The following is a 144,179-nucleotide window of genomic DNA, read 5'->3' on the forward strand; positions in this document are numbered from 1 at the left end:
CGATCCAAGCACTATGTTTGTGTCCTTGGGCCTTACTGAAATTCATCCAACAGGACAAAGTAGTGCCACGTAGCCCCCTCTGCGTAACATCGGAGATAAGGTCTCACCAGATGCAAGTGATTTGGTCTTCAAAATGCTTTGTAAACAAGTTACAGTGAGCTACCATTGGTTTTGCTGCCTCCTTTGGGGCAGACCATCAATGGTCTCACTCTACCCAGAAAAGCTCTGCAGGGTGGCCAGAAGCCCGAGTTCCATGAGACTTCACAAGTGTCAGGAGGAGGCAGTGAGGCCTGGCAAGGCCTGCCACGACTGTAGGGAGGCCTAGCACAATCCAGTCCCTCAAGATTCGGGGCATGAGCATAGCCTAAGGCGGAGCAGGGACAGCTGCCCCCACCCCAATAAAGTAAATCAATAAAAAATACTTTACTAAGTTTCTGCCTCCACTAACATAAAGCCTGGCTATGCCCATATGGACCATAAAGAAGGCTGATCGCCGAAGAATTGATGCTTTTGAATTATGGTGCTTTTGAATTATAGGAGACTCTTGAGAGTCCCATGGACTGCAAGAAGATCAAACCTATCCATTCTTAAGGAAATCAGCCCTGAGTGCTCACTGGAAGGACAGATCCTGAAGCTGAGGCTCCAATACTTTGGCCACCTCATGAGAAGAGAAGACTCCCTGGAAAAGACCCTGATGTTGGGAAAGATGGAGGGCACAAGGAGAAGGGGACGGCAGAGGACGAGATGGCAGGACAGTGTTCTCGAAGCCACCAGCATGAGTTTGACAAAACTCCGGGAGGCAGTGCCTGGCGTGCTCTGGTCCAGGGGGTCACGAAGAGTCGGACACGACTAAACGACTAAACAACATGCCCATGAATGGAGGCACTAAAGTATGTCTTCTTTGCTGCCTTCATTGCCACCAAGTAGGCTTGATCACAAACCCTCAGAAAGTGTTCAATGCATCTGACCCTTCTTTGCTTTGTAGCTGGTGTTGCAGCTAGGAGATGCAGGTACAGGTCACAAGACTGCTGCTTCTCTCAGCTGCTAGGGCTGGCTTGCCTGATGGTGAAAGGCTCAACAGGTGCAAGGCCAGCAGGAGTGAGTGGGTAGCTGTGGGTAGTGAGAATATTTCTCCTCTTGCCCACCCCCCCGATTCTTGCCCAAAACAGCAGTCAGTCCCTTGGTTCCTTGGTTGCCTCACCACCCCTCACGGAACTGGCGCTGCTGTTGGAGTGACTACTGTAGCCAAAGCCACTGCGGGGCGCTCTTGGTTTACTCGCTGTTTTTGGAGAGCTAGAGTCTGAAGCGCGCACACCCACTGCCCCGCTCCTAGCTCCTGCCAGCACCAGGGGCTTTTGTGAGCGAGAGAAAGCTCGCCAAGGGGCTGGGGCTTGTGTGTTCTCGTGGGTTCCTGTTGCTGGAGCCTGGGAAAAGAGGCTGTGGAAGGTACAGCAATGCCTTGGAGAAACACTGAGTAGGCGTTTAGGTGCGCGGGGCTATGTGTGCGTGCAGGTGAAGTAGAAGTAGGGCCATCCCTAGCTTAGGGCTTATGCACACACACACCCCCCATTTCCAGGCAGAACTTTAACGCGCCTTGTCGGAGCGCTGGAAGACCCGCTCTTAAAATCTGAATAAGAGCAAACGTCAATGCGGGAGAAGGGGCGATTTGTCACCACCTGGGCAAGCATGTGCACTCTCCCTTTCTCGCTGGCTTGGAAAGTTGCTTTTTTCTTCCCCCTCTCCTGCGTTGTGGGCTTCTCCTCGCTGCTCTGATTGGCTCTCTCAATGCTCAGTGGGGATTGCTTCGGAGCAGGGGGGGGCGGATGGGGACAGGCGGAGATCGACCTAACCCAGTTGCGCCGACCTTTGCTTTGTTTGAAAGCTTTGCAATTCCAAAGGAACCAGGTTTATGCAATAGCATAAACCAGTCAATAGCAGAACCAGTCAAGCAGAGAGAAACGCGTGGCAGTTTCTGAGCGGAGCGTTGTGGGGAGGGAGGAAAAGACGCATCCGATTCCATTCATTTATTGGTGATTTGAGGGCACCATCCACTGGGCAGTTCTCGGGTCCTTCGAGGCGTTTGCGCAGGAGAATTTCCCAAGAACACACCTTTTCAGTGGAGGTTTTTATTAACTCACGGCACTTGGAAAAATAAATAAATCACCGCCTGTGCGATTCCACGTCCAACAACTGACCATTTCTGTATGGTGGTGGTGGTGGTGTGGTTTAGAGTGTTGGAATAGGATCAGGGTTCGAATTCCCACTCCGCCATGAAGCTTACGGGGTGACCTTAGGCTAGTCATTTCCTCTCAGCCCAAACACCTACCTTTGTGGGAAAAGGGAGCAATGCGCCATCTTGAGCTCAGGTGGAATAGAAACGCAACAAATAAATCTCTAAGGTGTGTTTAAAAAACACCTCCTTGTATACCATCATTAAAGTTCGTTTACAGAGCTCCAAAGGATTCTGGGGCGCTGCTCCCTGATATGGGGTTTACCCTATTCAGGACGTCTGGAGGTTTCGGCTGGATGATCTCCCGTATCACCCCAGACTATTAAATAAACTGCCATCATCGATGCTTTTTACAAAGCACACGTGCTCTCTGCCTGGGTAACACTGACCAGCCAGGTCTACTCGGAAGCAACCCTTCCTCGCTGCAATGAGGCGGGCTTCCTAGCCAGCGCGCTTGCTGAGGATAGCAGCCCCTTCATACCCTACGTTTCGGTTATGTACTTTGTTTTTAAAGCACAAATAAGAAAAAAGTTTCACTTCCCTATTGGAAATCGGGGACAAACGCTGAGCATCGGATCTCTTCGGGAGAGGAACTTGGGGGAGAGTCAGCCTCCTCGCTACCTGGGGTTTTGTTTTTGGATCCGCTGAATCAGTGGGCAAAGAGCAGTTTTGTGGCTGCAGAACTAGATCTCTCCTCCCCATCCGTATCCCCAGCAGCCTTGAACTAAAAGCAGCATGCGCGCGCGCACAGCATTTTAAATAACACATCTCTTTCTGCTTTCCCCATTCTGCTTTTCCTAAGCGTCAAAATTATGGACTATTCTCCGATTCTCCCCTGCAGTAGTCAGAAATATATTTCCTTTTTAAAAAATCATTACTGACGACTTGCGAGACAGGATTTAATGTTTATCAAAGGCTGTTTCATTTAACGTGATGTTGTATTTGCCATGTGAATTCATGGTTGTGATGCGAAAGCTAAGAACTGTTTAAAATGTTCCAGTTTGAATTTTCTTTTTTTTCTCCTTAGCCAATTTGGTCCTTTTCCAATCCAGCATGGAAACATGCAACTGGCATGTGATTAAATGTTCTTTTTAGTATGGTTTTTATTAACTATCTGTGGTATGGAGTGGTTGGAATTCAGGTGTCACTTGACAGCACCTTCCTATGCATTTCTATGCAGTTCAATGGGACTTACTCCCAGGTAAATTGCCATAGGATTACAGCCTAACCTATTTACTATTTCATGTCCCTGCTTTGTCAAGTGCACTTTACAGAAATGGTCCACAAAAGCCTGTGGCACAATGCATTTGCTAAATTTTAAAATCCCACCAGTATCTTTGCGACTTTATTAAAGAAGCAACAACGCAGTTCTAGCCCTGCCTACTCAGAAGTAAAGAAAGTTAACGGGGCTTGCTTCCACATAAGCGGGGCTAGGACTTCAGCCTTGAATGCTCATGTAAACATTTACAAATTGACTGCTTGTAGAGAAGATAGCAGTCACGTACTCGCTTATTCGGGGAGGGCATAATGGCTGTCAATTTCTAAGTTTTCCATTTAGAAGTAATGAAATAAGTAATGAAAACAGATTTTGGGAAGCAGGTCTGGTTTATTGTTTTACTCACAAATGGCAGGGATTTTTTATGTTATTTATAGAGAACGCAAGTGCTGCTTAAAATTTGAGTTAAATGCTGAGGTGAGGGCTGAGATTTGGAGATTTCAGAGCTCTCACTCTTCGAGGGACAACCTGCAAATTACTGTGGATTCCCCAAAACTGTTGAGGACTGTGTTGCTGGACAACTCCTGTAGTCCCTGCCTATTGGCCCTGGCTGGGATTCATGTGTCTAAATGTCCAACAATTTCTGGAGATCCACACAGACTAGCCACCACCAATCTAACCCAGCATAGTTTATTGCAAGAAGCAGTGGTTTTCCAGAGTCTCAGAGTGGTCTTTAGACTCCTTTTCCTAAGCAGAGATGTGAACAGGATGGACACAGTGGAATTCAGTGCCTCAGAATGTAGTGATGGTCACCAGCTTGGACTTCAAGAGTAGACAAACTCAGTGGGTAGAGCATGACTCTTAATCTCAGGGTTGTGAGTACAAACCCCATGTAGAGCAGAAGATTCCTGCATTGCAGGTAGTTGGACTAGATGATCCTTATGGTCCCTTCCAACTCCACAATTTTAAGATTCTATGGTTAAGGCTATCAAATACTAGTCATGAAGGCTATGTGCTACTGTCAAGGGGGCAAGGCAGTGAGAGTCTTGGATTGGTCCTGCTGCTGTGCCTGCACCATGCCAGCCACTCCACTGCCTGCTGCCTCTAGGCATGTAGCAATCTTCTTCACAGTGGCATTCTTGTGTCTGCCTTGTTTGCAAGGACCATGCAAATTTGCCAAAAATGACTCAGTATGTTGGTGGGGCTGTGGAGAAGGCAGGAGGCAAAGAAGAGGTGACTCTTCCCTGTTGTTTTCCTTGTATTAAAAAGCACCCATAAGTAACAACGGGAGAGGCACCATTCTCCCTCAGCGGTAAAATGTCTTGCACCTGCTGGAGGCTGTCAGTAACATGCAAGTGGAAAACGTACTGCAGGAATGCTGACCCCCCAACTCCACAATGTGCAACCAGTGAATTGAGAATTGGCACATCAAGAGAAACTTGCCATTACTTCATTGCAGAAGAGAATCTCTACATGTAAAGTGTTAAGCTGGGCCACTAAAACTGCATATGCATCACACCCAGTTGTTTTGGTATGCTTTATGCAAATAGGGAATCTATGACAGGACACTAGACATGTTTTGTATAGAAGCTGCTTGAGGTGTTGAATGGAATCACAGGATTCTAGAGTTGGAAGTGATCCTGAGGGTAATCTAGTTCAACCCCCTGCAATGCAGGAATCTCAGGTAAATCATATATAAAAAATGAGGTGTGTACCAAATTCTGGGAAACTGGCACTGAAATCAGAACTGCAGGTGGATTACGTTAATTCAGAAAGTACATTTATGTGACTCCATTCAAGTAAACAGTAAAATTGCTTGGAAATTTGTAATCTGTCAAATCCTGTAGTGTGAAGAAGTTTCCCCCCAGTCTTGATATAGAAGAGTAACTTGTTACAAACTCCGAAAGCTCTCAGGCTAGCTATCCAAGGTGAAAAACAGATGGAACAAGTCTGAGACCATCTTGTCTTCCGAGCCTTTTTGACTTGGCCTGGGAGAGAAGAGGACTGACTACAACTACAAAAACTGAGGCTGCTGAACACTCTTGGGCTGGGGTGTTTTTTTGGGATAGGGGTGTTGCTGTTGTTTTTTGTACTCTTATTTTACATCTTGTGATTTAGCTGAAATTGTTCAGCTTGGTTGTGTATTTTTTGATGTATTTTTATTGTCTATGACCACTTTTGCCATGTTGCAGTTATGTATTTTTTTCGGGTTGTAAGCAGTCTTGAATATGGAACTATAGAAAGGCGGCATACAATATTATGCACGCATATGTGTATATATGTGATTCATCTTGTGTCATGTATTATGGATAGATGTCAGCTACACAAGGTCTCACTGAAAACAATGGAAACTTAAATCCCACTGATTTCAATAGATAGTACCTATGCATTCTTAGAAATCTTTGCTATTGGTTCTTATTTTCAAATAAGTGTGCATCAGAATGCAACATCGATCATTATTAAGTTTTGATAAGACTGTATGCATATGCCCACAATTACAGTAGCAACACAGAATCAGAACAATTTAAATCAGACCAACTTAATACAGGTGCTAGGGCTTCTGCAGAGCTTGGACTTTCAACAACTTTAATGAACACCAGTGAACAGCTTATATCCCTAAAAATTCTTTTCTCTTGATGAGCTTGATAAATACAATTACAATTCGGGCAGGTAGGAGAATGGGGAGTGGGGAGGAGACACAAACTTATCTTCAGTTAAAGAAATGTTTACACCAATCATCATTGCATAACATCTCTACTTTAAATTATTAACCCAATTAGTGCTTTATTCACATTTTAAAAACTTGTACAATTTATTACAAATATAAAACAGTGCATTTTCCATACATTATCCCAATTCTGAGACAAAAACGCAAAAGACATGGAAAAAGCTTTAATTTTTATAAACATAACATTTGCACCATTCATACTCTTTTTTTATTTTCTCCTCTACCCTTGATTCAAAAAGATCAAACTTACAACATACTGTAGGTTTATTTTTATTCAAAAAGTTACTTGTCTCAAGACATAAATACAAATCAGAAAACAGTACAATTAGGACAATAGAATGTGGAGGACAACAGGTTAAGGTAAATATATAAAACATTTTTAGTTTGAAAACATAAAGCTGTAAGAACTGCTTTCACAAAGAAACACTCCTTCAAGAGTAAGAAAAAAATCAGCTTAAGTTTAAATCATATATACAGTCCTTTCAGCAGTTCTATTTAAATGCAGTGGTGTGGAGAAGGGGGAAATATAGGCAGTACGTTTTTAGACATGATAGTATGAAGCTAGGCAGATTGGCTCCGTGTGTTCATTAACCCATGATTTTTCAAAATAATTATGTCATCACGATACTTTAGAAAACCTATGGTTTATGGCTACCACAGCCCACAATTTGATTTTTTTGAGTGAATAAGAGGCCTTTTTAAAAATATTTGCTTATCTGAGGAAGTTATTGTATTGCAAGCATTTTAAGGCGCATGGAATGATTAGAAATTATATACCTCAAGAGCTGAGAGACAACTGACAAAAAATATACATATGTAATATAAGTTAACATTTCCTTTAAAGTGATGTGTAGCTGCCTAAGCCTTGCAGTGAGTTGATGTCAAAATGGCATAGATCCATGTTTTTATTTAGAATGGTTAAATTTAATTGTGAAAAAGTCATGAAATGAAATTTAAAGCTTAGCTTTCAAAGAATATTATGGGGGAAATTGATGAATTCTATTATCCAATTTAATTTACATACAGAGGAAATGTACTGTAACCTGTTAGAAGTATTAACCTGAAGACTGCTTGCAAAGACAGAGATAGATAAACCAATATAAAATACAAAATTAAAAATCATTTTTTAAAGCATGAGTTTTCATGCTCATCTATTTTTAAACATTGTTAAACTTTCAATATATTTCTGAAACCTCATAATTTTTAAGTTGGAATTTAAAAGTAAGAAAAAACTAAACAAACTGCGCAATTATAAAATCAGCACCAATTTATATATATATATATATATGTATGTATATTTATATATATATATTTATTTTATTTAGAATTTAGACCCCTATTCCCACACTCTAATAAGCTGTATATTTTTTGTTTAGATTTTTTTTTCTGCAAACATACTACAATAAGCTTCTTTATTTGGAGACAAAATACAGTGGCACTACTGGAAGGAATTTCACAACATTACATTTTTCTTAAAGGACAAGCAAACTCTCAGGGTCATAAATGGGTAAGCAGGATTGATCTCAGTGCTTTCTGGCAGTTTATGGTTTCTGAATATTTCATGAATATGCAATAAGCAAGTTTTGGGAGGCTTGGGCATTTTAGGTCCTAAAATAGCTTTTGAGTAAAACAATCAGCTTGTAAGTTTATTTCTCTCTATGATTATTGTAAGTTAACCAATGCTTCAGTTGACCAAAATTTATAGCATTTCGCTGAAAATGCTTCAAGTCCCTTCCAACAATTCAATAATTCTCTGAACCATCCCATCATTTCATCTCATAATTTCAACAGTAATCTAGAATAAGTCATGATTATTTGAATTCTATCAGAAAAATCATAAAGAGGAGGGCTTGAAAATGCACCAAGCCCCTATCCAACAGCTAGTGATTATTTACTATGATTTGGAAATAAACTAATATTACATAAATAAAATACTGGTTTGCCAACAGAAACTGTAGCTTATCCTCAAGTTGTTTACTTGTCCTTTATGTTTCAGGCAAACAAAACTGCCTCTTAAATGTACTGGATCTTGTAAGCACATCATTCTCCTTAGAGAAAAAATCTTATTTAGAATATCGCTGTATCTACCACATGTTTTTTATTTTAAAAATCTCTTCCACATTAGAAAACAACTTCAGCATGGTGTTATCGGTTGTACTGGAATTAAAACATTGATACCCCAAGAACCTAGAAGAGAGGGGGAAAATGTATGAAGTTGAGATCAGGTTGTAATTTTTTTTTCACCAGTGTCTACAGCAGTTAATATCTATAAACAGATAATACTTTTAGTGTATACACCAGCAGCGTGAAGCTGTCTGCCAGGCCTCTTATCATACAACATCCACTGAGAAAGGGGAGGCCTAAGTGTAGATGCTAAATTGCCTCTTGCCCTATCTGGGGAACTTTTTCTCAGTGCAAGCCAATCAGCGTGGAAAGAGAGAATGGGGTTGAGTTTGTGTGTACATTTTGGCCTTGGGACACTTTGGACGCTGGTCCCTTCTGCTTTGGGCATGCTCCCCCAACCCCTTTCCCCTGAGGGAGTTTAGCCTGAAGCAAGGAGTCCCACATCCCAGTAAATACTAAGTAGAAAATAGAGCATTGCAACTTTTTCTTTTCCTCATGATGAAATTGGGTTAGTGGTAATATATAAAGAACTGCAAATCCAGAAGGTAATGCAGCTTATTCATATTTAAGCTACAACATATTTCAGCTACATGCAGAAGAAATGTAATGCAAATGATTTCAGTTGGGTTGAGCACACCAAGACAATATTTAACATGAATCTGTAGAATACAGAAAGTAGGTCACTAGAAGTGAAGACTTTTCATTTTTCCAACTGTGGTTACATTAGAATTATTAGAACTGTACTAAAAAATATTTATGTTTAGAGAAAGCAAGGGTAAACTTTGAATCAACGTGCATTTCTTTATATACACATTTCCGTATCTACCAGTTGTTTCCCTTTCAGGTGCCTATGCTAGAAAAACAATGAAATAGAACTTATGGCTTGGAGGGGAAAGTTAAAAGAAGTCTAGTAAAGGTTATTGTTTCCTTCTGAAATTAAAAGCCAAAGTCTGTCTATTTCTAAAAACTATGTATTCACATTCAGGTAGGTAGCAGTGTTGGTCTGACACAGTCAAAATATATAAGAAAATTGTCCTGTAGCACCTTAGAGACCAACTAAGTTTGTTTTTGGTATAAGCTTTCGTGTGCATGCACACTTTTTCAGAAGCTGTATTTACAGCTACCACAAGACTTTTTGATCAAATAATTTAGTATCTACTGCCATCTTGTGGTGCAATTGATAAAATGCTGCTACTTTTCCAATTCAAGCAAAAGGAACTGACTGATTTACTCTAGGCCAGCATTCCTTGGTGCACCTTCCACTTTGGCACCAATCCGCTGTGATACCAATCCACCCCTGCTGCTGTTCCCTCAATCCTACCTATCCCCATGCTCCCCAGAATGGAAGGCAATGGAACTTTTGTAAGAGAGATGTACATTTGCCATACGCAGCAGGTTGCTGCTATCTTAAACCCCTCAAATGCATGGTGTTGATTTTAAGCAATGCATTTGGGGGACCCAAGATTACAGCTGCCTACCAAAAAATCACCACCAACCCAAGGAAAGAAAAAGGCAGGAAAGGAAGGGGGGGTCAGACTAGGGATGGGAAGAATATAATGAAATGAAAACAGACAGGACCAAGAATCACACATGTAGAAAAGACACTGAGTCAGAGGGTGCTCTTAAAGGTTTATGACTAGCCACCCCACCCCACCCCCAAAACACACATTGGTAGCTATTTTGTGGTCACAACCATGACAAAAAAGGACTACTCTTGACAAAAGTTTGACAACCTGGGTTCCGTGATGGGAAAAGAGGAGGATATAAATGCAAGAAAAGAAAGGAAGCTGGAAGGGCAAAAGGATGCTAATTTTAAGTGGATTGTGGTTTAGATTAAACACTGTAAAAATATGCCATTCATTATTAATTTTCCCATGATTGGATTCAAGAGCCTTTTAGCAGTCAGGGAGCAGCAGCTGGGGTATCTGTGTGACTAAACAGTTTACAGATCACCTTCAAAGGCTCTTCCCAACTCCTAATTACTTAACCTGACCTACTTATGAGTGAATGAAATACAAGTCAAATAGAGTAAATATAGAGCCCAATAACTACAGTGGTACCTTGGGATGCAAATGGGATCCGTTCCGGAGCCCCGTTCGCATCCCAAATAGAACATAAGACTGACAGCGCGTCTGCGCGTGTCGTGTTTTGCCGCTTCCGCGCATGATGTCATTTTGACCGTCTGCGCATGCGCGAGCGGCGAAACCCAAAAGTAACGCGCTCCATTACTTCCGGGTCGCCGCGGAGCGTAACCCGAAAATACTTATCCTGAAGCGTATTTATCCCGAGGTATGACTGTAACACAATTGTTTTTACATTGGGAAGATACTCTCTAGGAGAAAGGTTCTGTGGTGCTTAGTCTCTTATTTTTTATTGTAACTTTTGTTCTATTTTAATGGGTCCACATTTTCACTAGAGTAGTCAAAATTTGTGGTTCTGTGCCTCATCTCACCATGAGCTTCAGGGGCACTAGTACTGTAACTAGAGGTCAGGAACAATTCCCCTACTAGCTACAAACTCAGGAGGGAGGGGCAGCCCATTTCATGGCAACCTTCAGGCTCAACTGGGAGTACTTCTGGAATGAACGCAGAATTTATGTGCTAGCACCTTCCAAGCTCTGAGCCAAGTAGAAGGTCCTTACCACAGCTGCCAAGGAGGAAGTGATGTTTGCCCTGACAAACTAATTTGTAGATCATCAAATATTGCAATTAAATACATTACCCAGCTTGTCATATCACACTTACAGATTCATCCATGATTGAAGCAGGATCAAAGAAATCTGGCTTTAGCTCTGTTCTCTCTCTCCTGTTCTTTGATGGTGGCTGAAAAGCAAACCAAGTATCATCATATTTGGATGTTTATTTATGCAATTTGCTTAGACCATCTAAAATTAATACACATACTTCTACAAGTTTTATTTAAAATGTGTCAGCCAGTGAATAAAATCTAGAGATCTGTTAACATTTAATTTAGTTGACATACTAGGCAAAGAAATGGTGCATCCAGATTTAGTTCGCACAAAAGCAACATTTGCAGCCTAAAACCTGCTGTGGCAGAATCAGTGCAATGCTATAGCCATCTTATGAAGACAGATACAGCAGAGGAAAAGCTTTAAGATAGCAGTAATTGATTTTTCTTACTAAATCTATGTCCATGGTATCGAAATCCATGCCTTCATTGAGATCTTCAATGCGCCCTTCTGATGACATCATCACATCTTCCACAATTGGCTCCTCGTCATCCTCCATTAGACTTGTGCCACGTCGACTGATATTTAAATAGTAATACAGAATTTTAACTTAGTCGTGTAATACATATAACTTATATAAAAAATCCATTGGCATTTGCCATCAAGTTACTTACAGAAAGTAAGCACTGGCAATAAAAACTCGACTATTGGAAGCTCTCAAAAGTTTATCTCAAAAAAAAAAGTCACTCAGAGAATGAAACAACTTAAAAATGTAATAAATAAATGTGTGAACAATGCCTAGCCTTTCACCAATATGTATGTTTGAAACATAAATTAAGAACAATCTCAAAGATACAGTTTGCATCAAGACCCAACACTAGCAGTTTCTAAAGAGTAAGCGACTTCAGAAAGCATCAGATGAGCTAGTGCTTTGCCCTCCTTATATGCAGGCACATAATGCATCATTTTTAACTAACTATGAGAAGGGATTCAGCAACTCTTTTAAGATGATGGCTGCATTCAAAGGCTTGCACCACGTGAAATGACTGTCCAGGGTTCCAGCCAAAGACAAATATTCCTTGAGGGCAGTCCACATTGTATTCTCATTTGTCTTCCCATCTATATCCTGCTATGCCTCTGGAACTAGTGCAATTGCAATTCCTCCTTATCCCCCACCCCATCCCCTGGCAAGCTAGCTAGTACTGTTGATATAAATTTGTGTCCAATGTGGCAAACACTGCACCCCTTGCTTATCATTCAGGTACACAGGGCAGAATGAATGGGTTGAGAACAGCTGTTCCAAAAGAATGAAACATTTTAAACATTTGATGTTTACTGTGATTTTATGCAACCCAGTCAGATGGGTGGCATTAATAATAATAATATTTTGTTGTTGTTGTTGTTGTACTAGAAAATCCACCAATTTCAAAGGCACTTTGCTGTGTGGCATTGGGAAAGTTCATGTGAGAAACTTGAGACTAAACCCCCAAAGAAAGCTAGTTTCAGAGTTCTTTAGATCTTGGCCAGATGTATCAAGGCACAAGGACTACAATTAAGAGATAAATAATGTAAACCCAAGGACAAAACATACTAGCGAAGAATAAGCAACATTATATATAGGCAACTGTTGCTTGAGCTTACATGGCATGCTGCAGGTTGGTTCTCAGCTTCACGTAGTTCATGGCTGCTCTCTCCTGCTGCTGTCTCGCTACTTCTTCCTGCTGCCTTTGAGCTAACATCCATGTTACCTGCGTACTTGAAAGAAGAATAAACAAGATTTTAAAAGAAGGGCAGACCAAATATTTCAGTAGTAGCAGCAAAGCACAAAGGAGAGAAGTGTGTATATACTTGTAATCAAGTGGAGGTTGGTGGTGTTCAGGCTGCATTGGATAGACACCCATGTAGCTTTCTTCAGGCCGCAATCTTTTGGGCTCCCTCATGATGGTGGAAGTGAGCTGCGGCGTCTGCATCATGACAGGTGTGTGCATTGTCTGCTCCCTGTTCATCCACATGCTGTCGCTACTGCTGCTTTCCTCAGCTAAAGAGATAAAACAGCTTTAGAATTCAAAACCCTTAACTAAAACAACTAAACAAAACTGCAGTGATATAGGTCACATTTCTAAGAGTACAGTGCACTAATAAAACACCCTGGCAAGAAACTATCATTTTGTACAAAGCAAAGCAAACTGCTTTCACTTCAATGAGCACCTTTCTCAGATAGGGTACTTCCCTCAAGGATGCTTATTAATATATCTTATATATCTTGGGAGTCTCTTGCCCAGTCTTTGAGTCTTAACTGTCCTGAGGCACAGCTGCTTAAACTCTTCTGTGACTGGGTGCTTGCTATGGACTCCCCAGATGAGCCCCCGCTGCTTCCACTGTGATTGACATGTGTGAAGCCATTGGACCCAGAGCACACTCTTTAGGATGTAGAGAAAGCAGATGGGGTCTAGGTCCTTCCTGCAGCTGGTTTGCTACAGGGCTGCTCACCAAAACAATCTGCCAAATTCAGAGTAAAGGCCTGGTTAATCATGGGTGAGTGAGACAATCTGTGCTAGCCACTCCCAGCTTCTGACCTACCACTGTCCAATCCTGGATTGGCACAACTTCCCTGATGAATGCAGGGAAACCTCATTTCAGGAGGCTTTAGGTCATCAGGAACAAATGCCAGGGGACAGATTGATTGGCAGGAATAGGCCTACCACATTAGCTGCTCAACCCTTTGCTTTCTGTAGCTCTGAGCGCTTCCCTCCTTTGCCCCTGCCTCCCTCCAACAAGACTTCTGGGCTGGAAGCACTGTACTTGCTAGGCAGTGCTGCCTGTACTGGTTTCCTCCAAAAGAATAAGTCTTTGTCTTTTTCTTGAGTTCCTTTCTTCTTTTTTAAGTGTCCACCTTGTCAGTAACCCCAAGAAAGGAAAGACAAAGGAAGAAAAAGAGCTAGTGTGGTTGCACAGACCTGGCAGGAGACCTCAACACAAATAACAACAACATCTCATTCCCACTTAGTAGGCACGTTAGCTCTGCCTGACTACTGGAGCAACTCACCTGATGGTCCCCTCCTGTACTGCAGGAAAAAAGAATCAACAGGCATAGACTCAATGCAGAAAATCCAATTACCACTTCCTAAAATTATACGGCTCCAATTACCACTCCCTGAAATTATAAGGCTATCAGGAATATGGCATAGAGTCATTCATCCCCACCACCACTGATAGGTCATTTCCTGCCAACCCAGCCTTGCCTGCAAAACATGCATCTGCAAAACCACTTCAGCTCATAGAAATCCCTTTCTGGCCCTAACAAAAGTTTGCCCAAGGTCTGTCAGAAGTCACAGAAGAGCAACTATGGTTTCAGAAAACCACGAAGGGAGACAGGATCACACAAGTCAGTGGTTTGGAGTACAATAAATATGTTGTTCTCACTAAGACCAAATTAAGCTGAAAACTTTCTTATTTTATATAAGACAGCTGGGTCAGATCTTTGGAAACAGTGGGCTACAAATAGCTAAGGTTTTGTGAGAGAGGCCTTCACATTAAATGAAATCAGGAACTGTACTACAGTTTACATTTTAGCACTTCTCAAGTTGAAAGCCAAACATGCTGGAATGGAAAAATTAAAAATACAAACCTTCTGGTAGTTTCCGCTTCCCTGTAGCTGGTTTTGTTTTTTTGTTCCTTACTGTAGACCCTCGATTACTGATTCCACTAATGACTGACATAGTATCGTCATCACCTCCAGCTAGCAAAGAGTTCCTGTAAGACATGAGTGGAAGCCACACATCTTCTCTTCGGAGAGACATCTGAAAAGTCATGAACTTCTCCAGATATACGTACCTTTAAGAAGGAACAATAAATTATTACTAAAACACACTGGATATATATTTAACATAAGAATATCAAAAGTAATTGCACAGTTCTCTAAAGCTTTTAAATTCAAAGGTCTAAAGACAGAAATAGCATTTAAGCAGCAATTCTCCCTGCAATAACAAAACAGCTAGCAGCCATTTCCATGTATTGCTTTTGTCAACACAAACTCTAGCCATTCTTACATCTGCTCATTTTGTTTTTGGGTTATTATGTATTTTTGTGTTCTCATTTGGTATTTTTGTGTTATGAGCCACACTGTGATCTTTGGATCAAGGGTTGTATACAAATTTAATAATAATAATTGTAATATTAATTGTAATAATAATTCTGCACCCCACTAGCAGACTGCATCAAGTTAGAAAAGACTGTTGAGTTGGCCCTAATCTGGAATGTAATAGCAAACAGACCCATAGAGCTAGAATGGAATGGAATAGAATGTTGGCTCTGGAACTACTATCAAATTCTCCTCTGGAATTTTTGGTAAAAGCTATTCTTGTTCCATACATCATGGACAAGCTACATGTATATTTTGTCCTAATTCTAGTGTCTCAAACAGCAACAAGAAGACTTAGGCACTACGGCACAGTGCTAAAGTTTGTCCACCCACAACATTCTGAAACAATTCTATTTTAATTAATTAATTAATTAATTCCACATTAAGGCACAGCTATTCTCAGAGAAATATATTACAGAACAAATTTATTAAAAGAACAAATGATGATACTTAAAAGACATCCATGTAGCTTGTAAGAAAATCCAAATATAAAGAATGTACTTACACTGTTTTTTTGTCTTGCCTGAGAAGTTTGGATGAGAATTCACTCAATATATCAAGAAATGCCAGATTTAATGGTGGATGGCTCTCACCTTGAGGGTTAGGCTCTTTAAAAGCAAACTCTATGCCGTCCCTGAAAACAATTAAGAATTGAAGTGAGCACTTATAAATAAGTTTTCACAAAGGGGAAAAAATGAAAAACATACAGTAAGATTTCCTTTTGAGATGAAAAGGCTCCAAAACAATTGATGCTAGAAAAATATTTCAAAAGGGTAAACAGTATTTTTTACATTTCAAATATTGCAAATCATGTATTTTACAGCTGTGAATGAAACATTGCTCTCAATTAAAATTAAACATTTTAAATGAAGCTAAAAGGATTTTTCCTATTTGTTTTTATATTCTCATGGAATACAGGAAATTCAAAGTATGACACTTTTCTTTTTGGTGTTGTGTGCACATATGAAAGTGCTTTATGAAAGTCTACCCACTGCCTGATGCCCAACTTTGAAAAACAAAGGTGAAGCTAGGTCTTGAACCGCAGAGCTTCTTCATGCAAAACAGGTTCTCTGCCACTAAACTACAGCCTTATCATCATAAAAAAGCTTCAGAAATATCATAGTCTACTTTCTGATATGCCCAGCTAGGCTAGAAGAAAGCAAACTATTGTGCAGCAGATGGAGTAAAATGCACAGACCTCCAAGGGGTTTGTGTGATAGTATTGCTGAAATTACAGGAAGTTACATAGGTGGTGAATCTTTCAAACTGAGGTTCACATATGCCAGGAGAGTTATATTTGGCCTCTGCGCCACAGGTTCTACCCCTACCACAAAGACTGAATTGGCTAGAATTGAATATACTATTTATTTTAGACCTTCCACCTGCTAGAAATGGTGAGACTGATCACACATTAAAATTCACAAAAAGCTAAATAGTAATTCAAAACTCCAGAATGCATTTGTGTTTTCCGAAACAAAACAAAAAACAAAAAAATGCGAGCAATTACTTGTGTAGCATAGCAATGGCTTCTCTTGTTTTCAGTTGATCGAGTCCAAATGTTAAAGCAAAACGTCGAGCTAACTCCTTAATGCCACTGAAAGTTGGTGATGATCTGTCAAAGTTATACCCATTTTCTTGAATCATCTCATTGAAAAGCTGCATAAAGAAAGCATTTTTCAGTCTTAATAAACTTTTGTATAATTTAATGCGTAATCTGACTATTTCCCCAAATCTTACAAAATGAGCGTCTTCTACCAACTTTAACCAAAACCATCTTAAGAGCTAGTCTTTCAACATAAAAGAATAACTTTGCTTACACTCCAGCAAGATATAAGTTTATAAAGACGGGAGTATTATTTATAACAATACAATGAAGTGTACAGAGCATTCTGTCTGCTAAATTCCATCCCCCAAAACTTGATTGAGGCTTACAATGTGTGTACCCGTATGTCAACTTATTTTCGGTAAACCTTTTGCAATGTGGTGTTAGTACTAGTTCTAAAATATATGCAAGGTGAAGAAGAGCATAGAAGAAATGTGCTTAATGAATTGGGACATTATGAACTTGGGCATTAATATTATTAAAGTATTTCAGAATTATCGTCTGATGGCCTGCAGGGTGATGCAAGCTGACATATTATTCAACCCATTAATTTACAGACTGAGGGAAACATATGGGAAACCCTGTTCCTTCAGGTGAGGGTAGTCCAACACATGGCCCATGCACACTCGCATACATTTAAGTGACTGAATTTCTCTTTGAGAGAAATCACAAACATATGAAATGTGATTTGTTCCCAGAAATTTCAAAATTGTCAATGCTCATTAAAGTTAGCATTAAGTATCACAGAACTTCATGGGCATAACAATGGACTCAGATATAAATAGAATTACTCCTATAACTTGAGTTGCACTAATTTATTTTAATAAGGTCTGTTTTTAGCAACCACTGGGATCAGGTACTTTAATTGAGTAAGTACTTACCTGTTGTAAACTGAGAATCAGAGTCTTTGCACACTGGATTTTATCTATTTGCCTTGTTTTACTCATTGTTTCTTTGATTATATCTCCATAATCATTGTAATACTATAAGGGAGAGAAAACACACAGAACAGCTTGACTTGCTGACAGCAAACAGTCACTTCTTAACAGTGTCAAGAAGTTAATTGAAGAGATACTAAAAAAGGACTTTAAAATATTTCATTTAACTACAATTTAAAAAGGCATTCCCAGGGCCCAGGCAAGACATGCATTCTATCAATACAAGACATAAGGAAAACAAATGTATTCTAATATGAATCAAGAATATGAACTGTTTATGGTCTAACAGCCACACATAAAAAGGAAATATAAAATACTTGAAAAATGAGAACATGCTAGCTGACAGCAACCAGTTAACATGAAAGCCCCACCCCACCATTTTCAGAAGATCAGAAATGCTGAATTACCTTCATATATTGCTTAAAAATATCTGCCGCAGTATTCATTTCCACCACTGTATATACAATAAGTTTACAAAAAGCTGCAAGCAAATTTCTTCTTTTGTGCAAAGCTTCAATCTTACTGGCTTCATCGTCCTGCTGTCCATCTAAGAAATGAAATAAGGTGCACAGCATTAAAAAAATCAATTCTCATCAACTGGACCTTTATTAACAACTGCTGAAAATGTTGTTGAAAATAACCTATGACAGCAGGAAAAAAGAAGTGACTACCAAATGCTTTGCCAGCTACACTGTATTAACAAGGCAATCTTTAAAAAGAAAATAAAACTTTAAGTACACCGTAGCACAGAATAGTTTTGGTAGTTGATTTAAGTTCTCTTTATTCATTTCTTGTATGATCCCTTTCCAACTTTTTTACAAGAATTTACACTTAGACTGGTATTTCATGGAATCATAGAGCTATCTTTTAAAGGTAACTGAAAGCAGGACACAATGCAAGGCCACAAAGTTCTAACTGTTGTAAATGACATATTCTAAGCTAACGTGAGTTACTACAATTTAGACTGCAATGATGAAAATATGGTGAAAGCTAGGGCCTAATTCCCACTCAAGTGATAAACATGTGTCTTCACTGTACCACTTCAGACTGCAGCTGAGAACTCATGTGATAAGATAACAGGCACGCTATTCTGAGGAAGCCAGTGATTTAGTAGATTAAGGGAGAACCCAAGTCTTTTGGGTCATATTCAGATTCTGTCAATATGATTAGAAGATGATTTCACAGCCTTATACCTGCACTGTTGTTATCATCATCCTGGTCAATGAAGACATGATCGAGAATAAAACTCAACATTTCAGCTTGCAATGAAGAATCAGGAGTATAAACTAGCGGCTCTAAGATGTCACGACCTCCTGACATAATCTGATGACTGAAGATCATTAATACGTCACACAAAATTGTAAAGGCCTGCAAAAAATAATGATAAGAACCATAATTATATATGTATTTTTCTGTTGCAGGCTGTTAGATGTGGAATTCCCACCCCATCATTACATTGTGTCTGTCATATTATGAAGACGCTGACCTTTGACACCTGAGATGTTTTAGGACCCACCTTATTCTTCCGATTTTAAGCATTAACAGATTTTAGTATGATTGTATTATTGTGGCAAGGAATCCAATAAACAGTTATAGTCATCATCAACCAGAGATATGATATGCTAAACTTGTAAAGTAAGGATCCAACTAAGTTTCCCATTTATCTAAATATTAACCTTTCAAACACCAAAAGAATGACATCCAATAAAATAAAACAAAAACCTAATGAAACAGTCCCCTCCCCCAGCTTACCTTTTATTCTGAGGAGCTCTACTAAATCTAGTGAGAGAGCTATGTATTTTAGCACATGTATATTTCACCTTTCTAAAGGCAGTACCTGAGTAATTTCCAGTCCATCTACCATCCAAGCCCATGTGCACCTAGAAGCATTCTGGGTTGAAAATAGCTGAAAGCCCTTTTTTAAAATAAAAAAATCAATTTTCTTAATTGATTGTTGGGCAGGGCGGTGGAACTAACGTAGGTGTTCTGGGGTACCAGGTTGCCATTGAGCACTGCAATGGCAACCCCAGGGCTAGAAATTATTCAACTAAAATATCAAACAAAAGTGTGTTTTCATATGCCATATGCTGAAACAATGTAAAGATACTGCCTTTCCAATATTCTAAACGTTAGCATCCTAACAATTTGCACTATTACACAATTGAGGAAAATCAAGATTTGCTTAAAATTACGGGGTGTGTGTGTGTGTGTGTGTGTACACACACACACACACACACATATATATATATATATGTATGTATGTATGTATGTTTCTTCAATCACTTACATACAAAGGAGCCAAGTAGTAAAACAGTGACTAACCTGTTCTTTAACAGCAGTATTTACGTTGGTAAGGTAGTGCTGGCAGATTTGACAAAATACCCTCATCTGTTTCTTTAAGCGTAGAAGATCCTCCTTTGAAACAGAATGTTAAATAATATGCAATGCTTTAAATTATACTTACTTGTTAAACAAAAAATGTATGTTAATTAAGAACTTGTCATAAAATAGAAATGATCTAAGAAAAGAAACAAAAAACATGTAGTATAATTGCAGCTTATTTGACCCTTGGAATTATACCCTGTGCAAGTTTCAAGCAGGTTTCTGGATCACACATTGCATTCCTCTGTTCTCCTCATTACAGATAGAAATAAGCGGCTGAAAAGAGATGTCCCATTTATCTCATTTAAATGAGAGACCTCCCTCCCTCAGCTCAATAAATCCACCCTGCCCTTCAGAGGTCAGAAGGGTTACCAGCTGTCCTTCTCTCCCCGCCCCCCATCATACTGACAGGCACTTCAAGTAGCTTGACCTGGTGACACACTGCTATTACACATTTCATTCTATGAAACTATAAGTTGCCACCATCATCATAACAAGGCTTACCTTTGTAGAACTGCTGTCAGTAATTTTTGCTAGCTGCCAAAGGATTACATAGTGAGTACACTGCAGAGCATGAATAACAATCTGTGTTTAAAACACAAGATAAAATGGTTATTAAAAAAAGGACTGTGATTTTTGTTTTCTTAGATGTATTTTTCCTATTACTGCTTTTTTAAATATACAAACCTGTTCAGGCATATCTCCATTCTCAATGCCTGTTTTTAATAACTTGTAGTTACAACCAAATAAATCCCATCTTGACAGATCATGAGCACTGAAATAGAAAGAAAATGAACAGTTCAATTTCATCACACCTTCTCTCCCACTTTGCAATGCACTGATTACTGTATTCCTTAGTTCCAGTTATCTGTGTATCTGAAGAAGTGTGCATGCACACGAAAGCTCATACCAAGAACTAACTTAGTTGGTCTTTAAGGTGCTACTGGAAAGAAAAAAATTTTACTGTATTCCTTGCAATACAGTGCAAGCAGCACAGTGCAACTACCCTTAGGCATTAGTTGAATTACTCTCCTTATAACAGCTCTAGACATGTTATCACCACAGAAGAGGAAACCTTAGGTGGTCCTCATACCTCTCTAGGCCACACCTATTGCAGCCCCAACTTTTGCCTCTGACTCTGCCCACAACAGTCATGTGGCCCCCAGAACGTTCCCCATAATGGAATACAACCCTTGATATGAATAAATATCCCCACTCCTGCTACAGAGTTCCAGTGTGCTTTGCACAGCACCAAGTCATGGAGGATGCAATGCGCCTGATTTTCTCTCCTTGCCCCTTCCCCTGGATTGGAAGAGGAAGGAAACAGGGGTGCCAATCTGTAAATAGCTTTTTACTGTAGAATAGATTGTGGCATCAGCACAGTTGGTATCATTCAATATAAAATATATCCTAAATGAACTTTCCAGATCTTGGTCTAGTTCTTATCTCAAATTTGTCCTGGAAAGCACTGAGCAACCATCCTAACCTCCTAAGACTATTTACGTAACGTACTGCAGAAATAATCTGGTTACCAGCAAAATTTAATCAACATCTCCTGTAAAGGAATGTGTCCCACATAGTCAACAGTAAGATAACCTGAAGACTCAGGAAACAATTGACTTCAAGCAAGTAATGAAACTTTTTGGAATAGTTAAGGATTCTTTTACTCTTTAGATAAAAATATGTTAAGTGTTGTAAGATTTGTTGCCTAATTATTTTAAAATATTGCTGTCTGAAGCAGCATCCATATATTCGGTCTCTTTCATTTCATGTAGTAAGACAATATTTCTTTATTCTCTTACATATGAATTTCCTGTGGGTATAAGAATAAGGGTAAACTCATTCATATTTTTTTAAAAAAGCACACTGTTACTCTAGCAAAAAAGATGCTGAACCTTCCCTCAGCTTAATATTGGGAGTGTACATAGAACACACGTAGGTAGTGTACACATATACAGGTTTTTAATGTCCACCTTCAAACAAGATAAGATAGATTCATGCACAGCTTTCCCTAAGTAAGTGGTTCTAAAGAAAGAGCTAACATGAAGACTAACTGGTAGTACTCTCTCTCTAGTATTAAAAGAGTGTATGCCTCTTTACACGAACATGAAATGTGGTAATGTTAATAGGGGAAAAGACCAGCAGGAACAGAAGTTGGGCATATTGAGCAGAAAGTAGTCAAATGCCTGCATAATACATGGCTGCTAAAATGATCACAGCACTACTGTCAATTATTTTAAAAATTATTTTCTGAAATAAATAGTTTAATTTTAGCACTTTTAAAACTTCTCAGTGATTAGAATTTAAATTTCTTATTAAAACAAAGAGTTGAGAGTTGCAAGAAGCGGACAGGCTGTTCCTGTACTTACTTATGAAAAGCAGTGATTCGCTTTAATGTTGATAGGACCTGATAAGCGTCATCTTCATCAGGCTCTTCACCCTGTTAAAAAATTATACGGTTGCAGTAAAAGTAAGTATCTTCAATAAATGGTAAAGTAATATTTTATGAGTAGCTCAAATGAAAAGCACTCACAAAATCAACAACTATCAATGCTTTCTATTTCAGGCCATATATGAAGTACTTGCAATTGTTGAGGTTTTTTGTTCTTACAAGGAGCGATGACCAGTGAGAATGCTAGCTTGAATGCTAAAGCAAGAAATAAAAACAAACAAACATACAACTAAAACAAGATACATGCCTCTTGCAGAAAATCTTCAAGAAGTCTATTGAATTTGTCAGCCAGTTCATCCATTAGCTGACTTCTTGCAATGTCCACTCTGTTAAATATTGTGAACTCTTCATTACAGAGTGCATGGTACGTTTTAGAGCAAGCTTCCAAAACATCTGTGTCGGTGTGCTTTTCAACAATATCCCGGATCTGTCGCAATAAGGCATCCAAATGCTACAAAAGACAAATCAAAATTATCAAGTAAGCACAGCAAACATATTTTTTCTGGTTATTTGCTCAAGTAGAACAAACAAACAAAAGCAAGCAAACAAACAAGCAAACCCAAAAGGAATTTCTTTAAAACTACTTATTTCAAAAGAGGTAGGTATTGGCTTCACCTGTTACAAGAGTTGCATTCTCTTGAAGCTATCTGCTCCATAGCCAAGCCTGCAATAGCCCCCACTATGGAATGCTGCTAACCCCCAATATACAATTATCTGTTTAATAGGAGGATTTGTTCAGTTTTTATTCCCTTTATTCTTCTATACTTGTAAATTTACTTACCTTTTCTAATCTCCCTGTTGTGTAGATTTCCAAATCAAAATATTGTGGCAACTGTAACAAGTTGGTGACTTTCTCTGCATCTACAGAATACTGTAGAAATTGATAAAGAAAACAAAGCTCAAATATTTTAAAAGAAAACAAAAGTGCCCCACATACCAGCTTTCTATCAAATTATGCATTCTACAATTCCAGACATGAGTTTCACCAGGAAATCAAAAATATTCATTATTAATCAACACTGTTAACTTCATTAACCAAGTAACTTCTCCAAATGCAATCTTTCTGTATGCCTCTTCAAGTGCTGGGACCAGTGGAAAATTGCACAAAAAGGGCAAAGCACATTATTTCCATGCAAAAGGTCCCAGGTTCAATCCCTGGCTTCTCTAGGTAGGACTGAGAAAGTTACTCCTGTCTGAAATCCTGGAGAGCCGCTACTGAGATTGATTGACCAATAGTCTGAGACTGCATAGGCAGCTTCCTATGTAATTGTGGTCTTAAAAAGAGAGAGAAATAAATCACTCACTTTTGCTAACAGCTGAGGGAGTGCCACAGCAAAAAGTTCTGTGATCCTTGTCCTGTCATCCAACTGTGCTTTTTTCTCCTTTGCCGTAAGTACCTACATTGAAAGTGTGAGGATAGTTATAACTAAATAAGTGATCATATCAACAGTTTCAACAGTTGTTTAGTGCAACCAGTAACTTACTAAGTTATAAAAATGTAACTCATAGTAGACCCAAGAGCCTGCTGCGCCAGACCAAAGGCCAATATAGTCCAGCATCCTGTTTTCAACAGTGGCAAACCACATGCCCCTGGGAAACCCAAAAGCAGGACACAAGAACAATAGCTCTATCCCACTGTTGTTCTCCAGCAATTGTTATTCAAAGACATGCTATGCTGTACTACTTTCTGGAGTTAATATATAAAATAAAGAACAGGCGTGGCTCAGATGTGCAGCAGCTGCGCCAGAATCCCCACCCATCCATGTGCTCATACATGCCCAGTGACAATTATGTGTAGGGAATTTGGTACAGATGCCACATGTATGAACAGATTCATATAAAGGAGCAAACTAAAATTTATTGTTTACATTTATTAGTTGCTTATTAACTGAATCCTCTAACCAATGTACAACCAAAGTTAAGCAATGGGTATAGAATCATGTTTTCAACAGCCACACAATTTACACTACATAAAGTTATTGCATCGTAGAACTAATAAGTGCTAATGCTACAAAAATGTGCCACAATTCTATGACCAAATTTCAGTATTGGAACTTGAATTGCTTTACTCTGGTCTTTGAGACAAAAGATAATTTAGTTAAAGTTAAGATACTTTCACTAATATGTACACTAGGCATGAGTTCATCTTCCAATCAGCACATCTTACTTCTGATTTAATGTAATAATCCAATGAAAGTTAAAAGGCTTTTGGGTCACAACTATAGGGTCTTTTGATACGTATTTTAACAATGCAACATTACTGACATTGTACTGCATCCATCTGTCACAACATATGTGAAGAATTACCAACATAGTTTTTCATTTGCTAGAAAGCCTTATTATTAAAATCAAATATGAGAATGAATTCAGCACTACTGCCATACTGTAAGTTTACAAAAACTAAACCATACCCGCTTTCCTGAGCCTCTTCCTACAGGCGGATGACATTCAGCTGCTTGTCTAATTGTACACAGCATTATTTCAATTAGTGCACTTTCCTGTTTGTCTGTTAAAGCTGAAATTATAAAAAAGATCAAAATATTTCAACTCATTTTTCCTAAGAACATACCTGCTTATGAAGCCTTAGATATAAGTAATAAAGGTTTTCCACTGGAATTATGTTAATAGCTTAAACTTGCAACTGGGGCATCAAGATTAAGTAGAAAACAACAAATGTGTACAATTGAGTTTGAATTCAGGTTTGGAAGTAATAGTAATGTTTTACAGTTTTTGTACTACATCCAAGGCTGTATTTGCATTTTAATGCTTTCTTTAAGAAGACAGCAGTATTATTTTTACAGAATAAAGTAAATGGGAGATTCACATGATAAGAACAAAGCAGGAGCAAGGGTACTGATCTGCAGAATTAACTCAAGGTACTGATTTAGTATTAAAATGATTTCAAATGTTTAATAAAATTATCAGGGATGATGTTTCAGTATAAATCTGCAAGACAGCATTATTCCTACAACCACAATACCTACACAGAAAAACTGAGGAGCAACCAGACATCTGTTTGTTTATTAAAACACATTTGCTGGTTTGACTATGAAATAGGGGAGGGGGTTAACTCTGTATACTAAAAAATCATGGTGAGAGACCAAGGGAAAGTGGATTTCGCTCCTCATCACTGCAAGATCCACTCTATAGTTCTCTGGAGAACTTGTTTATTAAACATATACATATTTCATTTGATCCCCAAATTGAAGACAACAACAAAAATTCAACAGATTTAGGCCACAAACTATGCTTCATAAAGAGTATGTCCAATCCAAGAGTACATTCCAAGGAAATATGCATAGAACCAAACTGACCTATGGACTGCAAGACATGTGGACTATTTGCTAACCAATGGTTGCAACCCAGATTTCTGTACACAAAAGAGCTTCCCTTTCTCTTCCATGAGAAAGGAAACCTCTCCAAACTCAAAACCCCTTCCCAACCAGACTATAAAGTCTTCTTATGAAAAAGTTTGATGCTGAAGAATACAGTGAAATCTTACGTTCTTCTCCATTGAGTGGCTCCTCCAACAGAAGACTATTCATACATTCCCAGTCCTTCAAGAGGTCAGTGGCACAATCCCACATGCTGTCCACCAAGTAAGCAGCATGCTCATGTAACTAAAAAAGATTCAACTGTATTTAACATTTTGTCTCAGGAAAACTAGTTAATATGTATACCCCAAAGGTTAGGAAAAGCCCTACTGTTGTTGAAGCTATGAAAGAGCCAATACTAATTCCTGTTATTTTTAATTTCAAAGGGAAGTGTTAATATTGAACAGAATTATGGGCAATTAACCAGGAAAATGTTTTGTTACTTGTTTGCAGTTACTATGATGACCCCTTGAAACAAGTGTATTTAAGCATCCTGAACTGGTTTACTTATTCAGAAATGTGTGCTGCATTTTAATTGACAGTGACAGTCATGGTTATTTGAAAGATCTAATCACAGCAAAACACTCAAAGAACCTCAAATCAGACAACTCTTCTTCTCCCCTCATGCTTCTATTATCAAAACTGTCAATGCTAAACAGTGTCAGCAATAATCATAAAGGGAGAGATTTGGAGGTGCACAGAAGAGCAAAGGAAATGTGGCCTATGAGTTCAATCTTCCTGGCCATATTGTTTATATTCATACTCTTAACAGAGTAGCCAAAACTTTTCATGAACTCATTTTCCACTAATTAGTGTAGCCAAAAAAATATAGGCCTCGGCCTCACTCTAGGCAGCTGTTTAATCATCAAAAACTACCTCTACAGTAAAATAAATAATCCCTTTAATAACAGATTTGTAAAGACATCCTAGTTTAAAAAAATGTTCAACAGATACAGTGGTACCTCGGGCTAAAAACTTAATTCGTTCCGGAGGTCCATTCTTAACCCGAAACCGTTCTTAACCTGAGGCACGCTTTCACTAATGGGGCCTCCAGCTGCCACCACCGCACTGCAATTTCTGTTCTCATCCTGGGGCAAAGTTCGCAACCTGGAGCAACTACTTCTGGGTTAGCAGAGTTTGTAACCCGAAGCATTTGTAACCCAAGGTACCACTGTATATAAAATGAACTGGGGCAAAACTATTTTACTGCTCTTTTAAACAAATTGCTATACTTGGGTGAGACACTTCTTACTATTCAGAAAGTCTTGAATGCCTGGTATGCTCTTCTGGAAGAAATCACCATAAAAATCAAGCATTTATCTTAACTATAGTTCTATAAAATGAACAAGTTACTCATAAACATACCTCACTTTCCAAAAAGAAAAATACTAAAGTCTTGACAAGGTTAGCATTTGGACCTTGTCTCCCCCGTCTTTTAAGAATTCCATCCTCTTCAGGGTCTCTACGACTAAAAAGCCTTTCAAAGCAAGGGAACAAAAAAACAAGCACCAGACATTTATTGCTATATCAAAAATTGCTGTATATGCATTTACTAGACAGATGATGTTTTCAAGAGCAAGAGTTAACTATTATTAACATGTAAAAGTTTGCTCTTTTATAGACAATATCCAATTGTTGCACCCTACTGATGCAGTGAACTTCCACTTGCACATGTGATACATTTTATTTCTCATTTTCCTTGCTGTCACCCATGCACCCCAAAATCTGCTCCAGTGGGTTGAGGGACCCTCTGAGATAGATGGGGCGGGGGGAGATGTAGGGGGCAGAAGAGGAAGGGGAATTCCCACTGTGTAGACTGGCACTATGTGGGATCTCATCCTCTATCACTATGGAAGGGTTGCCTATAATAGGGTTGCCACATTTTGAAGAACAAAAAAGGGGGCACATTTTCCAACTTCTACTTTCTGTTCTGTTAGGCAAACGCTGAGGCACTTTCTTGCATATTCACCTCTGGTGACTGAACACTCAGTGGCCTAGTTTAAATATGTGTGTGTTGGGTTAGGATAGCAGGAATGCAAATACTTGCATACTTAGAATCATAGAATTGTGGAGATAGAAGGAACCCTGAGGATCATCTAGTCCAACCCTGCAATGCAGGAATGTGCAGCTGTCCCATATGGGGACTGAACATGCAACCTTGGCATTATCATCACCATGCTCTAACCAAAGCAGGGAGTTGAACCAAGGTCCTTCTGGGTGCAAAGATGTTCTTGGCACTGAGCCATAGTCCCGCTGAAACAGAAACACAGGAAGGAGCCTTATACCAAGTCTGACTCAATGCCCTGTCTACCTCAGTACTGCCTAAGTCCAAAGTTCATTCCATGACCTAATCCGGCCTGTCGGATTTTATCTGGCTCCTGTGGCAGTTTCCTTCCTGGGGTAAAATCCTAAAAAAAAGCTCAACAACTTCAACCCTAAAAAAACCCTTCATTTCCGGCCCTCTTTAAAAAAAAGTTTGCACACCACTGGCCTACGCAGTTGCTTTGGAACGTCTCAGGGCAGCAGTATTACCACACACACACAAATGGCTTTAGTCATTAAGGTCCCCAATCCATGCATGTTTTACTTGGGAGGAAACCCCACTGAACTGCTGGAATTTACTTCCAAGTAGAACACTGCCTCCAGATCAGAAATGGAAACAACCCTTTCCCCCAAATGATGCCCAAATTGCTTCTTTTGTTTATTACACATTGTATTTTATTGTATTATGCTTTGAATTCCATAAAACTATACTCATCTTAAGTCTGCATAATACCTCCTGCACTCCACTAACCATAGTTAGTGGAAACTAGTTTGCAAATCCTCGTTTATGATCATCCAATTTGCTAATCAACCATAAATTGTTATTTGTCAAGTCAGATATCACACCAAAAAACCTTAAGTCATTAACTGAACTGAACCATAAATACAAAAACCACCAGGATTTTCAGGCTGTCCATTTACTAGAGCTGTGGCATGCAGTGAAAGGCACAAGATGTCCACAGAGTGTGAGCAGGCATACTTGCCCTAAACTGTATGAGACTTTTAAAGGTCAAAACGAGCACTTCAAATGGGGTCCAGAAACAAAATTTAGCCCCTTTAACATTATCAAGCCCCACTTGGTTGGAACTGACTCTGACATAGGCCTATATATAGCACAGTACTGAGATTTCCTGCTCAGATGGAACTAGAGAAATAAAACTTAGTTGTGATACTTGTGTGTGTAACTTCCTACAGTCTGAAGCAACTATACTGCATTCGATTATTGCTTCCCTCATGAGGAGAGACTTTGTTTAAAACATATCCATAGTATGCTAATTACAGAAAACATTAACCATTTCATAAGTGGTACTTATACAAAAACATTATCCTGCCTTACTTTTTATAAAGAAATTCTCCTGCTGCTACAGCTACTGGACGATGGGCAGAGTAAACCAGGTGGTAGACATTTTCACAGTCTTCTGCAGTCAGGACTTCTTCACTACTCCTAGAAATGAAAATAAAAAATATATATCCCAAAATCTTAAGGAAGAACGAAGAGATTCAAAGTTGATGTTAACATTAAAATCAAAAAAAGGAGCAAAGTGACTAATATTTCGATGTAAACAAAAATAAAAGTACAGAAACAATAATCACAAAGCCAACAGAGCTAGGTTTACAATATAAAAGCACAAAAATACGTATCACAGTAACAAATGAAAACACTATGCATGCACCCCACAGTTTAAAAGGCCATAGATAGTTTAATTAGCCAAAGGACTGGTAGAAGAGGAATGTTTTTCCTTGGTGCCTAAAGTTATGGAACAAAGGTGTCAGGTGAGCATCTCAGGGGAGAGCATTCCACAAGAAGGGAGCCAACCCAGAAAATCCATTATCGTTTTGCTGGCCTCCAGACCTCTCACAGAGAAGGCACACAAAGAAGGCCCCAGATGATGACTGCAAGGTCGACTGGTTCATATGGGGGGAGGTGGTCCATAAGGTATTGCAGTCCAAAGCCATGTACACCAACCGCTCAGGGGTTGCATAACTAGTTTCATTTTACTGAGTTTCATTAGCTGCTTGTTAAATTTGTGAACAGCTGTATAAAAACACGGTAAGTGATCTGAGGTAAATGCTGACAGCTAAGTTATCTTTGCCGCCAACAGTTGACATGTCCCATAGCTACCAGAATTGGTTATGAATGGAGGGATGGTCAAGTACTACAGCAGTTTTATATGTAATATTATTTGCACTGTGGGAAACGGGCCAAATTCTCTCAGACATTTTTATTCAAGTACAATGAAATGTAATTGGCAATAAAATGATATAATGGAGACAGGGTGAATCCGGTTGATTGCTAAGTAGTTGATAGCTGCAGCTGCTTGGAAACTGGGTGAAGATGCTGTAGGAATTCTTACACCACCTACAAATAACTTCCATGAAATCAGTGGACTTTTAAAATTACCACAGCAGAACAGGTGACCTCACTAAGTCAGTTTAGGCTGCCCTGCTGCTCACTGTGGACATGAACAAAAAACCCACCAAAGAATTTGGGCTCTTAAACAAATATATCAAGGAATCATTACATTTTCTGGCACAAATGGCTGTTGAGAACTACTTAAAAACCTGCTCAGAGTATCCCAGCATGATAAAAACTGAATCCCCCCCCCCAAAAAAAAGATCTTTCAGCCCCATAAGCAACATAATAAAAGTGACACTGCAAAACAGATATTCTATGTTCAAAGCTTTGTCAAAGTGCACGTAAACAAAATGTACAAATTAACTCCACATGTTTATATTACACACTGGCCTGAGATACTTACTGTAAAACAAGAGTAAGTAGTTTTATTGCTTGCACTGCCACATCATATTCTTTGTCTAGAGTCATAGACACAATTCTATCCTGATGGGGGGGGAAACAAAGTTTTAAAATGACAAGTGTTAAAAATGGAAAGTCTGGAATGCTAGCTTAAATGAAAGAGAGAGAAAATGCTAGCTTAAATGAAAGAGTAAAAATACGAACCTTGAATCGACTGGTGAAGAGCTCCAATTTGGAATTCAGTTCTTTATTATAATAAAGCCCTTGCAAAGCTGTAAGACATTTGAGTCTTACCTCCCCTTGCTAAGAAAAAATCAAACACATGGAGGCTTTAAATATCATTTTTCAACATGACATGCTGCATTCATTGATTGAACAGCTCTACATCTATTCTAAATCAAAGTTAAATGCTGCAGGTCTTTACTGTTCTTGGTTTGTTGCTGTCATATTAATAACCAAGCACTCTCCTGATCAAACAGGCAATATTCCCAAAAACAATATAATCTTCCTCACTATGATTGTGACTGGGATCCAAACAACTACTGGCTGCATTCTAACATGGTAATCCATAAACATGGCTTACTGTGAATGAACAGCACGCTACTGCATGCTGGCAAATTGCTCCAGCTGCTCTCGTTCCCGAGTGAGGGCAACAAGCTATAATCCAAACCAGAGCTTGTAGTTTGTGTTTCCCAAACAAACCACAAATTGGGAAAGAGCCTTAGTTTCACAGATTGTAGTTTGTAGAGAAAGAAAACCATGTGCTGGTTCAGACATTGATAGAAACTAAGGTTCCTGGTTGATTGCTCCTGCTCAAACTAGGAGAGAAGTGCAGCAGGAGCGATTTGACAGTGTGTGCTAGCATATTGCTCATTCACAATAAACCATAGTTTATGGCTTACCACACACCAACAGCCTTCCTAAAAAGCATTCCAGGGTTATGGCACCAATACTGACAAGGCACACTGTAAAGAGCCTGATGAACATGTGCATGCAGGCACTTTGGTCCCAAGCAATACCCAACAACTTGTGAAACGCTTTTGACTCAAAGACCTCTTGGAATGTAATTCATATAACTTAACTTTTGTACTTCTCCATTTTGCTTAAAACCAACAGATAATATATATTTAAAATGTTGTACCTGTACTGAAACTAACTTTGTTTAGTTTTGCTGCCTTATTCTCAATAATTCTGAAAACCTTGAAAATGGACAAATGGTACACAGCATCTTACCTTGTCATGCATTGTCCATCCCACATATTTTAAATAGCTGTCATTGAGAAAGGCATCACTATACATTTTCATCCAAATCCCAATTTCTTCAATACAGATTGCTCTTATTTCAGCTATTGCATCCCTGGAAGAGAATTGAAAAGTAAGTAAAATACGATAAATAATCACAAGCAAAGCTTAGCCCGTTCTATAGCACAGAGCAACTGAACTCACCTGTATCTATGAACAAATACACCTTTAAAAATTGCATTCATCATATTCTCTATTTCATCCTGATTTTCTTGGAGCTGAAAAATACATTAAGTGCCAAATGAAGAAACTGTAGTTTTAAGAGATATACTTACACAATACATGTCTATAAAACTGAAATAATTCTCAAAAAAGATTACGGGACAGGTGAATTTGTTTAAATAATTGCATATTAACAAATCATTTTCAGTGTGTGAACACTACTGCATGCCATACTGGTGTGGGAAACTTTTGGCCCTCTAGATGTTGCTGTATTACAATTGCCATTCGCCAGGCTTCCTGGGGCTGATGAGAGTTGTAGCTGCAACAAAAGCTGGAGGGTCAAATGTTCGCCACATGCCATACAGTAGGATAGCAACATGAATAAAATATCCGTAAAAGTTTAAAATTATACTAATGAAACAATGAAGCTTGAAGATGTGCTTACAAGAGTCCACACAATTAGGGGGTGAGGTGGAGTGTTTCTTTTAGAGAAAGCAGTTTATGAGCATTGATGAACTGTTGCCCCACCATGCTTTCAATCAACTCACTTTTACCTTTTGCAGAGAACCTAATCATCTAGAGACATCTAAGACCAGAGAGTGGAAGGAAGTGATTCAATGTTGGACACCATCCCATAAAAGAAAGCAGAAGCTCTTTTAAGAGCAATGTAGGGAGATTAAATGGCACTAAGTTCAGTTAAGAGGCTCTCTGAGCCCAGCTCCCCAGTTTGGAAAGAAATGCTTCCTTGGCCTCCACTTGTTCTCAGGTATGGTGCACATGTTGGGAGAGGAGTCACTTTGACTCTGCCCAATAGTTCTTTAGCCAAAGTGAGATTATCCATGGAAAAGGAGAAGATAGAATGCATAGGAAAAGAAATATATCCTCTACATCCATCCTTTGTACCCAGATGACATGCATGTTGACTATTTACACTATTCATGCTACAGGAACTTTGAAACTAAAACTACAGCCATTGTACTTCAATATTTCAATACTTCAATACTAGAAGACATCTGAAGGCAGCCCTGTTTAGGGAAGCTTTTAATGTTTAACAATCTATTGTATTTTAATATTTTATTGGAAGCCGCCCAGAGTGGCTGGGGAAACCCAGCCGGATAGGCTATTATTATATTTATATTGTGCCTTAGGCACAGTAAGATCATTGTCAGCTAGGATCCAAATCCTGTGAAGACTCATGACACAGTAGCTAAATTCTGGAGGTAAGAATTTCATAGAAAAACTAATGCTCAGTGCCACCTAGCAGAAAAGTTTGAGGACCCACAGTAAACTAGACTAAAAACTCAATTTTTGGAGAAGGGGTAAAAAGGAAACTCCATTGTATATAATGTTCCACACAGCACAAATCCAGCTGGTGGGAGTCAACATAGTCTTTTAAAGGGCTGTCTTGGTTAGCTTTCCTTGAAACAAGCCTACACCCATGGATAGAATAATCATAGAAATAGCTGATATTTTGCCTATACAGAGAAAGAGTGTCACCTTTCAAGATCTTCATCTATTTCTGTGCTTATTTTGTTATAGTTGTGATCTGTGCAACCAAACTCTTCAATATTTTATTGGGCTGATTTTTAAATGAAATCCAAAGTATTTATAAAAGGTGTTTGTCACTTGAGCTTTCAGATTTACAGTATTCCGAAAATAAATGATTTAGTAGTATTAATCTAGTAACCAGATGCTTCTCCAAAAGTGTACAGTAAGTTCCATGTATTTTGTATTGATGTGTTATTATCTTTTTCCGCAATTGCTTACACTTCTTAATTAATTTGATACAATCAGGTTTGATCTGAATTTACATATTTATTTATTTATAATATTATTCAAACGCTTAGCAGTTATGGAAGACCCTATCTTGGCATACTGGTTTACTATATGATTGGGGTGATTTAGGGTCCTTGCCTTGTTCTTCATACAGTACATAGGCAAACAATGGAACTCACTCTCTCAGGAGGCAGTGATGGCTTTAACAGAGGATTAGACAAATGCATGGAGAGCCCACCTCTCCCATGTGGTCACTGGGTGACCTTGGGCATGCCACTCTATTTGAATCTTTTGCACACTTGGTCGTTGTGTTGGATGTGTTAAAACTTTAAAAGATTAAACAAATTCATGGAGAAGAGGGTGTCAATGGCTACTAGCCATGATTTCTATGCTCTACCTCCAAAGTCGGAGGCAACAATGCTTCCAAATACCAGTTGCTGGAAACTGTGGGAGAAGAGAGTGCTCATGCACTCATGTTCTGCTCCCAGGTTTCCCACAGGCATGGATGCTGGACTAGAAGGCTCGTTGGCCTGATCTAGCAGGCTATTCTTATGTTCCAATAACTAAGCAATGGCAAGATAAATTTCACAATCAACTGACAGCACACCTCATTTTGCATCAAAATCTTTAGAAATTAAAATAATTGACAAAGGCTCTAACCTCTTTCCTTTTTTGTAGCAAGAGCTCCAGTCTATCATTAGCTCGTTTTACAATTATTTTATTTCGTTCTGCTTCATACTGTCGTTGTGTATTGTCCATGTTAATGCTCAGATTTAATGCCACATTCACTAATGCAGTCATCAGTTTCATAGCTAAAAAGTATGAAAGATAAAATCACTTAACGTGCATGTGTTTTAAAAAATAAATAAAGACATTATCAAGACTGCCAAATGAGACATAGAGACAAAACCACTATAGTACATTTAAATTAGACTGCTCAGTGTAAACAAGGCTGCAATCTTATACAAACTTACTTGGCAATAAGTCCCACTGAACTCAAGGGGACTTACTTCTTAGTGAACTTGTACAGGGATGCACTATTTGAATAATTCATTCAGAAATTGAAAGGATGGTTACATGCAACCTAGATAATATTGATCTTAATGAACCACTATCTTGATTTGCCTCTATATCTTTATTTTCTTATTGGAGGAGATATCAAAACAGGCCTATTAGAATGACTACAGTACAAACATATGAATAATTTATTTTATTTTTCTAAATTAAATTACAATCAACACATGCACACATAGAAATGTATGTGTGCATTTGTATGTAAGTTTATAAAACAAAAACTAGCATAAATAATAAATGTCTTCATTTATATAACAGGAATATATTTTCTACAACAGTATAGTATCTTATTCCATAACCATTTGAAATAACCCAAAACTTTTCAAAAATGCTTTTCATTACATATGTTTTATTCAGAGACTCTATCCTATTTTTTGTGGATGGGTAGCAATCAAATCCCATGTCTTTGCCTGGTACCAAAAAGCTTTCCCAGGGGCAGAACCCAGGGCAGATATTCTCAACCATAGCCATATTCTCAAGGACATTTTTCCAGTTGCATCTGCTTTATTTCAGAAGGCAGAGACAACAAAGCATCCACATGCTAACATTCAGTAATACAGGAGGGAGTCCAGTGAGGATGATCTCAGTTTTTGGATATAGCCCAAAATATATTTTATTTTACTGTGATTATTCCCACTTTAAGGAAGGCAAATAGATATCTATTTTATCAAACTATGTTTTTCTCTTTGGCTTACTGCCGATTTCTGAACCAGTCATCGCAAATTCAATAAAATATGGGAGAAATCATTATTCAGGATGCCTTTTAAGACTTAAAAAGAGAATACACAAAATCATACTAATAAAGACTGCTTACCTGCCAGTGTGCTAGTATGTCGAAATGCCCTGACTTGAGAGTCTGATAGTCCTGTAAGTAGTGAAATGACTGTGTCCATCATATATTCATCATATATGATACTATACTGACACTGCCGGACCAATACTCCAATAAACTCACAAAAGCTTGACTTAAATTTCTTCCATTGAGGACCAGCCATGGTAAGTGGATAATCTCCACTATCCTACAATAGGAAACAAATGTATGTTAATGATATTTCATATTATTGTTTGTTAAAATATAAGACGACTTGAGGAATTAAAACAGCAGAAGTAAATGCTGTAAATATCAGCATTCTTCAAGACCCAAGAAATGCTCCTCACAAAAAGGATTATCAATCTTTTCTTTAGTACATAAGATATTCTAAGTTTTGTTTTGCTGTCCAAAGTGGAACCAAGATTTCTGCTCACCACAAAAACAACAATTTTTTGCAGAACCAAAACTCTCAAGGCAGCAGGTGCATTTGAACATGCAAGAATAATAATAATCACTCTGGAATAGCCCTGGGGAAAGAAGTTATTTTAAGAAAACTACATAAACTGAGGTGCCAACAAGCAGTTTTCAAAACAACGCAGGGATTTCAAAAGAAACCAATGATAAGCAATCTGTAAGACATCCAGTTTACTGTTGAAGTCAACTGTCCTTTTTAGCTCTTGAAAATACACACTTCTGGAGAGGAGCTCCCTTATTAAGGCATAAACTGATAACCTCTTCAGAGCAAAATATGTATGGCTCTTGTGCAGTTTATTACCATTGTGCTAAGAAATACAGCTAAACCCTTTTAGATGAATAGTTGGAAGCAGTCTTGAAAAAAACATATTGGAACAGTATTTCAAGGTTTAAACAGTAGAATGATATTTGTGTAGGAGCATGTACATACATATGTAATACTTATCAAATATTCCACGTCTTTATGACATATCATATTGTTTCTAAACTTAAATACAATATTAAATCTAACAATGCTAATAATATGAATATGGCTGTTTAACAGTGCCCTGGGTTAATATCTTTTAATTTATCCCACGCAAAAATTCTCAAAACTCCACTGTCCATTGTTTTCTTCATTACTGTCACAAGCCATTATTTAACACTGGAAATGTATATTCTTTTTAAATGTCTTGCTTCCAATAACTTCTTTGGGACACCTATCTCTATCCATGCTTGGTATTTCATCGCTCCCCGTTAAAACAGGGGTGGAGAAGCTTCTTTAGCTGAAAAGCTGTAGGCTCACAAGGGCAGCCCTCTGTGGATTACATGCCCCTGGTGAGTGGGGCCAGGGACATGTGGGCGGAGCCACACATGATTCTTACTTTTGTACAGTAGGCTACATTCCAGACATGCAAAAGCCAGGCAGAGGATTACATACACAAACACTTCCACACACAACAGGCATTATGCACTCAAGGAGAACATAGAGCAGAGACAGGTGTGGCACAGAGAAAATCTTGAGGGCCCAAAAGAGGCCTGGAGGGTCATATTCGGACTCTGGGCCAGAGGTCCCCCACCCTATCCTGAAAACCAGTGTTCAAAATTCACTGGTCGCCAGTCACATTTCGCAACTCACAACCATCTACTTGGTGACTGACATCACCATCTGGCTGGCTGGCACACAGTAGCATTTCTTGCTGCATACCAGCCAGCCAAGCTGGAGAGATGTCAGAATCACCAGCAACTCTTGACATCTCCACAAGTCGGCAGCGTCTTTTACTGTCACACTACCACAAAAGTCAGCTAACTCATGTAGTAGCATGGCAGCAAAAGACGCCACTATGCTCCAAACAACCCATCTGTGGAGATTTTTGTTGCTGGCAACTCTGGGTGGAGAGGGGGAGAAATTAAGACAATGGAGCCAGGAGGAGAACAGAAGCTGCTTTCTGAATATCACCGCCAAGGACACTTGGAGGCCAAAGCTGCATGGTGTTCATCTTTTTATTCCATAAACATGCAACCTAACATCTCAATAAACTAAGTTTCCAAGGTTTATTTTTTAATGAGTTACAGAACCTCAGGGCTGCAAAGGGATGTTTGCAAAACAAGTGAACTTTCATACTCCAGAATGAAGCTCAGAAGGATTTCTAATGTTTAGTGGATAGGATTTCAGAATTGTGGGTTCTAGTCAAAGCTAATCCTATTCAAAGTAAATCCATTTAAGTTACGAGGCATAGCTAACAGGGTCATTACAATCAATGGGTCTACTCTAAGCAGAACTACAACCCACTGTCTGGCCAGGTATTTTTCTCTTAAGACAACTCTTTGGTCCCTAGTGGTTCTCTGGACTCTCTTTTACTTCTGTGTGTGTGTGTATCCCCTTTGACTCTCTTCTACTGTTATCACTGCTATCCTTTCTTTTAGGACCAATTGACACAACAGTACTTCACACTGAAGTGGGGTGGGTGGAATTCAGACAAGGCCATCAGCCTTATGAACGCCTCTTAACTCACATGGTGTGGCTTGCTACTTTCTGGAAAGTCTTTGAAAGATGGCTTGAGCAACATTAAAAATGGTTGTGCTAATCAGCCATTTAGAAGCACAGGAAAATTTTGAAAAGGAAAATGGTTATAAAAATGATAGTTAATATATAGTTATTTGTGGACTTAAACCATATCATGACATTTTGTGCCGTCATGCACAGGACCTACATTTCTTTTTCACAAAATGCATATACCACAATGCTCAAGGTCTCCTCTAAGTACTCACATTCATTTTTATCATTCCAGTTCCAAGAATCCTCAGTAGACCTGGTTCCCACCACTTTTGCTTAGTGTTATAGTTTTGTAATGCAATCATATGAAAGTTTATTCAGAAGTAATCTCCAGTGAATTCAATGGGACTTACTTCCAGATAAGTGTACATATAGAATTTTCAGCCTTACACCCCAGAGAAGTGGGGTTAAGACCTTAGTTTATTTATCACCCAGTGCCAACTTTGGGTGGGAATCCATTAAAGAGCCCTGTCAATGGAAGCCCTGCAGAGTCACTGGGAGACCAGAGTTTGAATCCTCACTCATCCATGAAGCTCACTGGGTGACTTTCGACCAGTCACCATCTCTTAGCATACCCTACCTCACAGGGTTGTTGTGAGGATGAAATGGAGATGAGGAGAACCATGTACACTTCTTTGAGCTCCTTGGAAGATAAATGTGGGATATAAATACAATAAGTGAAATAAAGGATTTCTGCTTCTGTAATGGGGCTTTATTCCCTTCCTCCACAAGCCACCCCCAACTGGCTTGGGGGGATTGAAGTAGCCACCACCACAGCGCACAGGGGCAAAAGAGAGGGGACTGTTCCATCCGGCAAGTCAAAAAGCTTGCCCTGACAAGAATGATTGCCTTAGTGTGATGCTGAATTCCAATCTTTTAAAAATCAGTGAGGCTGTTTATTTTTTGAGGTGATTTTTATTCCAATGGAGACTCAAACATTCCACTGTGGTGATCGTAACTTAGGTTTAAAGTGCCATTTGGTGGCTAGCTTACATATCTGAGTTTCTAGCACTGCTTAAAACATCCCTTCAAAAGAGATGCCATCATTATTATCTGCATGTTTTAACTGTAAGTTCATTTCCACTGCTTTTACTTATTAACTTTCCACCCTACCACTATCCTTTGCTATGCAATGTATTACATCAAACATTTATATCCTGCGACATGATAGTTCATTTCATAAATGCATGACAAATTTTCTAGAAATATGTCTAAAATTTACCTCATCAAATTCTTCAGTCATTTTCCGAATAATTTCTGAGTTTTGCATATGTCGAAACATCTCTGCTGTTACAACCCCTACAAGTAACAAATAGTGATTTAAAATCACATCATACAGTATCACATACCTTAACTTCTCTGGGGGGGAAAAACGTTATGCAGGAACATACTAAACTGAAATGTCATTTAATGTTTGGACAGTAAGCACTGTTTGTGTATACAAACAATTACAAATTCAGGCAAGGCCTGCTTTATAAGCTGCTAACATGCAAGTTTTTATACAGTTGGCTGTTAGAATTTTCTAAAACATGTTATATGCTATATTGTATGCCACCTCAATATCTGTCAAGCCACTACAGAAATATTGTTAATAAATTAATCCTGAAATATTATGATTCACAAACACATGAAATCCTAGTTGGCAGCCTAAGATCAATCCACAATGTCTTCAATTTTTACAAGCAAGAGAACCGAGGAGGAGGAGAGAGATAATAATAATAATAATAATGATAATAACAATAATAATTTTATTTATTCCCCAGCCACCCTGGGCGGCTTGCAGCACATATAAAACATAGTAAAATATCAAACATTAAAAAATTTCCCGATATAGGGCTGCCTACAGATGCCTTTTAAAAGTTATGTAGTCCTTTATTTCCTTATGGTACAGGGCTTGTTCTCAAGCTAATAAAACATAGTTTATTAGACTGAGTAAGTGACATCTGAACCAAGTCTTGCTCTCCAACAAGAAGAACTGAAAATACTGCAAACTATGCTATTTCTTCTACCTCCTCACTCACTGCAATGTTTGTTTTTTTAAGTGTTTATTGAAGAAGATTTCTCAAATCTTTAAAGAAGAGGCAGCTAACCCATTTGAGTGAATACATTGTTTCCTTTCTACGTGACCATTGAGTTGTGAAATTTAGACATCCTAGCAACTCAAGCCATCGTTTGCAAGTCTACTTCGAACAGTGATTTCCAGTTCTGATTTGCTGGCTGGTAACAAAACTCGGGTTATAAATTCAGATGCCATGACAAACCATAGTTGTGCTTCCTTAGCCATACTTGGGCATCATGTCTGAACTGAGCTACTCTGTGACAGGCAAGTCTAATGGAAACATGTCTAGCCAGCTGTGCTTAAGAGAGAGAGTGGTGGCAGGCATTTGCAAGCCAAGCCCCCACATTTAAGTTGAATAGTTAATTGAAAAAAGGGTGGGATTCGAATTTTTTTTTAAGTCTGTAAGGAAGTAAACACTACTTCCAAATACACTTCTTACCTTTACAGCCTGAACATTGAATAAAGAAGTTGATGAGATCAAGAAGTGCTATATCCCTGTCATGTTTGTAGGATTCTATCCAGTCATCTACCACAGACTAGGGAAAAATAAATAAAGCCACCATTAAATACACTGTAACTACCTTTTCAAGATGCAGCTCCCACCCACCCCAAAAAGCCACCAATCAAAAATTTTTAATAAGCTCATAAAGTTCCCTGAACCGGTTCTTCTAAACAGCAAACTAAGTTGCTTATTTCTTTACTTTCTTTCATTTCTCAGAGTATTAGGCTATATGCATTCACTAGCAGAATATTCTTCTGCTCACACAAAACAACTTTCCCTTCTCCTTCCCCTCTGCCAGCCCTGCTTCAGTTATGTGAAACAGAGAAGTCTATATTGTTGTGAACAAAGTATTTTGCTTGTAAGCAGCTTCTACTGGTGAAAGAGGTAAAATGTTTTAATCAAGCAAGACAGTTCTCAGTTAAAACTATAGCTTGCAGATTGATGACAATGAGACAAAAGAGTTAGGTGCACTGATTTTAATTCAAAGGTGCCTTTCAACTCAGATGCTGCCCCCTATGAGCAGAAGGGTACCTTTGGATCAAACTATTTTTATGTTTGTATCTATATACAAACAAATGCTTCCATTAACCAAAATAATTTAGAAGTATTAAATAAACCTGCACTAATAATGCACACTAACTCTTAAGATTTGGAATTTAGAAAGTACGTCATTCTGCCAATACTGGTAGAATTAGCTTCATAAATTAATTTCTGAATAGGTAAAGTTAAAGGACCCCTGGACAATGAAGTCCAGTCAAAGGCAACTATGGGGTGTGGTGCTCATCTCACTTTCAGGCCAAGGGAGCTGGCATTTGTCCACAGACAGCTTTCAGGGTCATGTGGCCAGCATGACTAAACCACTACTGGCGCGCAGAGTCTTGGGATTATGTTCTCCCCCTCTGAAGGAGAACTTTGGAAGTTTCACTTAATAACAGCATGTCTTGTTATCAATATTTGGGCAAACTGTGGTCAGCCTTAACTATGGTTTGCTGAAACAAGCAAGTTTTATCAAGTTGCCTTCACAGTCAAAAATCGCACATGTGTTAAACTGCTGTTAATATCGTTCAATAGAAATTTCTGCCTTCCTCCTCATAGCTGCACCAGAGGAGAAGGAGAAAGGATTTTATGAGCCCAGGGCTTTACTGGAACTTAAAATGCTAAAACATTATTTAGTTTATGTTCAAACATAGCCAATATGATTATATGTTCTTTTATTAATTTCTTCATGAGGTCATGCTCAGTTTATAGCCAGAGTGGGGAACTGAGGGACAGATTTGAGTTTGGACAACTTTCCAGGGGTTCATTCCAACGGTTAGACAAACAAACAAACAAAAACAAAGAGAATAATGCTAGTATCTCTCCCCCTCCCCATAGTTGTCTCGCTGTTAAAAAATTTATGTTTTAAAATATAACATCAAGGATGTGCATAAGAGCCCAACTCTTTAGACAGTTTCAATTTTATAGAGTGCTTTATTTACACTACTTGAATATTCACTTTAAGACCCCCTAAAAAAACTTACCTGCATAGCACTCTTGCCCATTTTAACAACTTCAAACAGCATCATGTTTTCCACACCATTCTGCTGGTGATGCCCATTCATTCGATTTGGACCACCAGGTTTCCCTGCTCCGTTTCCAACTTTCCCCTTCTCTCCTGTACCTTTTTTCCCCTTTTTACAGGTCTGTATAAATATCAAAAGCAAATCTATTTATTAGTAAAAGTATAATTGAACTATTTCAGGTATTATTATGTGTTACCAGAGGTTTAAGATTTTGGAATCTTTATTTACTATAAACCACTATTAGCACCTGTTGTGTTCTGCCAGTTTATATTTGCTGAAACAAAAGTTTTCAACACAAAGACCAGGATATAAAGGGTTGCATGTACACAGTGACTTTCTGGCCTGCCCATTCTAGTAGCAACCTATCCCTGGTAAACCTGCCCCCAAAGATGTGTGAACACTCTGGAACACATTCCATGAGAAGAACAGCTTTAACTTGAAGAGAAATCTGCAGCCTCCCCACACACTATTACACCAACATTATTCAGATTCAAACAAGCACTTAAGTCACCATTACTGCATGGATAAAATTTCATTCAAAAATTATATAAAATATAAACCAGCTTTATTACATTGCCACCAGTCTATATGACTGAGAATGCCAGATACACATACCTTTCCTTTTCCTGGTTTCTGATTTTTTCCTTCAATATCTTCAAAGTCAGTATCTGAAGAAAAATGTGTTTCAGATTCCCTAAAAAGACATATTTTATATTCTTGGTAAGTATGCCTTTATTTTGAAAGTATTTTATTTACCATGTCTATTACCTGGATGCAAAATAGTTTGCCCTGGATGAACAGGGTTTCAATATGAACAGGTTTCAATACGAACAAGAAGGTACATGTCAGAAGCGAGCCAGTCCATGACAGTACAGGAGTGGTCTCAGCATATGATACACACCATGCCAATTCAGAGAGGTGGAAGGATGAGAGCAGAAGCTAGGAAACCTTAAGTTAATATGTGGATAAAGAATATTTCCTACCCATCATCTGAAAAATTTAAATGGTGACAAGAATACTGCATACATAACAATGAAATTTGCATGCATCCATATCAGTTTATCTTCCTGATGCAAGCAGATACTTCACTTAAGCTGCAACTCAAAATAAACTTACTAGAGTGTAAACCCTACTAAGCTCAATGGGCATAACTTTGAATGAACTACCAGCATGATTTGCAGGAAGCAGCAAACCAACAGACTGTGTGCAATTAACATCAGGTGAACAAATAAAATTTAGACAGCACACGATTTAAAGGGGAAAAACAATGCAGTCAGAGTAACACTCATTTCTTTGCTCATCCTTAGCAAGTAATACTTTTGTAGTATCTTAAAAAGAGCACACTCAGCAACCCTGTTTGAGCCAGTTGTGAAGTAGTTCATTACTACACCACTGGTCTTCCACTAGTGGGTTGCAGCTTGATCCAAGGTGAGTTGCAACAACAGCACTACCTTCATGTGAATATATGTTAAAAATTAAGAAAGTGGGTCTTGGGTCTGAAAAGGTGGAAGACACCTGACATACACTACCCCAAATCTGCAAGAAACACCTCCACCACCTCCTTGATCATTGAACTTATATGGTTTTAAAAGCCATTACATCTGAAGAAGTCACAAGACAAATATTTATGGCAGGTACCCGTTGATATTGGCTAAATTGTTCAAGCAATCTTTTTAAGTAACATCACATAATTCTTTGATGATGAAATGATGCTAGGACTACTGACTTAATATAAGCCATAATTTTAAGGCATATATATAATAGTATATATCATTGCTGTTGAGGGGGGGAGGAAGATGCTTTGTGGGTTTATCATTTATCATTTCTATTTTAAGGTACTTACTGAAGCAGAGCAAAATTAGTTGTTGCTTCTTGAGCTGCTATCATTTCTTTATCATCTTCTGGAGCACTACTGTATTAAAAATGCATTCAAAAAGCAGCTGTAGTTTGCAAAAGTAATTGTTTATCACTTTATTCTCTTGTTGCAGTAGCCTATACCTGTTAAAAAACAAACAAAAGGTTAACTCAATTTACATAGCAGCTTGTGGTTTTAGTTGCTCTCATCAAATATATATTGTTGCTTCTTTAAAAATAGCCCCCAAAGATAAAATAAATAAAAGTTTTAACTTTTTTTCAAGAAGCAAGATATACTTGGGATTAGTATATATGCACGTGAAATATCAATCTCAGAATTGTCTCACTGTGCTCCTGGGAATATAAATGCCTTCGAGAACAGAACAGATCAAAGGTTCACTGGATCTAGCATCCTGTTTTCATAAAAAATCAACGAGATACTTCAAGAAACAGAGAAGGCTAACTGCAATCTTCCCTACTGTTTTCCCCGCAAACAATAGCTTTTAAGGAGAAAATCATATTCCAACATGAAAGTTCCATTTAGTTCTCTCATAGTTAACAGTCAATGAGAGACGTACAAATTTGTCTAGTCTCCCTTTAAGATCATGTAAGAAGTCCATGTAAGTTATTACATCTTGTAGTAGCAAATTTCGGATTAACTGTGCCCTTAGATAAGAACTTTCTTCTGTTTCCCCCAAGTTTATTAATGTTTATGCATTTCAACAAGTAGCCCTGAATTCTGTATTATGAGAGAGAAAATTATCTCACTCATCCAGTTTCTCAACACCATTCATACTTTATATGTATCAATCATTTCACTCCTATGAAGGTACTCCAATCCCTAGAACATTTTGGTTAACCTTTTCCCAGTCTTTTCCAGCTCTGTAATACCTTGTTATAGGCAGAATAATCAGAGAATTTCAAATGTGGCTATACTATAGATTTATATAATGGCAATGCGATACTGGCCATTTTATGTTCAATCACATTCCTAACAATCCCTATTATTTGAGAAAATTTCTACTTGAACATTGAATCCCTTGAACATTTTGGTTTACCTTTTCCCAGACTTTTCCAGCTCTGTAATACCTTATTATAGGCAGATGATCAGAACTATACAGAGAATTCCAAATGTGGCTATATCAGTGATGGAGAACCTTTCAGACACCGAGTGCCCAAACTGCAACCCAAAACCCACTTATTTATCGCAAAGCGCCAACAATGCAATTTAACCTGAATACTGAGGTTTTAGTTTAGAAGGGGAAGTTGGCACATCCATGTGGAGTAATAAAGTGGTATCTCAGTTTTTGAACGGCTTAGTTCTCGAACTACTTGGAACCCGAACACTTCAAACCCGGAAATGAGTGTTCTGGTTTTCGAACTTTTTTCAGAAGTAGAACGTGCTCTGTTCTGAGTATAACTTCCATTTTGAGTGCCACACTTCCGTTTTCAGAATGAGGAAAGGCGGGCTGGGCAGCAAGCGAGCAGGCACCTGCTGCCCTCCAGCACTTTGTCCCTCCGCCATCGCAGCCACAACAGCAACCACCCCCTCTTCCAGCTCCGGAGGCGCTGAGTGAGGGAAGGCTGGGCTGGGGCAGCAAGTGAGCAGGCAAGTAGGAGTGGGATCGGGCTGCTCTGAGCTGGATCGGGGCTGCTCAGCTGGGGAGGTGCAGGCTACGTCACATTCGCGGCTGCACTCCCCTCAAGGGAGAAGTTTAAAGGAGCCCCCACCTATGCATCAGATCCCCTGCAACCCTGTGAAGGCAGCCAACCTGAATAGTTGATGAGGTTGGGGATGGGGGGGGCAGCCCGGAAGCTGCATCTGAGAGCCCCTGCAGGGAGCCCCTGCAGGCAGCCAGGTGCTCCTCAGCTGAGCTGCCCGCTCCCGCTCCTAGGGGATCTCTCAGAAGTGGAGGCTTCGTGCTTCCGAGATGAGAGATCTCCACCCTGCTCCTGCTTGCACACAAGTAGGAGTGGGAGCAGGCAGCTCAGCTGGGTAGCACGAAGCATCCACTCCACTTCTGACTCCGCTCCTATTGGCCCTGGCCAGAGGGTGTGTAAAGCCTCAACCTCACAGCAGCAGGAGAAAGGCGGCTACTCTGAACTCTCTGCAACCCACCAACACGTCAGTGCACTTCTGAGCGCGTGCACAGAGCTGCGTCCCGCCCCCCAGCAGAGGCTCCCCAAGGGAAACCGCGTGCCCTGGAGGTTATGGCTCCGTTTTGCGCACACATACCCTGGCGCCCCATCCGAGGTGCTTCTACTCACTTGACAACTCAACGCACTGCCCTTGCCTTCTGCCGGCTCTGTGCTGGGGCGATGGCGCGCATGCCCGCAGAGAGGGCTCTGAGTGCCTGCTCTGGCACATGTGCCATAGGTTCGCCACCACTGGGCTATACCATAGATTTATATAATGGAAATACAATACTGGCCATTTTATGTTCCATCACATTCCTAACAATCCCTATTATTTCAGAAAATTTCTACTCTGCATTTCTTACCTCAAAAGCATTCCCAGATTTTAAAAAAGAATTCTCCTTAATGTTGGTAGACAGAGACCTAAAGGTGGCAAGTGGACCAGATCTTAAGCCATTGAGAATCTTTCAATTTACCGATAGGGTCAGTCTCTCACAGCAATTCAAAGTAGCAAATGGAATGGACTGGGGCTGTATGCTACACACTGGGAATTACTTTGCAGTTGCACAGTACACATTGCCACTGTATTAAGCAAAATGCTTGTTCACCGAAGACACAGCAATGCATTTTCATTAACTGCAACTATGGTAGCCAACCTGCTATCAGTGGTGACACGCTTGTCCAATTCCTGACTGTGGTTTTTAACATGTTTAAAATACTGTAAGCAATAGCTAATTACCAGATGGTTCAAGTGCCTCTTGCAAGGTTTCAAGTTGAAAACAAATGACAAAACTGAAGACCATAGACAAACATTTCAGTTGTCTAAGCTTTAAATCCAATTAATCAAATTTAAATATTATCAAATGCAACTGAACACTATATTCTTTTAATTTTACACCAAAGTCTTGAAATGTAATTTCCTGGCAGGAATAAAAGGTTAAAATTCATACTGCCACTAAGTGATGCTAAAACACAATCAGCTTACTTAAAAAAAAATGTATCATGCTGGAAGATCACTTGGTGGAGCTCTAGCCCAAAGCTAAATAAGACAGGTCACCCAGAGGTTGACCTAGCTATTTCTTGACAGGAAGTTTAAACTGTAACAGCTAAGGCAGAACAATATTATAATGAGTTAGAATTTATATTTTGCAGCATGCTAAATAAAATTACGTACATAAGGTACTCCCTCACTTTAATCATGCAGAGCTTAAAAAACTCCAACAACAACTATAACAACACAAACAAACCCCAAACCTGCTGCAACAATGAGGAAGGTAGTGATTTTACAGAGTTTTGCATCGTGATTAAACTCATCACATTAATATATTTGAATATTTGTTATATTAGTTAATTTTCTAGGTGACAGCGTGTTTTCAGTTGTAAGCTAAAGATTCTGCCACAAATGAACAATCTGATTTTAGAGCATGGCTCCATTAAGAATTATGCAGCTAAATGTCCACTGAAAATGAGAATTGCAAATAGAATGAGCCAAAACTGATCAAACCTCAGGGACAAAAATATCTATATCACCTCACACAAAATGTGGCTCTCAGCCAAATGTTTGTAATGTTCCCATTGAAAAGTAGAATGACACTGAGCAAGATGAAAACGCTGCAGTGAATAATCCAAGATGGGCTCAGTCACACATGCAATTCATCACATGATATGACTACAGCCTATGTGAACCAGGCCCATCTGGATTTAAAACTATTATTATTGCATATTTCCCACGAGGGCTTGATAATGAAGCCTACATATGGCGCAATTATTACTGTTCAAGAAAAGTACACTCCTGAAGGTCCAAGGTTAAAAAAATTTTTTTTATGGTCTGATGCAGATACTGTATAGCATTGCCAAGCACTGCTAATCTTTTAACCAAATGCAATTTTCAACAACAACAACAACAACAACAACAACAACAACAACAACAACCTGCCCTTCACCCTAAGGTCCCAGGGTGGGTTACAACAATAATAAACACAACATTATAAACAGTTGAAACTACATATAATCACAAAAATAGGGTGTGTCATAAAAATATGCATCTCTGGTGTCAAAAGCCAGAATAAAGAGGTCACTGAAAATGATATACTAAAGTTGTTGGACACACTTCCGTAGACAGGGAGTTCCATATGTTAGGGGCTGCCACAGAGAACGTCCTATTGCAGGCCAGCAGAACCCCCAAACTATGAGTCTGCTCCTTCCAGGGGAGGGCAACCCCATCCAGGACAGGCCATCTCCCCACCTCCTAAATGCATTACATATCTTGTCTATTCAGCTTCAATTTATTGACTCACATCCACCTCATCATCAGCTCCAAGTGCCTCAACTGCTTCTCCTAATTCATATGGAACAGAGAGACACGGCTGAGTGTCACCTTTGTACTGATGACACCTTGCTCCAAATCTCCTGGCAACAGCTTCCAGTGGCTTCATATAGATGTTAAATAGCATAGGAAACAAAGTGCCTCACAAAGTTGTCACTGTAGACCTCAAGGGTGCAAGAACAATGATCTCTTGGCCAGATGACAAAGGCCAATTCAACACTCAGAAAAGCTCTACCAGACAGCTACTTGCTGCCACAATGGTGGCAGAGAAATAAGTTTTCTTTGTGGTCATCACATGGAAGGCACAATGGTGCAGTCCCACATGGGTTCTGTCAGGTTCCTACCAAGCTTTAAGCTACCTTAACTCAAGATACTGACCTTCCTGGTACAGCATTACTAGCTGGGATTAACCTTAATGGAGGTTTGCAAACAATTATGGTTAAAAATCCAATTCAGGGTTATTGCTGTGTTATGGTTATGACAAGGAAACCATGACAATTCATATGGGAGAATGAAAGGTTTCAGAGGTTGATGTGCATAAGCCTGCAACCTACACAAAGCAGAAGCTGGACAGCATTTTTTACACTATGAGGAATTGAAACAGTTGAACATATAATTTTTCTCCCTCCCCCTTAAAATGGAAAATGTGTACACCTGTACACAAATGGCAACAGTTAGCAGCACTTATATTAGCACAGTATCTAATTATTCATAGGAAACCTTTGTCACTCTCACAGTCACACAGTAGGCATGGTCCCATTGTTTCACTTGTGCTAGGCTGACTTCACAACACATCTTTCTCCACTTGTGCTCTAGCCATCATTCAGCCTGTTTCACTAACGTGCATGGTGGGTTCAACAATGCCTGAGAGCATACTTAGGGACAACTGTGTCAAGAGCCCAACAAGTCTTGGTGTTCCACAGCATGACAAGGGCTGCAACAGGATCACCTGCTCTATCTATGAGAAATTCCCCCAGAGCATTCAGGAATCCATTGGACTCCATTAGTCTCCCAAGACAGATCATCTCAATCTGTCCACCATCCTGAGTGGGAAGATTGGAGCTATAAGTCCAAAGTTTACCATGAAGTGATCTAACTATGATAGCAGGGTGGCATCCACCATCCCCAGACCATCCCTTCCTCCATCTGGAGCAAAAATGCAAACTAGGGTGTCCTCTGCCCTATGTGCTGGACCAACAAGACAGACCCGTAGTTGGCATGGGGCTGCCTCAGCACTGTAATTCTGAGTTATTCTAACATGGCACGCAAGACCATCTTTGCCAGCTCGGTCAGAAAAGATACTGGGCAGCAGGGTGGATGATACACCAACAGCAGCTCTAGTCTACTGTCTCCTTGGTCCGACACCACCAGCTCTGAAACTGAGGGTTTTCCTGGAAATAGACATTATATGGAACACAGCAGCTCCTCATTCCCATACTGCAGCCTGTGCTGATGCTGCACCAAGTATCCAGGTGGGCACAGCTGGACAAGATCAACTCTTCCCAGCTCAACTACCCACCTCATCCATGATCAAATCATGGATAAATGTGGTTTTATTCTGTACTGATCTAGCATTAAACAGCAGGCACAGATGATGAGTAACCAGCAACCCAAGCACTGGAAGGGATGGGGTTCAACTTGCATGGTAACCTGTCACCTACCCATGGATGTATCTCCTTCTACCCATGATCAGTGAAATTGTGGTGGCATCCCTCTTTTCCCAAACACATTATGCAAACAACAACAGCCCACCAAAAAAAATCTGCCACCACCGATTATTCCACAAAGTAGCTGACATAATTGAGAACAATGTTAGTGAAGGGTACAGAACCCACCCAGTCACTATCACACTAGAGCCCATCTAATAAATCCCATAGGACTTAAAACCAGCATCTATATACAGGTCTGAAGCCTAAGTATGGGAATACAGGAACATGTGCACTGCAAAATTCTATCTTCCATTCTTCCTTCAAGTGTTTCCTTCTGCTTCATTTAATACAGTCCCACTCTCACAAAAATAGTAGCAAACCAAAATGAAGTGCCCATGACCAATAGTTCAAAACAGGGATGGTTGTTATTGGACATACTGCAGGAATTTACTTTCATCAGGTAAAACATGAAATGCCTATGTTTTGTAGGTGGCATGTAAATATTCCTATTTAGGAAATGTTCAGATTGGTTTTTCATTTGCATAGCAAAACCTCTTTTATATGTCTTTAGCAGCAGGCATTGATTTAGTTTTGAGATGAATTGTAGATCTTACACAGCCTTGTAAATAAGCTGTGAGAAGTTACTAGCCTGGCTTAGTGCTGACAAGGAGGGATTTAGAATTGCATTTCTATGCTTGTTACAGAGAGATTGTTCACTTCATTTGTCTTCTGCTAGCTTGCTTACACACCTGTGTGGAATTCTTGATCACATGTGGCTACTTGGCTACTTCTTAAATACAAGGGTAGGCTATCAAGCTTTAATGTGCCAAAAAGTTTTGAATAGGGGTAGGTGGGAAGGAAAACGGTGTTTCTGTGCGCTGCTCTGGTTTCACCAGAAGCAGCTTAGTCATGCTGGCCACATGACCCGGAAAAACTGTCTGCGGAAGCAGACAAACGCCTGCTCCCTCGGCCTGTAAAATGAGATGAGCGCTGCAACCCGAGTCATTCACGACTCGACTTAATTGTCAGGGGTCCCTTTACCTTTTTAACTTACACTAGCTTAAGTGCAGTACAGAGTACAAGGGATAAATCCAGACATCCATTCACGTGCAAGCAAGGCCTCTTGTTTACTCAATTAAATGTGTACTCAGCAATCCAGGCATGTGTACTGTATGCAAACACAAGAACCTTGTGCCTTGCTTTTACTACACTGCCAACCTTTTCTGTGCCCTCCCGGACTTAACCCCAATGATTTGCACAATTTCTCTGCAACTTTCTTTACCAAATACAAAGCTTTAAAGAACAATTCCCCAGCAGTAGAGCTTTACTGACTGATTGATACAAGAAAGAAATTATTTCATTTTGCTGTAAGGTAACTTCTCTCTCAAGTTGCCATGTAGGAAATTCACCCTTTGAATGAAGGGGAGGGGGAGGGGGGAAGTTAGGTATGAGCAAATTAATTATATGACCAGAAGAGTTTTATCTTGGTTAGATGTGTTGTTTGTTTGTTTTTGCATTTATATCACACCTTTTCTCCAAGCAACCCAAGGTTGCATACATGGTTCCCATCCCCATCTCATTTAATTTCAACTACACCCCTGAAAGGTAGGTTATGCTGTGACGCTGTAAGAGGCCCAGGGTCACTTGGTGAGCTTCACAGCTCAGTGGGAATTTAAAGCCTGGTTTTCCAGGTCTTAGCACTGCACTGCCTTCTCATTTAAAATGCAGGTCATTCTGACTGTGTCACCTTAAAACAGATCAGACATGGGAAATATTCTAATCAACTAGCCTAGAAGGCAAAAACTGGCATTATAGTAAGTGAAGATATAGCAAGCTGGTGGGCAGTTAAAAGAACCAATTTATTAACTCAAGCGTTATCTACTAAGACAAAAGTCCCCAAATAGTCTACGAAAATTGACAGCAACCAAACTTGACTGCATTTTTACTGCTACACTAGAAAGAGTTACTGACTGTTACAGTCAGTAGTTACTAAAGTTTGTGATTTGCATCAACTGGCTGAGATGAATGGGCTCTTCAAAATAAAGAAGTAGACTTAAGGCACTGGCAAGTGGGACCTGTAACTAAATTTTGTAATGTATCCTTATTCTAACAGGTATGCTCCTCTTCCAACAAGTCAGCCGTGCCCTCTAGGATTCTGTAAGCTGCAAGGGACACATTTTTACCTCTCTTCTCCAATTGGATCTCAATATTTTTGTGGCTCCTGAAGGCAACTGAGTATGCTCAGGTAATATTGTGCAATTCTTCTGTTATTTACTGAGCCCTGAGTGCTCACTGGAAGGACAGATCATGAAGCTGAGGCTCCAATACTTTGGCCACCTCATGAGAAGAGAAGACTCCCTGGAAAAGACCCTAATGTTGGGAAAGATTGAGGACACAAGGAGAAGGGAACGACAGAGGACGAGATGGCTGGACAGTGTTCTCGAAGCTACCAGCATGAGTTTGACCAAACTCCGGGAGGCAGTGGAAGACAGGAGTGCCTGGCATGCTCTGGTCCATGGGGTCACGAAGAGTCGGACGTGACTAAACGACTAAACAACAACAGCATTCTATTCATTTAGCATCATTTGGGGTGATCAGCTTTATTCTGGCCTTGCCCTTTCCCAAGACCCAAGGTCCCCAAAGTTTATAGACAATGATTGGCCTGGTGAAAATTAATGGGTTTAACCTAACTGAAGGGAAGGATCTGGTGTTGGGTTCTCTGATAGTGAAGGGAAAGACAAGCTGCACTCCAATATTCCCTCCCTTCTCATGGTCCTTAAGCCAACAATGTATGCCTAATACATAGGCTGGGGGTGTAGTTTCTTGTTTCAAATCTTCAGCAGCATTGTTACATGGAACTGGAGTGGCAATCTGTCTAATGGTTGTGCTAAATCCACTCAGAGACTTCCTATTTACTCAGCACTTTTTTATGACTGTGCTTGGATGCTGTTTATTGCTTCTTCCCTGACTGTAAGTTCCCTCAGTTGTCACAGATGGATTTTTATATTCCAGCCCACAAAGATCTTGGGCTTCTCTGGGCTGACTGTCAAGCTGAAAATGACTTCTTGGTCTTGCACCTGTTCACCCTGAACTGCTACAGTGTCATGTCATTATTCCTTCTGAAGTACCGCCAGTGCTTAAGCATAGCTGTCAACGTTTCCCTTTTTTAAAGGGAAATTCCCTTATTTCGAATAGGATTCCTTGCAAGAAAAGGGAAAAGTTGACAGCTATGTGCTTAAGCCTCTCTAACAGTTTGCCAGCTGGAAACGGGAACAATATACTCTAGTACATGGGGCTAGCATGAAGGATTCATTAGTGTACCTTATCTGACTTATCCAGTATATTATTTTTTATATAATTTTTAAATGTTTCCATTAGACCCTTTCTCCAATATAGTGCACAGAGCGACTTAGAAGATACCGTATTTTTCGCCCTATAGGACGCACTTTTCCCCCTCCAAAAATAAAGGGGAAATGTGTGTGCGTCCTATGGGGCGAATGCAGGCTTTCGCTGAAGCCTGGAGAGCAAGAGGGGTCAGTGCGCAACGACCCCTCTCGCTCTCCAGGCTTCGCGGACCTCTCCGCAAGCAGGACCGCTCCCACTGCTTGCGGAGAGTTGCCTGCAAGCCGAAGCCTGCGTGCACTGAGATCAGCGCGCCCAGGCTTCGCGGACCTCTCCGCAAGTAGCGGGACCGCTCCCGCTGCTTGCGGAGAGTTGCCTGCACGCCAAAGCCTGTGTGCGCTGAGATCAGCGCATCCAGGCTTCGTGGACCTCTCAGCAAGCAGCGGGAGCCAGCGCTGGGCTCCCACGGCTTGCAGAGAGCTGCCTGTTTGGGGGCTGGGGTCGGGGGAAGCTCAGGCCTCCCCCGCCGCAGCCCCGCGCCTGGGGGGAAATAATTTGTTTCCCTTTATTTCCCCCCCAAAAAACTAGGTGCGCCTTATGGGACGGTGCGTCCTATAGGGTGAAAAATACGGTAAGTAAAATGTCATTTTAAAACCAACAAGTACAATAACATTCAATATTCAGCAGTGTTTATAACGTATTCTAGAACCATACACATAGAAAAAAATCCTTTGGGATCCAAATGCCCAAATAAAAATGTATTCATTTTTCTTAAATATTTCCATCATAGGTACAAATCAAATGCCAGGTGGGGGTGAAAGTGAGAGCTGCAATTTGGAGCTTGCAGATGGTAGCTCGGTATCATAAGGTTACATGTTATCTTACAGACATATTCACACAGCTACATCTTACCAACAAATTTTATTACTTGATACAGTAGCAAGTACGGCAGCTAAACAATGTGACTCCTGGTCCAATCTCTACACCTCGTAATTCCTCTGACCCTTTCACATATGGGTTGTCTGCTTGCAGTTCTCTTCCACTAGTGTATGAATAGCTAATGTGGTGCCCTCCATATGTTGGTGGTCTGTCATGTGTGTCAACTGGTCACGCTGGCTAGGGCTGATGGGAGATGGCAGAATAATATAATGACCAATGTAAGCACATCCTCCATCACAATAAATGATTATACAGGATGGTGGTGGTAAGTTAACTTTATTATCATGTTCTTGTCAACTTCTCTGGGCTTTCTGGTTGGCTGATACTGGAAGACAAAGCTGTGCTAGATAAATCTTAATATTGATGTTATTGTGGAGATACTGACTGAGCATTAAGTTGCTGGCAACCAGATCTGGAGAACCTTGTTAACTACAGTACTTGGATGTTACATATATTAAAGGAGGAGCAAATGATGCTCAGTAGGCATTTCAGTTTTTCTTTTGCTATACAAAGTCAGTCTTCACCCAGAGTTTGCATGAATATGGGTATCTAAAGGAAAACTTATGGGAAGAAAACCATGTGTTCAGTCCCTGTAGACTACATATTTTTGCTTGGCTTACTAGTCAGCCATTATTTATGGCCGTCTTCCTTCCCATAGTTATATGATACATGCAGAGGGGCAGCAAGAGTATTTCCACTGTACTGATGTATGGAGAAGGTAAGAACCAGCAGAAATATATCCCACTGTTTGGAAGAGTTTCTGTTGTTTCTCAAGACCTCCAAGTTGCAGAACAAAAGGGAGCTCTGGAGAGGAAATCTGTGTGCTATGTGACAGATTGCCAGGAGTAATTGCTTTTATTGGGCTAATGAATGCATTGTGGATACCTGCACAAGTCTGAATTTTGTGGATTGCTTGGGAGTGAAGAAGGAATTCACAGTGGTGGTTATTGGTTCTTCCTTTTCCAAACATAACCTTCAGTACAAATGGTACCATAAGCATTAACTCCTTTGATTTTTGCTATTTTACTGTTAGTCTTTTGTCAAATTTTAACTATACAGTAATACTTTAATTTGAAATGAACTTCTATTTTTGCTGTTCTTTCTGTAAAATTATATAAATTTTATTTTTCAGTTTTTGAAACATTTTCTAGAAATACAAATCCAATATTTTCCCAATAAACATGTATATTTTGACTTCCCCTCACCCCTTTTGCCGTTTCATATATTTATATATTTCATAACACTGCTTTGTTATCCTTTTATTCTAATTATTAATTAATCCCTAGTTTTCCTTTCACATTAATTTTAATTGCTTGACTTTAAACTAATCCTGATAGAGAACTTATATGTGTCCACAAATGCAGATAGTCTCAGTCTTTGATAAAGGTATTTTCCTCTTGGTTTCTTATTATAGTTAGAATAATTCCAACAAAAATATATAAAAAGTCTTTACCAATTGTGCTTGCATATTTAGTAAATTCATAAAACAAAAGCTTGTCTAAGGTGTGCAGCTAATACCCTGATTTTGTGAACTTGGCACAGTATGCAAAGGTTCACCTTTTTGGATGATATACTACATCCAAATAACTGATAGTTAAATAACTGATGATTATTACTCTATACTGCAAGTATTCTTATGACATACAACTTAAAGAGTTCCTAGATGTATGCTGGTATTGTGAAGCTAAGAATTACAATTTTTTCTTCTTCAGATGATAAACTCTGGAAGATATGTTTTTGCACACACCTCATTACATGACATCTTGCATTTTCTACATAAGAAGGCATTAATATTGCTAACTGAAAATGTAATGTGTTGAAGCACAAAACAGTAGCATTTATTACGTTTTGAATTTTAAGCCATGATCATGCATAACCTTGTAATCATAGGTGACAAAGAACAACCTGCTGGTGACTTTGAGAGGTCTGCTGCAAGAGGGATGGACTACTCCATCTGTCCTCTGCACCCACCCCAGAAACCAAGTGGGCTGCCCCCTTGGTTTCAGCAGACTGCTGGAGAAGATAATAACCTCTTCTTCCCTCCTCTGCCAGTCTCCAGCTAGTATTTGTTATTGTTGCTGCTGCTGCTCCTGCCGCTGTTGTCACTGTTAACTAAAAACTTTTGTGGACCTACTGAGCAAGGCTGGAAATGCATTAAAATGCAAATCTTAAATTCAACTTTATGTAAGTAAGGGTTCGTCTAAGTCAGTGGCAGTCAACACAGCATCCTGAAGGTGCTGGACTCGCAAATCCCATCAACCTCAGTCAGCACTGTATGCATTTCTTTTAACCTAATGGGTAGCTTTTACTTAAAATTGCCAAAGAGCAATGGGATCTTAGAGGACCAGAAGTTAACACATCCAGCACAGTTGGGGCTTCAGGAAAGAAGTGGTCTCCAATTGGAGATGGTCAGAAAGAGAAAGTGTAGAAATGTAAATCCCTTTGTGTTTCTGTAGTATTTTCCTGTAATTCTAGGAGTACACAGTACAGCCAAGGTTTTGGGAAAGACTGTACTGCACAAAGGACAGCACATCTTCACAGAACTTGGAAGAAAGGAAACCTCTATCTCTATGCTCCAGTTAACACAGAGATGCATTAATTACACCCAAGAGGTAGCATCATGTACAGCTTTGTGAATTACTTGTGTCACTTTAGTTATTTGGTGCAGCAGTACACTGGCAGAGCTGCACTGATAACATGCTGTGACTGATCTTTCTTCCTCAGTTACTGTATAAAGAAGTTCTAGACAAATGACGAAGAAATGGGAATAACTCTGCACAAACTCTGTTTGTTTCAAACAAATGTTAAATTTTATATTGATATAGATTTTTATTCAGTTCTTTAGTGAAGAGTGCTAGAAAATGTTCTATTTTATACTAAACTTCCTCTCACCTTATTTAAAAGCATAGCAAGGGGAAAAGATTTCAACCTTTATTTGTTGGCATCACAGTAAATGGGACTTAAATGTCTGCCACTCACAAGTAAGTGAAGATGGCATTGTTGGCCATAATGAAAAATCCAAATTAGAGCTGTACATGTTCTAGTTAATCAAAACCTTAAGCTTTTGACTTATTTAGAACTTTTATCATCTTGATGGTAAACTTGGAAAAGATCAAATTTAGCTGTTCAACAGTGAAAACCTAAACAGAAGGAATATTTATATCATCTAAGATTGGGGGGGTGTTATTCTCTGAATAAACATGTTCTTTCAACTGCTAGGTAAAATTACTGAATCTGGCCTCTATTGACTTTTTTGCTTAGAATACCTCCTAAAATTAATTCTGAATTCTGTTACCATTATGACAGCCTAGATTCTCTTAATTTATATTATCTATCTATCAAGGGAAGTGAGTGCTTTGCTTAAGGATTGAGGCAGATCTGAATAAAAGAATTTTTTTATGTATTTGGAGTTGAGGAATATGGAGCTGGTACAGCCTCATACCTGCATTGCATCGAAAAGAGCTTTATTTAAAAGTATTTTCTCACACATCTGGTCTTACAGCTCTTAAGAGGGAACATACTCATGGTGTTGGGTGTAATAGTTTATTCCATCCCCAGCTCCTTTGTTTATCATCTGGCCAGAAGTGCTATTCAACAACTTGGAATGCTATTTTGTCTTACGTTGGGTAGCTTAATACAGAAATTTTGGATTTTGTTCACCATAATATATCTATATTCTTTCTGTTTGGAGGGAGCTTAAATGGCTTGGTTTCTGCATTCCTCTGAGAATGCTACCACTCCATTTCACTGTCAAGGGCCATGGTTTCAGCCATAAAAACTTAAGAGCTCTGCTGGATTAGGCCATAGGCCTATTTAATCCAATATCCTATTTTCCACAATGGCCAACCAGATGCCTTCAAGCACAACACGAGGGTAATAAACATCTCCCACTGTTATTCTTTTACAGGCAGTACTGTTATATAGGAACATATGAACTCTGAACCTGGGAACGTCATATATGCACCATAACTAATAGACATTGATAGCTCCATTTTCATGTCATGTTGTTCAATCAAGGATCAGGGAATGACTGGCTGAGGCAAAGACAAGTCTGCAGCATGCAACAGTAAAGCTTAAGATGAGGAAGGATCACAATTTAATGGCAGAACACAAGCTTTGCATGCAGGTCCCAGGTTCAATGCCTGGCATTTCCAGGTGGGCTTGGGAAAGACTCCTATCCTGAGCTAGTGAACTAATGCACTGAAATGATATAGGCAGTTTTTTTGTATACCTATGTTAAGCCTCCTTGTTCCTCTGATTAGACACTGTCTGATCAAGAAATATTTATTCTATATATACAAGTTGTGCCTCTCACATTACTTGTTCTGAGCTACTGATGTTCTCATACTAGTTTAATAGCCCATCCTGCAGATCTTCCCTTTACCAGACCTCTGTGGTTCAGGATCCACTGTGGACTTAATTAGTGGTAGGAATGAACCAAGATCTTCGATTATGCTATCCAGTGCTTCTCTCCTTTTTTGCCACCTAGGAACACTAATCCTCATCTTGCATGTAGCACTATCCAAAATCTAGAGTAACAGGATAGCTCTGCCCCTACAGGACCTTCCTTAACGTTCAAGCATAAATATTTTGGAACAGTTATTGGGGCTTTTATGAAGGTTAAATGTTGAACTATCTGTAGCCATTTGACTAAAACTGTCACCATCCTTGACCAATGGCCATGCTGGCAGGGGTTGATGGGAGGTACGCTGGCTACCCATGTACAGTACTTCACTGTCCGTTGTTACTAGCTTTTCTTTATTTCTACCTTCCACTTGTTGAGTCATTTTTCTGGCTCATGACTCATGTATTCCACTTCCATTTCACACTGTGACCTGATTGGAGATATATGGGAAACTGTCCTTGGTAAAGCTATATCATCATTAATCAGAAAAACTGTACCTGTGACATGAATTTAAGCAACAGTTTCTCACATCAATGCTGTCTCTGTACTATATTTAAGTTCAACAAACAGGTTTCCTGATAGCTACCCTACAATTTTGTAACTTATTTTCTATAAGGTTTGTTGAAACAGATATTGAATTTCAAAACATAAAATTGTTCTGTTTAGGCTGGCATCTGGTAGCCACTATCTATGCTATTTGAGAGTTAGAAACATCCAAGCAGGAATTGCTACTATGGAATATACGTCCAATTTAATTGTATGAATAGCAGAGACTTGCCTTGAAAATCCATGCTTGTGGCTCTCAAGAAATATGCATATGCTGATAGAAGATCTTATTTACCGTATTATTTGCTCTATAAGATTCACTTTTTCCCTCCTAAAAAGTAAGGGGAAATGTGTGTGCGTCTTATGGAGCAAATGCAGGCTGCGCAGCTATCCCAGAAGCCAGGACAGAAAGAGGGATTGCTGCTTTCACTGCGCAGCGATCCCTCTTGCTGTTCTGGCTTCTGAGATTCAGAATATTTTTTTTCTTGTTTTCCTCCTCCAAAAACTAGGTGCGTCTTGTGGTCTGGTGCGCCTTATAGAGCGAAAAATACAGTAACTTGAAGAAAATTAAGCTGATACTTATTATCATGATTTCTATAGCCAATTTGTTGCAGCCAATTTGCACAGCTTCCCCTTGCCATTTCGTCCTTACAACTAATGGACAGAAAGCAAATTTATGATCTCAACTGATAAAAATGTGTGCAGAACACATGGCTTCCTGTTGCACTAGAACTTAAGACACTGAGAGGCAAAAGATAGAAATACTGATCCAACGGAGTGGAGCAGCCAGGGCTGAACGTACAGAACTATTTGAAAGCAGCTAAAATCCTGTGCTGTGGGACACAGATGGCGCTGTGGTCTAAACCACTGAGCCTAGGGCTTGCCAATCGGTTGAAATCCCCGTGACGGGGTGAGCTCCCGTTGCTCAGTCCCAGCTCCTGCCAACCTAGCAGTTTGAAAGCACATCAAAGTGCAAATAGATAAATAGGTACTGCTCCAGCAGGAAGGTAAACGGTGTTTCCATGCACTACTCTGGTTTCGCCAGAAGCAGCTTAGTCATGCTGGCCACATGACCCGGAAAAACTGCCTGTGGACAAACATTGGCTCCCTCGGCCAGTAAAGTGAGATGAGTGCCGCAACTCCAGAGTCATTCGCGACTGGACTTAACTGTCAGGGGTCCTTTACCTTTTAAAATCCTGCTAAACTGCTATTTGGGGGGAAAGTGAGCAAGCACTTTATCTTGCAGCCCACTCCTTTTCCTTACAGGTGATCTGCAGAATTTTAACATTCCTAGACGCGCATTTGTGCTCATTTCTGATTGTTGGATCATCTAAAGGAAGGTGTGTATAGTTGTTGTTTCTGTCTATGATTCCGCATTCAGTTAGGTAAATGGTTATGGAAACCTACTTCTACCATGGTGCCCCTAGCTAGGTTGAGGTGGCTGAAGTGATGATGTTGTTGGGGGTAGGTTTTGGAAGGAAGACAGAGCACCAAAGTATGCTGATTATAGAAACGTTTAGCTAGATTTATGTCAATATTTTAGCGAATTTAATTTAGTTGCCTCCAATGTGCATCATGCCTTTCCTCTAAGGAGCTCAGGGCAACTTCCAAAATTTGCCCCTTCCCCCTTTGTTTGTTCACAGTAAGTGATATGTATAATAAGCTATGGCTTAATGTGATGTGTGAACCAGGCTGAAGTGCATGAACATCTGGAGGACAAAAGCTTGTCTACTCTTGCCCTAAAGCACACATACAGTTTAAGAAAACTACCTGAAAATGGCTTAATGCATTTGCTGTGTTTTGCTTTACTATGCAATAGTTTACCTTAAACTGGGATGGGTAACATTTTCGTAGAAAGAGGAACACAATTATATAACCCAAACAGCTAAAAGTATTGAAAACACCCCTAAAAATGGGGTGGGGGGAGAATACACTTCACATATACAATCTCACCATCCACCCAAACTAACTCAAATACAGAACTGCTCATTTATTCCCCCCTTTTTTTCTTCCCATTATTTCTTCCTATCATTGCTGTGCCCTGAGAGATAACACATAATTTCTCTAACAGCATATTGCTGTTATGCTCCTTCTTTCCCCATTTTTATGTCTCCTCTGTGTATATTGTGCTTGGTTGCATTAACAGACTATTTGGGATAGTGCAAATAGTCAGTGCAGAATTACTGGTTCTTGGGGAAAGATGGGCAGAAATAAGCCTCCTCTTTGATAGTTGCAGAGCTTAATAGGGGCTATAGAGCAACAAGCACTCAATAAGCAAATCAGTAAGGAATTAGAACACTACCACATAGCTTGAAATAATTTTAAAACAATCCTTTCTCATGGTAATATTGGTCCATAAGTGGTGTAAAAGTGGTTGTGATAAGTCTGCCTTGGCTGATGAGAGTTGTCATAAGTACACCAACGATATACAGATTATTTCTTCATAGCACCTGAAATCAGGAGCGGCTGTGCAATCCCTGGATTAGTGCCTGAATGTAGTGGTTAACTGCACGATGGCTAATAAACTGACTTTGAAATATGTATTTTTTGAAATCCTTCCCTGGACTCAAACAGCTGCTGGGATCAGTAATAAACCACTACCTTGGGAGGATCAAGACAGACAGAAACATGTAGCTAGTTTTGCCATAGCTTTGTTTAAAACAAATTCAGATTATTATTTTAGTCAAATGAGTTCTTTTTCACATGACAACTTGAGTGGTGCAAGATAAAGGGTACCCAAAATCAACAATTTATATTGCTATATATAATAGCATTGTTTTGAGACACAGATTATCACAGTTCCAGAAACACAGCTTCAGCTAAGCATATTATCTGAGAAAGGCATTTCTATACAATCTGTGCCCTAAGATGGTGCCCACCACCAAAAACTGCTTGAGCAAAAAACTGACTTTATTTTTATAGATGAATGAAACTGCCCGTGTGTTCAAATCAGAACAGACTCACAACCATGTGAGTAATCATTTCAACTTTTCATAACCTGGAATGGCACTCTACAACATTACCAACCTTCAACCATTCTACTCTATCGGAAATGACCACTGGCTGAATCAGCAACTCCCCACCCCCACCCCGCTTGCAAACACAACTAATATGAAAAGCCAGTACTGTACAGTATTGGATAGTAATTAGAGTGCTGGTCTTAGACCAGGGAGACCTGGTTCAAACACCTATCCACATGACTTTGAGCTATTCACTAACGTCTCAAAAACTCACATTGCCAAGTAAACCATCAAACGCTATACTTTACTTCTCACACATGAAAAATACATTTCCCTTCACACACATTCAGCACATGGTAAATATGTGATCTGGCAACAAATGTATAGGGTGTATTTTCCTGAAAATTCAGCAGAATTGCACAGGAATTGAGGCTATCAGACATTATCTTCCATCAGGACAACTATATATGGTACCTCGGGTTAAGAACTTAATTTGTTCTGGAGGTCCGTTCTTAACCTGAAACTGTTCTTAGGCTGAGGTACCACTTTAGCTAAGGGGCCTCCCGCTGCCACTGCACGATTTCTGTTCTCATCCTGAAGCAAAGTTCTTAACCTGCAACCTGAAGCGTCTGTAACCTGAAGCATCTGTAACCCAAGGTACCACTGTATTATGAGAAACAAAAGGACAGTAATTTACTGAGTGAGCACCAACTGTTATAAAGTTCATAGTCAGAAGCATTTAACAAATTTGAGCATAAATTTGACATCATCAGCCTCCAGGTCCGGGGAGGGTGATCTTGTGTGTATGGAAAGGGGGGGAGGCTGGCAGAAGAATGTGGTATCAGGGAAGTGGTGGTCTTGTGCAAAGTAATCCTAAGCAAGCAGATCATCATTTTATTTGAATGTTCCCTTTCCATAGATAAAACTATGCTGAAAGTGCCTGACAATAGAAAAAGAATTTCAAAATTACAGACATAACAATACTCAGAAATAAATAAAGCATATCAAGAAGTATATAACCAAATTGAGAAAGTTTCACATAAATAATGAGATTTTAAAATGAAACCAAAAAATTATATCAACAACAGTAACAAAATCCCACAAGCAATCCCCCAACACAAGAGTCTACTCAGCCACCTCAGCTTTTGTAGCTAGAGTCCGTCAGGGCACTGCCCACCCAGGCAAAGTAGGAAAGGGTTACAAAGACAGGGAGCAGGTCTTCCAGACTCGCAACCAAGATGCTCATATGGCAATGTAAGCTACATTCTAGCTGCTTCAGGCAGGGTATGTGGTGCCAGGGTGTTGGGGGGGGGGAGCATAAAGTGTTGTTTTCTGCCCTTTAGTTGACTCTTATGGGATGATTTTAGTTTTACCTGCAGTTTTAGTGGTGTATCTTACGCAGAGTTCTGCTAGTGAAATCAGCTAGGATCAGCATTACTTTGTTTATTCCTCTCTCCACTCCAGCAAACCCATTTCCCATTCTTGACACACACACTTTTTGCCCTCTACACCAGTGTAACTTCTATCACCTTAATTTATGCCAAGAGAGCTTTGGCTGCTATAAGTTATTTATACTAATTCAAGGCCAGTTCAGTGCATTGGAATATACAATGCACCCTAACCTTTCCTACTCAGCATAGCACTGTTTTGAATTGCACTGTGAATTCTGCTCCTGGGGTGCACCAGAGAAAATCTCTGTCTCAGGAATGTATATATTTGCCTATCCAAGTTCTAAAGCAAGAGCCATGGAAACTAGAAAAACTAGCAAGAAACTGTTCTTCCACAACCCCCAAACTCAGAAAAATGCCATTGGTTTGATCAACCTATGGGCACCCTACAGTTTTGTCTCACAAAATTCGAAAGGGTAGTCACATTAGTCTGTTCCACTAGGAGCAACTAAGAATATAGTGGCACTCTACAGACTAACCCATTTATTGTGGCATAAGCTTTTGCGGGAAGACAGAAGTGCCTGGCGTGCTCTGGTCCATGGGGTCACAAAGAGTCGGACACGACTAAACAACTAAACAACAACAACAACAACAACAACAAGCTTTTGCGGACTAAATCTCACTTTGCCAGATCTCTTATACAGTAAAGGCAAGCTCTGGTTCAGAAAAGCTAAGCTAATGCCACAATAAGGTACCAACCTGATTCTTAGTTGTTTTTACTCACAAAATAGCAACTAAATACTAAGCACTCCATGATTACAGAGCTGTTAATAACTTTTCAGCACTTTGTACAAACATATCTGACACCACAGTTCGGCCCAAGTGTTACATAATGTCAAAAATGTCCCTGGTTTGAGGTGGTAAGGGAGCAGTCATAAAATAGGCTAGTGACACATGTAGATCATATCCAGCTGAATGTGAATTGCAAGAGCAGCAGCAATTTATGATTTTAAGTTGTTTTGAACTATTTTTAATATTGTGTTTCAATTGCTGTAGCCCACTTTGAGACCCTAGGGTGAAGGGCAGGATTAAGACAAGGAAATAAGAAAGGAATGGCAAGGAGTTGAGTTGGAAGAGAGAGCCAAAGAGGAGAAAATGAAAAGAATACAGTATAATCTTAAAAGTGGGTCACCTTTTGAGGTTGGGCTAAGACAGGCTCTAGGTTATGAAACCATGAAACATTATTAATCTATGGTAGTAAAAATACTGGCCATCACCTCCTAGCTTGCTGAGAAACTTTACGCTGTTTGTAAACAATGCACTGCAGAGCGCAGTGTCCTTTTATTCCAAAATATCATACCCCATGTTGAAGAAACACCACGTGGAAAGTATTATATCTCCACTGCAAAACACCCCAAATCTATAAGCATCGTACACTACTGAGAACAGTCTTAACTTACAAAGCTTCTGTTGTATCCTTAAGCAGAGACGTAAGCTTTGGTTGAAATTCAGGGCAGATGCTGTATCTGCAAGACTCCAGACGATGTTTCTGATGGCAGCCCCAAGGTGTGGATTGAAATACCTCTCTTTCTACAGCGCACTTTCAGGGAGTAGGCCTTAGCACTTTCAGGGAGTAGGTCTTAAATCATGCACTACTTTGTCCACAAACTCAAATGATTTGCATTCAGAAACACACGCGTGTTCAGATGTTTACAAATCCAGCCTTTCCTCAAGTGCACTTAAACCCACTTGCCAAGAATAGAAGATTCGGTGTCTTCTAGCGAGGCTGACGAAAGCGAGAATGCAGGGAGAGGGTGGGCGGGGGTGATTTCTGCGAACAGCGGAGCACAAGTCGGCTGCGGAGTAGGCCCCATCAACAAGGACTGTGTGTGACGCACTTCGGTAACCCGACTCCCCGCCCTCCCCCCATGATGCTGAGAAAAAAAGAAAACTACCCTCCTTCCCTAAGAGGAGGACGACGACAACAGATAATTTTGTTCGGCAGGTTTCCTCCTCTTAACCCGTCGGCGTCGAGAGAACGGAGCTAAGCCGGCATCTCCATGGGGAAAGGGGACGAGCCGAGCCGAGCCTCGGCTAGAATGAAACAAACATGGGGTGTGGCAGCCAAAAGCACCTCCTCCCTCACCGCAGGAAGGGAACTACCGAATAAGGGCTACAAGACGCGGTGTGGAAGCCTCGAGGGCAGCAGCGCCCGGGGAGACCCCCAGTTGCTTTTGTCGACTGGCAAGTTGATCAATACCCTGCCCCATATATACATACATGTGCTGAAAGTGGACACAAAGAGGTTCAAAACGGAGCTTAACAAGTCAACAGAAAATGGAAAAAGCAGGCGGTAAAACTAACACATTTCAAAATCCAAGGGCAGCAAGTTCACGCTAGACACCGCACACCACCAAAAATCGGGAGTGGGAAGAATCTCATAAGGTTTCACCCACTTTGGGTCGTTTCGCCGCCGCCCTATTTTCAGGGACGGACGGACACGCACACAAACACACACACACACACAAACACCCAAGATACAAAAATACCAGATCCGCCGACGGAAGGAGAGGTTTACGTCTAAGAAAGTGGGACCAGTTCATACCTGGAGAGTAATCAGCTCAATTTCTAAGAGTGTGGAGAGAACAGGAAAAGAGCGACAAGCGAGTACTGTATCTAAAACAAAAGTGGCGCCAAAATAAAAAAAAAACCCCAAAGCTATTAAACAGCCTCCTTCCGCCTCTTCCTCCCCTCCCACCCGGCAGCGACCCAGCGGGGTTTCCAGCAGCACAAGCACACCAAAAAGTCACTTTGAACAGGGGTTTCGTTCCCCCACCATCACCACTAACAGTTCAAAGCGGCCACCATAAAACATAAAAGGCCGGGGGTGGGGGTGGGAAACGACATGTCTAAGGTTACAATCCTTGGGGTTTTTACTGGTGAGTAAAGGCTGTCTGAACACAGTGCAAATTCCTTCTACGTAAACATGTTCAGGACACCGGGCTGTACATTCCTCACACTTTCAAAATGCGTCGAGATGGAAGTGGGCAAGAAGCAAATCCCACCATTTCCCAACAGCTCACTTAAAAAATCATTATCGGTGTGGAGAAACAACTCGCGCAAAAGTTCCTGCCCGAACAGAGAGAAAGACAGGAGTGTTCACTCCTCCCTTTCCCATGATATACTGTCCCTCTGCCAAAGTCACAGGAGGACAAGAAAAGTTGAGGGTTTTCCGTCCAGCTCGAGGCATACGCCCGCTCGCAAGTTTTTAATTCCCCAATATGCAAAGCAATTTTAAAAATAATAAAACGTATGTCATTTTCATTCTCATCGCTTTGGAGGAGGGAGGTGTGGGAGGGAAACGGGGGTGCTGGGGGGTAGAGAAGGATCGGAAGGCAGAAACACCACTAATCGTTTTTAAAACACCCTTCCTGATTTCTCTGCCACCAAGCGTGTCTTACAAGCGCCCCCGTAGCTTCCTCCCACGGAGAACCGAGAAGTCCGACTCGCCTTCTCCAGGCTTGGGGAGTTGAAAAAATCATCATCATTATTATTTGTTCCGATGTGTATACCGCCCTTCATACGCAGATCTTAGGGCGGTTCACAACGTTAAGAGGTTAGGCATTTGTGCTGTTGTTGTGGTGGTGGTGGTGGTGTGTTGATTTTTTTAAAAAACCCAACATATCCAACGAAGTGCCCTTTTCTAACACACACACACTACACACCCCTTTCCATCCCCTCCAAAAATAATCTGCTGGAAATCCTCCATCTTGCCAGCTGTAGCTCTTAATAGTAGACAACACAGGCTCGCATCCTCTCCTTCTTACCTACCCTGGCAGCCTCCCCATCCCACACAATAACCCCTGGATCGTGTTTTTTTCGGGGGAGAGGGGGGCACAGAGGAAAGGATAGGGGCGAGTCTCCATTTTTTTTGCGCCCGAAGGAGGCGGGCTAGGCCTTTTTCCTCTCCGGTTGAAAGGAGGTTGGTTGGCGAAGGGGGGAATGGAGTCAGAGAAAGAGAAGAAAAACAGCAATTTTAAGACTGGTGCGATTTGTATTTTTTTTAAAAAAAAATATTAGGGGGGTTATTTCCGTCTCGAGGCTCGCTCCCTCCCGCCGCCGCGTCCAAGGGAGCGCCGGGAAAAGGGGCGAGCGAATGAGGGGAGGCGGGAGGGCAGGCAGCGTCTGTGGGGCTCCTTCGCCTTCTTCCCCCACCATCTCCTCCTCCCTCCTCGCTCGCTCGGCCCCGCGTCCTCCATCTTGCCTGCGCTTGCGAGTTTCCCCTCAGACTCGAGCTGTTCCGAGGCCTGCCCTACATTCCATATATTCAAAGAAAGATGGATAGGGACACCGATATTTCCAGATATCTAGCTATATATATTACACAACATCGCCGTCACCGCCGTTGTTGTTGTTGCCGCTGGCCGCTTCCCTTTCTTTCCTTCCTCCCCCCCCCCACCACCGCCCGCTGCCTCCTTCTCCGTACACCCCCCCTCCGCCGCCGCTCAAAAAATAAATAATCAATTTTTTATTTTTTTAAAAAACAAAACCCCGCAAACACGCGCGCGCGCCCCTCCCCTCGCGGCGATTTGATTTCAAACAAACAAGTTCCCCCCTCGAAATTTTCCCTCCTCAGAAAAATAAACTTCCAGAAGCTTCTACGCCACGGTCGAACTTACCTCACCCGGCAGGCCTGGCTGGACTGGCGGTGACGGGGCTCCTCGGGCCCTGCGCGCCTTTCCCCCCCCCCCGTCCTCTCTCTCGCTTGCTCTCCTCTTCCAAGTAATTATTGCAGTTCGCTTCTCTCCTCTCTGCTTTCCCTCCCTCGCTCTCACTTCCAAGGCCAAACAACTCGGGTCAGGTCGACCCCTTACCTTCAAAGGCCCCCGCAGCGGGGGAGGGGGGGTGGAAAGTGGGGCCTAGTAGGAAGGCCGAGAAGGGGGGGCCCTCGAGCGGGGCGTTGTGGGAGGGGGGGTTTGAAGGGAGCGAAACGGGCGGATTATTTAATTTGGCGGTGGCGGCGGCGCTGGGGATTGTTTGGGGTGTTCGCAGCTCGGCGGCAGGAGAGCGAATGGAGAGCGCAGGCGCCACCTGGCGGCCACCGAGCACGCTCTCCGCTGCTGGGCCTAGAGCGGCATCTGCCGGGAGGACTCGGGAATGCAAGGGAGGGGGAGGGGGGTAAAGGACAGCATATAAGACACATTCTGGATAATAACGGGGTAAACAAGGTGCTGCGCCTGCGCGACTCGTGCAGCCCTCTTTCTCCGCCCCCCCTCCCCACGCACCCCGCTCCTCTCGCTTTCCAGTTCTCTCCGCCTCCGCTTCGCAACGTCATCACTGCCATCGACCACGCCCCTGGCTGTTCCCCTGCGAGCGCGGGGGAGGCTCGAGTCCGCACGTATCGCCCAGAAGAGGCGGAGGGATGGTGATAATGAGCAAGGCGGGGCGCGCGCAGCGCCCAGGGATCCCGTGCAATACCCCGCCCTCCCCACCCCACCCTGGGCAAAACAATCCGGAGGGAAGGGGAAAGAAAAGGAAGGTTGCCCCAACCCCACCCCCGCTCCGCGACAATCCCATGGTGCAAATAACCTGGGGCTTGCTTCTGAGTGCACGTGCCCCCGAAATTAGGCTGGGAAAAGCTCTGTTGGGCTCCCCTGGACTTACAGAATCATAAAATTGTGGCGTTGGAAGGGACCTCGAGGGACCCTCTGCAGTGCTAGAAACCTCCAATAAAGCAGAGTCCACCTTCTGCGGGAGGCCGGTCCGCTGTCCAGCAGCACTTTCCATCAGAAAGTTCTTCCTGTTGTTTAGTCGGAATCTCCTTCCTTGTAACTTGAACCCATTGGTTCCTAGCCTCCAGAGCAGCAGAATACAAGCTTGCCCCATCCTCCATGGGACAGCCCTTGAGATATTTGAAGATGGATTTAATACCTCCTCTCAGTCTTCTCTTGACCAGGCTAAAAATACCCAGATCCCTCAACCATTGCTCATAAGGCTTGGTTTCCAGACCCTTGATCATCTCAGTTGCCCTCCTCTGCACATGTTTCATATTGTCAATAATATCCTTCTTAAATTACTGTGCCCAGAACTGAACACAGGGTTGCAGGTGTGGTCTGAATAGGCAGAATACAGCGGTACTACTATCCTGAGCAGATACATGGCTAACACTTAGATACTTCACTGTGTACATCTGCTACAGTGCTTTCTGGAAGAAAGTCCCATTGAACGCAGAAAGGCTTGTTTTAGAGTAAAATATGCTTGGGGAAAATTAGTTTGCAGTGATTCCATACACATTTCGCTGGGGCAACTGAGTGTCCTGAATTCCTGCTCTACTTGTTTTTATATGCTTTGTATGTATTTTATAATAATTTGGTTTTGTAGTGAACACTGCTTAAGAGATTTATCAAATATTAAGCGGTTTATAAATGCTTTTAAATACTTACTAATAAGTCCCATTAAATTGTATAGTTTGCTTCCTGAGTAGATCTGGCTGTACAAATTCCATACACTTTTACATGGAAGGAAGTCCAATAAGATCAGGTTGCACAGCTGCTGCTGTGCTATGCTATGCTATACTACTTCCTTCTTTCCCTCGCACCTGCAGATTTCCTCCTTTGAGCTCTAGGTTACATACACATGCTTCCTCTTATTGTCACAACAATCCTAGATGCGTGTTAGGCTGCTTGTTGGCCTAAGGGTAACTCGGTTCATTTCATGGCAAAGCGGAGGATTTGCACTTGGGTCTCCTTCCCAATCCTAAAGGTAAAGGGACCCCTGACCGTTAGGTCCAGTCGCGGACGACTCTGGGGTTGCAGCGCTCACTAAACATTATGTCACTCTGTCTCTCTGGTAAATCACATCACTTCATTTAAAGCAGATATCTTCAACCTTTTCAGATCCAAGACCAACTTTAAACCCAAGCATGCATTTGGGGGCCACATTCTTAATATTTCGCCATATATTTGCACAGGAGGGAGTGCTCCTGTTGTGACCCACATTGGATTGGGCCCCAACCCACTATTGGGTTCTGACCCACAAGCTGAAGACCAGAGATTTAAAGGGTTTATTTTTTTCCCCCATAAGAAAATTAGTTAATAAAAGGATGCTTTCTCTTTATCGTGTGGAATCTGATTCTGTTTCTGCTGAATTGTGCGATCTTTAGGAAGCTTTCTCTAACAGCTGAAAACAATTGCTTCCAAACTCCGCACCGTTCAAAGGAAGTTGCGTGTGAATATAGCAACTCCACCTTGAAACTCTCTTACTCTGTCATTACACTGTGACCTGACATGATTCATGGGTGATTAAAGCTACTGTGTGTTTTGAGTGCTTTAAGCTGGTAATACCAGATAATTTGATCACTTGTTGCACTTACTTGATATTTAAATAGCGAGGAAGCGCCAACATTCTGGACAGATAAATCACCTTGCACCCTTAATAACACAATAACTGATGCTTGCTACACACAGCATAGCAACATAGGACACTATCATATTCTTAGTCCATCTTGCTTAGTGTTGTTGACATTGACTGGCAGCTGTGTGTATTGATGAACTTTCATAATGACTGTGACTAGGCTACCTAAGTGTTGCACTAGGACCAGGGAGACCTGGGTTCAAATCTCCCACCCAGCCCTGAAACTCACTTTGGGTCAGTCACTACTTATAAGATAATAATTATAATAATAAGATAAAAGGCAGAGAGCAAGGCTAGTTGCATTTTTAATTCCACAATATTTGTGTTACTTTGATTATGTCATTTCTCCCCCCCCCCTTTTTTTTCATTGTGAAAATAATGAGCTTAGCATAGCTTGATTTAAATATTTATTTTGGTTTAATATCGAAGGTGAATCTGAGCTGAAATAAGTTCAAGTTATCTTAAGACTGTGCTGACTGCCCATACACTACCAGACCAGGTTTAAGGTTCTTTCATGAATTAACAAATTGGGCCCAGGATACCCTCTATGGTCTTTTAATTTCAAGACACAAAGCCGCTTTGGTTGTTTTTAAATCATTTTATATCACCTTTAAGCCTATATCCATTATAAAGCAGTATTACAACTACAGCAACACTACCATTGTTCCAGTTTGCCAGGAGGGAGAATTGCAGCTTGCTCCAGGCCAAAATGGGAAGTAGATTGTTATGACCAACTTCCAGCCATCCCGTCTGAAGGAAGGGAATCCCCAGCTAACATGATGTTCCGCTGCCACCATATAAAGGGAGGAAAGTATTCTATGAGACTTCCCCCTTTATCAGTTAGCCGAAAAAACCTTCTATTTCCAGCAGCTCCTGAAGTGTCTCAAGGTTGGGGCTTCCAAGCATCAGGGTGTTAAAATAGGAATAAATCACATCAGATATCATCCTTGTCAGAAAATATTATCCTTATCAGAGCAAACTTAACACAGTAGATTAAAACACTTTCATTTCCCATGGACTAAACAGTCCCTGAACTTAGCAAGCCTGTGCAGAAGAGGGGCAGCCAAGTACACTGGCCTTGGAGGCTTACGCTCTCTTGCCAAGAACTCCCCATGCCTCGCAGCTGACCAGCGACTTAATGAGCAAGAAGCTCATACTTGTCCGTATGCGCTGCAAGGCTTCAATAGTAAAATCTGGACCTCTGTTACTGCATACTAGCATGCATATCCTCCAACACTTCTTTGTTGGAAATAAGGATGCCCTATTTAATAATAATAATACACCGCCCATCCAACTGGGTTTCCTAAGCCACTCTGGGCAGCTTCCAACATATAGAAAAACATAATAAAACATTAAACATTTAAAAACTTTCCCATACAGGGCTGCCTTCAGATGTCTTCTAAAGGTTGTATAGTTATTTATCTCCTTGGCTCGGGGGTTGCATAACTCCATAACCTCCAACATTTCTCCGATGAAAATAGGGATGTGCTAAGGAAAAGTGGGACATTCCAGGATCAAATCAGAAACCAGGGCAGCTTCTGTAAATCTGGGACTGTCCCTGGAAAACAGGGACACTTGGAGGGCCTGTGCATGTAGCATCAGATCAGATTAGGTGGTGGTGCATCTCATGGACTTGAGGGTCTGTTAAAACCACATGTCTGGTGCTGGAGTTATCTTGCGTTGGAACTCACGTCAGTCAACCATGGGTGATGAACGCCTTAATGATCTTCTCGTTCTCAGCATCGAACATTCTATCCCAGATCTTATTGACCAAAATGCCATTATAGAGTGTTTTGCTGAACAGAAATCTAGAAAGCAGGTATCTTGAGTTTATATTTATGCTTATATGTGCATTAACATACGGCAAACTTCCCAATGTTCCCTTTGTGCTTCTATTTCTAGTACTGAACTATTCAATCTTTTATTTGGATCACTAGTTGATGAGACGATGAACGGTGTGACCAAAGGCCGCACAGTAGTTGGGTATGATTGATTAGTGCTTACAGTGGTACCTCGGGTTAAGTACTTAATTCGTTCCGGAGGTCCGTTCTTAACCTGAAACTGTTCTTAACCTGAAGCACCACTTTAGCTAATGGGGCCTCCTGCTTAATTCGTTCCGGAGGTCCGTTCTTAACCTGAAACTGTTCTTAACCTGAAGCACCACTTTAGCTAATGGGGCCTCCTGCTGCCGCTGCGCTGCCACAGCCTGATTTCTGTTCTTATCCTGAAGGAAAGTTCTTAACCTGCAGCACTATTTCAGGGTTAGCGGAGTCTGTAACCTGAAGCGTATGTAACCTGAGGTACCACTGTACTAACTTTTGAGTTTCTAAAGCATGTAAGATATACTGTGTTGGAGATGTTGCAATAAACTGGTTTATCTGAACTCCCTTGCCATCTTATGCTTGCTGGCTGTTTTTTTGTTTGAGTTTATAACTTTATTCTAACAAGATGGCCACCCCGGGTCTCAGACAAGCTCTGCACGGGTTGGGCTATCCAGAAAGCATTATGTACCAGCAAGCTCAGGCATCACACCCATTGATGCTGGTGCTTTGTAGCTTTCTGTGGGGTATTTAATGAAATATTTAGCTTTCACCCAGTTTGTGTGTTCACTGTGTTCTGAATGCAAAATGGTTCTCCTTGCCCCTTTAGCGAGTGATTCAATAACCATCCCCATTTGGGCTCTAATCCTTGCTAGTAACACTAGAAAGGAATAAGCTGGCGTGGTTTAATTTATGTGGCAAGCTGGTGTCAGCAAACTGAAGAGTTATGGTTATCATCATCCTTCTGACTTGAAGTAGCCCTACATCTAGAGGCGCCTCAGCACCGAGCTGAGAACTTTCACCACTGAGTGCCACTGAATGATGAAGGGACCCAATGCCTTTTGCAGAGGTCATTCAAGATACTGACTCCATACACAAGGCTGCCTCTTCATCACCATGCAGATTGCTGCAGAGGCAGTCAGGAGCCTGTGGTCCTCTAGGTGGTGTTGAACTGCAACTCCTATCAACCATGACCATTGGCCAGGCTGATGCAAGCTGGAGTTGGAACAGGTTCCCATGGACTAGGAAAACCCAGATTCAGCCCCCGCCCCCAGACAAGAAGTTCACAATGAGACCTTGGATCAGTCCATAGCTGTCAACGTTTCCCTTCTTTTAAGGGAAACTCCCTTATTCCAAATAGGATTCCTTGCAAGAAAAGGGAAAAGTTGACAGCTATGGACCAGTCACTGTCATTCAGTCTAACCTCCCTCACAGGGCTATTGTGAGGATAAAAGGGAAGAGGCAGGGATTGAACTAGGTACTGTCTGAACTCCTTAGAGGAAGGTTGGATATGAATGCATCTAACCTGATCTGAGGTCTTCTGGCTGTTCAGCTGTAAACTGCACTGAACATTGTGCATCTAACCTGATCTGAGGTCTTCTGACTGTTCAGCCTTAAACTGCACTGAACATTGTGGGATTTACTTCTGAGTAGACATGCATTGGATTGTGCTGTAAATGTTGTCGTGCTGGTACAGATGTTTGGAAAGTACTTAGAAAAACAACAGCAATGCATTTTTGTAGGAAGCATATATTTTATTTCATAAATATAAATCGGGTAAAAAGAAAGAGGATTTTTAAAAAAAAAGTTACTGGAATGCTGCATTAGAGCTTCATTAGGAGAAATTTGTCCTTTTTCTGTCCCCTGCAATTTCAAGCTGTGAATAAGACAGCTAACTTTACATAACATACAAGCTTCAAACCCATCAAAAGCATTTCTGCAACACTGAGATTTTGAATCCATATAACTGTGCCTGCAAAATAATAGGCCCGCTTCTATGAAAGCTGAAATCCAAGCCTTTGAAGATTATAAGAATCTATTGCAAGAGCTGATGACAGCAGAGCTACAAAGCAGAGCCGACTGTACATAAAATCTAAATATTAATATTGACTTCACATTTCAGTCCACTGAGGGGGGGGGAAAGAAGTCAAGTTCATATGGAATGTTCTTTAAAATTTATAACAAGGGCATTTTAATATTCATGCATAGGAACAGGAGGGGTGGGGAGTCAAAAGTTTATATGAACTTTTCTTGGCTGATTATCAAGGCTGGCAGACTGAAGGTGCAGTCAAAGGATATAGCAACCCATGAACAAATAAACAAGCCTTGTATTTAAGCACTAATCTGATAGCCACAGGTGATGAAGAATTGCATGCAGATAATAGAGAGCAGGCTGGTGGAGGAGTGCTGTATCTCTCCTCTGCTCTCAGCAGAGCATCAAATACAAGGGTGATATCTATGCTTATTTCAAACTTACTAGGCTCCCATTCTTCTTCTTCTTCTTCTTCTTCTTCTTCTTCTTCTTCTTCTTCTTCTCCTTCTCCTTCTCCTTCTCCTTACTACTACTACTACTACTACTACTACTACTACTACTATACCACCCTTCATGTGAGGATCACAGGGCAGTTTACAATATAAAATAACAGGCCTGTGAGAAGAAGGATGTTTCTGCTTAGCGCCTAAAGATCAAAAGGTAGTGAACACATAATGATTTACAGCAGAAACAAACAATAGCCAAACAGCCCTTTAAAGACTTATGCAGATGGGCAGGGACACACACACTTTGGCTACATCCTCTCTTGATTCCTGTAACTTGCTCTATGTGACAGCCACCTTGGAAAAGTGCACAGAAATTCCAGCTTGCTCAAAGAGCTGCAGCCAGATTTTTGAAAGGGGGTGGTTATAGGGAGCATTCAACTTTCTTATAATCGCTCTACTGGCTACCAGTCTGTTTCCAGGCATAATTCAAAATGCTGGTTATGAGCTATGAAGCCCTATTTGGCTTGGGTCCAAGCTATCTGAATGCCCATATTCCCTCATATGAACCTACTTGGGTTTGGGGATCTTTGGGGAAGGACCTTCTCCTGGTCCTGCCACCCTCACAGCCACCCTTGGTAGGGATGTGGAAGAGGACTTTCTCGGTGGTTGATCCCAGACTCTGGAACGCCCTCCCTGGAGAAGCTAGACTTACTTCCTCCTTGTTGTCCTTCTGCCAGCAGACTTTCTTGTTCCAACAGCCTTTTGGGAACCTGAATGCTTTTAATGAAAGGGCTGGGACTGTGTTGTTTTTACTGTCACTGGTTGGCATCAGTCTTTCTCAGGAGACAATGGAGGAGCGCACCTTTGAGGGTAAAGTCAAACCACTGGGAAAGTTACAGTGCCTGCCATGGCTGGAAAGATGTCGAAGGAATGAATAAACTGGATCCTTGGGGAAATAATTTCCCATTGCTCTAGAAACAGATGGGGTAACTTGTTAAAAGTTCTGTGCGACACTGATAAGACTAGCCTATTCAAGCTGCAACCCTAGGCATACTAGTAAGTAAGCAAGCTCTACTGAATTCAGTGGGGCGTATTTCTGAGTAATGTATGGCTATCGTGGCATGAACCAACACTAGAAATTGTAACTTGTGATGTGTTCTGGAATATATGGGTAAATATCCTGACCTCCTAAAGCTCAATGTAAACCTCAGTACACTAATCCTGTGTTACCAGCAAAATTTAATTATCACCTCCTGTGGGAAAGAATGGCATTCTCCACAGACTACAGAATCTTCCTCCAATGGTAAACTCATGAAACAGGAGAAATATAATATAACCAGGGTCTTCTCCTTTCAACTTCAAAATAGTAAACATACAGGAACTTGTAGGAAACAAACAATGGTACTAAAAAAATAAAGCTGATATAACCCTCACTCATCCCTTTCCCATAAGGATACGTTGGCTCCAAATAATACTTTAATCCCCGATTCTCAATAGTTGGGTAGTTCAAAGCTCCAGTGGAATTCCCTGCTTCATGCCTTGCTGGACATGGACAAGGGCTGGACAAGGGCTGAGAGGGATGCTGTAGTCTTGCAGGCTGAGGCTATTGAGAAGAGCAGAACTCCAGACCAAAGGTACAGACCTCTGATCCCTAACAGGTTCTACTTTCTTTAGGACAGATATACCCATTCCACACCTTTCTTTAGGATAGTACAGGGATTATTTTTAACCTCATGGTCAAGGTGTGCATGCTGCCCAATTTGCTACCGACTTTTATTGTAAGCTTGCTGCCTGAAAACAGCAGCTGTATATGCTATCACTTCCATTTATTATAATAAACCAATCTTTCTTTATTCCTCTGGGGCAGTGGTCTTCAACTGGTGGGTTGGGACCAGTTGTGACCAGTGGGTCACAATCTGATTAAAGGGTATAATTAAGGTGTGGTGCAAGAGGAGCACTACCAGTATACAAATATATGGTAGAAGATTAATAAATGGGTCCCCAAATGCATGTTTGGGTTAACAGTGGGTCCTGGGTCTGACAAGGCTGAAGATACCTGCTCTGGTGTGTGCAACATCTTAATGGGGCATAAGGATAAGAACAGAAACACATATTTATAGTGGATGCATGTTTTAACTCCAGTAAGATTCTAAACCTGTTAGGAGTGTACCTAGGGATATACAAGAGTGCTGGAAACACGTATGGGTGTAGATTCACGCCTTGTAGCACAGCCGTCTCTGATTCAGTGACTGCCAGCAATCACTGCTTTTATAGTTTCATTCCATCATGAATTATTTCACGCCTAGTGAGACTTTGCTTTAAGCTGAAGCTCCTTCCACATTCCAAGCATTGATGTGGTTCTCCCCTGTATGAATTCTTTGATGGGAAGTGAGATGGTAACTCTAACTGAGGCACTAATATTCTCAACTCTACTGTATCCAAAGAATAAGAAGGGGAAGAGAAAAGACAGGAGTCCGACTTATTTGTGGTGTCCCTTATGAATGTGAGAAATAAATTTCAATATAATATAAAATCACTTTATTAAAAATCGTCAGAGTTGAACTGCAAAATAGTACTAAGATTATATTGCATAATTATACTACTTTTAAAAAAATATATCACCTGTCAAGACATTGGCATATATTTGCTCCACTCAATCCAGATGGTGGTGAACCATTATTTTATAGTTATAGATCAACAATATTTACAATCAAAACTCATTATACAGTTAGATTCCAAACCTATTTGTTTGCATAAGTGTGTTTCAATATTGTCCACAAAATATACATAGTTTAAAGCTGCTATCAATTGTAATAAAATTAAAAAAATATATTTTAAAATAAAGTGAAAGAAGTGGAGAGGGTGAATAAATGCTGTGGATATCCCTTTTGGATACAGATCATATTCTCATTATGATGCAAACACAAATGGATAAGAATGAAAGCTACAAAGATATAACCATCAGGATGGATAAATTACCAACGAAGGGTATAATTTAACTAGCAGTGCCGCTGCACATTATTAATTAATGTTGATAGGCTGTGTGCTACTACACAAACTACAATGAACAACAGCATTAGGTTGACTGAGCTTAACCAATGTGAATCATATTCAAAACATGTGACTTGTAGATAACTCTTAAGTGGGAAATCAAATGTTATACAAAAGCCTATTTGATTACTGCACATCTTGGAGGTATTTATCCTTTGGATTGTTTTCAGATCAACTAGCAAATACATTTAAAGCCTGTTCCACAATGCAGTTCCACAGAGCAGCAGGGCATGGTGCCCTACAGCTACTACAAAAACTTGCTGCCAGCCCTGGGGCTCAGAGACTTATCTGTGCCACCATGCTGCTCCTTCTAGCAACTTAAGGGAATGGTCCTAACAGTGTTTTTCAAATATTGCAATCCTGTGCTCTTTTGTAAAGTCAACAGCATTTCCAAATATAGAACTTAGGTAGAACTGCAGCTGTAATGTTGCAGTTTAATGTAAAAAGCCCAAATCATATAGATTTACGCATGTAAGGTGTCACACATATTTTCAGTTAGTGTTCATGCAGATCTAACCATGATAGTAAGCAGCATGATAAATATAGATCTAGAGAATGGCAAAATTCAACAAATCCATTTGTAAAGTTAACAAGAATGAGACACCAGTAACAAATATAATAAGTGAGCTGGTGGAAGGGGAAACATAACCACCTGACATTTAACACTAGTAGATGTAAATATTTTGAAATACAAATTGTACAAAATAGGATTAATTTTCAACTATTTCCTTCAAATCACTGGAATAAGCCTTCTGACATATAGGAGAGGTTCCCCATCAGCAATTCAACTCTCAACTGTAGACTAAAGGGTCATTAGAGTTAAAAACACCAACAAAAAGCTATTGTTCCGAAACTCCCCAAACATCCTAGAAGGTCTAGACATAAAGCAACAACATAAATTATTTATGTACATGCATTATGAAAACTGAATGTTGTAGAGATATAATGTGCTTTCCATTTCTATGACAAAGACACATGAAGTGCAATCAACTTGCCACTGCATCCTAATCGTTATAAAATAACGTCGATCTACTGATTCTCTCTGCCCTGGTGTGAAACATTCTTCAAACACTTTGCCATTCATGGGACAAAACTTTGGCTAGACCTCAGGGCAACTCTAACCTAGTTCTTACTGGGGAAGTAAGCTTCTGCTTGAGCTGTATCCCTTCAGACTGGTGGTGGTGGTGGGTGACATAACTAAATATTGCCCTATATACCATCTCAGGACAGCTTTCTGATGCCTCTACATACATTGTGGCTCTCGGGGTCAGGACATCAGGACTAAAGTGAGTCAAAGTACACACAATTTAGCAGCTACATAATTCATAGAGTAAATCAGTGCATTCAATTTAAGCTTAATTTTCTTTAAAATCATTTACATATTAACATTACATATGCAGTCAATCTATTTCTGTAATGGTAGGAGTTTTCCAGTTGCATAGTATGATGGTTTTATTAATACATATATACCTTCTGCCTTTTTGTAATAACTGTGCAACACAAAGGACATTTGTCAACCGCATCAGCACAGTCCTTACAAGCAACAAGATGTCCACAAGGAATGAGGACTACTGAGATAGTTTTATCCATACAGATTTTGCAAAGCTTTTCTTCCTGCAAACTTCTTAATTTCTCTTCAGCACTGAGATCTAAGAAGGAAACAAAAAGTTACAAAAATTTCTTGAAATGTTTTCCCTACTTAAACAAATATGACAACTATTGATAAAAAAAGAGACAGCTGACAACTTAAATTAAGCTGATGTGGCATATTGGCCAAGAGTGCAAGTTGTGAACCTTTATTGAGCTGCAACTGTCCTCATTTACCAGGTTTTCTAGCCTCTGTCCCCAGTATATTGCCTTTCCTATTTTTGTTTATTGGGATGCCTTTTAAAATTCCATTGGAATTTTACTAGAGTAGTCATCCTCAGTTTAAGTTTTGAACTGCTGACAATAAACTGTCCCTAAATCACTTTTTCTCACTTCTTTAACAAAAAGAACAGAGAGCCAGTTAGTCTTTAGATCAGTGGAGGACAGACTCCAGTATCAAAGGGAAAATAACATAGCACCAGGTCAACTGTTTTTTGACCAACCTTTCAGCAAACAATAATTTTGTGTTTTGTAGCTACAGTCCATTTGAGAGCTTTTTTCCTTGCCTATTTCCTTGTTCTTTTCACTGAGATAGCTAATTTACAGCACAATCTTATCATGTCTATTCAGAAGGAACTCCAATTGAATTCAGTGGAGCTTAAAAGGTAAAGGTAAAGGTGACCCCTGACCATTAGGTCCAGTCGTGGCTGACTCTGGGGTTGCGGCGCTCATCTCGCTTTATTGGCCGAGGGAGCCGGCGTACAGCTTCCGGGTCATGTGGCCAGCATGACTAAGCCGCTTCTGGCAAACCAGAGCAGCGCACGGAAACGCCGTTTACCTTCCCGCCAGAGCGGTCCCTATTTATCTACTTGCACTTTGACGTGCTTTCGAACTGCTAGGTTGGCAGGAGCAGGGACTGAGCAACGGGAGCTCACCCCGTTGCAGGGATTCAAACCGCCGACATTCTGATCGGCAAGTCCTAGGCTCTGTGGTTTAACCCACAGTGCCACCCACGTCCCTCAGTGGGGCTTACTCCCAGGTAAATGGGATTAGGATTGCAGCCTTAGCTATTGTTTGATTCTATGTTTAGAAATCAACTTGAAAATTCTCTGGAAGACTGGGTGAAAGGTACATTAAATAAACAAAGCAACAACTAATTTACCCCCACATTATGAGGATAAAACTACCAACCTAACTCTTTGGAGACTATGCAAAGTAATTTGGCATACAAAATGTTTTGTACACCTGCCAATTTATGTTTTTTTAAAAATAAATAAATATTTTTTGTTTTAAACTATAAAGCAAAAGCGGTAACAATATTTGCTTATCATCATGTTTGTAGAAACAAAGGAAAATTATCCAAAGATTACCAAAAAGGGGAATTATTCAACTGATCACCAATTTGTATGTCATCTTTCCATAGTCAAACCATACTAAGGTGGCTTACAACAGCAAAAAATAAACAGAAATGTATAATCCTCTAACAGTTACATATTATACATACATCAAAAACAATGAACTGATGAAAACATCTTGATAAATATACAATAAAACCAAGCAATCCTCAAGTAATACACAAGGTCTAACAATAACAAATCCAAATGCATAATAGCAGCAAAATTAATGCATCTCTAAAATTAAATCTTGACCCCCCCAACAAACTTCTAAACAACATACTGAGCAGCTGGGTCTTCCTAGACCAACATCAGAAGGAATGTTAAATGGAATAGCAGGACAAGTATTTTAAAAAGGATAAATCAGTGAACACCAAGAGCATACCAAAAAAGAGATAGGAAACAGCTGTCAAAGCAGTCAGTCAATGGAGTAATGTGTAATAAAATGTTGGAAGGGTGCTGCTGCCCAAAATTCTGGTCACCAAAACCCCACTACATGTATCCATGAGCAAACACTCTGCCCTCAAGCAAAAATATATCCCATCCAGAGCAACTTTTCTTGTTCTCAATTCCCATATATGCTTTGGACATATACTGTGCTCACCTTTTTGCAAGGTGCTTTCCCAGGATGCACTAGGGTTATTATCTCTTTGGGCACTGATTAAGTCAGTGACCAATGTCTCAATAGATCTGTAGCCCTCTGTGGACAGATGGCATTTCCTTTCCACAGTGCTCCTAATTTCATCCAGGCTGAAACCCATGTGCATTGCATTCTGTACCAGCTGGTTCTGTAAAAGTTCCTCATCTGCAAAACCAGGAGATGAAAATATAATCAAAGCAAGGAAATTAACTGAGATAAAAATACAGCAGGTGTCCTGATATACTGAATTACTTTTAAAATAATAATAATAATAATAATAATAATAATAATAATAATAATAATATTTTTTATTTATACCCCGCCCTCCCCAGCCAAGGCTGGGCTCAGAGCGGCTTACAAGCAACAATAAAAACAAGATGAATGATTACAACTTAAAAACAAAAATAAAATACAACATTAAAATAATGGAACATTAAAATATTAAAATGTAGCCTCATCGCAGGAGGAGAAGGAAAAGAAAAAAGAGAGGGAGGGAGGGAATCAAATTGGCTCCAAGCCAAAGGCCAGGCGGAACAACTCTGTCTTACAGGCCCTGCGGAAAGAAATCAGATCCTGCAGGGCCCTGGTCTCATGAGGCAGAGCGTTCCACCAGGCCGGAGCCAGAGTTGAAAAGGCCCTGGCTCTGGTTGAGGCCAGTCTAACTTCCTTAGGGCCTGGGACCACTAGAGTGTTGTTATTTATGGACCTTGAGTGTTGTTATTTATGGACCTCTCAATTACCTTACCCAGGTATGGAAGATTTGAAACTGGGCGGTAATTGGATAGGTCTAAGGGATCTAATGAAGTTTTCTTTAAGAGTGGACACACCACTGCTTCCTTCAGTTCCCCTGGGAATGTCCCCGTGTCAAGGGACGAATTGATAATTTCAACCAGGGCGGTCCGCGCAACATCTGGACACTCCCTAATCAGCCAAGACGGGCATGGATCAAGGAGGCAGGTGGTGGGTCTACCAACTTGGAGGAATCTATCCACATCAGTAGGGAGTATCCGATCGAAATGGTCCAACACTGGACCTGAAGTCAGTCAAGGGGCCTCCAGTTCAGTCACTGTATCTAAATTGGCAGGGAGGTCACGGCGGAGCAACAGAACTTTCTCCGCAAAAAAGCTCGCGAATGCCTCACAGCAGTTGGTTGAATTTGTGCTTAAATTTGGTTGTCCTCCTAAGGACATTATCGACCTAATTATTTTAAAAAGTTGTGCCGGGCGAGAGCTAGCGGATGCAATGGAAGCAGCGAAGTAAGATTTCTTAGCAGCTTTCATAAGCGTCCTATAAGATGTTCTTGAGGCTCCATCACGAGTCCGTCGCCATACTCGCTGTAGCCGTCTGAGATCCCGCTTCATTTTCCGGAGCTCCTCAGTAAACCAAGGTGCCCGGTTTCGACGGGGTTGCAGAGGGCGCTTAGGCGCGATCTCATCAATGGCTGCCAAGAGCCGGTTATTCCAGTCCTCAACAAGGTCATCTAATGAGTCGCCAGGAGGAGCAGGGTTCCGCAAGGCTTGTCGGAATCTATCAGGATCCATCAGTTTTCGCGGATGAGCCCAAATAGGTTTGCCACCCGAGCCGGAAAACATAGTTTACAATACAACTTATCATTGTTCAGATACATGTAAGATTAAAACCGGAATGATAAAGTTTCCTAGAGTGCCCTAATGGCTGAGCTCTAGTCCTGTGGCATGACACTTAGTTGACATGAGTCAGGCTGGCCCAAGAACTATACGATCTATGCTTTTTGTTATGTGAGGACACTCAGGTCCAAATCCTTTGTTGAAAAGACTTTTCAAGTTCAGGTGAGGCTATCTGCTAAATTTTCCTTCTGCTAGGTGCACATCACATCCCAATTTCGTTCATCTTTTCAGACTTAAATTCTGAGGCTGCTCTATGCCATTTTTCCCAGATGCATTATTCCCAGGAACTCACACAGGAGCTGGCTCCTCTCTATTATCTTCTGCTTAAACTTTAGCAAGACTCATTCATTGCCTCTACCTGCCCTCCCTCTTCCCCAAGTGTTCCTTGCTGCAAACTGTATTTCAGATTTCCTTTGGGACTAGAAAAGACTCCACTGCAGGAATGTAAAGTCTCTCTTTGAGGAGGAGAATCTTTCTATGCTTCAATCAGATTTTTATGGTAATGTTGATTGTGGTTTTGCCATCTCCCTTACAAATCCAAGGAGAGGAAGAGAACAAACAAATACAGGAAGCTTAGTTTACTAAAGACCTGGTGACCATTGTTAAGCTTACTGAGTTGCAAACTGAGCAGGACAGTTACAAACAATTGTATCCATACCTGTAAAATGTGAAAACTTCTCTGCTTCCTCTATCTAAACAGAAACACTGATATTAGAATGGATGTAATGAACTGTGAGCAGAATAGAAAACAACTGCTGGTGTTGTTCTGTAAAATCTTGTGCTAGAGCAATTTATTGCTATTATTATTATTTATTAAATTTCTGAACCACCCTTCATCCAAAGATCACATGTTGGTTTACAATACAAAAACACAAAAATACAAACCACAGTTACAAACACAATACCGCCCCCCCCACATTTACTTGCTACATTTAAATCAACCTTACTGCCAAAGCACTCAACATTTTAAAATAATGGCTTACAATCTAAGAGATGTGGTACGAAAGAAAGAGAAATAAGCAAATTCAAGTACCAACTACATCTATTGTTAGGCAAGGAAGTCACACAGTGATCAGTAGGAATGGCTATTACAGGACTCAGTACTGAGAGTGAAATCACCTCTCCCTCTGAGAAGTTACTGTGTTTGGGAATGGTTCAGGGAGGGGCCAAATGGTAGTTAGGTTTTTTTATTAAAAAAAAACACAGCGGAGAAGGGTAGATTGCACCATAGGTGGATTTAAATAATAATAATAATAATAATAATAATAATAATAATAATAATGATGATGATAATAATATTTATTTATACCCTGCCCTCCCCAGCCAAGACCGGGCTCAGGGTGGCTAACAATCAATGATAAAAATGAGTTGAATGAATACAACTTAAAAACAAAATTAAAATACAACATTAAAACATTAAAACAATTAAAATGCAGCCTCATCACAGGAAGAAAAAGGAAAAAGAAAGAGGGGGAGGGAATCAAATTGACTCCAAGCAAAGGCCAGTCAGAACAACTCTGTCTTACAGGCCCTGCGGAAAGAAATCAGATCCTGCAGGGCCCTGGTCTCATGAGACAGAGTGTTCCACCAGGCCGGAGCCAGTGTTGAAAAAGCCCTGGCTCTGGATGAGGCTAATCTAACTTCCTTAGGGCCCGGGACCTCTAGAGTGTTGCTATTTATGGACCTTAAGGTCCTCCATGGGGCATGCCGGGAGAGGCGGTCCCATAGGTACGAGGGTCCTAGGCCGTGAAGGGCTTTAAAGGTCAAAAGCAGCACCTTAAATCTGACTCTGTACTCCACCGGGAGCCAGTGCAGCTGGAAAAGCACTGGGTGAATATGCTCCCATGGCAGAGACCCTGTGAGGAGCCTCGCTGCAGCATTCTGCACCCGCTGGAGTTTCTGGGACAGCTTCAAGGGCAGCCCCGTGTAGAGCAAATTACAGTAGTCAAGTCTGGAGGTGACCGTTGCAATGGATCACAATGGCCAGGTCGGGGCGGGAAAGGTAAGGGACCAACTGCTTGATGCGGCGAAGGTGGAAAAATGTCGCCTTGGCTGTTGCTGTAACCTGCGCCTCCATGGAAAGGGAGGCGTCAAGGATTACACCCAAACTCTTAGCAGAAGGCAATGGCACTAATTGGGCCCCCACAAGAGAAGGGAGTTGGTCCCTCATCCCCATACCATCCTGACCCAACCAGAGGACCTTTGCCTTCGAAGGATTTAGTTTCAATCAGCTCCCATGAAACCATCCAGCCACAGCTTCCAAGCATCTGGTCAGTGTGTCCGGGGCAGAGTTGGTGTGGCCATCCATCAGCAGATAGAGCTGAGTGTCATCAGTATATTGGTGACAACCCAGCCCAAAGCTCCGGACAATCTGGGCAAGGGGGCGCATAAAGATGTTAAAAAGCATCGGGGAGAGGATTGCGTCATGTGGCACTCCACACACCAAGGAGTGGTGCGCCGACATCTCCCTCCCTAGCGCCACCCTCTGTCCCTGACCAGACAGAGATAAAAGAGCACAGCCATTTAGGGCTATGCCCTGTATCCCCACGTCTGCGAGGTGGTGGTCCAGAAGATCATGATCGACCATGTCAAAGGCTGCTGACAAATCTAAAAGGATCAGCAGTCCCAACCTGCCTCGATCCAGTTGTCTACGGAGATCATCTGTTAGGGCAACCAGAGCCGTCTCGATCCCGAAACCAGGACAGAACCCAGACTGAAATGGATCTAAAGCCGATGTTTCCTCCAGAAACCTACCAAGCTGTTCAGCAACCGCTCTGTCTATTACCTTACCCAGGTATGGAAGATTTGAAACTGGGCGATAATTGGATAGGTCTAAAGGATCTAATGAAGTTTTCTTTAAGAGTGGACACACCACTGCTTCCTTCAGCTCCCCTGGGAATGTCCCGTGCCAAGGAACAAATTGATAATTTCAACCAGTGGGGTCCGCGCGACATCTGGGCATGCCCTAATCAGCCAAGACGGGCACGGATCAAGGAGGCAGGCGGTGGGATTTCTTAGCAGCTTTCATAGCCATCTCATAGGCTTTCCTAAGCATCCTATAAGATGTTCTTGAAGCTCCGTCACGAGTCTGTCGCCATACTCGCTCTAGCTGTCTGAAATCCTGCTTCATTTTCCGAAGCTCCTTAGTAAACCAAGGGGCCTGGTTTCGGCGGGGTCGCAGAGGGCGCTTAGGCGCGATCTCATCAATGGCCGCCAAGAGCCAGTTATTCCAGTCCTCGACAAGGTCATCTGATGAGTCGCCAGGAGGGGCAGGGTCCCGCAAGGCCTGATGGAATCTATCAGGATCCATCAGCCTTCACGGGTGAGCCCAAATAGGTTCGCCACCCGAGCAGGGGAGGAGCAGGAAGTCAATCTTGGCTTTCAGAGCGTAGTGATCAGACCATGGCACTTCCACAGGGGGAGCATGATCACATCTATGCCAGGACCAAAGATCAGATCCAACGTGTGGCCTGCTTGGTGAGTGGGGCCCAAAACTAACTGGGAGAGCCCTAGTGTTGCCAAGGAAGTCACTAGGTCCAGAGCCTGTGAGGATGGGGCGGCATCGGCATGGAACGTTGAAGTCTCCCAAAACCAGTAAGCTTGGGAACTCCAAGGCCCAACCTGCCACCACCTCCAGCAGGTGTGACAGGGTGACTGCCGGTGTGCTGGGTGGTTGGTACACCAGCCAGACAGCCAAGCTGTCCTTGGTGCTCCATACGAGACCAACACATTCAATGCCGGAGATCGCCGGTGCTGGCAGAGCTCTGAAAGAGCAATCCTCCCGGATTAACAACGCTACTCCTCCCCCCGACCCACAGTCCGCGATTGATGGAGGACAGAGAAACCTGGGGGTTTCTCTTTCTTACCTTTGGTAAGGCAGTGTGAGGGTTGGGAAGGACACCAAATATTGGACTTCCACAGGGCACCATAGTACCCAAGTCTGCCACTGGTTGCACAGGCAAAGTGTACATTTAAAGCACACTTAATTGGGATGGCTTCCCCCAAAGAATGCTGGAAAGTGTAGTTTGTTAAGAGTGCTGGAAATTGCAGTTCCCAGGACACCTTTGGGAGAAGTGATGTACTTTAAATGTATGGCGTGGATGTGATCCAAAGCAAGGTGTGATCAGGAGGTAATTTCTACATGTAGAAGGGCGCACTTGTATTCAACCCAAGGGGTAGAGGTACATGAAATAGATTATTGGTTGTGTTCTACTCAGGGAATACCTACTGAAATTAATGGACCTATGCTAGTCATGTCCATTAATTTCAGTGGGTCTACTCAAAGTCTGACTATATTGGATACAGCCCCCTTTGTCAATCTGTAAATTGTAATCTTCAGGCTGAAGGAATGACCAGTGCTATTTTTAATAATTTTGTACATTCATGGATAATCATAGTCTAGCAATATTACATTGAAGCCCTAAAAACAATAATTTTAAAGTAGTATTGCAATTTATACAAGCCCTTTTTTTAAATTTGAGCAAGTAAATTACTCTGCTGAGAACAGCATGTATTCTGGACCAATAGTTCTAAATGGAGTCTTATGCTCATTTACTATCCATGTTTTCCCCATCATCATCATCATCATCATCATCATCATCATCATCATCATCATCTTGCTTCCACTGCCACTGCCTGACAGGAACCACCACCAGAAGCAGCAACAACAGCAGCAACAACAGAAGCAGCAGCTGAGCAAGACTAAGGACATGGAGGTGGAAGTTGGAAGTGTTGTCAGTTCCTAAAGACTCCAGTCTCCACTTTGCCTCATTCCCAAATGAAGCACAAACCCTGGGTAAGCACCTGGAACCCCTGGAATCTCACACTGAAACAGTATTTTTAATTTTTACATTTTTATAGGGATGGTTTTTTCTTTTCATTTCATTTATCTATGTGGATTTTTGTTTATTTGTTTTTCTGGTGGCAAATAACTTTCAGTTGTTTTTGGCAAAAGAAACCAATAAATAAATAATATTAATAATACTAACAATACTAATAATAAATTAAGTAACTTGAACTCAGCATATAGTAATAACCTTTACAACAACATATGGAAGCACCATCTGTTCAAACATAGGCAGCTGGAGAATGATGGCAAGATAGTAACCAAAGCCCTTTTATTCATTTGACTGGTTCAGTGAATTTATAGTTCAAAATTACATTTATCTTAAAATAGATTTTCAATGGAGGTATCCAGAAAGCATGGTTCCTGGGGGCAGGAGGGTGGGGAGAGTGGAGAAGACACACACTTACTGTAGAATCCTGTTGTGGTGTTAAATGAATGTTATTCACAAAGTCTTGCCCCTTTTCTTCTACCAGGTATTTGCACCTAGATGGAAAATATTTGAACTAAATAAAATTGATATCACCTAAAACAGTCACATGGAAGAATGCACTTATAGTGAATCTGGAAGAACATAGTAGCCTATGAAAAAAGGTTCTTAATATGCTATGGAAGTGGAAGTTGACATAATTCCTTAAAATGTACACTGATCAGATTACCTGGAAGTTAAAAACCAAATTACTGCTTTAAATCATTGACAGGTGCAGTGAGTGACTGATTTGGAAACAACAAACAAACAAGCTCCTGCCCTACCATGTTATAGTCCACCTTTTAATTTGCTTGCTAACAGTACAGCTCTCTTCTCACCCTTTCCTCAGAAAGAAGAGGCTTTGGGAGCATCAATCACAGATCCTATTTACCAACATAAGCAGTGAGGTCTCTGTTGGTCTGTTTCCATTCCATCATAGGGAGAGGGACAGTGCAGAGAACTATCACCAAAACTTGCCCAGGATTCAGAAGCCCTAGAGATCCAATTTCTTCCAACTGCATCTCCCACATAACTTTGCCTCCGAGCTGACAGACAGAACAACTCTTTCTGAGATGGCCGTGCTTTCCTACCAGGCTGCTGTCTGGAATGTCTCCACACCCCTCCCAAAAATAAAATGTTAAGGGAAATATTAAAGAATAGATTAGTGAGAAGCTTGCAAAGGAGGTCACAGAGCAGCTGGTTTAAATTCCAACATCACAGACCACTTTACAAATAGGTAATCTACATTTGCAGAGTCTCCTGAAAATGGAATGGAACCACGTGAAGAGTACTTATTAACATAAGTATACAATGTACAGTATGTATATATAGACACTAGAACAGATAACAGATAATAGACATAGGGAGAAATGAAGTGCCTCACCCAGGAAACCATTTTGCATGCTGCTCCCAAGGATCTTCATCTGTCTTCCACTCCTGTAATCCACCACCACAGTGAAAGCATGCAACGTTATCACCATTACCTGTGGAGAAGTAGGAATATATTCATGTATAAGCTCTTAATAAAATCTGCCTCTGCAAATATTTCTTTGAATGGAATGAAAGCTTATTATGCCAGGTGCCAGGTGAGCAGTCCTGGAGAAAATGATCCAAAATGGGGGCAAGTTTTGCCCTAATTAAATCTACTGTTTTCAGGCCTTTTCACCTTCACCTTCCACATTAATCTGTCTAGCATGCTTGCGCTGCAGACTCTAGAGTGTCTGGGGTGCACATTCAGTTTACATGGGGTGCTGCTGATCATGCCTCTCAACTGCCTCAGATGAACAAGTGTGTGCCCCAAGACACATATGCACCCATTGCAGCAGGTAAGTTGAGGTAGACAAGCTGTATTTTAAAAGGAAACTTATCTATCATTCCTTATCTTTTCTCTTAGAACCCCCTATTTTATTTTCAAGTGGCTAGGAAACACTTTTCTCCTCTACACAAGGCTGAATTTATATAAATTAACATACAGATATTCACATTTTTCTGGGGTGGAACCAAAGTTCAGCACAAATGAACTGTGCATCACTGAAAACCAGCATGTCCATATTTATGTCCTACCACATCATTTAAGGTAGCCTATTAAACTCTCCTATGCAGCGTAAGACTTTTCCATTCAAATTGACTTTTGGTTTCTAAGAACAGGCCAACTGTAAATTTCTGTCATTAACATATTTTTAACTATCCCAAGTTCTTGGGATGGGATGAATTTTAAGTAAGTTGGAAGAAAAAGAATCTGCACTAAATCAAATACAGTACATGAAAAGTATATCCTCTCCAATGCAAAGGACATAATAATAATTATGCACTTGAACAAATATTTCATTTGAAGATTTATTTAGCACAAAAAACAAAAACAGTGACTCAGTTGTTTGAATTATTTAAAAAGCACCAAATTTAGAATTACACACTAGTGTTAACATGTTAACAAGAGTTAGTCAAACTTGGTGCTCTAAAAAACAGTAAGAGAACTGAAAAAGGCCACTGCTTTTAATTCCATCATTTTGCTAATTTTATTAAGAGCTCATTGAAACCATGTTAGGCACTACTAATCATATAATGTCGTTTTCCCTCTTGAGGGATAGCAATACAAACTTTGAAGCTCTGTATTCAGCTTACCTAGGCTATAAAAGCCTGCTTGGGCAAGTTGCTCCTTGCTAACCAAATACCTCCATGTTGCAAATGTCTTGATTCGGTTCTCGTAATCTGCCATAGATGGAGTTTGGGGAAGGTCAGCATTATGTATGTCACTTCTATCCAGGCTGGTATCACCAGATTGATTTGAAACACTTCCAACATTTCCCACATCGCGGCCGAGGACAAAAAAACACCTAGGGAAGTGGCGTCTGTGCTCTGACCAAGCACGATCAGAAGGTTCCCAGTTTTTCAGTTTTCCTCCACAGCAGAAACATTCAACTTCATCACCAGTGCCGGTGTAATAGAGTCCAGCATGGGCCAGCTCTTTTGGAGTGATAAGAGTATGGGAGGGCCAGTTGTGAAAAGATCTCAGCCTGGCTTCTTCACTACACATGGCAGGATTTCTGGGGTACAGAGAACCAGAGAGATCTACCACTTGCCCACTTCTCAAAAGATAATCTGCATAGAGATCAGAGGATGGATCAAGAGGGGTCTGGGAAGAGTCAGCTGCAAGGCTGATTTCAGTTCTGTGTGAACAGTTTGGGAAAACAGAATGCGTATCATTCTTCAGAATCTTAATGGCATTAATAAACTTGCAGTTTGGAGAAACAGTTCTATGTCTTCCAACTGCCGAGTCCCCATTTTGCCATCCTTCAATGGTTGCATGACAACTAAAACACTTTACTTTGTCTCCCTCTCCGGTGTAGAAGAAACCAGCTTGGGCTAGAGTTGAGGAGGAGATAGGACAGTGACTTGGAAAATTGGTAAATGTTTGTAGTCTGGAGCATTCTTTAGCAAGATCTTGGTCAGGATCATCCTCTGGAGTGGCACGAGCTTCACAGTTATCTGGTCCATTACATGTCATCCCTCCTTCAAGAAAAAGGTTTTCAAGCGTTTTCCTAAATAAGAACACATTTAAGTTTAGAATTCTAAAGGTATGAAATTTAATACTTAACTTTTATATGGGTTTTTGAGAGTTCAAAGTGCTTCATATTCAGAGTAGACATGATGACCTCCAGATGTTGGACTCAAACTCCCATTGACACCAGCCACCATCATGGTCAACAGCCAGGGATCATGAGAGTTGTAGTTCAATAACTTCTGGAGGGTATCACACTGGCTACCTCAGATCCAGCTGTAATCCTTAAAACAAACCTATAAACGTCTCCATTATTACCTTCTATTTTAGAGATTGTAAAGGGGTGGGCTTGCAGCTAAGTATCACTCCTGATGCCCGATCATAGCTGTCAACCTTCCCTTTTTTGGTGGGAAATTCCCTTATTCCAGCGTCATTTTCCGCTGCTATCCCGGATTGTTAGATATCCCGTAGACTCTCCCCGGGACAGGTAAGGCAGCTGATCCCTTATTTTCAAATCTGAAAGTTGACAGCTATGTGCCCGATTTGTGTGAGTTGATTCACTTCCCTAAGGACTAACCTGTTTGTTTTATGCAGAATGCAGAAAGGTATGTCTTGTAGATAACAGCATATACCAGGCTCCCTCAGCCTTGGCCCTCCACATGTTTTTGGCCTACAGCTCCCATGATCCCTAGCTAGCAGGACCAGTGGTCAGGGATGATGGGAACTGTAGTCTCAAAACATCTAGAGTGCCAAAGCTGAGGAAGCCTGGCATATACCAACATAATGTAAGGTGGTGAATGAACCCTTAACGTTCAGTGAGTAGTTGAGACTACAGGCAGTGACTGTTTTAGGTGTGTCTGGTATGTGTGTGACTGCGTGCATCATGCCAGAACTGAACTGAAAATGTCACAAAAAGGGGCAGAGTTGGGTCTATGCAGGCTTTTTCAATGGTGTTTCAAATACAGTGGTCTATGAGCAGCCCTGTTAATGAACTATTTGTTTTACGAACCCCACAGAACCGGAAGTAGGTGTTCTGGTTAGCTTTACCTCGGTCTACGAACGGAAGCCAAATGGTGGAAGGGCACCGGCAGTGGGAGGCCTCATTAGGGAAAGCGCGCCTCAGTTTAAGAACGGCTTTGGTTTAAGAATGGACTTCCGGAACGGATTAAGTTCGTAAACCGAGGTACCACTGTATATGTGATTTCACTGAAATGTAACCCCCACATAAATTGGGGGTTACCTGTACTCAAGTAACTGATGAGATTCCTTGACTGCTAAAAGCCTTTCTCAGAAGTAGAAATACATGTTGTCCCACTCTTGAAGAAATAGAAAACACCAACAAGTAATCACCTGCTGTTACAGTGTAGGGCTGATCTTTTTCAAGAACTTAACAGTTTCTTAGGTTTATGTGACACTTCTGGTTAAGCCTTAATTCAGATACTATAAATTCAATGTAGGCTCTGACACACCATTCACTGTATTATCTTTAAACAGCTGTTAAATACATTTGTTAAAATGATTTATTTGAATGTTAAATCTGGACCAGCATAATGAAATTTGAATATAAACACCGAGTCTATCATAGCTTCTTTACCTGCAAACCTAATGAGAGGGGATTACCTTAAACTTTTCAAAAGAAAGCATTACTACAGGAAGTCAAATATGAAATGTGTATTTAAAACAGCATAATTAACAAGAGAACAAAGTATTGTCATATGTATAGAACATATTTGCAGCTGTTGCTGCTAATGCTGCCAATGGTGGCTCATGGCGACTGGTGGCTGTGGAAGCTCAGGCTTGATGGCCTGGTTCTGCACTTAAGAGACTACCAAGATGGCCTTTGGCCTCTTCGGCAGTCTCAGCTTTTGTAGCTGGAGTCAATCAGGGCCCTTCACTCTCAGGCCAGGTGGGAAAAGCCAAGATGGTTTCCAAATACTTTCCAAATATTCAGCCTGCACCCTTAGTGGGAATGAATCCCAACAACTTTAATGGGACTAATTTTTGAGAGGACTTAATAATTGCTCCTTCTAGCCTTCAGGTAGCTTACCTCAATATTTGTTATCAACATAAATAGGTCTAACCTGCAAATTTCTAATAAAAATATTTCTAATTCTTCTAAAATGCCATCGGCAGCTGTAGCTTTTGCTAGCATATGCATTGAAATTAGATAGTACAGGTGCTGACTTAATCTGTGGGCACTTTTCTAATTAAAACATTAATTAGCTAATTAAACATGTGGGATCCTAAATAGTTTAACCCAGTGTTTCCTAAATCTGGGTCTCCAGCTGTTTTTTGGACTATCACTCCCATCATCCCTAGTTAGCAAGACCAGTGGTCAGGGATGATGGGAACTGTATTCCAAAAGTACCTGGAGACCCAAGTTTCGGAAACACTGGGTTAACCAGTGAGTAAGTCCTATTAAACACAATTGGACTTCCTTCAGGGTATACATGCATAGGATAGCCCTGTCAATGGTGCCAGCTTAATGGCTTTATTGTTCCAGCTCTTCTAGTTTTATAAGTTGGACACTGCCTTGGACAACTTGCAGCTGAAAAGCAAATGATAAACTTTACACATAAATAAATAATTTGGTTTACACAAGTAACACAAATATGGCACAAGATTTTTCTGAAATCATTATGTCCACAAAATTTCTGGAAGAAAGAGGAGCAAAGACAAATACACACCTGACCTCTGTTTTAAATTTTTTAAAAAAGCATACCACACATACTTTTTCATTAGCGTCTTTCAAATATTGCAGTAATGTGCCATCCACAGGAAAAAATGTTCAAAAATTGTTTACTGATGCATTTTACTTTTCTGCACCTGTGTGTGCATAATTTCTCAGCAAATTAAAAGCTTCGGTCATGGTGGACATGTTACAGATGAGATATTTTAAACAGTATTCAAATACTAAAGAAGTTGTTGATGGGTGGGACTGGCTGAGATGACGGGCAGAATCCGTGACCAAGGAAAAGAGACGGTGGAAGAAGACTGGAAGAAATTTAAACTTTATCTTAAGAACTGTTGTAAAATTAATGAGTGCTAAAATGTCATGGGTAATGTAAAACAGATTTGCAGCGGTAAATGATTGGGTAAGAGAAAAAGGATTAAGGAAAGTGAATTATAAGTAATTGAGATTAGGGGTTGCTGAAAAAGTTTGAAACAGGGATGCAGAAAAGGGAGGCATGGGGAAGTCATTGAAATTGGGTTTAAGAAAAAAAGGTTATGAAATTATACATGTTTATATGTTTGTTTGTCTTTGTATTGTAAGTTGTAATGTGTTATAATTTTTGTTGGAAAATCAATAAAAAATTTATATATAAAAAAAAGAAGTTGTTGATGGGCATTACCAGAGACATCCAGTTATTTCCTTCACTCAATATATCAAATTTAACATCGCATGTACCAACAGCAACCTCAATTACTTCAGCTGCTTTATTCACTCTTTCACATGGTTGACAAGATGCCCATCAGTTGCTGGTTGCCACAAGAGTCAAGTATCTTAGGCCTCGATTCAAAATCGCAACCCACCTCTCAATCACATGACATCGATGTGGCATCACCTTATTGACAGGTGGGTTGTCTAGCTCATCTGTCAAAATCCCTTGTGAGGAGTTTCCAACACTTGACCTGACAGCCACTTTTCGGAAGCACATGGCATAGGGCTGGCAAAGTGCTTCTTTCTCTCACCCATGGGGGTGCGGGTAGAGAAGCATCATGTAGGAGTTCCTCTTAACAAAATGCTGCTGGAGCAAGGTGCACTCTCACCATGGAACTGCATCTTGCTCCAAGCAAAGAAACAATTATCAGCTCATTTTAAGCACTGGATTGTTCCTTTTAAATATTATATTTATCCACCCCACAGCAGACCAGACATCATAGATGGGTGTGCCTTGGGGAAAACAGTATTGTAGGCCCAGTCTGGCCCATAGGTCAGGAGTTCCCCACTCCTGGTTAAGAGCTGTGTGAAGAAGTACAGAGATACCTCAGTCACTAGAGCATGAGACTCTTAATGACAGGTTCATGTTGGGCAAAAGATTCCAGCATTGCAGGGAGTTGGACTAGATGACCCTTTTGGTCCCTCTACAATTCTGTGCTTCTGTCTGTCCTGAATCTTCTATGATTAAGCTTCATCAGATGACCCAGGTCCTCGTATTATGAGAGAAGGAGAAAAATCTTTTTTTGCACCATGCATAATTCTATAACTTCCATTGTGTGCCCTCTTAGTTGCCTTTTCTCCTAAGCTAAAAAGCCCCAAATGTTGTAAACCTGTTCCTACCTGAAGCTAGGCATGCTCCCACTAGCTATCAGCTGATGAGCAGTGGGAGCATGTCATGCTCCAGCATTATCATTCCTGATCACTGGCCATGCTGATTGGGGACGACTAAACATATGGCTGGTCACAGGTTCCCCACCCCTCTTCAAAGGAAAGGAAGTTTTCCCCCCCATATTTTGACAGATTTGAGTGGTGAAGAAAAATTAGCTAAGCTGCATTTTCCAAACAACTTATTTAAAAACCTGAGCAGTTTTGAGTGGTGAAGAAAAATTAGCTAAGTGGCATTTTCCAAACAACTTATTTAAAAACGCCCTCCCATCAGATGTCAAAGAGATAAATAATTACCTGACATTCAGAAGACATCTTAAGGCAGCCCTGTTCAGGGAAGTTTTTAATATGTAACGCTGTACTGTTTTTAACACTGATTGGGAGCCGCCCAGAGTGGCTGGGGAAACTCAGCCAGATGGGCGGGGTATAAATAATAAATTATTATTATTATTATTATTATTATTATTATTATTATTATTATTATTATTATTATTAAAACCTGAGCAATTACATTTCAAGTAATCGACATTCCTGTTGTACTATAGGAAGAAAAGGATTTGGGTTGCATTATCAAATGAGAATTCAGCTTCAGGAGTTTGTCATGTGTACACAGGTGTGTCCAGCAGCCACACCCAACCATCTTGGTTCCCAGGGGGCACCATTTCTTTGCATACTACAAGGAAGCATCTTGCTTTTATCCTGCACAGCTTTTATTCCACGTGTCAAAACCGAGCAAGCAACCTAAGAAGCAGAAGCCAAAGAAAACACGACATGAATGTGGCAGTGCCATCACCCAGCTACCTGTCATCTTCAGCATGAGGGAAGCAATTGTGGAATAATAATAATAATAATAAAAAACCCCGAGATTACTGCAGCTACTCTGCTCTCATAACACCCTTTTCTAGGAAAGTAGCTGGGTGGGGTGGGGGATGTACTCGAGATAGCACACTCTCCTCCCTCCACATATGCACACACTCAAGTCTTACAGGATAAAGGCTGCAGGAGTGCAAAAGTGAAGTTACTCACAGTCCCACAGATCTGTGGGGTAAGGTGGAGAAGCAAGGAGGGAACTGTCCAAATTGGGGGTTGCGTGTGGGACACCCGCACACAGGGCCAGTACATGGCATTTTGGCACATGAGGCGAACCACAAAACGCCCCTCCTTCCTGATAGGCAAGCGATAATCTGCATCGGGGGCGGGGTGGGAAGGTGGGAAGAAAGATCCACATAGGCATCTGCCGCCCCTGTGCATCCTGCTGCCTGAGGCAACCGACTCACTTTGCTTCATGGGGTGGGCCGGCCCTACCCACGCCAATCCTATTGAAAGGGGGCTGAAATCGTGAGAGGGTGGGCCAAGTTACTCCCTCTTGAGTCTTCCCCAAGGCCACCTCCTCTGTATTTGCTTATTATCTCAAGAGGTGCGACTTTGGCGGCCCCGCTCCAGAAATTAGGGGTTCGCCACCTTTCCTCGCTCAGCCACTGACCCTAGCTTCGGGCGCCTCACCCCGCCCGTTTCGCCGAGGAAGGCCATACCTGGCCCCGCAACGCAGGCCTTACCTTTGGACTCGCGAGGCCAAGCGGCTCCTGTGACTCGAGAAACCGTCAGCTGCCTCAGAGAGGGGCGGGGAAAATGGCGGCTGCTCCCCTTCGTCTCCTCAAAAGAGCGGCCGGGCGCGGGCGGATGCGCCACCAAGCGGCCTCGGCGAGGAGCCGCGATGCCGGGCGAAGCGCCTCGCGGAAGAGCGGCACCTGGCGGGACTCAGTTGCCAGGGCGGGAAGCGTAGCCGCGGGGAAATGCGGTGGAGGCCACGGGCGGACTACAATTCCCGTCAGTCCCCAAGCGCTGCGCCGCCAGTGACCAGCGGTGATGGGAATTGTAGTCAGGTCCCCATCCCCTGCCTTGGTTGGCCGTGCGCTGCGCTCTTTTGTAACAGACAGCGACTCAAAATCGAGCAGGATGTCATATAGGATCAGCTTGCCTATGTTGGTTTATTGGTGTGTTTGCGGACTGCACTTCCATGAAAAAGGAGAAAAAAGGGAAATGAAGGAAGGAGGCACGTCGCCATAAGCAATGGCAATAAAAGAATTGTGGCTGCGATCTAAAAATATATATTACCTACGAAAATATCAACAACTTTCGGGGTGTCCCGGTTTCTGAAATATGACAACCCTACATTAGCAAATGTATGCTCAGGTAGAACTCTTCCCTCCCACGTATCGTGTTTTCTATCACTCAAGGTCACTTAGTGGATTTGTGTGGAGAGACCTTGAGCCCCCGCAGTGTTTTGCCCTTCGTTAGTTAAGTATTTTTATTATTTACTTGATTTAGAGGACACACCTGCCTCCCCGCCCCCCTGGCTTTGCCCATGTTAAGTGGTAAATGAATGAATGAATGTACATTTTTTTACTTTCAACATTCACATATTTGCCAAAAAACCTTCCAACACCATAGCTGTCAACGTTTTCCCTCTTTTAAGGGAAATTCTCTTATTCTGAATAGGATTCCTCGCAAGAAAAGGGAAAAGTTGACAGCTATGCAACACTGCTGTGGGGCAGTGTGAAGAGACACCTCTCCTTTGGAAGGGGGTGGGCAGCTCAGAGACCAGGGGCGGCAGCAGCAGCAGCTGCCCAGAGGACTCCCAAGGAGAGAGGAAGCTGAGGGAACACTGCAAGGGAGGGTGTTCGAAAAGGGGTGAGAGGATGCCAGCTCTGCAGGCAAGAGGTGACATAGCTGGGCTCCTGAGCCCCATGGGAGTGCTGCAGAGTGAATGTCAAGGGAGCCTTGGACCCAGAAAGGTTGAAAACCCCTGCCATAATTGACTGAAAAGGCCCTGTAACAACCACCTGACAGATCACATTTAGCCAGCGAAAATGTGCTTTAAATGTATGATGTGGATATGACCTGTGTCTGTACTGGCTACCATGCTTAAGACAGTTGGATTGTTCTCTGCTTCTGGCAAACATCTTCAAAGGCTCATTAATGTTCCAAATGATAAACTGGTTTGTAATCAACAAATGATTACATTCTGGAGTATGTTTGTTTGTATTGTTACAAAAGCCAGGTGTCTGCTCCCTCTCTCTGCCAAGCAGTGGCCAGAGCGCATGGGGTCACAAACACCCCAGGGTCTGTGTGGAGAATAGGAGACTCTAGTGTTTTAAGAAATAAGGTTTATTTGTCCATTTACGCTCTCAGTCTGCGTGAACCGGGTTCAAATGTTATTGCATGACCCAAAGCATTGCAGGCAGCTGTTTCTTCTCCCTCACCAAGATGGATCTCAGACTTTCTTCCTCTTTCTTCTTCCCAGAAGCCCCTTCCCCTTCCCCTTCCCCAGAGCAGTTCACTGGCAACCTTCCAAATCTTCAGTCACTGGTCACACCTGGTGCAAGAAGTTCTATTGCTTTATTAAGCTACCTAGGAATTCCTTTGCTTATTCCTTATATTATCCCTTCCTATCACAAATAATCCCAAATCCTAGCATTGATTACCGTATTTGTTTCATCTAAAAGACACCTCCATTTAAGACTCCTATTTAAGAAAACGGGGGGAGATGGCCCCCATGTATAAGACGCCTCCAAATTTTGGACATAATTTTTTAGGGGAAGAACCTAGTCTTATACATGGAAAAATACGGTAATTTTAGTGTTTAAGGGGAGCCCCCCAGTTCTGTAACAGTATTCTTAGATCACATTTTACCTTGGGATGCCATGGTGGGTGGGTTACATGCAATCTACATACCCAGAAGTTGAATTAAATTCAGTAGAATTAATATTGTAGCCTTTCCCTGCTGGCAGAGGCACATCAAAGTTGTTAAATGCTATAAAGAAAAAGGGGCATTCACATGTTACATTCTATGAGTGAGCAGTCTTTATACCTGTGTACGCAACCATTCAACTTCACAAATCAACTAGTTTACACTCTTTCATGCAAACAATTGCACATCTATAGTCTGTTTGTATCTGGTGTTAAGTGTACTAAGTGAGTCAAGTCAAGGTGCCACATGGCTCTGTTGTTATAAGATAAAATTAAGGCTATATGCCTAAAACACATTTCCTGAGCCTTGGGATAGCCAACATGGGTGGAATCTAGTCACATATGAAATTCTTGTGACTACAACTCCCATAATCTTTGGTAACTGGCCATGACTGACTAGTAGGGTCTAGGGGTCGTTAACACTTCTGCTTGCCCCATGTTTCCTAAGCACAAGTCTGAGAGGTTTCTTGTTTAACCCATTGTTTCCCTGGGGAAAACGGGCTGTTTACCGCTGGGGGCTTATCCATACAGTACTTATTTCTCCTGTGCTCTTAAAGCTCTGTGTCAGAGCCCTGTGTTGTTTTTTGCTCCAAAGCTTTCCATGTGAAAACCCTCTTTTTAACACTAAATCAGAGCAAATGGAAAGAAAACCGTGGAAAATCTGAATTGACCTTTGCTCCAATTCAGTTTTAAAGAGCAGATCTTCGTGGGAAAGCTTGGGATAATAAAATAATAATAATAATAATAATAATAATAATAATAATAATAATAATAATAATAAAGCTAGGGCATGTAATGTTAAAGCGCAATCCTTTGCCTGGAATGAGTGGGGCAAAGGGTGAGGGGAGATAGACTTCGTGCTTAGCGTGCGGAAACTTGTTGTGGGTCACTTTAACCCCAGAGCAGCCGTGCAGGTGTGCAAAACTGAATTAAAAGCGGGGCGGGGCGCCGTCCACGTAAGGCCCCCTCCCCCGCGCAAAGTCCATCACATGACCCGGCGCACGGGAACTATTTAAACAGCAGGCCTCGGCCCAAGAAGTCTGCAGTTGTACTGAAGGGAAGGCATGGTCTACTGCCCTGCGCCTGCCGGCCCTTTGCGTTCCTCCCGGCGGAGCCCCGCGCTGCCCCTGCGCCTAGTCCGCGCCATGCCGCCAAGGAAGCCCAGGTTCTCCCGCCCTCAAAAGCCTCCTCTCCCTCCTCCTCCCCGTCGTCGTCCTCGTCCTCCTCCTCCATCGCCGCCCACTTTCCCGTCATGCTCGTCATGGCCGCCCCCACCGTCCCCTCTGACCTCGGGCCCGCCGTTCTCGCATCCGGGCTTTCGGCACTACACCAGGAAGATGGCGGCGGGAGCGGCGGCCTCAGCGGTGGCATCGACATCAGGGGCATCCACGGCGGCGGCGCTCCCTGCCGAGTGGATCAAGAACTGGGACAAATCGGGCAAGATCGAATTGTGAGTCCGGGGGGGGCGTGGGGGTCTGGGGAGGAGGCGCAGCGTTGTGGGGGGTGGTAAGGGGAGAAAAGACGTGGTGGGAGGGGGAGCAGGCAAAGTGCGCTGGGTAGAAGATCGGCGAGGGTGGGCAATGGAGGGCCTGATCCCACTCCCCCAAGCCTTCAGATCGGCGGCTCCTGCTGTGGGGACGAGACCCCCCCCTTTCCCGCGCGCGATCCCCCGATCCCCCTCCCCCGATCTCTACCGCCCCTTCCCAGCGCTAGGCCGTGAGGTGACTCCGGGCTTCCCTCGCTCCTTTCAGCGCCGCGCCCGCCCCCATCTCTTCTTGCGCTAATCCTCCCCCCGGCCCAGACCTTTAGATCTCGGTCCTTCTTTCTCTCGCTCTGCTCCGAGATCAGATCGCTTTGAGATCCTTTCCCTGCCTCGCGATGGAAACGGGACAGGCGCGCTCGCCGGGGGGGGGGTTGTCTCTCGGTGGGACCCCCCACCCCACCATCCCACTCCCCTGCGGTCGCCGCCTTTCCCGTTTCCATCGCGAGGCAGACGTTCGTCAAAAGCTGTGCAGTATTAGGTGTCTTGGGCCCTTTCTTTCCTTTCTTTCTCTCCCCCGTTATTATTGTCATTATTGTTACGTTAACCAGCCCTCCCTCGCCTTTTGGTAACGTTCCCCACTCCCCACCATAACTGGACCGACCTTCCTGCAGTTGCATTGTTGTTCGTTTGTTCAACAATTTATTCTTCCAACCCTCTGAATAGAAAGCTATCTTTAGAGAAGCGTGAAGCTTGGATGCTGTAAGTGTAAGCCTTTCCCCCACCATCTTAGCTTGCTTAGGGGCTGCCTTTTGGTACCTTCCCCAGTGAGGTTTATGGTCTTTCTGGCTCCAGTTTTGTACATCTTAGTGTGGGGTTTCTGCTAATAAAATCGGACCGCTTGCTGAAGGTGTAATGGGGTTGGACAGCAACCCTAATCCTTCTCTCTAGAGAGTGGGTTCCATTGAAGTCAGGCTTGCTTCTGAATAAACGTGCTTAGTATGATCATACTATAAAAGTTGCCTTTTGTAGTCTAGCTGCAGTGGGATTTGAAGACTTTGTGGATCGAGAGTTGTCATTATTCAGAAAGCAGATACAGTGGTACCTCTTAATTCGTACTTAATTCGTTCTGGAGGTCCATTCTTAACCTGAAACTGTTCTTAACCTGAAGACCACTTTAGCTAATGGGGCCTCCTGCTGCCACCGTGCTGCCAGAGCACGATTTCTGTTCTTATCCTGAAGCAAAGTTCTTAACCTGAGGTACTATTTCTGGGTTAGCGGAGTCTGTAACCTGAAGCGTATGTAAACCGAGGTACCACTGTACTTCAGTTATCAACTTACAAATGCTAACAACTAAACAGAATATAAATTCCTTAAATGAATTGAATTGAATTGCAATGAAATCAAGCAGCTTTGCAGTATCCCAGACCACAATTTATAGCCCAGTCCCAAGTATGTTTATTCATATCTAAATCATACTGACATCAATTAAATTTAATTCCAGATTTACTTAGGATTGCAGCCTATAGCCTGAGCTAGTGTGGTCCAACCTCTCAGACTTAGTGGGACACAAGAGTACTTCAATGCAGAACATGCGGCCACACACTGAATTTAATTTCCAAATTGTAAATTAAAGTGCTTGCAATATAGTTAATTATATTTAATATACACAGTATATTCAAATGGATATATAAATGAATACACAATTAAATAAAAATAATACATTTATTTAATAAAATTTAATACACAAACAGTTGTCTCTTTCTTTAACAATGAAGACATTGAATTTCTGTCAGCATAAGCAGGCAGGGTATAAAAATAAAATCATTTTAGAAGGCTTCTAATAAAAAACAATTCAAAGCTCTTGTGAAGCCAGGAAATAAATGCAGCCTGTGAAGAAGCTTGAAAAGCTTGAAGAATAAATCCCTGAACTTAAATGTAATATTGTGGGAGGGTGGAACTCTTGTTTCCTCTCCCCAACCTTTCCCAAAAAATCCTGGAGTGTAGTTTTAAATTGGCCAAAGGAATGGAGAGGACCAGAAAATACAATAATTGTTGCATCACTTTTTTTTTTAGTGCAATGAAGGAATCTGGATTTATTTGTATTTTTTTAAGCAGCAAAATGAGAACAGAGTTTCCTCTTTGCAGGGACATTTACAATTCTAGGATGATTTAGTCCAGTTGAGCATGTAGACATGCATAGGATTGTGCTATTACCAACTTTTTGGTAGGAAAGAAAGGAGGTGGGGAGGGGGTGGCCAACTAGCCTGGAAAATAAGTGCACCTTCATTGCGCTATGTGCAGCCAGGATCAAAACCCATCCAGGAGGACACAGGAAGCAGCAAACTAAAATAGGGAAGCTGAATGTGAATTTGGCTGTTTTCCTATCACTCCTCTTATATAAGTATTTTTCCTCTTGGCACCCCCTTCTTGCACCGCCTCCCCCACTCTACAACACAGCAATAAAACCACACACATATCATGTGATACGTGAAGTGCCCCTTAGAATGCCACAGCTGATTATTTGCCCATTCTCTGTAATGAGAATCAGTTGTCTATGATGGGGCTGCAGACAAGCTCAGGTGCAAGCAGAGCAACCCTCACCTGAGTGCTATTTAAGCTTTGATCAATGTGCCAATAATTATTAGCATTGTAGTGCATTAATAGAGGAGGAGGGTTGGGGCAGGGGAGGATCAAGGGAGCCAGCAGTGCAACCACAGGTTCTTGTCTTCCCGAGCAGTTCCGTCCAACCACCTGGTGTGCCTGCAGCTGGGAATGTAGGAGGCAAAACTTTCTGATGACAATGGAGTGCCACACTTAGTTGCTGCTGCTGCTACTGCTGGTGGTCATTAACAGGGAGGGGGTCGTAGGAAGGGCCGCCAAAAAAGGCTCAAGGGCCACATGTTGGACCACCCTAGTGTGAGCAGTACTCTCTTGAAGGTAACTTGCATTCAATACAGGTAATTTACTTTTGAGGGATGAAGACTGTAAGAATCCCACTCTTTGTATATGATTGCTTGGAACAAAGTCTCATTGATCTTGGCGGGACATCTTACTAAACACACCAAACTGAGACTCAGAAAGTCTATTTATTGGAATATGCATGATGTGGTCCCATCATATTATCAATCCTGCAGGTGTTCTTCATGTGCAGATGGGTTTGCAAATGTGACTTGTAATAGTTCAGTAGGTATTAAGGTCCACATAGTACAAGTCTTGTTTTTGGAATGAACAAATTCTAAGTAATCCTTCTGTGTTAATGTACCTAAGTATGACAGTGGCCATCCCAGTTCTGATTTCTTTTGACAGTATAGTTAGGATATTACTACAAAATATTTTTTAGATCCAGTTAGGTACAGTCAGTCCAATTTATTTGCTGAAACTATTGGGCACCTCAAAACTGCAAACAATCTAGTTGAGATACACTTTCTAACAAAGAAATGAGATCCAGGGGCAAGAGCTGTTCTCATTCGATTGGGAGCCACCCAGAGTGAATGGGGAAACACAGCCAGATGAGCTGGGTATAAATAAATTCTTCTTCTTCCTGAAATTTCCAGGTCCATAAAATCTTAGCCACAACATCTTGATGTGCTGGTTCAATTATCCACACAGTTTTAGACTTCAGTAGCCCACTATGTGGGTTTGATACAAATATATACCTGTGAGCAAAACATCTTAATTTTTTGGGTCACAGAAGATTTCCATTTTCAAAGTGTACCAGCATAGGTTAGACCAGGGGTAGGCAACCTAAGGTCCGTGGGCTGGATGCAGCCAATCGCCTTCTCAATCCGGCCCACGGATGGTCTGGAAATCAGCGTGTTTTTACATGAGTAGAATGTGTGCTTTTATTTAAAATGCATCTCTGGGTTATTTGTGGGGCATAGGAATTCGTTCGTGTGTTTTTTTCAAAATATTGTCCTGCCCACCACATGGTCTGAGGGAAGGTGGACTTGCCCACGGCTGAAAAAGATTGCTAACCTCTGGGTTAGACTGTGTTCACCTCTTCGCAGAAATACCTGCTGTCAGGCATGAATATTAGCTGAAACCCTTGTCTTCATAGAGTTCAAAACCTGTTTAGACGTGTGTTTCGTGTATGATAGAAGTTCCTAACTAATTTTAAATTGGTTTAAAAAATACCTTGTTTTTGTACTGTCTCTGTTCATAAACATGACTGCTGCTATTCCCCAAAGGTCCCTCATTATCTGCTCTGCTGCTTACTGTATTATTGTGCCTTTAAATATCTTCTAGAAAAAAAATTCACATTCTAAACTAGTTGTTAGGACCAGCTTAAAGTTCAGTCAGTCATGTGTTAATATTACAACAATTTCTAAAACGTGCAAGGGGTCAGTGAAGACAAGAAATTACAAGCTCATTAGCCTAAAGTCTCTTCCAGGTAAATGAGTGAAAAGCATTACATAGGAACCTAGGAAGTTGCCTTATATGAAGTCAGAACATTGATCCATCTAGCTCAGTATGATCTGCTCTGACCAGCAGCAGCTCTCCAGAATTTCAGATAGGGGTTATTTCCAGCACTACCTGGATTGAATCTGGGACCTTCTGTACACAAGGCAAGTACTCCATCACTGAGCTTTGGTTCTTCCCTGAGCTGTGAGCTGCAATTATCAAACATACAGAATAATAAGGTTGAAGAGGAAGAATAATAGTCTCTGCAAAGAAAAGGCTTTTCTCACCTTTTTTAAAGTATTTTCTGAAGGTAGCCCCAAAGTGCAGTGCTACCTTCATTGGTATCCTACAGATGTTTGAATTACATCTCTCATTAGTCTCAACAAACATCTGTATGCTGTTCGGGGCTGATGAGAGTTGTAGTACGAAATACGCAGAAGGCATTAGTTGGGAAAGTCTGGTATAGATACAAGTAACTTGGTAAACATATAATTGAATCACCGAAAAAACAACAACCATGTAACGAAGCCTGTCTATGTGTCCTTTAAAAAAAAGATGACATGGGGAAAATGTTTTGAAGTTTATAAAATAGCCAGGGACCACATTTGAATGTGACTTAAGCCATGGTGGTTTATGGCTTACTTGAACTGGGACTTGGTGTGTATGAGCAAGTTTGTTTTGCTGCTCTTGGTTCATGCTTTGACGAAGCAAACCACAATTCCTGGCTTCATGTTATGTTAATCCAAAGATCATGGTTTGTTTAGTTTCCAATAAACCATGATTAGTATGTTAACAACATACTTTGGCAACAAATCATGTTTTATTTCCCAAGCACAAAAAAAGGACGGGATCAGACTTGTACAGTAAGCCATGGGGCATGCCCATGGTGAGACGGATTTAGTTTTCATAGCACTAAAACTTTTGGTCAACCAATGAAATTGATTGGCAGTAGATTTAGTGCATACAATAGGAAATGTTGTTTCATAAAATGCATATTTAACATAACAGATTAGTTAACATTGACAAAAATATAATAACAGAGCAGGTTTATACAAAATTGTGTTTTCTTAATCTAAACTCAGATGCGGATGGTGCCATGGTCTAAACCACTGAGCCTCTTGGGCTTGCTGATCAGAAGGTCGGCAGTTCGAATCCCCGCGACGGAGTGAGCTCCCGTTGCTCTGTCCCAGCTCCTGCCCACCTAGTAGTTCAAAAGCACGCCAAAAAGTGCAAGTAGATAAATAGGTACCGCTCCAGCGGGAAGGTAAACAGTGTTTCTGTGTGCTGCTCTGGTTTCACCAGAAGCGGTTTAGTCATGCTGGCCACATGACCCAGAAAAACTGTCTGCAGACAAACGCCGGCTCCCTCGGCCTATAAAGCGAGATGAGCGCCGCAACCCCAGAGTCATTCACGACTAGACCTAACTGTCCAGGGATCCTTTACCTTTACTTTTACCTTTTTAATCTAAACTCTAGGAGTGAAAATGGGCAGATAATAGCATTAGGCTGGTTTGGTTGCTTATGTTGTTTTGTGGTGCTATTCAAATTCTGAGTTGCCCAATGGTATTTTATTTGGCATCATTTCCTGGTGATGGTGATTTTGCCAATGAAGATTCGTATGAGGGAGTTGCCTTTAACTTGTTAGTTGGATTTTTCAAGAATTACTGTTAAAGGATTGTTGCCAGAATTTATTGGGTGAATCCTTTGATTCTGATACCACAAGTATTTCCTCTTTGAATGAAGAGTTGAAAAGATCAAGCACAGAATTTTCAAAAGGAACAAAGAGCAAAATAAAATCACTCTCATGGCCAGTAATTATTTCATATCTATCAGGCGTCTCTCGGAGACTAGATGCTTCTAATCTTAAATGCCTAGACAAATGCCTGCCTGCAGACTGGTAATGTAAATCATATTTACTTTGCTTCAGCAATTGTTTTAAACTAACAGACCTCTTTCCTGCTTTAACTGGAGGTCTGTATCCTTTGTTGCATCCTATGTACACTGGAAACAGTAAAATAAATGAATGACTATTAAATGAACTTTAAGACATTATTTTGTTTACTCTTCATACCTTGTAGTTTTCTTTTGGTTTTTCTGGTGGTGACTTTTGGATTCCTTTTATTTTCCTCACTCTTAATTTCTTTTTATTGAGAATGCCAGACAGTGGTTGTTTACTCCCCAGTCATAAGTACAGTGATTTGAGAATAAGCCACATTTATGTAAGTAAAATTACCACTTGAGGCTTACAACTGAAATATATTTGTGAGTCAGTTGCTTTTTAACAGTAATAAATATTATCAGTTACAGTGCCATTTCCCCCTTAGAACGCTAAATACATGTTTTGTAGTTGTTCTTGCAGTATTGAAAAATCTGCCTTGGTTGAAACTTCACTTCTTCAAGATGTGAGAAAAACTAGGACTGTTGACTCATGAAAATGTTTTCCTTGCTAACATTGCCTTTGGATAAGGCTGCATCTGGCTGTTACACTAAGCCATAGTTAAGCTCAGAGATCTTCAAGCTCACATTTTCTCCGAAGTGTACAGAAGTAGGAAGTTGGAAGCGTTTGTTTCTGTTTTTGCTTAAACATGATTTGTTACTTCATGTGCATTGATAAACTGGTTACTCTTATCTGAAACAAGGTTTTAGGTCATGTTAATATTTATCTTGGTTTATCAGCTCAAACAGTTTATCAGCAAAACAGTTAAGCAGAAGCCAAAACTTCCAAACCGTTCCCCCAAACTGCGTGGAAGGTGAGGGGAGTGCATGACCTAAGCTCATTTATGTCACTAATATGTCATGACCTAAATGCTGAAGGTTTTTCTGAATTGCATAACTAAGGGCTATTACATTACATATACACTTAATTAATAGACATAAATGAATGCTGTTTAAAAATTATACTTTCATATACATTCCGCTCGTAACAGCCGAAATAACAGATTTTTAAATACATATTGAAAGAGAGAGAACGAAAGAGAGAGGGAACATATTACCATATTTAAGAATGTAAAGAAGAAAATACATTATTGAAGTGAGATGTGAGAGACCATGATTTACAGATCCCATTTGCTGTTTCTTTTCTTTGTAATTGCATGTACTCATTTACTGTTTAGATGGTTAGCAGTAAAAAAGAAATTACAGGCTCTTTAAAAAACAAAAACTGGTCAAGGTCCATTGGTCTTCCTATTGATAGAATCGGTTACATTTGTATTTGAAGGTTCATATTCTAGAATGTTTTGAACCATTCTCTTTGCTAAGTTATCGGTCAGTTGATGAAACAGCTGGATGGCAGCTGTGTAGATGTGGCTGGATGATTATGTGAAATTGTTATGGAAGATTTACCATCAATCAGTTTTAGTATTTCTCTGTAGAATTAAAGTGTAGTGTTTGTCACAGCAGTGGATATGAGTGTAAACAGATACTGATTTTATTTTTCACTCAGTTTGCTGCTTGAGCAAAATCAGTGTACAAAGCCTGCTCCAGAACCCTTTTTCTGACTCATAAAAATTTGATCGCTGTGTTTTGAGCTACTTCTTGAAGGCATATTTGTTGTGATTTTCTTGGTAGACCTTTGTGCCCAGTGACAACCTACCTGTGGTCAAAGTAATGTAGAAAGTACTGGATGCTTCATAAACAGGCATTTATTCAAGAGGCTGGAGAATAATATCTTTTTAAAAAACAAACCCTGTGAACATAGAGAAACTTTTACCTCTGTCCTATAAGCATTATTGTTCACTAAATATATATACCACCATCCTAAGATCACAGAATGGTTTACAACATAAAAACACAAAACATAATAATAAATACCCCTGACACATTTAAAAGGCCATAGATTCTTTAGCAGCCAGAGTCCTCGTTGAAGAGGAATGTTTTCACCTGGCAACCAACTGTGCAATGAAGACACCAGGCAAACATTCCTGGGAAGAGCATTCCACAAACAGGGGGACAAAAAAAAGGCCTGTTCTTGTGTTGCTACCCTCTGAAATGCTTGGGGGAGTGGGGACACAAATAAGGGCTCAGATGATTATAGGGTCTGGGTCAGTTCATATGGGAAGAGGGTGGTACTTGTAGGTATTGCAGTCCTGAGCCATTTAAGACTTTATAAGTCAAAACCAGCACTTTGAATTGGACCTGGTGTAGTCAAACCAGGATTGGTGTTATATGGCCACCACATTCTGTACCAGCTTAAGTTTCTGAACTGAAGCAGAGCATAGACGTTAGGCTTTCACTTTCCAGGTAGGGGCGCAGCTGAGCCAGCAACCAAGGTTGATGGAATGCACTCCATGCCACTGAGGCTACCTGAGCCTCAAGTGACAGGAAAAAGATCCAGAAATGCCCTAAGCTACATAACTGCTCATTCAGAGGCAGTTTAACCCCATCAAGAGCAGGCCACCTCTTATCCATCTGGTCTAGGGGACCACCCCCTAACTGTGCTGGATTGAGTTTCAGCCTATTGGCTCTCATCCAGTCCATTACTGAGGCAAGACAGTGGTCCTGCATATCCACTGTCACACCTGCAAATGTAAAGAAGAAGCAGAGCTGTGTGACCATGTAGTCCCAAACCTGGGATGACCCTACTGACTAGTTTCATATTGATGTTAAACAGCATAGAATATAAAATTGAACCTTAAGGACCACCACCCCTCTCTTGAAGGCTCCATGATCCTGAACAACACTCCCCAAGCATCCAATCCAAGTAGGACTCGAACCACCACAATTCACGCTCCCTGACCCTCAAGTCTGCACTGATGCTGCCTGAGTACCTAAGTGGGCATATCTGGGTGAAACCAACTCCTCTTTTCTCGCCCACCTAGGTCTCCGTAATACAGACCTGATCAGTCTCATTGTCCACAATCACATCATGGTTGAGGGAGATTTTATTTAGAGTCTACCTGGCATTCAACAGTAGCAGCTTCAGACTTAAGGGCTGGCTGATAGGGCAAGCGCAGTTCCCCAGGTTGTGGGGTGCGGGTGCTGGCACATAGCACAGCCACGAACTGCCTCTGCCGTGTCTGCCCCACCACACATACCAGGCTTCCCCTGTGATTGGGGCTCCTCCTACTCTCCCCAGCTCCTCTCCTCCCACATACATCTTTTCTTCCCTCCAAAGGCAAAACACATTAAGAAACAGTAAAAACAATTAGGATGATGTTAAGCAGGTAGCCCTTGCCCTTGCTCTCCCCATGAAGTTGCTCTCCCCAAGGGGATGACTCCCATTTGGTATCAGCCCTGGGCTTTATATAGTCCCCACTTCCCTGGTAGGTTGAGCCCAGATGAGCTGTCAATAAGTTAGCAGTGGGAGAAGCAGGGCATCTTCTATATCTGCCAGCCAAAAGTGGGAAAAGGCTGGCTTCCTCAAGAGCAAGAATTCAAGCGGGTGTGGAGGAGGGCCAGGTTGAAAACTCCCCTCCACCACTGATTGGAGTTGCTGCCTCGGTGGATGGGTTATAGGACCAAGGTATTACTGTACTTGTTTATCCGTTATCCTGTCTTTAGCATCAATTTTCAGTATAATGTATTACTGAGTTACAAAATTTTGAATATTCTACCACACAATCAAAATAATAAATTTTCAGTAGGTGAACTTTCTGGGAACTAAGATGCTTAAAAAATCCATTTCATTTGTTTTAGTTTGCAGCTTTGCCGTAATCTGTCTGAAAATGTAACTTTCAGAGGTAAGTAAATACATTTAAGGCTTTTTTTATTAAAAAATAATGAAATTAATCCTACACATTAACTAGGATAGCTATTTATAGAGGTCAGGATCTAGAAACTTTCAAAACCAGTTGTGTGCCTTCAAACTAGTTTTAAACATGATTTTTGTATAGCAGCCATTCCACACCACATAGCTAACTACTTTTCAAATGAACATCTTAAAAACATTTTAACATATGCATGGGAAAGTTTATTCAAAGAAGAAAGTATATACAGTCCAAATAGTTGCATGCCAGCCCTTGGACTGTCTGAGATAGTAATCACTCATTCCAGACTACTGTTAAAAGGACAAACTTTATCATGAATAAAAGAGGGGATGCTGGGGCAATACTTTGTCCCTATACTTTACTCAGGAGGTACTCAGTAGTGCTGTGGGTTCTATCCTGGAGAAGAGACTTTATATTCAAATAAACCTGAGGTATGCCTACTTAATTTGCTTCTTCCTATGGTAGAAGGAAGGATGATACAGCTAATAAGTGTGAGGAGCTTCCTTCACTCCTCCAGAAGTGTCTTGAGGATAAAGTAACGGTGCAAAAGGTTCAAAATGAGTTAAATTAAACTTATCCATTAGTACTGTGAGCAGATCACAGTTCTTTGCACTTTTTGGTTTAAGCAATGTTTTCTTGTTGCAATAGTAACTGTGATAAACTTGAAAAGAGATAATTGAGTGTGTAATAGATAAAATTTGTTTACTTTTGGATCAGAGCTCTTGCACAGTCATTTGGAACATTCCCTTTTGCAAGCCTTCTTGAAACTAATAGGAACTGTGCAACAGCACACTGCTCTGATACCTATATATTAGACTTTTTTCACCTTTTATCAAAAACCTGTCTTGATATCATTTTTGGCAAAAACAGGTTTTGGCAAAAAAAGAATTGGATTGAAATCTATCTTGGTAATGTTCAGCCATAATTAGAACACAATTGGAAATAACAAAATGAATTATGTGAAATTATTGTATAGGAATGCTATAAAATACCCTCATCAGAGATTAAAATTACATAATTCAGTCAACTCCCCCCCCCCAATGTCTTGCAGGTATCCAGCAGGCTTTATATGAGCTTGCATACCATGTTGTCAAGGGAAACCTAAAGCACGATCAAGCTTCCAGTGTTTTTAATGATGTAATAGTAAGTATATTTTTGTGGTACCTGTTACCAAAACTTCTTGCTTAGCCTTCTTAGTTCAACGCTGTTTGAAATTTCCAAATGAAACTGAACAAGTTGGAGAATGGTTTTCTGCCACAATTCTTTTTCTTGTGCCAGAATGTTCTAAGTAGGAGGTTTGAATGTCAGGCTGTCTACTAATAACAAAATCTGTTTCTGATTCATTTTGATGTAATTATACTATTTACCGTATACACTCGAGTATAAGTACATTTTTATGCTGAAAAAGCCCCCCTCGGCTTATACTCGAGTGAGGCGGGCAGCGGAGGGACGAGTCGCCCGAAAGGAGCCCTTTCTTGCTGCTGGTCCCGCTGCCGCCCACCTCTCGCAAGTGTGCAGGCACAGGAGTTGCAGTTGGGATAGCGCAGTGCCGACGGCAGTAGCATAGGTAGGCAGGGGGGGAGGGGCTGGGCAAGAGAGGGGAAGAGAGAGAGGCCCCCTCTGCCGCATGTGCATGGTCCGGTCCGCCACAAGGTCTGGGGGATGGTGAACCAGAACAAAGTTTGCTGACCCCGGTCTAAAACGACTAAGGGCACAGTTAAGCCAAGCTAATTCAGCCCATGTTTAAATGCTATTGATGTCTACGGGTGAACACTTGTTCATGCTTAACTTCTCCACTGAAATCAGTGGGATTTCAGAAAATATAATTTAACCAGTTTCATGCCCTACATTTGAGTTTGAGGGTGAAGGGGATTTCACCTTGTGCTTTAAATGGTGTTTCTTGGGACTGCTATAGTCACTGTTCTTAAATAGTCTGTGTTTTATAATAGCTTATAGCTGATGACCTCTGGATTATACTGCAGAGGCAGTTTGCCATTGCTCTTTGGATAAAAACCAAAAACATGTGAGACTTAACAGTTGTATCTGTTTTCCTTAGCTGTTGGAGAGACACTGTGATGTATACAGTTAAAACATATTTACTGTACTCATCAAACTCTTTTCTTTTAATAGGAATTTCGTGATGACATGCCTTCCATTCTGGCAGATGTATTTTGTATTTTAGGTAAGTCCACCCCTCCTTTACCTTCAGAAGCACTGTCACATTTAGTATGTAGCACCCAGGTCACCATGAAGGGATGAGGTTAACTTCTCTTGAAATAATCACTTCTTCTAATAGCAAGCTCAGGTGCTTAGTGCTGATGACTGTGTAGCCAAAACAGGAGTATTCAGATGCAAGAGGGACTATCATTATGCTTGGAGAAACCTCAAGGTTTGCGGGAGTATAGTAAACGGGGTGGGGTGGGGAGAACTCACCCACACAAGTCCAATAAGGACCGAGTATGATCAGTGATTATGGAACGCTGCATGTCTATTGATGAGTGAGAGAGCAGTAGGGGAGAGATGCAAAATCAAAGTGTCCTAAAAAAGAACAGGTCTTGCTGGAAATTTGAACAGGACAACTTTACATTGTTGTGTTTGTGGCAAGTTTTTTGTTGTTCAATCTGTTTTTTAACCAGTTTCTTAAAACACGCTACTTTAATTTGGTTTAGCAGATATTGAAAAGAAATTTGCTACCCATGCATTATGCTTAGATAAGTATTTTGCACAGAAAAGCAGTCCAAAAATCATATATGTTAGCTTACATTGTTGCTTGTACAGTGGTACCTCTGGTTACGAACTTACTTCGTTCCGGAGGTCCGTTCTTAAGCTGAAACCATTCTTATCCCGAGGCGCGGTTTTTCTAATGGGGCCTCCCGCTGTGCGCGCGCCTCCAGCATGTTATTTCCATTCACATCCTGGGGCAAAGTTTGCAACCAGGAGCAGCTACTTCTGGGTTAGCAGAGTTTGTAACCTGAAGCATTTGTAACCAGAGGTACCATTGTACATGTAAAGCAAGTTTCTGTAGCAACATCTGAGTACTGTATATGCTTAAAGGTAAAGGTAAAGGTACCCCTGCGCGTACGGGCCAGTCTTGACAGACTCTGGGGTTGTGCGCCCATCTCACTTAAGAGGCCAGGGGCCAGCGCTGTCCGGAGACACTTCCGGATCACGTGGCCAGCGTGACAAGGCTGCATCTGGCGAGCCAGCGCAGCACACGGAAACGCCGTTTACCTTCCCGCTAGTAAGCGGTCCCTATTTATCTACTTGCACCCGGGGGTGCTTTCGAACTGCTAGGTTGGCATGCGCTGGGACCGAGCAACGGGAGCGCACCCCGCCGCGGGGATTCGAACCGCCGACCTTTCGATCGGCAAGCCCTAGGTGCTGAGGCTTTTACCCACAGCACCACCCGCATCCCTACTGTATATGCTTATGCTTATAGAATAAATTGCCTATCCAAAAGCATAAATTCCTACCTACTATAAAATTAGAGGATGATGATCCACTGACCAAACAATTGTTGAGGTTTAATGTGACTATCTTGGACCATTCTATCTTAGTGATTTCTAAAGCTTGGTTATTATTCAGCAATGAACACATTGTATTCTATATCTGAGTAATCATGCTTTAAATAAATGAAATTAGTTATATTCTAAGTTTGGTGCCATTATTATTTACAGTTTTGATGCCTTAAAGGTTTTCAAAGCAAGTTCATGGGAAATAGTTTCCTATTCCTATTTTCAAATTTAATCTAATTAATGTATTAACTGTTGCTTACGAAAAATGATTCCGATTAGAAATATGAAAAAGGAGAAAAAACTAAAAAAATTATTAAAAGGAAGGCATGTGTATTAGAAATAAAATAGTCCTAGACTTTTGCAACCTTGGCAGTTTTTGTTTTAACTGCTGATAGATTCTCTTTATAGGCATAGAGGTTTGCTAGTTGTGTTAAAACATTGCAGGAGAGAGAAAATTTGATACAAATCTAGATGTAGGCGGATTGTAAATCATGTCTGAAATTATTTCTCTCTTATCAAGGCCTGAGCTAAATAATGATTAGATTTGTGATTTGGTCACAATTGTGATTAGATCTGTGAATAGACAAGAGTGTTAGTATCATTAGACTGCAGTTGGCAAACCTGTGCACACTTACATAGGACAGCCTTATTGAATGCAGTGATGTTTTCTTCTCAAGAAGCATGCACAAGATTGCACTACAGTCATACCTCGGGTTGTGAACGCTGTGGGTTGCGCATTTTTGGGTTACGGGCCGCACCGAACCCGGAAGTACCGAAACAGGTTACTTCTGGGTTTCGGCTCTCGCGCATGCACAAAAGCACTAAATCATGCTTTGCGCATGCGCAGAAGCGCCAAATTGCGTTGTGTGCGCAGGCGAGGTGCTGCGGGTTGCGAACATGCCTCCCTCACGGATTACATTCGCAACCCGAGGTATGACTGTATTAAGTAATTCTGGGCTTTATTTAAAACAAAACTACAGGAAATAGCATTCTAATTTAAGTTTGGGGAATGAGATAATTTTATATTTAATAATAAACCTCTAATATCAATCCTTATTACTGGAATAGTCAACTATTCCTATGAGCCAACTATACCTATCAAACAACTACTCCGGAAACACTGAATTCTGGGGTAGTTGTTTGATAGGTGTATTTTCAGGATATTTTCTGAAATGAAAAATCACAGAACAGAAGACTCAGAAATCAGGCAAATATTGTTGATACGTTATGCCAATTCCTCTCCTGTGTTGTTTTTTAAGACATTGAAACTAGTTGCTTAGAAGAAAAAAGCAAGAGGGATCAGTTCATGCAGTTGGTGTCAGCATGTTTGGTAAGTTATGCTTCTGTATATTTTTTGCTTTAAAAAAAGGAAAATGTTGAGTTTTAGGTGGCGATGTTAAAATTTCTAATCAAGATATAATTAGATTGCTGACCCCTACATTTTAGCTACATTTTCGTTATCCAGATTTGATGCATTTATATGAGACAGGCCATTTGTGAAAAGATGAGTTAGTCTCCAGTTTATTTTGCTGCCCTCTTGTGGAATATATACAGTTCTGCACACGTGAAATATAGAATTTCCCCCCTTGAGATTAGGCTTAGTTCTCAGTTCACTGCTAAACCTGTGTCTGAGCTGTGCCTCTTTAGGTTGAAAGTGGGGTTCCAAGTGACTGAATGTTTCTCTCTGTCGTCTCTCTCTCTCAGAAGTACCATGTTATAGAGAGAAATCTAGATTAGAAAACACCTCCCATTTTCTTGCTAGGAAGGCTTTTTTGTACCAAGAAACGTTCAGTCGCATGAGCACAGCCTGAAGCAGTACAGCTGCATGTACAGGTTTTTCACCAGGCCTGAATCTTCATGTCTTTAATTTGAATTATTTTTGTTTTCATTGTAAGATAACCAAAGGTCAGATGCTGCAGTAGATAATGTCTATTGTGCTCTTTTTCCACTCAGTACTTGGTTTCAGATACTATACTAAAAGAACGTCTGGACCCAGAAACATTAGAATCATTAGGGCTCATCAAGCAGTCTCAGCAGTTTAATCAGAAATCTGTGAAAATCAAGACAAAACTTTTGTAAGTACAAAACTAAGTTCCAATTGAGTGTATGTCTCAGCAGCAATCCAAAATTGTATTTGTGGTTTGTTCCTGAATGTAGTTTGTTGGAGAGAAACAAACCCTGGTTCAGACATGAAGTCTGCTGCTCCTTCATGTTTTGTTTCACTGCATATAATAATAATGTAACAATAATATAACAACAACAATGAAATACAATGTTAAGCTGCATGCATCAACTTGTAGCTTTAGCCCACCATGATGAATGTGGCTGCTGAGAAAGGCTATTAGCCTAAATGCTTCAAGTATTTGGCTAAAATGCAGCCAGAGAGACACATACAGTAGTATATCATGCTCAAGATGAAATATCTGAAATTTTCAGATATTTGAAGAACTTAATTTCCTGATCTCGCAGTGCAAAAACCTGGTGCCCATGTACAGTATTACAAACAGAGAACCATTTAACATTAATTACAAAATAAAAAGTGAAACTTATTTTTGAAACAGGGCAAGGTATTCCTACAGTCATGAGATACATCCATGTCAAAGATGACAAAAGATTTTGATCCAAAGTTTTGTGTATGATGTTACACACACGCGCGCACACCCACACCCTAACGCTTTGCACTCTCCCACAGACACTACACAGAAAGCCACTACTTGAAGACTGGTGAACCTCTCTATACAGTATAAGCATTTAATAGATGCAAAATAATGCAGCTGGAAGAAGCAGTTTGCAACTTCTATCTGCACACAGTATTTTCAATGAGCTCCAGGTATGTACAGTGAGGGGGAAAAGTATTTGATCCCCTGCTAAATTTGCCCGTTTGCCCTCTGACGAAGAAATGACCAGTCCATAATTTTAATGGTAGGTTTATTGTAGCTGTGAGAGACAGAATTAACAACAGGAAACCCCCCGAAACCCAGAAGACAAAAGTCAGAGATTGATGTGCATTATAATGAGGGAAATAAGTATTTGATCACTTTGCAAAAGATGACTTAGTACTTGGTGGCAAAACCCTTGCTAGCAGTTACAGAGGTCAGACATTTCTGGTAGGTGGCCACCAGGTTTGCACACATCTCAGGAGGTATTTTGTCCCACTCCTCTTTGCAGATCCTCTCCAAGTCAGTAGGATTTCGAGGCTGATGTGTAGCTACTCAAACCTTCAGCTCCCTCCACAGATTTTCGATGGGATTAAGGTCTGGAGACTGGCTAGGCCACTCCAGGACCTTAATGTGCTTCTTGAGCCACTCCTTTGTTGCCTTGGCCCTGTGTTTTGGGTCATTGTCATGCTGGAATACCCATCCTCGACCCATTTTCAGTGCCCTGACTGAGGGAAGGAGGTGCTCACCCAAGATTTGATGATACATGGTCCCGTCCATTTTTCCTTCGATGCAGTGAAGGTGTCCTGTCCCCTTAGCAGACAAACACCCCCAAAGCATAATATGTACCCCTCCATGTCTGATGGTGGGGCTGGTGTTCTTGGGGCCATAGGCAGCATTCCTCCTCCTCCAAACACGGCGAGTTGAGTTGATGCCAAAGAGCTCGATTTTGGTCTCATCTGACCAATGTTCTCCTCTGGGTCATTCAAATGTGCATTGGCAAACTGCAGACAGGCATGCACATGTGCTATCTTGAGCAAGGGGACCTTGTAGGCTGTGCAAGATATCAGTCCTTCACGGCGTAGTGTGTTACCAACTGTTTTCATGGTGACTATGGTCCCAGCTGCCCTGAGATCATTGACAAGTTCCCCCCGTGTAGTTCTGGGCTGCTTCATCACCGTTCTCCTGATCATTGCAACTCCACGAGATGAGATCTTGCATGGAGCCCCAGACCGAGAGAGGTTGACAGTTATTTTGTGTTTCTTCCATTTGCGAATTACTGCACCAACTGTTGTCACCTTCTCACCAAGCTGCTTGGCAATACCGTGGTACCTCAGGTTAAGAACTTAATTCGTTCTGGAGGTCCGTTCTTAACCTGAAACTGTTCTTAACCTGAAGCACCACTTTAGCTAATGGGCCTCCCGCTGCTGCCGCGCCGCCGGAGCACGATTTCTGTTCTCATCCTGAAGCAAAGTTCTTAACCTGAGGTACTATTTCTGGGTTAGCGGAGTCTGTAACCTGAAGCATATATAACCCGAGGTACCACTGTAGTCTTGTAGCCCAGTCCAGCCTTGTGCAGGTGTACAGTCTTGTACCTGACCCCCTTGGGCAGCTCTTTGGTCTTGGTCATGGTGGCTACTTTGGAATCTGCTGGATTGATTGCTTCTGTCGACAGGTGTCTTTTGTACAGATACTGAAATGAGCTGGGATTACAGGTAAGACCTCTCCCTTACAGCAGGTGCTTCTAATCTCAGCTCATTACATACAGTGAAGATACCAGGTAGCCTGACATCTGGCTGGTTGATAGGGGATCAAATACTTATTTCACTCATTCTAATGCACATCAATTTCTGACTTGTGTCTTCTGGGGGTTTTCCTGTTGTTGTTCTGTCTCTCACATCTACAGTAAACCTACCATTAAAGTTATGGACTGGTCATTTCTTCGTCAGAGGGCAAATGGGCAAATTTAGCAGGGGATCAAATACTTCCCTCCCCCTCACTGTAAGCAGCTTGTATCAGCATGTAGCTTGTACGCAGTAGAGTTAAATCAAGAGTGGGAACCTTGTGCCCTCCAGATGTTGCTGAACTACAACTCCCATCAGCCCTAGCAAGCATGGCCAAGGGCCAGAGATGATGAGAGTTGTAGTTCAGCAAACATCTGAAGGGCCAAAGGTTCTCCATACCTGGGTTAAATAGACCATATAAACGAGTTCTTAAATTGAATTCAATTTCACATCTATGGAACCGTAATATGAAAACCTAGAGAAATAAATGCAGATATGATCAGTTCAGTATTACTGTAAGGACGGCTTTAATTTAAAAATGTCAACATGTTATTTTTGTTCTTTATTCTTTCTGTAGTTATAAACAACAGAAATTCAATTTATTAAGAGAAGAGAATGAAGGTTATGCGAAACTGATTGCTGAACTGGGCCAAGATTTATCTGGCAATATCACTAGTGAACTGATCTTAGAAAATATCAAATCTTTAATAGGTAAGGCAAATACACTGGCATGTTTGACATTTTTCCTGGATAGCTATGATATGTTTTGGATTTAACCCAATGCTAATTTTAATTTATAAACACTTGCTCCCCACAAAAAAGAATGTTGCCTGGTTTTGAACATTCAGCCCAACTGAAATTTTGGCCGTGTCTCTATAGTTTCTAAGTGTGGTATCTGACCTAAGTCACACTCCGAATAGACCCACTGTAACTTAAGTTAGTCAGAAACAACCCTTAATTCTTATATCTAGTCCTGTAAAGACATAGGGCAAATTCCATATTCCTGTAAATGTACTGATGTTAGTGTGCCTAATTATGAAATACAGTTAATAGATTTCTGTTTAGAATTGATAGAAAACATTTTCTGATACAGCTAAAAGGGTTGTTATAGCTGCCTTAGGCAGTGATAACTTTTTAAATCTCCTTTTTTTTGTAGGGTGCTTCAACCTTGATCCCAATAGAGTGTTGGATATTATTTTAGAAGTCTATGAATGCAGGCCAGAGTATGATGAATTCTTTGTACCTTTGATAGAATCTTACATGTACATGTGTGAACCTCAAACACTCTGCCATATCCTTGGATTCAAATTCAAGTTTTATCAGGTAATGCAGGTGTTAGTAGTCTAAAATTCATTGGTATTAGTGTGTTTTTCAGTTACCTGATGCTTATTTTCTTAATATGAAACATTAGTCGAAATAATTTTGTGTTGGATCCAGTTAGTTGTACTTAAGCCTCATTGAGTTGACTGTGAAAAGGTAAACATGGCTAACATTTTGTTTACTTGGACCTAAGGTTTTAATGAGCCTCATAGCCTTAAATGTTCATGCTTCTTAATGAGCTACTATGCAGATCAGTTTATAAATACCCTTTGTGTTTTCCACTCCTTCAAATTGTTTTATACTGTTCTTGTCTTTAAACAGTACAAAAATACATTTAAAAATGCTTATTTTAGGATAAAATGTTTTGAAAATTTGTACATTGAGATAAATTTAATACGTATTTAATGGAGTGTTTTTGCATTAAGATTGCAAATCAGTGCTGAATAGTTTTAAGCATCAAATCATGTGAAATTGGCACAGAGGACATCATACCGTGCATTCTCTTATCTCATTCCCACTCCAACCCACAATATGTTTGGAAGTGCCAAAAGGGAGATGAAGCAAACTCCTCCCTCCCCAGTGTTGGCATTGCTAGGATTTGAGTGCTTTGTACTTGGGAGATGAGCTCATCTTTCTCCCATAGTGAAGGTTTATCTTCTGAGCCTGACAAGTCCCTGTGATAGCTGATCCTTATCTCCATCACAATACCATTTTGCCTCTGAAGCCAGTTTCTGGCTCAAGCAGAGGGGCAGCTGTCACCATAACTGGCTCTACGGAGGAGATGAAAAACGTGGGTATACGGAGAGCTGAATGTAATCTTCTTTGTTCTGTTCTTCCCCTCTTGTGATCCCCCCTCCAATGGATCTATGTTTTTTTGCAGTCACAGTAGGCTAATTTGAGAGAAACTTTATATTAAAGAAGTTATTACAGAAAATTAAGGAAAATTGAGCTGCCAGAAGATTAAGCACTTAGACTTTTTTTAAAAGCAGTGGTAATATAACAACTGATTCATTGCACGCCTGTGCAAGTTCTTGTATGGAGAAGCCTTCTGTTAAACCTCCACCCTCTTTACCTTTGTATTAAAATGGAGGACCCTCTAATGTTCTGTAACACTCTGAACTGCCTTTCTAAAGCTAGCCTTTTCTTTTTAGGAGCCAAATGGAGAGACACCTGTTTCTTTGTATAGAGTTGCTGCAGTACTTTTGCAAAGCAATCTGATAGATTTGGAAGACCTTTATGTCCATGTAAGTTATTTTTCTTGAAGTGAAAACTGCTCATATGAATTATTTTTATTGAGATTGTTACTTGTGGCTTACAAAAACAACAACAACAGTATCTCATTGCTAATTTCTGTGCACATTTGCATTCTGGACTGTTCATATAGTTGGTTATGGTAAGTTTATCTCAGTGTCATTTCTCAGGAGAAAACTAGGATCTTGTATGTTTGTCCTTCCCCATTGTAGAAGATAAGGCAAGCATTGATTTCAGGGATGTTGTTTTGTAGTTGCCAAAAACAAATTTCTCTAAGGGCACATCTCAAACATCATCTCTCTATACTTTTCTATTGACTTCAGTGGATATAATGTGCAATAGAAGCTAAATGTTATTATCTTATTTTTTTATAAGCATTTTGTTTAAATTACTGTTTTTTTTGACTACCTAATGTGAGTTCTTATACTTAAGTTTTTCCAAAGATTTTTTAAAATGGATAGGTCTTGGGGAAAGATTAAGAGAGGTTTTGTTAAGAAAACCTGCCATAAAGTCTATGATATGTGTGAAACACTTTGTTTTGCTACATAATTTAGATTTTAAGTAACAAATGGTAAAGCTGATTATGATTTCTCACACTAAAAATTTTTTTTAAATCTTTTTTTTGTAAATAATTATGATTCTAATATAATTTATGCTTTGTATCAAAGTGCCCCATCCGGTGTATCAAAGTGCCCTGTAGGTGGGGCAGAATGATACGAACCCCCCTTTTTTTTTAAACTGAAGTTATATTCTCATTATCTTCTAACTTTAATGGTTCTTTCGATTGCTATTATAATGTTGATTAGTTATGCCATGCATAAAACAAAAAAAATTATTACTTGACTCATTTTTGTTACATAAAATATGAGATTGAATTTTTCTGCATCAATCTGCCCCGCCTCACCCTAAATAAAAAAACTCCCATTTAAATAAAAAAAATCTGATTAATTTTTTTTTAAAAAAAAACCATTGGTTTTTATCCACCCTGGCTTAAACTGGTTTCTGGCTCGGACATAATGAGGAACTGACACTAATAAACCATATATGTACTTGAAAGTGGGCACATGTGGGGGGAGGGGTAAGGATGTAAGCCAGAGACACAATACTTGTTCTCAATCTCGTAATCTTCAGCTCCGGTATTTCAAGTATCTGTTTTGTGGAGTTTTACTGAGGATTACAGTAGGCATATTTATTCACAATTAAGTAAAACACCTTTATTTATAAGAATATCCAAATTGTCTCTTTAGCTTCTTCCAGCAGACAACACTATTATTGAAGAACATAAACGAGAAATTGGAGAAGCCAAACTAATTGTGAGGAAGCTCACAGTGGTTGTATTGTCTTCCGAAAAGACTGACGAGAAAGAGAAGGAAAAGGAAAAGGAAGAGGAGAAAACAGAAAAAGTAAGTTCTAAGGATATTTAGAGTTGTAAATCTAGCACAGATATCCAGACATCTCAGTTGAGCAGAACTTTAGTTAAATAGCACATTTTTTGCAGTTACAGAAATCTATTTTGCTGAGAGATGGGGGGGATATGCAGCTGTTGAAAAACAAAAGCACTTGTAACTAATTCAGAGCTCTTGGACAAATCTGTTAAGCTGTGTTCCCATTAAACCCAAACTCTGTGATTAGAATGAACAGTTCAAATTCAGTATTTATATCTGTTTATCTGTTTTCTATATTCATCTTTTTTTTAAAAAAAGATGCTTTCTAAAGAGACTGTGTGGTGTGGCGCATATTTTGCATGCAGAATGACAAAAGTCAAATTTCTAGTTAAAAGGATCAGGTAGCAGATAATGAGGAAGGAATGACTTGAGACAGAGCTGCTGTCAGTGAGACATAGTTGACAATACTGAGTAGATGGGTGGGCGGGCGGGGAAAGAGTTTTGTATGGTCTTCAAAACCAGTGTGCGGGTGTTCGCAGCATTACAGAACAATTCAACAAACAGGGTGGGGAGAACCAAAGGTGGACAATCCAGTTTCCCCAAACACACTACTGGGTTTGTGGCAGCAGAGCAAAAGCAGGAACAAAGTGGCATTATTGATCCTCTTTCTAAGGTTTTGATTTTTCCTTTAGCAGTATTGCTCCCATTGGAAACAGTGGGAGGGGAGAATAAATATGCCAGCTCCAGGGCTGGTATGTTTCCTCCATTTTGTGGTCATATCAGGGGTCATTTTTCCAGTCTGCCCTTAGCCAAGCCTTCTTTATACTTCTGTTGAGGTTAAAGCTCTGGTGTTGGTAAAGCAAGGGATGTGAAGGTTTCCATAGCAGCAGGGAGCAGCTTCACAAGGTCAGATTTCACTGATGGCAAATTTCTCTCTACACTCGGAGAGGGAGGTCTGACACATACTCCCAGTGGCCATAGGGCTGCAGCTTTTTTTAAAAAATACATTTTTATTAAAGATTTTCTCGGTTTACAAAAGAACATGCCTTGCCTCTTTTTTCAGGTTCTACAGTTCTACAGTCTTTCTTACAGATCAGTTACATATGAGACCTTGGTGTTGAGTACAGTATAAGGTTGGGGAAGAAGAGAGAGGAGAAGAGGGGTGGGGTGGGGAGGCTTATATTCTTTTGTATAGTGTGCCTGTGGAGTTTTGTGTCAGCGTCATCTGGGTAGGTTCTGTCTATTCGTTTATTACATTTTCTTGGTAGTGAGAGGTATTGGGGGGCAGGGTGTAGTTGGCTGCAGTGGGATTTGCTTGCATTTGTGAGTGGGGAAGGACGTGTTGGGTCAGGTATGCCAGAATGATTTGTATGCTGTCGGTGGATTCTTGTCGTCTTGTTGGGCTGTGTATGTGATAAAGGGGAGCCATACCAGGGTGAAGGCATCCTTTTCTATTTGTCATTTGTCCCCATGTCAGTTTCAGCTTATTGGTTAGCTTTTCTAGTAAGGCCGTTTCCCATACAATTTGATATCATTGGTTCGTGTTTAATCCTGACAGGTCCCTCCAGTGTCTGACTATGAGGCTTCTGGCTGCTAAGAGTAGGAGGGTTATAAGCTCTGTATAATGTGAGTGGTCATTATGATCTTGGAAGATGTTCAGTAGGGCCAGTTCTGGGGTGAGTTCTAATACCTGTTTAGTTATTTTGAATACCTCTTGCAGGACTGCTGTCCTGAAAGCTTGGATTTTAGGGCATTCCCACCACATGTGGAAGTGAGGCCTGGGCGTATCAGTACCAGTTTATGTGGTGCTAAGTATCACCTGTAGGTGAGTTTGAGTGAGCTCCCTTCTTTTGGCTGATATGGACTTAAAAGGAGGTTTAGACCACATTCTAGTCCATTGGATGGGGTTAATTTCATAGTCAGTTGTGCTCATATTATTCTTTGATTGCGTCAAGGGGGTTTCTGGGATTTTGGAGCAGTATTTTGTATATCGTGAATGCCATCCCTTTTTCATGTCCCTCTGCTATCAGGAGAAGATGTCCGCTTTCATTGTGTCCCAGAGGAAGGGAGTTGTTATGTCATCCACATCATTGTCCTTAAAGTAGTTTTGGAGAGTTTTCAAGAGGTTCTCTAGCTAGTTGGTTTGTGGTTAGGATGGGGCTGAAAGACCATGATGGGGTAGTTTGTGCTTCCTCCCCTATTTTGAGGGTGGCTTCTACTGGGGTGTGGTCTGTGATTTTAATGTTACCAATGTTTGTTGTTTCTACTAGGGGGATCAGGCCTTGTGTAAGCAGAATGCTCTCCATTCTGGACATTGTGCCGTGGCATCCAGACTGGAATGTGTGGTTGGAGTCTCTCGGGTTCTTTTCTCCCTAGATGTCAATAAAGGCATATGTTTTTTAGCATTTCCAGTAGTTTGTAGGAGTCCGTAAGTGTTTGGGGTTTCCATCTGAGGAAGGTTGCTCAGGGGGATTGCTTCTCCTTTGGAGAAGGAGAGGAATTGGTTTAGTGTTTTCCGGATGAACTCTAGTTGTTTTGTGTTTGGGACATATATGGAGCCAATTGTTGCTTTTGTTTTGCCATCTAGTACATACCGCTTTAGGAAAAATGAATCTTCCTTTTTTTGTCTTTTAGCACTGTTTTGGCTTTAAAATTTAGGTCTCTACTGAGTATTATGCCTACTCCGCTGGCCTTTTCTGAGTTAGGTGCCACCCATTGTTGACTGAAGCGGGGTTCGCTCAGGGGTTTGCTTCCTTTGTATACTTCTTTTAGGAAGGCAATGTGTGGTTTCATGGTGTTTATGTACGCATCATCACGTATGTAAACACCATGAAGAGTTAAAAATATAAAGGCTAACAGGATTGTCATTAAAAGAAGGAAAAGGAAGAGAAAAAATATCGTGTATTGTGTATGAGATAAAAGACAAGAATATGAATGAATACACACACACTATTGAGAATTGATGGGGAGATATATGTATATAGATATATGATGTTTTTATTTGTATATTCAGAGGCGGTGCTCAGAGGCTGGTGCTCAACTGGGGGTGGGGCTCCTTGTTGCTCTTTGCTTTGTTTTCTTCTTGACTCCGGAGGCCTCCAGGCCCCTTAGCCGGGTGCTTCTGGTCCCTGCGTGGTCGAGGCCACGGGGGCGGGGCCTGTGGGTTCCTCACAGCTTCCCTAGCTGTGAAGCCGGGCACCCCTGTCCCCCCCAGTGGAGGCGGTGTGGGGACCAGCTAGGCAGCGCAGTTGGTGCCGGCGGTCCTTAGGAGCTCCTTGCGGCCGTGATGCTCGCCATCTTGTCTCGCTAGAAGTCCGGTTGCAGCTTTAATTGATTAAAACTCATTACTTTTTCATATGCTATTAATCAACTATGATTTCCTTTAAACAAGTGACAGCCCTAATATTTCCTCCCAGTTATCATGTATGTAAGAGATGCAAGTGTACATAGAAAGCATGGGTACGGTAGTTCTTCCTCTTACCTTGGGAGGATAAAAAGTTTTTCTGCACTAAACAACCTTGCATGCCTGCTTATCTTTTCAGCCACCTGATAACCAGAAACTGGGCTTATTAGAAGCAATGTTAAAAATTGGTGACTGGCAACATGCACAAAACATTATGGATCAGATGCCTCCATTTTATGCAACTTCGCACAAACCTATTGCTGTTGCTCTTTGTCAGCTTCTTCATGTGATGATTGAACCACTCTACCGAAGGTAAAGAAATTGAATAGATGATATGTGCACTGAGAATATTTGTACAAGCTAACCATGCATAGGTCTGGCTGTGATTGATTGAAATGAGCTCTTCTTAACCTTTGATTCATCTGCGGAGATGTTAGGAAATGTTTATGAACTTTCTAAAAGCTCACACATGGTGCCCAAAGCTAGGAGGCCAATGAGGCTGCTTGTTGTTTAGGGATGCCAAGTCTTAAAATGAAAACAAATGTACTAATACCTAGGAAGGCATTGTCTGTGTTAGTGCCTAGTTTCAAACTTTCTTTTTTCCTAATGTGTAAAGCCATAAAAGGGGCAGGTGGATGGAAAGAGATCCAAAAGAAAGAGAAAAATCCTGCTCAGTCACACTGTCCCTTAGTAGGCAACAATAGCAGTGTTGCTGAAAAGGTCTTGGCAGAAAAGCTTTTTCACAGTATGATTTTTTGTTGTTGTAATATTTTTACTTGGTCTGGTGTATTTTTTAAAAAATCCATTCTATACCTGCATCTCTTGTGCTACATGGAAATCGTTTGCAGAAGTTGTTAACTGAATGCATATCCCTTTGCCTAATATTCACCAGGTCCTCTATTTGGGGGTTGGTTGTGCATTATATGGAGGAAATCTGACAAGTGCACGGATGTGGCAGTTACAAGTAATGCACAGAAACTGTAGAAGAAAGTACTTTGATATGTTTAAAGTGCATTGTATAAACTGTGGAAGGGCCATAGCTACTTTGCATGCAGAAGGACCCAGGTGCAATCACTGGAATCTCTGAATATCCCCTGCCTGACACACTGGAGAGCTGCTACCAGTCAGTGTAAGCAATACTGAGCTAGATGGACCAATGGTCAGGCTCGGTAAACAGCAACTTCTACTGCTCCTAACTGTAAAACTTGCCTCTCATTTACAGGGTTGGAGTACCCAAAGGTGCCAAAGGGACACCAATTCTTCCTTTGCAAAACAAGAGAGCACCCAAGCAAGTAGAAAGTTTTGAAGATTTAAGAAAAGAAGTGATCAACATGCTTTGTTACCTTGGCCCTCATCTCTCTCATGACCCCATATTGTTTGCAAAAGTAGTGCGTCTTGGAAAAGCATTTATGAAAGAGGTTGGTAACCTTACAGTTAATGAGCAAAATTTCCTAAAAACTGTTTCTGTGCCCTACAGAAGTATATTTTGTAGCTTTGTACATATTGGCATGCATATGTGGGAGATCAAAGACTTCCTGAAAAGATTTTAAAAGGAAAATGTTGATGGCCTAATCTTGTCCCTATTTAAAGTGAAAGGTGTTAGCGTTCGGAGAGTATATTTCCGAACAATTACTTACAGCCTTTATAAGCTATTTTATAACTTTATAAAATAGCCTTTATAAGCTATTTTTAAGCTTGCAAAAATTTATCACCTGCCTGACAACAAGTGCTGGAAATGTAAAGAAGCTGAGGGAACATTCTTTCACCTTTGGTGGACATGCCCAAGGGTCAAGGCTTACTGGGAAATGATATATAATGAACTGAAGAAGGTATTTAAACTTACCTTTCCTAAGAAACCAGAGGCCTTTCTTTTGGGCATAGTTGGCCAACGGGTGCCAAAGAAAGATAGAACATTTTTTATGTATAAACTTTTTCCAGTCCTGTTCGATCAGTTCTTCTCCCTGATCACGGATTCTGCCAGTCATTTCAGCCATCTCCATGTAGTCAATCACTTGCGTCTGCCATTCCTCCACGGTGGGTAGATCTTGTGTCTTCCAATACTTGGCAAGAAGTATTCTTGCTGCTGTTGTTGCATACATGAGAGCCAGTGTGGTGTAGTGGTTAAGAGCGGTAGTCACATAATCTGGGGAACCTGGTTCGCCTCCCTGCTCCTCCACATGCAGCTGCTGGGTGACCTTGGGCCAGTCACACTTCTTTGAAGTCTCTCAGCCTCACTCACCTCACAGAGTGTTTGTTGTGGGGGAGGAAGGGAAAGGAGAATGTTAGCCGCTTTGAGACTCCTGAAGGGGAGTGAAAGGCGGGATATCAAATCCAAACTCTTCTTCTTCTTCTTCTAAGGACTATTTACAAAAATATTGCAAAATGTTTGAGTGTTAATATGATGTGGGAAGTGAAGGTAACAGGGTTTGTGTGATTTGGTTAAATGTGAATGAAAAGAAGAATGTTAAAAAGGACAAGGGGGTATGAACAGAACATTATTATGTCATAGTATATAAGATGAGGTATGGGCTAAAACAATGAAAAATTGGGACATAATAATTAGAAGAATACAAAATTAAGCATGGTTTAAATAAGGTTTTGAACTTGCTGAATTTGATTGGAATAAAGAGGAACACAAAAAAGGGGGATGTGAGGAGGTCAAGACAGAGGGGTATGGAACTTTATAAATCTAAGAAAGTGGATTTTTCTTTTTTCTTTTTTCTTATTTTTCTTGTTTTTTGCTATATATCTTTGTTTTTTTGTTGTTTTTGTTTTTTATGTGAGCTTCATTTATGGTAATGATACACTTGAAATGACGAATCTTTTGTTTTGTAAAACCTTAATAAACATTTATTTAAAAAAAATATATAAGCTATTTTATAACGAAAGATTCCTTAGCAAACTTACAAGATAAAATACAACTAGCTAAAGATTACTTGATAGTAGCATAGAAAGTAACAATAAAAATGATTGCTCTAGCATCAAACCCCAAAGATCCTGAAAGATAAAGGCGAGCACTTCAGATTGGGCCCAGATATGGAATGGAAGTTGCTGGAGATGACTGAACTTCAGCATAATGTGTTTTTTAATGCCCAGTCCTAGTTAGTTCAGAGTATGGCAGCAGGATTGTGAGCTAAAGTTTCCATACTGTTTTAAAGATGGCCTCATATACAACATATTGAAGTAATCCAAATGAGAGGATACCAGGGCCTGGGTAACTGAAGTGCAGCTATGTATACATGTTCAGGTCTTCCAGATTTGGATAGCAAATTATGATTTGCTACAAAGAAAATGACTGGAAGTTTTTAATTGCCATGTGCAAAGAAGGGCTTGGAGAAGGGAGTTTACAAACCAGAGGCCCACACCTGCTCTTCTCTAGTAATGCTAATGTATAATGCTGGCAACTCTGCTCTAAAAAAAATTGAACTTTAGTAGATGTTTGGGATATAGGAAGTTTTCTAACAAGATGTCTGTAAGTCTTGTAACACTTATTCTTTCCCTAACCTGCCACCCCATTTTTTACTTCTCATCTTTTCAATTGTAAATTGTGAGTAATGCACACTTCCATGGTTTTAAAATGCTATTTCCGACTGACTAACAAAACAAAACAAAACAAAAAACATGTAAACAGGTACCAAAACGAAGCTTTCATGCCATTTGTATTTTGGAGTGTTTCTTTGGGATTATATTAAAAGAAGTTGTTTGTACAAATAATGTACTGTTGCCAATCCATTGAGAGAAAATGTTAACCCTTTTCTTGCAGAAAAGTGCCCTGTGTAATTTCCTTGTTAAACAGCTGAAAATATTCACAGTAGTTTCCATGGGAAGTACAGTAAAATATGTCTTCTAACACTTTCAAGTTTTTAAGCATCTGTTAACTACTTGGATAAGCACTTGTAAATCTAAATCCTTGGCAGTTTTTGACAAATGTCTCTGTAAATATCACTTGCATGGCACAATATATTTTGCAGAAAGCATCAAGCATACTGTTGAGACTTGATTCCACCCCCCCACCCCCCAGTAGTGGTAAAATGTCTGAAATGTTCAATAGCAAACAAGTTAAGCACATTTCAAAGTGACAAGGTTGCAGTTCACACATTGGCCCAACCATTATTTAAGAGTAGACGAACCTCTCCTTTGGTGTGCTTCCACAAAAAGGAGATTGGAAGCATCTGTTCCTGGATTAAACTAATCAGAGTTTGCTTGTTATGTCAAAACTGCAGGTTCTGGTTATTTTAAACTGTATATATATTTTTAACAACAACAAGAAGTCATTTCTTAAATTACAGTTTGATCCTAGTGTGTGTCAGCAGACCTTACTTAAAGCAATTAACCATAGGTTAATTTATAATGATTAGTTGAAAACAGAAAGGAGATTCTTCTAATTTTCTTGCTGTTTTGTCAGAGGGAAGGAGGGAATTCACAAACCCAAGGCCCATTCATGTAACTCTAAACTGGTTTAGTATTAACCCCAACTTGGCTATTGGCTTCTAAAGGAAGGGAAGCATACTTACAAGAGTGTCCAGACATTTGTGGTTGTTCATACTCCGGAGAGCTGCTACAGACAGTTGTGGCTGGAGCAACACCATTCCCCTCCTGTGTTCAGCAGTAAAGAGAGCTGCTCCTTACTACTCAGCTTTGTATTCACCTTATTCAGTACCCCACTTTCTCTTCAGCAGCAGAGGACCAAGGAATCCAATTTTGCAGACCTTGCTCTAGCTCAGCTGATCCCTGCACTTGGGAAGGGGGAATAACCTGACTTGCTCAAGATTGTCTTTGATATGAAACCATTGCATTTTAGTAGTATTTGATTGTTCGTTGTTGTTTTTAGCACCAAGCAGATGCAGGCAAGCAAGAGGAAAAAGAGAAAATGGTGAGCTGTTTTAAAATGTATTCTTGATTCCCTCCCCTTCCAATCTTGATTATAAGTGTGGCAGAAATGACCACCATATATCTGGATAGTCTATGTAATGTGGCTTAAAGGTGGAACAGCTATAATAAAAGCTGCAACTCAGTGTTGATCCTGTAGCCTGCCCTCTAGCTGTCTTGGAAGGCCAAGGAAGGTTTCAAAAGCTTTGAATATGTTTTACTTCTTTGTTTCTATAATAATAATAATTTAATTGTTGCATTAAAATTTTTAATGTTGTAAGATACTTTAGATGGGCTTCACCCTGAAGTGTGGCATACTACTATTTCAAAGTATGCAAGAAGCACAATTCTTCTAAAGCCTCTCTAGCTTCCAGGGCTCAAGTGTACTGTTGAAGACCCAAACACTTGTCTGGCCTCAAATGTGCACTGAGATATTCACATACAATGTCCATTCATTTCAGTGTAGAAAGTTTTCAGAGCTTGTGTTATTAGAGCAGTTCACCAACAGGGTGAGGGGATGTGAGAGGATGTTATATATGCACCAACCTTTCTTGCCTCCCCCCCACCTTCCCCAATGTCTATTCCTATTGTACATCATATGTCATAGCTGCCAAATACAGCTTTTCTACCTCGGTTGCCTGAATAGAAAAAGCAGGTGATTGGTCAACTAGGACAAATGTGTCCTGATTTAGTAGTGCCTAGTAAGACTGTGGTGAACCTTCTCCCTTGGAATAATGGGACTGTAGACACTTAACACCTGTCTTTAAAAAATAAAACCAGATGGAACCCACTGTTGCCACAGTGACTTCATTAATTTTTGCTGTTTTGTTTTCTTCACAAGTCTATTGGGAAGGTGGCATAGAAATGTACTGCAACAGCAGCTTCTGTATATTGTCATATTTTAAAGCCATGTTGTCTTTTAAATTCAAAAATATGTAACAGAAAACTGACAGAATTTACCGTATTTTTCGCCCCATAGGGCGCACCGCCCCATAGGGCGCTTCTAGGTTTTTTGGGAGGGAAATAAAGAATTTTTTTTTTATTCCCCCCCCCCGGCGCGGGGCTGGCGCGGAGGAAGCCCGAGCTTCCCCTGACCCCAGCCCCCAGAACAGCCTGCTATCCGCAAGCCTAGGGAGCCCGGTGGGAAGTTACGCCGGTCTCCCCAGGCTTGTGGAGAGCTGTGCGAAGCTCGGGCGCGCTCTTCAGCGCGCCCCAGGCTTCGAAATGCAGGCAGCTCTGCGCAACCCTTGGGAGACTGGCGCGAAGTCGCGCCAGTCTCCCAAGGGTTGCGCAGAGCTTCCTGAAGCCTGGAGAGCGAGAGGGGTCGGTGCGCACCGACCCCTCTCGCTCTCCAGGCTTCAGCGAAAGCCTGCATTCGCCCCATAGGACGTACACACATTTCCCCTTCATTTTTGGAGGGGGAAAAGTGCATCCTATAGGGCGAAAAATATGGTAATCCTTTTTAAAATGTAAAACTAGTAGCCATAGACTTTGCTTCATAAAGTTGTAGAATGTCTGCCCTTTGATTTTGCCTTCAAATAAGATAATTCCTTTCCTTTCCTTCAGGAGTTATTATTCAGCTGTTTGCTGAGTATTACCGACCAGGTTTTGCTTCCTTCTCTTTCTTTGATGGATTGTAATGCATGCATGTCTGAGGAACTCTGGGGGATGTTTAAAACATTTCCATACCAGTATCGGTGAGTAATTACCTGTAAAAACTATATGGCATCAGAATTTCTTCATCAAATTATCTAAGAGATGCATTAAATACATATTTTGATTTCTTGGAACCTCCTATAGGTATCGCCTCTATGGGCAGTGGAAGAATGAAACATACAATAGTCACCCACTACTGGTGAGAGTTAAAGCTCAGACAATTGACCGAGCCAAATACATTATGAAGTAAGTTATGTTGAAACTTGTTTTCTCCTGGGGAATGTTGATGAGACTATAGAACAAATTGTAGCAGGGCAGTGAGTCCCATTTGGTTCCATGAAGCTGGCTCCTACAATTAGTATCCTTGGGATTGCAGCCTAAGTATTGGATTGAAATGCTACCTGCTATTACCAAATAATGCCGTGTTTAAATGAAACTTCCTAAAATGTAATTTATATTTAACAAAAAATACTGCCTTAACTTAGAAAGCTGGGCAGCCTGCAAGACTTCTACAATTTAATATTAAATCAGTTTCATTAGACGGTTAGATAAATTACTGTACACGAAGAAGTTTCCATTTACAGAAGGAGAATTTGATTCATGGAATGGGTCCTTTCACAAACACAGCTCCCTTTTCATGAATGGAAGCTTGCTCCATGAAGAGAGTAATTATCCCACCCCATAAGGAAATGTGATGGCTAGGGCCCTGGGTACAGGTGGTTACCATAGGAGTAGTAGGTGTGTCAGAAAATTTAGCTGTTGGGACTGTGCTATTTTAAATAATGCCAGCTTAAATAAAATGATTATACACTAGCTTTACAACATTGTTGAATCTTTTCTGCCCCAGAGCGTTAATTCATTACAGTTTGCCTATTTGTATTTTATATCCTCTGTTCCAAGCTGAATACAGAAATCGTATGTGAAAGTTGCCTGTAACATGAGTTTTCTCTGGGGGAATTGGGAAGGTCTATCTACATTTACAGGAAAATAGATTAATCTAAAGCCGTGACTAGAAAATGTGAATATAAGACTGCAAAGAGAGGAACTAAAATGTGAATGTACTCTTGTAGGCGTCTAACCAAGGAAAACGTAAAGCCATCTGGAAGACAAATAGGAAAACTGAGCCACAGCAACCCAACCATTTTATTTGATTATGTATGTGGCAAGATAAGTATTGACTACCTTTGCTTTTCTAGTAGCCCCATTTAAGTTACCTTATTCTGAAAAACAAGTTGACTATTTTAAAATGTGTTTTATATGGGGGTGGGGGTGATGGGACGTGGTAGAGGTATTATTGTATTATGCATGGTGTGGAGAAAATGGATAATTTTCCTCTAAAATGCTAGAAATTGAGGCAATCCAGTAAAGCTGTGTTGTCAGGACGGGGGAAAAAGGTGCTTCTTCAAAGACCCTATATTCACTCCCACAATATGTAGCAATGGCTGTCACCCTGGATGGATTTAAAAGGGAGTGAGATAAATTCATGGCAGATGAGGCTGTAAATGCCTACTAGCCGCGATGGCTTAGCTCTGCTTCCACTTTTGGAGGCTGTATGCCCCTGAATACCAGCTGCAGGGAATTACAAGTGAGGAGAGTGCTGTTGTGCTCGGGTTCTGCTTGTGAGATTCCCATAGGCGTCCAGTTGCCCACTTTGAGAAAAGGAAGCTGGACTAGATGGGCCATTGGCTTAATCCAGCAGGGCTCTTCTCATATATTACATTAGGAAAAGTGCACACGTTAACTATGTAATACAGATGTGTGCATGAAGTTTCATTATTTGTTTTTTCTTCAGATTGAAAACCATAACAGTAGTTTCTTTTAAGAGTTTTTAAGGACTTCTGGCTTCTTCTTCTTATACTTGGGAAACTCATTTTCGCTCTTTTTCAGATTTTGTCTCAGATACAGAAGTATGATAACTTAATCACCCCCGTTGTCGACTCATTGAAATACCTCACTTCCTTGAACTATGATGTCTTGGCATGTATCCTTTTGCTAACTTCCTAGAACTGCTAGTTACCCAATGGTTATATCTTACACAAGTTTTTTTTTTTATTGCTCCAGTGAGAATCATTACCTCAGCTGAGCAAGCGCCTTTGTTGTACAGGGGTGCTTCTTAAGCAGCTCAGCTGAGCAAGCTGCTTTCTAGCCAGATGAAAGTTCCTGGCCTGCGCCTGCTCTGTGATTTGCTGCCCTCTGTGGGAGGCAGGGGAGTGCTGAGACAAAAGCATCCTCTGGCTTTAAGTGGTTTACCATCTGGGCAAATATTTTGAACGGGTTATCACGTGTGGATTTAAAGCTGGTTTTCAACGATCTATCACCATATTGCCCAGGCCTACTCCTTGCACAAATTGAATAATTGAAAGCATATTTTTTTTAAAAAAATTGTCCTGCCATTGTAGCACAGTAGTAGTAATCCCTTTATCATATATTGTAAATTTCTAAATATTCAGACTCATGAACTGCTGTTAGTGTAATTATTAAGAGCCAAGCCGTATTTGACTGCTCATTTGGCCATGTGTCATAGATTTAGGGAGTTGTAGCTTTTGACAGAAGAGGAATAAATACTCCTAAGGGTGTTCCTTGTTCTTTACTTTATCCTGTTTGAGTTGTGGTTAAAGGTGTGTGAGAAAAAGGAATTTGAACAAGAACTCAAAACACTTCGGAACCACAGAGATATATTCCTGAAGTGTTAAGTGTTTTAGGTTTCTGCTATAATATCACAGGTAGTAGTGTATGCTTCTTGGGAGAAGGGCAATGACAGGCCTAGATAGCATCTTGAGAAGTAGAGACGTCACCTTGACAACAAAGGTCCGTATAGTTAAAGCTATGGTTTTCCCAGTAGTGATGTATGGAAGTGAGAGCTGGACCATAAAGAAGGCTGATCGCCGAAGAATTGATGCTTTTGAATTATGGTGCTGGAGAAGACTCTTGAGAGTCCCATGGACTGCAAGAAGATCAAACACATCCATTCTTAATGAAATCAGCCCTGAGTGCTCACTGGAAGGACAGATCATGAAGCTGAGGCTCCAATACTTTGGCCACCTCATGAGAAGAGAAGACTCCTTGGAGAAGACCCTGATGCTGGGAAAGATGGAGGGCACAAGGAGAAGGGGGCGACAGAGGACGAGATGGTTGGATAGTGTTTTCGAGGTTACCAGCATGAGTTTGACCAAACTGCGGGAGGTAGTGGAGGACAGAGGTGCCTGGCGTGCTCTGGTCCATGGGGTCACGAAGAGTTGGACAAGACTAAACGACTAAACAACAACAAGTGTATGCCAGGTGTCTCAAAATATTGTTAAATTTACAAAGCAAAATAATTAAATGTTTAATACTGCATGTAATTATGTTTGGGGAAGAATTCCTCCTTAGCCTCAGCAAAGATTGCATAATTGAAGCACTGGCTAATCCTGAGAAGGAGAGGATGAAACACGATGACACCACAATCTCCAGTTGGCTTCAAAGTTAGTACTTGGGTTTTATTTATTTTTAATTAGAAATGCAGTCCTCTCGTTACTTAGCACCTGCTAACGTGTTTACTTCATTAATTAAAACATTTGTATTTTGCCTTTCTATTTTAAAAAATCCATGTTGTGGCTAATGGTTGTTAGTGTGCGCACACACAAATCAAGCATTTCAAAACACACACAGAGCAAATGTATTCCAGAGCCATCTGGAATACAATTCTGAAATAGTTACCGGGGGGGGGGGGGGGAGAGTGCTTTAGCCACCTGTCTGAAAATCAACAAGGCTCTAGGATGGGAGTTCCATAGGCCTGAGTAGCCCCTAGTACAATTCAGAAAGAGCAGGAATGTAGAAGAGAGGGCCTCCAAGAACCTCTGTTGTTGGCAACAGCTTAGCAGCCACTTGCCTGTAAATTCATGGCACTTGAATAAAAATTGGAGCCAGGAAATGTATGGTTGCAGACACGATTCCTTAAGTACAGGAAGAGAGGGCAGGAGGGAGGGACCAGGTAGAATGTCATTTGCACACTAAGAAGTGTGAAAAACAGGTTCTAAGGATAACTTGCTTTTGACACATGAGAAATAGTCTATTGATATGACGTTACTGAATGTGCATGACATAGGAAAGCTTATATTTCACTGACAGCAATTCAAGTTCGTTTTCCTCCCATTTATTTTAGGTTTAGCTAGCTTCTGTGGTGCTGTTTTTCGAAAATACCCTATAGAACTAGCTGGTCTACTTCAGTATGTGGCAAACCAGCTAAAGGCTGGGAAAAGGTAAGTAGAGCATGGTTACTTTAGATCTCAAAAACTATGCCAGTTTGGTAGTTCTTGTTGCCCTCATTGGAGTGTTTTAATATATTTTGATAAGTTGTGTTTAATATAACTTTGCACACTTTAAGATTTATGAAGATCCTAGGATTCAAAATACACCAAGACATAAACAGTTGGGTAATTTGCACCGAGCAGCTAGGTTACATTCACATCTCCCAGGGAAATTGCACAGAGTGCCTACTACATTGTGAAGCTGCATTGAAGTGCTCATGTATACGGTCTGCTGTTCATGTTGCTGTTACAACACCTTGACATTGATGCACTTGGATTGGAGACAAAGTGGTTTGTGCTTCATGTGCAAGTAATTTCAGAAAGATATTGTAATGGGCTCTTAGACCTTTCACAATACTTTCAATAGAGTTCAAGAGCAGTGGTTTTACCTGCCTATGTTTCACTCTTTCTCTCTTCCCCCCGCCCCCTCGCCCATTTTTGTTCTCATTCTTTTCCATAGCTTTGACCTGCTTATTTTGAAAGAGGTGGTACAAAAAATGGCTGGAATAGAAATCACTGAAGAGATGACAATGGACCAGCTAGAGGCCATGACTGGTGGAGAGCAGCTGAAAGCAGAGGTGTGTTTGAAGCTAGAGAGAAAAGAAAAATAGATATCCCCCAAAAATACATACATAGTAGCTTAGGATGTTTCACCTGCTGTACAGTCGTACCTTGGAAGTCGAACGGAATCCATTCTGGAAGCCCGTTCAACTTCCAGAATGTTTGGAAACCAAAGCCAATCAGAAGCCCCATCTGACGTTCGGCTTCCAAAAATAGTTCGCAAACCGGAACAGTCACTTCCGGTTTGCAGCACTTGGGAGCCAAAACGTTCAAGAACTAAGATGCTTGAAAACCAAGGTACGACTGTATTTTTTAAGGTAGATGAATAATTGATACACCTCTGAAAGGTATATTAATACAATAACAACTATGGAAATAATTTCAGTAGCAATCTAGAGCAGGGTGTTCACGTGCCTGATCTACGTGTAACACTTCAGATTCTTAGCAGCAGTTAAACAGGAATGTTTAGCAGGATTATTCCTCTTCTGTCACACACAAGTTTCTCACTGCTGGCCTTAAGCATTCTTAACTGGTACCATCTTTAAATATGGTTAACTCTTTGTTTTAAATTAAATTATTATTTTACTGGGGCTCAAGTACCTGCTCACTTGGCTCACCCCACCTCCACAAAGCTCCCCTTCCCCTTACTCCTCACCAAACCTCCACAGCTTGCTACCCTGCAAGCCCAGCTCACTCGCCCGCTCCACTTGCCCACACAGCTCCTGTCATTTAGTTCACAAACCCAGCTCACTCGCCTACTTTAAACCAAAACTGTGATCCCAGCTTGCTTGGCCGCTTCCTTGCTCCCCCCACCAACTACTTGTCTAATGCTTCACCCACCCTGGAGCATGCGCAGCCTGTCACCGGTATAACGATGGACTAGTTTAAATATGGCATAGAGAGAGAAAACTATCCAAAATCACAAATAAACAATGCATTGTTCAGTTACCTTTTTAACATTTGCTTCTTACCAAAGCAATAAACAAGGGGGTTGCTGCTAACCAGGGATTTCAAACCTGCCTTCAAATGTGTTGTGAAATCCTGGCTAGCAGTGAACTTTCCTGTTTGCCTCAACGGTGGTTAAGATTGGTATATGGACCATTGCATAGCATAGGAAAGGAGAAGTGCATGTTAACATGGCCTTCCAGTTTCAGAACACGCAAGTGCTGCTATCAGAATGCTCATCTGCAGATTCAGTTATCCAAACATAAAGAATTATGCCCAAGCCTCAAGTGCATGGCTGATAGAGGTACCCAAGCAGCCAGACTTTGCCCACTACTTGACTTGTTTGTGCATTTTCGGTCAGAAACCATGGAAGAGAGGGAGGTGTGAAGAGAGATGAAACAAAGCAGTTTTTCCTTTGTCTCACTTTTGCTAGTTGGCTGTAGCCGTTTTAGGAAGAAACCATGGTGGGAGTGGGGAGAGAGATCACAGATTAGAAATAATTGAAATCATCAGCTCATTATGCAAATGCTTGGAATGCATTGTGTTTGGAAAGCAGGGCCTGCATATACTGGAGAAAGTTCGTCACCCTCAGCCTGAAAAAGCTTCTCAACCCCAGATCCTACTGTAAGCCAGGAAATGTCAAATTTCTCTAAGCATGCTAGGGAATTGGAGAGGAAGAAACATTCTAACTCAAGGTTTCCTGAAGGCTATTTACTGCCAGGGTTTGGCACTGTACACCTTAATTTACATCTTCTGCTGTTTTTCTCAGTTTAGGTATCTTAACTACATTTCTTACTTCTTTGGGCAGGGTGGATATTTTGGGCAGATCAGAAACACTAAGAAATCTTCCCAGAGATTAAAAGATGCACTTTTGGACCACGATCTTGCTCTTCCATTGTGCCTTCTCATGGCTCAACAGAGAAATGGAGTGATATTTCAAGAAGGAGGAGAGAAACATTTGAAGCTGGTGGGAAAACTCTATGATCAGGCAAGTAAAATGATCACATTTGTGTTTGTTTTAAACAAACCTCCATGGAAATGCCATGTATACTGCATTCAGAAAACTGAATTTATATTTTGTGGTATAGATGTTTGTTTTACTTGTGTTTTGGGTTCTTCATGAAATTTACAAAAAGGAAAACTAAGTAGCTTCAGTCATGGCAATCCGTTACCATCCATAATGCTGTCACATTGTTTGACAGGATTCCACTGGCCTGCATAGCTTCTGTAAGTTCTGTTTCAGGTGTGATCTTGTACTGTACTGCTAACCAGATTCAGAAGTGACTACAGATTTAGTTGACTATATGGTGTTGTCATATCTGAAGTTGCCTTGAGTATTCATAAGAAATACATAAAGTTTTTTACTGAGGAACATTTTCTCATTAGTATTACTGCATGTTTATTACAAAAGGTAGTGATTTTCCAGCTATTTTCTTGATTTTTAGAAGGTTAACATTATATTTAAATCTCATTGAAAAGTCTGATCTAATACTTCTCTATTTTTCTATTCAGTGCCATGATACTCTGGTACAATTCGGTGGATTTTTGGCTTCCAATTTAAGCACAGATGATTATATTAAGCGAGTGCCTTCCATTGATGTTCTCTGTAATGACTTCCATACCCCTCACGATGCTGCATTTTTCCTTTCACGGCCTATGTATGCACATCACATTTCAGTAAGTACAGATGTTCAGTTAGCTTGCAGTCTGTATATCCGGAACACACAGTTGTATTGAAAATTAAACCTGTCATTCCACTGATTCTTTTAAAGGGGCCTCGCTGAGATTGAAAGCACTCCTCATTCAGTGACTGGGTTTAAAATCTAGCTGACTTAATTTCTTGGACTTAGTTTTGTATTTAAATCTAATAGAGTTAATAAAAAAGGGATTTTGTTTTCCGTTTGAGAAGTGGATAATTGAGTACTTGTGTCTTCTTTTTATTAGTCAAAATATGATGAATTGAAAAAGGCTGAGAAAGGGAACAAACAGCAGCAGAAAGTTCACAAATACATTACAGCGTGTGAGCTTGTGATGGCCCCTGTTCATGACTCGGTGATCTCCTTGCACATCCCAAAGGTCTGGGATGATATCAGTCCACAGTTCTATGCTACATTCTGGTCACTGACAATGTATGACCTTGCTGTGCCACATAGTAGCTACGAACGGGAAGTCAACAAACTCAAAGTCCAGATGAAAGCTATTGATGACAATCCAGAAATGGTATGTATCGTTTTAAATGTATGTTCGCTTGCCGTTTTTTAGAGTCTTATCAGTTCATGAAAACCATTGATCAAGAACAGTTGACAGCATTAGATAATAGGTTTTTTTTTTAAGCAATTACATTTTCTGCTCTAAAGTTTTTAGTTACCTTGCTCTTCTCTCTAAATTAAAAAAAAATCCATAGAATTCTGCCTGAGCACTGCATTTCTGCAATTCTGGGGCCATTCTAGACCTCTCCACCATTGAGCTTTACAGTGACTAGACACAAGAGAATAGCACTATTTTCAGTTGTAGTGCCTTTCAGTTGTCATACCTTGGTTCTCAAATAGAATCCGAAAACCAAGGCACGGCTTCCGATTGGCTGCAGGAGCTTCCTGCACTCAATGAAAAGCTGCTTTGGATGTTCGGCTTCCAAAAAACGTTTGCAAACCGGAGCATTCACTTCGGGTTTGTAGCGTTTGGGAGCCAAGGCGTTCGACAACCAAGGCACCACTGTATTAGCTTTCCAATGGCATTGAATTGATTTACAAGGCTCTGTTAGCAGCAGAATAATGGCAGAGGAATTTGGTATGTAGGTTTACAAGGAGTGCCAGTGTTGGGCATAACCCAGCAGATGTTGGTCCTGTCCAGCTCCCAGCCATTTAAATGGACCTTGGATAGGAGACTATCAAACCCTGGTGATTTGTGTTGATATGGTTTGTGGAATAGAAATATAAGGAATAAGCCAGCTCTTTGTGAAAGACCAGTTTTGAATCTATCCATGTGGTCAGATGGTATAAGGTAAAAGAGAAGGACCCCTGACAGCTAGGGGCACTATGGTAGAAGTAGGCTTCCATAACCATTTACCTAACTGAATGGGGAATCATAGACAGAAGCAACAACCATACACACCTTCCTTTAGATGATCCAACAATCAGAACTGAGCACAAATGGGCATCTAGGAATGTTAAAATTCTGCAGATCACCTGTAAGGAAAAGGAGTGGGGCGCAGGATACAGTGCTTGCTCACTTTCCCCCCAAATAGCAGTTTAGCAGGATTTAAAATGTAAAGGACCCCTGACAATTAAGTCCAGTCGCAAACAACTCTGAGGTTGCGGTGCTCATCTTGCTTTACAGGGAGGGAGGGAGCTGGTGTTTTGTCCGCAGACAGTTTTTCTGGGTCATGTGGCCAGCATGACTAAGCCGCTTCTGGCAAACCAGAGCAGCGCACGGAAACACCGTTTACCTTCTTGCTGGAGTGGTACCTATTTATCTACTTGCACTTTGACGTTCTTTCGAACTGCTAGGTTGGCAGGAGCAGGGACCGAGCAAGGGGAGCTCACCCCGTCGCAGGGATTTGAACTGCCAACCTTCTGATCGGCAAGCCCTAGGCTCAGTGGTTTAGACCACAGCGCCACCCGCGTCCACAGCTCCACCCGCAGGATGGTACGCACACTATCAAATCTGAACACGTGATTTCTTTTTCGTAGCCTCTGAACAAAAAGAAAAAAGAAAAAGAACGCTGTACAGCTCTTCAGGACAAGCTTCTTGAAGAAGAAAAGAAGCAGTTAGAGCACGTGCAAAGAGTGCTGCAGAGACTGAAGCTGGAAAAGGATAATTGGCTTCTTGCAAGTAAGTAGGATAGACCTTTTCATCACCAGCCACTTAAACAGAATTGCAGCATTCTGACTTTGGCAGCATCTGTGTAAATGATTTGTTAAATATTTGTAAATGAGTGACTGTTCGTTCTTACTTTTTTGTAATGAACATAAAATTCATTACTTGAATGCAGACCCAAAAGTTGGCAGAATTTTGGCACTTCGGGTGGCAGTTTCCCTTACTTGTAAACAGATCTTAGGGCAATTGCAGATCTAATGCTGATGCAATTGTAATTATGCCCAAGAGATTGAGTACCAGCCTTGCAACGTTTGCCCTTCCTATAGCACATTCTCTCATCCTGTGTTAACTTGGTATAGGATCCCCCTTTACAGCCCAACTTCAACCTGTCTTCAGTGAGTAGGTTACTGGTTTAGGCTTAACTGTCTTATCACTGGTACCCATTTATCTCTTAGTAGTTTTTCAAGATTGGGGAGGGGGGATTTCCTCTGGGGAGAAGATAGAGATACCTGGTTGAGGGCTATCAATCTCAATCTGATGGCTTCATCAGGCAAGGACACGCTGTGCACCCAAGTACTCCCACTTTATTTCTTCTCTTTATCAGTAAATGTAAATGCCTTTTTGTGCATGGTGCATATGGCAAATTAATTTTACTGAAGATTAGATGGTGACGTAATGATGACCTCTTATTTGTTTATTAGAGTCCACCAAAAATGAGACTATAACAAAATTTCTGCAGTTGTGTATATT

The 144,179-nt window shown here is 41.0% G+C and overlaps 3 protein-coding genes and 1 long non-coding RNA gene across 14 annotated transcripts in view; 1 reads left to right on the forward strand and 3 right to left on the reverse strand.

The window, feature by feature from the left end:
• Positions 1-8,062: 8,062 nt before the first annotated feature.
• Positions 8,063-69,045, reverse strand: STAG2 (stromal antigen 2). Of its 5 annotated transcripts, none has more exons than XM_053373256.1 (34): positions 68,852-69,045; positions 44,276-44,430; positions 43,048-43,126; positions 42,391-42,552; positions 40,808-40,904; positions 39,532-39,608; positions 35,804-36,008; positions 34,576-34,727; positions 32,122-32,195; positions 31,909-32,032; positions 30,880-30,978; positions 30,680-30,759; positions 29,257-29,364; positions 27,243-27,354; positions 26,006-26,123; positions 24,915-25,018; positions 23,808-23,900; positions 23,285-23,374; positions 22,751-22,954; positions 22,421-22,491; positions 20,739-20,826; positions 20,556-20,636; positions 19,992-20,084; positions 18,863-19,037; positions 18,077-18,216; positions 17,613-17,714; positions 16,636-16,784; positions 15,634-15,762; positions 14,616-14,821; positions 12,836-13,025; positions 12,629-12,742; positions 11,439-11,565; positions 11,043-11,120; positions 8,063-8,361 (listed from the first exon to the last, which is right to left on the reverse strand). In XM_053373256.1, the coding sequence occupies exons 2-34, from the start codon at positions 44,317-44,319 to the stop codon at positions 8,338-8,340; spliced, it is 3,789 nt and encodes a 1,262-aa protein (XP_053229231.1). In that variant the 5' UTR covers positions 44,320-44,430; positions 68,852-69,045; the 3' UTR covers positions 8,063-8,337. The 5 variants fall into 5 exon arrangements, with proteins under 5 accessions (XP_053229231.1, XP_053229228.1, XP_053229230.1 ...); XM_053373253.1 differs by having other exon boundaries at positions 68,657-69,045; XM_053373255.1 differs by lacking the exon at positions 68,852-69,045 and adding an exon at positions 66,583-66,667.
• Positions 69,046-79,118: 10,073 nt separating this feature from the next.
• On the reverse strand, positions 79,119-98,307 carry XIAP (X-linked inhibitor of apoptosis). 2 transcript variants are annotated; one of them, XM_053373696.1, is made up of 7 exons: positions 98,200-98,307; positions 91,440-92,356; positions 90,202-90,301; positions 89,260-89,335; positions 84,665-84,698; positions 82,325-82,525; positions 79,119-80,388 (listed from the first exon to the last, which is right to left on the reverse strand). In XM_053373696.1, the coding sequence occupies exons 2-7, from the start codon at positions 92,320-92,322 to the stop codon at positions 80,195-80,197; spliced, it is 1,488 nt and encodes a 495-aa protein (XP_053229671.1). In that variant the 5' UTR covers positions 92,323-92,356; positions 98,200-98,307; the 3' UTR covers positions 79,119-80,194. The 2 variants fall into 2 exon arrangements, with proteins under 2 accessions (XP_053229671.1, XP_053229670.1); XM_053373695.1 differs by lacking the exon at positions 98,200-98,307 and adding an exon at positions 97,921-98,148.
• Positions 98,308-99,793: 1,486 nt separating this feature from the next.
• On the reverse strand, positions 99,794-102,339 carry LOC128406174 (uncharacterized). The gene is made up of 3 exons (XR_008328417.1): positions 102,197-102,339; positions 101,682-101,816; positions 99,794-100,019 (listed from the first exon to the last, which is right to left on the reverse strand). It is a non-coding gene; the product is annotated as an uncharacterized LOC128406174 (long non-coding RNA).
• THOC2 (THO complex subunit 2) overlaps positions 101,469-144,179 on the forward strand; it is a 57,814-nt gene continuing 15,103 nt past the window's right edge. For 4 of the 6 annotated variants that reach the window (XR_008328413.1, XR_008328414.1, XR_008328415.1 and 1 more), the window contains exons 1-25: positions 101,469-101,843; positions 111,911-111,954; positions 113,033-113,124; positions 114,112-114,163; positions 116,756-116,826; positions 117,450-117,571; positions 120,515-120,648; positions 121,094-121,260; positions 122,409-122,501; positions 123,756-123,911; positions 127,436-127,608; positions 128,519-128,714; positions 132,128-132,169; positions 133,732-133,862; positions 133,966-134,067; positions 134,892-134,976; positions 135,709-135,802; positions 137,202-137,282; positions 137,963-138,059; positions 138,568-138,685; positions 140,422-140,601; positions 141,126-141,290; positions 141,558-141,833; positions 143,303-143,444; positions 144,131-144,179. The exon at positions 144,131-144,179 is cut by the window's right edge and continues 109 nt beyond it. Coding sequence is in view for 2 of the 6 variants with exons in the window: in XM_053373234.1 (XP_053229209.1) it covers positions 101,539-101,843; positions 111,911-111,954; positions 113,033-113,124; positions 114,112-114,163; positions 116,756-116,826; positions 117,450-117,571; positions 120,515-120,648; positions 121,094-121,260; positions 122,409-122,501; positions 123,756-123,911; positions 127,436-127,608; positions 128,519-128,714; positions 132,128-132,169; positions 133,732-133,862; positions 133,966-134,067; positions 134,892-134,976; positions 135,709-135,802; positions 137,202-137,282; positions 137,963-138,059; positions 138,568-138,685; positions 140,422-140,601; positions 141,126-141,290; positions 141,558-141,833; positions 143,303-143,444; positions 144,131-144,179 (3,167 nt within the window). In the remaining 4 variants the exon portion in view is untranslated. The remainder of the gene's footprint in view (positions 101,844-111,910; positions 111,955-113,032; positions 113,125-114,111; positions 114,164-116,755; positions 116,827-117,449; positions 117,572-120,514; positions 120,649-121,093; positions 121,261-122,408; positions 122,502-123,755; positions 123,912-127,435; positions 127,609-128,518; positions 128,715-132,127; positions 132,170-133,731; positions 133,863-133,965; positions 134,068-134,891; positions 134,977-135,708; positions 135,803-137,201; positions 137,283-137,962; positions 138,060-138,567; positions 138,686-140,421; positions 140,602-141,125; positions 141,291-141,557; positions 141,834-143,302; positions 143,445-144,130) is intronic. The other 2 variants (XM_053373234.1, XM_053373235.1) reach the window with 1 other exon arrangement.

Source organism: Podarcis raffonei, chromosome Z, assembly GCF_027172205.1.
Source record: "Podarcis raffonei isolate rPodRaf1 chromosome Z, rPodRaf1.pri, whole genome shotgun sequence".
NCBI classification, from domain to species: Eukaryota; Metazoa; Chordata; class Lepidosauria; order Squamata; family Lacertidae; genus Podarcis; species Podarcis raffonei.

Bases quoted from the DNA above. Each gene is read 5' to 3' on its own strand.
- STAG2 (XM_053373256.1), bottom strand. From the start codon at position 44,319: ATGATAGCAGCTCAAGAAGCAACAACTAATTTTGCTCTGCTTCA. The intron at 18,217-18,862 runs GTATAAGGCTGT...TTCATTTCTTAG, and splicing joins TGATGATAACAACAGTGCAG to ATGGACAGCAGGACGATGAA. The intron at 14,822-15,633 runs GTAAGTACATTC...TCCTTCTTAAAG, and splicing joins AGGCAAGACAAAAAAACAGT to GTACGTATATCTGGAGAAGT.
- XIAP (XM_053373696.1), bottom strand. From the start codon at position 92,322: ATGACATGTAATGGACCAGATAACTGTGAAGCTCGTGCCACTCCAGAG. The intron at 84,699-89,259 runs GTAAGTGTGTGT...GTTTCTGTTTAG, and splicing joins CACCACAACAGGATTCTACA to ATAGAGGAAGCAGAGAAGTT. The intron at 80,389-82,324 runs GTGAGCACAGTA...TTTCCTTCTTAG, and splicing joins GGAAAGCACCTTGCAAAAAG to ATCTCAGTGCTGAAGAGAAA.